Genomic DNA, 131,109 nt, shown 5'->3' on the forward strand with positions numbered 1-131,109 from the left:
CTCTATAAATATAAACAATTTAAAATAAATGACTACATGCTAATCAATATGTAACAATTTAGGGAGTAGAACTTTGTTGTCATAGACTATACCGTTGGCGAACTGATATCATTTACAATTTTATCTACTTTTTGTGAACTAAGATAGTACATTTTACTAATCTTACATATTCTTCATTTAAGAAATAATTTTTATATTTCAATTCATCCATCAATCCTATATGTAACGGTGTTTGTGCCATCTCTGTGAATCTAATTGCGATTTCGATTGCTTTTGATTTCGGAAAACATTTGCAAAACAGTTTATATATTTGAGAGGACTAATTTGTAAACAACGTTGGACATATTAGTATTGTTTTAAGAAGGAATGCTAACCTTTATGAGCCCTTTCAGCTCTCTTACAACATAGCTTGATTGTTCATAAACTCTAGCATCTAATAAGTGAATGTCCCTTTCATTTTTGACACGTTTATCTTTATATAAAAAAAATATAATATATTGTCTGGCAATAAATTGGATAGCGACAGCGTAGCTATATTTGTATGTGAATGCATCACAATTGAGAGCCGGTTAAAAGGTGATCGACTCCAAGCATAGAAAGATGGTTCTATGTTTGGTTAGCGACAGCGTGCATGGTCCTATTTGTATATTAAAGCATCACATTTGACAACTGGTTAAAAGGTGAATTCTCCAAGCTGCATAGAAAGATGGACAGAATTAGATTCAGAATTATTGAAGAAGTAGATTGCTTTTAAAAACATGAATAAAAAAGAAAAAATAATACTCCCTCCGTCCCAGATTTGTAGTAACATTTTGCCATAAAAGTCCATCCCACATTTGGAGTAACATTTAGAATTTACCATATTTGCACATAAAATTTTACCCCATTATTCACTAAAATTACACCCAAATGTCATTATCTATATTAAAATAAATCAAAACAAAAATAAAAAACCAAAAAGTCAAAGAGGGACCCACCTTCAACCAACTCACTTCATTTATTACACACTCCATCATCTCACTTCATTTATTACACACTCCATCATCTCACTCCACCATCTCATTTCATTTATTACACACTCCATCTATCACTTCATTAATTACACACTCCACCAATTCCTTAAAACCTGTGCCATAACTAAATGTTACTCCCTCCGTCCGCCATTAGGAGTCCCATTTGTAGGCGGCACGAGTTTTAAGAAATATTAAGAAAAATGGGTGGAAAAAAGTTAGTGGAATAGGGGTCCCACTTGTATATATTAGTTTTAAATAAAATGTGTGTGGAATGAGTTAGTGGAAGGTGGGACCTTATTACCATTTATGGTAAAAGTGAACCGGGACTCCTATTCGCGGACGGACTAAAATGGAAAAATTGGACTCCTATTCGCGGACGGAGGGAGTACTACGAATGTGGGACGGAGGGAGTATTTGGTTTGGCAAATAATTGGATAGCGACAGTGTGGCCATATTTGTATATTAAAGCATCACAATTGACAGCTGGTTGAAAGGTGAATTCTCCAAGCTGCATAGGAAGATGGACTGAATTAGATTCAGAATTATTGAAGAAGTAGATTGAATAAAAATGAACCCACTAATTTTAAATAAACATAACATTTAGGGTAGAGGAGGACGCTGGTAAATCACAATCCAAGTACTTCAAATGGTAAGCTTATCACAGCTTGTAAATCACGGACTGGACTGTCACGAAGCTTCCATCTCTTTTCCATTATTTCTGCACCTCCTTTAAATATCTTCACCCAATATCCCATACCATCCTCACCTCATCAGGTATCTCTTTCTTTTGCCTCAACCTTTTCTTCATCAACTAATTATACATTCTCTTTTAACTTTTCATTTCTTCTCTGCAGATTTCAAAAATGAGGAGGCTAACAGACCACTTCGATCGCCATACCGTAACAGAACACTTCGAATACTATATCCAGCATGGGGTTCCACATAAGCCCTTTTGCCAGAATGCGATGCCTAGACCAACTGCTATTGAGGTACTGAAATTAGGGCGCGACCATCTTGAGCAGCTTAGGGATGACTCTTTCTTTTCCGTATACAATTGGTTTAACACGAATCTTTGGAAAGAGTTAAATGAGCTTTCACTTGAAGCATATAATATTCTAACAAATGCATCTCTATCTCTAATCCATGCTGGAAAACTTGACGATGCTTTTTGGTGGAGGGATCTGTATGCCAAATCTGAGAAGCTTCTCACGCGAACACGCCGTAAAGTTTATTTGCATAAATTCTGTAGAGTCCTCATATACGTTGCCGCCATGTTTGCTTTTAAATTTCTGAACAAAAAATTCGCTGTTTGGCTCCTATGTGGATGGTTCTTGGGCAAATTTGTTGAAAAATGTTTTGATCCATTTTTGATAGACTCGATGAAAGGTCTCCATGAGATAGAGAAGACTGCTCAATACATATTACGGATGACGAATTTCATAGGGTATCACTTGCAGTTCTCACCGAGCCTCTATAAGCCAAATGCAAACAACCCTCCTGGTGCAACGTTTAGGCTTCCTCAACAGTAGACTTGTTTATTTTTATTAGAAGACTGGTTTATTTTTATTATTACGACTGTTTGTTTTATCAGACTTGGTTATTTTTAACAGAACGGTTTATTTACGCTTATTTAAATTTTAATTTTTCCGTTGACTAAATATTAATGTCTGTGAATTGAGGTTTCGAATTTAATTTTTATGGAGTATGTAATATCTTCCTCAGCTCGTCGCGACATCAAATTTAATTTGTGTTGACCTAATTTTGTGATATTTTTAGTTTAATATTGAGCACTGTTTTAGCCGTATGTCGTAGATTAAATTTTGTTTTGGCAGATTTAAATACACTCAATAGGCCTTTTTTTAAATAAACGAGTTTTCCAACTTATCGCAGTGAGTTCCATGTATATAAGATTCCATATACGTATATATTTTTAATTGAGATACACAATCTATTACAAACGTACACAAACTTAAATATTAGCACTAAATTTAGAAACAGAAATAAAATTTTATAAAAACAAAATGAATACAAAATAAGCCCGAACCCTTAAAAGATGACAATTTGGCTCTACAGATTCAATCGATATACAAAATGTAATGCCCGCTTTTATTATTACCCTTTTTACGTAAACATTTTTGTTTTGAGAACGAGCGAGCGATAGACCTTGAGCAAAATGCCGTCCTTATTAATTGGTTGCGTATGGAAATAGTGAATGCTTGATTTATTGTAGTTAAATTGTGTGGTGTAAGTTGTCGACGAGATTGATGTTGATTCGTCGATGAAAAAATTGGATGTTCGTTTACTTGGAATTACACCAAATACTAAAAATAAAACACCACAATTTAATTAATATTCTAAATCAAACATTTGGATCTATAACTTTTATCTATCTTATTCTAGCCCATTTATCCTATTTCAATTGGGCCTAGCAATTTATTTCTTTCTTTTCTCCCATTTATTTTTATCTGTCAATTCTTGGTCAACAAAGCCTTCTCCCAATTCAATTCCATGCGGTGCAGTGTTTTAAAAATCGGACCGGTTCAGCCGCAAACCAGTAGCCTTTTCGGTCCGATTTGGCATCTTAAACCGTCAGGTAATTGAGCTGTTTTGAACTGGAAAAATCGGGCGGTTCGGCCGGAAACTGCTATTCGGTTCGACCGGTTCCACATCCAAACATTAAAAAAGAAAATATTTTCACAGCTTCGATTCTCTCCTTTCTCCGGTGCTTCCACGACCACAGCTCCTCCTACTCCGGCGCATCCATGGCGCCGCCCCCTCCTACTCCAGCGCCAGCGAATCGAGTAACTTTCAAGAGACATTCGAAGATGTAAGCTCCGTGATATTGAAGAGAAGAGAGAGAGTGATGAGTGTGGGTATTCGAAATTGAGACGAAAAGAAGAGAAAGTAATACTCCATCCGTCCCAGATAATTCGTCTCAGTATTCCATTTCGGTCCGTCCCATATAATTTGTTCCATTTCACTTTTATCATTTTTTGTAATGGATCTCATATTCCACTAACTCATTTTTATTCACTTTTTATTATAAAACTAATACTTTAAAAGTAGGACTCACATCCAATCACTCTTTCAACTCACTTTCCATTATATTTATTAAAACTCATATTCGGTTAAAGTGGATTGAATTATCCGGAACGGAAAGAGTAAGTAGTAGTAGATGGGATGTAATTGGACCGATTATCAAAATTAATTTAAATAAATAAATGGCCTACTACCTTCTCTATGCATAGTTCAGAGAGACACGTGACTCTTCGTCCCACCTAATAATTATGCCTAGTCAATATCTATACAAACGATAAATTAGCTGCTGTTTATTAATATGAGAGTGCATAAGTAATACTCCCTCTGTTCTATTAGAAATGAAACGTTTTCTTTTTTGGTCTGTCTCATTAAAAATGAAATGTTTCTAAAAATGGAAACAATACTCTCTCTATTTTTTCTTCTATCTTACTTTACTCTCTCTTCATTAACTCACGAAACAACACTGCATAAAATCCTGTGCCAAAAAACAAACGTTGCATATTTAATGGGACGGAGGGAGTATATAATTGTTGATTTAAATACTGTATTTTATTCAATTTATTGTATACATGCGCGTTTTTTTGCATGAATATCATATAAATATAATATAAATATTTATATATATGTTTTATACAGTATTCCGGTTTGACTGATAGTTCGACCGGTTGGACCAGTTGAACCGTGAACCGATAGTCTTGTCGGTTCGCTTACCGGTCTAGTTTTTAAAACATATTGCGTTGCCTCCATCCATATCTCTACTACCTAAAATCTCTCCAACAAACAAATAAAATCTCTAGACAATCCTTCGCCACAACTACAACCTAGTGCAATTATCTTCTTCATTCCATCAAGAGGTAATCTCTCCTCATTCCATGAATACGACGGAGATAGGCAGTGGAAGTGTTGACAGCGCTGCTCTCAGATCGAGAGAGAAAGAGATGGGAGTGTATGAGTGCTCAAACGGTTCTCCGGTTCTCGGTTAACCGTAATCGGAATCGGAACCGGCCGGTTAATTGAGAACCAGAATCGGGTACCGGTTCCAAATTTTTAAATAAAACCGGTTCCTAACCGGGAACCAGATTATAATTCAATTTTATTTTTTTATATTTAATATACTAATAAATTTAATTTAATTGAATTAATTTTGAATTAAAGTAAAATAATTTGATACTTTGAATCTACAATTATTTCCCCAATCCATTTTTTATGAACTAATTATAATGAGTAGGTTGTCATAAGTTTGTTTTTAATTTCCAAAAGAACTTATACAAATACAATATCATTTCATATGATGGAAATTTAACTTTATAACAAATATATGTAACAATTCATTTTAACATACTATTTTAACCTGTTTGTGAATAATTTATTAATTATTCCGTTATAAACCAAAAAGTCACAACAAGATCAATTAGTATTGAAAATTCCAATGAATATTTGTTTAGCCAAAAAAAAGAGAAAATGGAATTCAATTTTTCAAAAAAAAAAAAGAAAAAGTAAATGGAATTCAATTTTAAGACTCATTTTTTAAAAAATTGCTAAAGTTTAGAACTCCTATTTTTGTATTAAAAAATTGCTAACATAAACTAGTACGACCAACTACACTTGGCATCATTCTTATCCATAAATGAATATTATTGTATTGTTGGTTTGTTTTTTTTTTGTGTATTTATTTGAATTTTTAGGTATTATTTGTTATATTTCTAGATGTTGAACTATTTAAAATTATAAATAAATTCGGATTAAAATTACGCATCGATTCCGGTTCGGAACCGAAATCGAACGGTTCTTAACTGGCCGGTTCCAAACCGGAACTGACCAGTTCCGGTTCTAGGATTTATCAAAATTTAAAACCGGTTAACTGGTCAACCGGTCTGGTTAGAACCGGAACCGGCCGAATAAGCATGCCTATATGGGAGTGTGTTTCCTGAGTTGAGAAATTATCCACTGATTTGGGGCTGGAATTTAGAGAGTGGAAGAATGCAGTGTTAAATCTAGTGAATTTGAAGAGTTTAGAATGTTGAGAGAGATAAGAGATAGTAGTAGTAGGATCAAAATCCTGCAATTTAGAGAGGGAGCGTGTTTCTGTGAAGTGAGAATTATAGGGAGAGAAGGAACACTGTTGAATTTTTCTCTTTATTTTTAATATGAAAAACAATGAAATTTGGAAAAGTTTGGAATTTTATTTTATATTATTGTAGTAGTAAATGTATTAGAAGAGTGAGAACTGAAAGTCCTACTTTTTTTATGTAAAGAATATCCACATAGAATGCAATAATTTTTATTTCCATAAAATGAGATCTAATTGTCAACTTCTTAATGGTGTATTAGAAAATGTAATATACAATGTATGAGGTGATCCCTACCGGGTTTCGACTCCCCACCATTAAAATCTTGCGTCCGTCACTGATTCCCTCCGCGTCTATCCTGTGTTCTGTTATCACTTACACAAATTGTCTGTTTATAAGTGCGAATCTATTGCACAATGTTGCAAATTACATCCCCAGCAAATGTCTGTCAATTAACTTTAAGTGCATCCGCTATTGATCATCTCATTCACAAAACCCTATTGGGTGCTACGTGTAAAGTCGTCACTCGTCAGCCATATTCCCTCGGTATATTTCGACAAGAGGAGGTAATATAACAGGTTACAGTGTGAAGCTCATGCAGTTTGCAGTTTGCAGAAGAAGGGGAAGGAGAAGGAGAAGGAGGCGGCGGTGGTGACAATAATCACAAAATGTAAACAGTACATGGATGGATTTTCGAGTCCAAAAATCACAAGTTGTTTGAATCTATGAAAATTTGATCCTTTCAACCCTGCAGTATTTCACAAATTGTAAGAAAACAAAATAAAAGAATTAAATTAACTTTGGCGGAAAGGGAATAAATTTGATTTCTCTTTCTAAAATGAGTTAGGAAGTTCAGAAAAAATCTATATTGCTACATAATACTCATCAAATAGTGTATCTAGGTCGATAACTTCGCAGCCAATCTTCACCCTTTTCATCGTAAACGTTTGCTGTGGAAATTGCATAGCACTGGCATAAGCCGAAGCTCCACGCCAAGCATCAAGAATCGGATCTGATGATCTCGCAATCTTTATAGGCGTAGCACTAGGCCGGATCATCCGAATTCCGCCCTCCAACCGCTCTCTCATACCTGGGATGGGAACAGACAGCTTCCACACATCAGTAAAATCGATTCCGTCATTCTATCTTCCACATCTCTGTCTTTTGATGGCAACCTCCTTAGAGAGACTCCCACCATCTCATCCATCCCGGCCTGATCAATGCCGATCAAATTTGGATTGAAGAGAATTTCTGGGCACCGGAATCTTTCTACTCCGAGTATGATCTGGAGGTCTTCTTTGGTTAAAGGGCGAAAGCGAGGAGCCTCTGCAGACGAGGACCCGGGCTCAGGTTTGGAGGGGACTAGGTGGGGGGATGACTCACCTGTAGCCTAGAAGAGAGGCGAGTTAACTCTGCTTCATCTGGATCTGGCTTATCATCGTCATCATCATCATTGTCCCGACTCATCAGCTTGTACAACTGCCAATCTTCATCTTTTGCACCAAAAGTATCCTCTCCCTTGCCTCGGTCAAAGGCTGCTGTGGTCAAGAGGCGCATTCTTTCTCTCTGAGACGAATTTAGCCTCTCCCCGCGGCCAACGCCTCCTGAAACCAAAAGAACATACAGAAATGGTTGAGATAGGGCTGCTAATATGCAATTCAAAATTCTTCACCAAGATAGACGAGAGAGACAGAGAGAGAATTGATGCAACGATAAAAACAGAACACATTTAGTAACAACAGAAACAAAGAACCTGCTCTGGCGTAAGCATCTCATCGGGTATACTAATGAGATTGTATCTATCGACAGAGGAAGAATCCGGTTTCTCCACGCTTTCAACAGGTTCTCCCTTTGCTTTCTGTAAAGATTGTGTAGCCTTCGACAGGGCAGATTCAACTTCTTGTTGTGAAGTATGCACAGTCTTTGCAAGGATTGAAGGAATATCATGCTCTGATGCATTCCTGAGTCTCTGTAGCAGAATATCCAAGTCTCTTATTTCATTTTCAAGATCGTTTATCCTATTAAACCTCTTAGCTTCAGCCATCTCCCTTAATCTTTGACCTTGCTTCTCTTTCAAAGCTGCCTTTCTAGCAACTTCTTCCTCAGACGGAGCCTCTTCTACTGGTGCGGGAGTCCAAGGATGCTGCCAACACCTGGTCTTTTCTTCCGCTTCCTTGTCCCCTTTCTAAAATCAAAGTAAACGATTATTTCCATGTTCTCGCTGAATGTTCATGAATGTGATTGCATGGCATCATTGCTGAAAGTAGTTTACCTGAAACAAGTGAACTTCAGCCACGTAGTCCTTCGCAATATAACAATGTTCCATCTTAAGGTCTTCAGCCTTCTCCCATGTAAGATGAGACCTAGTTTACGATTTCGATGAAAACAAGCCTCATTAGACTTTATATTTTCTCTTTTCATGGCAATAGAGTTAACGCAGATTGCATATGATGAGGATATTTGAGGGAAAGAAGTTGCTTTAGGTAATCGGTGATGTGATATCCGCCAACATTAGTCCGGCAGCATGCTTCATAGACAGGTTCTCCATTCAAAAACTAAAATTGGATAACAATTCAACAAATTAGTAGTCAATTGCTGGCTTTCCAGAGACTTCAAAGGCTGGATCACAACAACATACAGGCTACTCGCTATTGTAACATACCGGGATAACATGACTTGTATTAAATCCAGAGCAGATAGCTAGTCCATCGCCACTACAAATGCCAAGCTGTTGATTGTGCATCGACCCCAAATGCTGCAATCATGTAAAAACTTTTACAGGGTGATCCAGTGATTCAGAAGAACATAAGTTCAGGGGAAAAAAACATTTTTTTAAGAAACTCGAGCAATATACCCAGTTGGAGAAATTCTATTGTTATTTTGACTATTAAAAGTAAAACAACCAATACAGATAGGCATCTTCTCATGAGGAACAACTTTACCTACAGAAGGCACTCCATAAGTCTCAAAAAGAAGTTCTGCCATTTTACTCCGGGATTGTACTGGATTGCACAAGCATTCTATTATCAAGACTGGATGGTTGATCTGTTCATCCAGGATATTGAAAGAAATACCAAAGCAATGAAAAATAAGATGAAAATTGGACTTTTGAAAGAAGTGAAAATCTAATTGGCAGCATAACATGACAAAGTAAGGTGGCCTACAAAAGGTCATTGTCGATGAAAATAACACAAAGCAATATGTTTCTAATCCATTAAAGTGGATATGGTGTATATTAGTGTCCAGAAAAGCGGCACCCAGCATATCAGCTCAGCAGTTACGTTAGCACATTAAGTTTGTTATGTTGTTAAGGTTTCTTTTCAATGATATTATTAGGTGGATATTTACAGCTCTCAATTCAAAAGTCAATTAGATATAGCTAACACCCAAATTTCTTTGGTACATTTGATGTAGTGAAAATTAGATTAAAACACTATCAGAATCTCATCTATACAGCATGTGAAATACAAAATGAAAAAAACATCAAGATTCAAGATGTAGTTCTGGGTTAATTATAACCAACATTAAATGGTGTCATGGCTATGAGCAAAGTGAAAAAACACAGTATAAGTGTATTCCCCAAAAACTTCTAAAACGAAAGATAAGGTTCAACCATTCAATTAGCAGAGTTCATAGCATAGGTCCACCAAAAACAAAAAAACTAAGGAAAGAAAACTGTGAGTGACCAATCTGGTGCAATGGACTTCTATGAGGGTTTTTTTTTTACAAAATATAGTCTCGGGCCTAGGGAGATTTAACAAAACATTATGTGAAAGGCCAAAGATATAAGTGGGTGTATGAACCTGTGATTCATCTGCCCCCAACCGATCAAAGCCGAAGTCGAGAATCTAAATCAACATAAAAAAATATGAGAACTATATGTCATAAAACCATATTAGACTACAAAGGAGACTCGTAAGCAATGTTACTTATAGGAGCGGTGCAATAATAAATATAGGTGAAAATGTGGGAGTGCCACAGAAAATAAATTTTCAGTTAATGATACACAAAAATAAATGCAATATCCTAGCATCACACTGGATGAATGAAACTCAATGATCTGTTTCTAACAAAAAAGTCTGACTTTGTTTCTCCTAATGTTAGCTACATAAGCTAGGAGTGGTTCAAATTGATTACCTCTTGAGGAAAAATTCTTTAACAAAATTACTCATATTATTACCAAGTCATGGAATCAGGTCCTACTAAAATGTTGCATATCTCCAGTTAAATGCTAAGAGTTTTACCTCTAAAAGATTTTAAAAATAATAATTATAAGAAGACGCAATTAGTATGCAGCTTCAACATGACTGGTAGATGATAAACTTTGCAAATCTGTCTGCAATAGATAATGTAAGTGTTTTGCAAGAAGCTTGCCATAACTGAATTTAATTTAAGCTATATATAACGTATATGCTTCAACTGATAAAGGGAATCACATGACATTTTTTTGCATAAGAAGAAGCAATAAATACATATTTTGGTGGGTGCATTTGAGACTCCAATATATTAAAACATGAGTGACTCCAAAATTAAAGCATTTCTTAGGTGTATCTTTTGTGTATCAACTATCATGGAAAATCAACCAACACAAATTCACTAATACACAAGAGGCACCATGCTGAAATGGTGTAGAAAAATAAATGTCCAAATCGTTTCTCTTCTTTTTCCTCGTTATGGGGAGGAGACAACATATAACTACAAATTATTTGCAAAGATACAAGCGCAGCAAGTGACTGGTAAATCAAAAATAAGTGAAACAGCCTTACATATTCCATTATCTCAAATTGATAAACAACGTTGCTGTCAAAAGCCGAGCGAGGTCCTGACCTTGTGCAGTCAAAATATTTCAGTAAAGCGGGATCATGGTCCCCGACAACTGTTATAGTTTCACCTGCACCCAAAGAAAAAAAATAAGAACTCATCTCCCAACCCTCGACTGTTGAGTAACAAGACACAAGTAAACAGTAGCTTTTACTATTCGGATAGGTCTTTCGAGTTTTTCCTGAATCACAAATACATTAGCTTCACATTCTTTTCTTTTTTCGTAATCAATGAGTGCATTCTAATTCTAATCCTATCAACTTATGGGAAACATTATAGAACTAAAAACTCAAACAGATAATGTGGCCATTTCAGGTGTTAATTCCAGAATCAGAAGCTCAGAAAATTATAACGAAAAAGAGGCCATGTTTCTACCAATTTCAAATTGCAGAGCAGAAAATTAATGATCTCAGCCCCAATTAAAATCAAAACAATGGAGCATAAAAGCAGAAGCACTATAAGCAACGCTCTCTGAATTTACCAGTAATCTTATGGCGCGGTCTCTGAATAATGTTTCGGAAAATAACGCGAGGCTCGCTCTCTCCCGCCCATCTGCAACAGGAGCCACAATCGTTAGTCATGAATTTTGCATACACGAGCAAAAAGGCTATTTTTTCACTAGATAAGAGCAGAAATAGGGTTTAATTTGGGGGTTACCCAATGCGGAAATAGGAGCCGCCATTGTCGATGACGATTGGGTGGTTTGGAGGGAAGCTCCTGTAGTCCGACTGCCGCTGAATCTTCGATATGAATGGCATTTTCGTTACCTCCTTCTCTCTAGCCAGAGGAGAGAGAAATCCGTCTAGTCGTCTTCTATTTTCGTCTGCAAATTTCTGGAGCTGCGAGGAGTGAGCGAACCGGCGGTCCGATTTCAGCCGGTCTGGTTTTCATTTTAATTTTGGCATTTTCTAAATCTTTATTGTATTTTCAATATAATTAATATTTTTCTTTATTCTGCATTTTGCGCATAAGGATAACGCGGAAACAAAGATGGACGTCGGGCGGATGTCCGAGCCCATTCGACGGGCAAATGGGACGGGCGTGTCCTACCATTTCATTCGGCGGACGTCCGGTCGGACTTCCGCAACATCCGCCGTTGGAGATGCTCTAAATGATTTATAGGCATACGTCCTTTAATTGATCGTTAAAATATGTAAGTGACTAGTAATTTTTGTTGATGAAGATAATGTTGTTGTTTAGAATAAGAGGACTCTTTAGAATATGTATCGGGTCTTTGAAAATCGAAAGGCAAATATTTGTGAATGAATTTGATTGGTTACACTTTTATGGTGACAGTCACTTATAATCGACGTACGTGTTAGTCATGATTAATGAATACATCAAATGAAATGGAAGAACTAAAAAAATGGAGTAGTACTCAGGAATTTAGTTAGTCAAGATTAAATTTTCCTGATATTACACAAGAGTGAATCGGTTCGAAATTATTCAATATTAATTTTATCATATGATGAAAGTCAAGACTAATAAATCAAAACCAATATGTAACCGGTTCAACTCCACAATTTTAGTGTGTATCTATTTGTGTCAAAAAACGAGCTTTGAGTCTCCCCAATTTTATTTCTCACAATATTTTCGGAATCTATAGTAAATTGTCATCTAAATTTTTAAAGACAAAAAAACATTGTTTATTGAACAAACTACCTCAAACTACATCTACAGACTACAATCAAATTTTGTTTTTTGCCAATCCCAAAACTCACAACTCCCCAAAATTATCAAACAAGTGACCAAAAAGAGCTAACAGTCAAAGATGCAATGGCATTACACAGCAATTACTGATTTACTAATAATCAGATCATATTGAATGCAACTCAAAAGTATTCAAACGCCTTATAAGTTAGAACACAACTACAGGCAAGCGATCAATTAGAGGGTAAGTTCATTCATCACTTTACAAATGGGATCCCAGAAGTCGTCCGTCTAGCATATTCCACGTAACGAGAACCAAAAATCTGTGTCAAGAAATACTCCTCATATCGTATCCTCAGCTGGAAAAAACGCCACACGACTGCTGCAAATCCAAGTGTACATACTGGATTACACAGCATTACCTGGGTACCAACGGACCATATAAGGAAGCCACAATAACTTGGATGCCGGATGTACTTATAGACTCCATGAGTGATCAATACATGATCTTGCTCACGAGATCTCCGTATAAAATGAGTGAAGGACCTTCCAGCAGTTATAATAGCCAACTTGCGCATTAGTTCACCAACAACTACCAAGGCAAGACCTGTGTTGCTTATAAACCGGTGTTCTTTCATCCCGGGGAAGAAATAAACTTCAACTAAGTACTCCACCAGGGAGCCAACCATGGCCACAACATAGTTTTTGCTGATTAAAAGAGACCCTAGAGTTACACTGTTTTTCCCGTGAAAGAAGACTGCTAGGAGATATTCAGAACCATGGAAAAGGAATATGGCAGAGAAAAATTGCAATAACTGTCTGGATGCCGTGAAGCTGAAGATCTCTGTCATTTTTCAGAACACCAAAAAAAAGTCTTTCCTCAGGATAAAAACAAGTTTCGGACACTGAACGGCCCTCAAACAAGGAAACTTTTTAATAAGTTGTGTTGGATTATTCCAGACCTGAAGTGATTGTAGAGAAGCAATATATTAGTGATGAAACGCGGGGCTCCACGTTATTCAATAAAGGCACTATAAATGACATCCCTGAACATAGCACAAGCATAAAGTCACACTGATTGTCAAGTGATTGAAAGCATTAGTCTGTATTGCACATAGAAAATAACTTCTTCAGAAAAGAGCTCCATTAAAGTAAAATTGTTCCGGGATAAACTCTTTTTCTTTACAAAACCACCGGAAAAACTGCAGCTCCAATTAGCAGATCACACCTTATTCTTAATTGAGATCTAGGGAGTATTTTCTTACAGAAGCACCAATCAACGAAGATGACAAAGCTCAATGTGCATAGAATCATAAAGAATACAAAACTAAAGATTATGAATAGAACAACTTCCTCTTATTAAATGCTAGAGTTTATGCACAATCAAGCTATGCAAGATGCAGCAAGAATACAACCTATGTTCTTCAAAATAACAAGGCTTTATGTACTGATTATGAATCAACTAAGCTGTTAACACAGCAAGATCTAAAACACTCTGATTATCTCACACACTCACAGTATGAATAATCTCGCTCACACAGATTTGAAGAAGAATGAGAGAGGGTTTCTTGGAGAAAAGGGATTCTCTTATTGATTAATTTCTGACTCTACAAGATACAAGAAAATGAGCTATTAATAGCTAACACTAAAGTGGTAACTGCCACTAACTAACAGAATCAAGAAACAAGAAACAAGAACCTCAACAGTTACTTTCTAACAAACTAACTAACTCTAACGGCTAGTTTATACTTGCTTCTTTCTCCACTCTTTAGCACTTCTTTCTTTGAGTTTCTAGACTGAATGTGAACTCTAATCTTACAATTCTCCACCTGAGTGCACACTTCAGTCCTTGCAGCAAACTTTGATCAATGCCTTGCAATGATCAAACTTGTCTCTCCCTAGAGACTTTGTAAGCATATCAGTTGGATTGTGTAAAGTGTCAATCTTGACCACCTTTACTCTTCGCTTCTCTGTTTCATCCCTGATAAAATGTAGCCTAACATCTATGTGTTTGCTTCTCTCATGAAAATATTGATGTTTAGCCAAACACATAGCTGAGCTGCTGTCACAATGAACAATCATGGTTTTCTGACCAAAACCAAAATCTGAGATCACCCTGAATCCAGAAGCTCTCCTGCACAGCTGCTGTGAGAGCCATATACTCAGCTTCTGTTATTGACAAAGCAACAGCACTTTGTAGTCCAGACTTCCAGCTGACCACAGTACCAAACATAGTAAAAAGATAACCAGTTTGGGACTTCCTATTGTCTAAATTTGTTGCATAGTCAGCATCACAGTAGCCCACCACTACCTTTTCACTCACCTTATCACAGCAATTGAAAACAATTCCCCAGTCATTAGTGTACTTCATATACCTCAGATTCCACTTAAGAGCATTCCAATGCTCCTTTCCAGGATCAGCCATGTACTTGCTAGTAACTGATATAGCATGAGCCAGGTCTAGCCTAGTGCAAATCATAGTGTACATTATGCTTCAAACCACACTAGCATAAGGAATAGACTCCATCTCATGTACTTCTTGCTTAGATTTAGGAGCCTGCTCCTTTGGTAGCTTGAAACTTTGTGAAAGAGGGGTTGAGGCAGCTTTGGCATTGTCCATCTTGAACCTCTTCAGAACCTTCTCAATGTAATATGTCTGTAGTAGCCATAACTTCTTAGAGCCTCTATCTCTCTGGATATTAATCCCCATGATCTTTCTTGCTTCACCCAGATCCTTCATTTCAAAACTAGACATCAGATCTGCCTTTACTTTATTTATCTCAGTCACAGATGGCCCAGCAAGGAGCATATCATCTACATAAAGTAATAGATAGGCACTGGAGTACTGCCCTTTTTCTTTATGTAAATGCAGTCATCAAACTTTGACCTTATGAAGCCAATTCTCAACATCTGCTCGTCAAACTTCTTATTCCACTTCATAGGACTTTGTTTAAGTTCATAGAGGCTTTTCTTTAGCAAGCAGACCTTACTTTCTTCTCCAACCTTCACATAACCCTCAGGCTGATCCATGAAAATAGTCTCCTCAAGGTCTCCATTGAGAAAAGCAGTCTTTACATCAAGCTGTTGTAATTCTCAACCAAGTTGATTCACCACAGCAAGCAATATCCTAACAGCTGGGGCAAACACCTCATTAAAATCAACACCTTCTTGCTGTGTAAAGCCTCTAGCCACCAACCGAGCTTTAAACTTTACTTTATCTTTTCCAGAGGTTTCAATATTCCTTTTAAACACCCACTTACAGCTTACTAACCTCCTTTCCTTTTCATTTATCCACCAATATCCAGGTTTTGTTCTTGAGTAAGGACTCAATCTCTTCATTCATAGCTTCTATCCATGTTTCGCTGTCTTTACTTCTCATAGCTTCCTCATAAGTGAGAGGATCAGTAAGCTCTATGCTCTCAGCAGCACAAAGAGCATAGTAGACTTCATCAGAGAATTTCTGGGGAGGTTTCACATTTCTTTTCCCTTTATCTTTAGCAATTTGATACTCTCTGACATTAGTAACTGGAGGCTCAGAATTGCCTCCACCTTGACTTAAATCACCATCAGCCACTGGTTCAGACTCACTCTCTAAGTCACTAACTCCACCTTCATCTTGGCTTAGCCTAACTGACTCCACCTTGAAGAAATCACTTTCCGCTTCTTCGGGTTTCTTGCCCTATGTCAAATAAGGCATTTGGTTCTCAAGAAAGACCACATCTCTACTGATGATTAACTTTTGTTTCCTAGGTTCAATGCACCAGAGCCTATATCCTTTTACACCCTTTTGATAGCCTAGTGACATACTTGGATTTTACATGGTTTTAGAGGGTGGTTTTGTATGAATTTGATCACATTTTGTCTATTATTGGGCATGTTTATATCCACTTCTCTATTATGTTGGTATGTTGACCATTTTGTTAAAAGTGTGTAGAAAAAGGTACAAAATATGTGGATGCGCAGCAGCCTTGCTTTGAGACAATATTTACTGGAGAGTTTGAAGTCCAATCAGCCTATAATGCATATCAATCTCTTCGTCTTCGAAAGAGCTTCGCGTGGGTATCTCGTACGCCTCAATCGGAGTTCGGTAGAAGAAGTTATGGCCGTTATAAGAACACTGCGCAGTCCAGAAACCTCCACGCGGCCGGGTGAATTTATACACTGTAAATTCACCCGGACGGCTACGACGATTCTGCGCTAAAAAGGTCAGAAAATGGTCGAAAATCATCACCCGGCCGGGTGAATTTTCCTCTTTATAATTCTACCCGGCCGGGTACGTTATTTTGGCGTATTCTTTTGCCAAAAACGCGATTTTTTATGGGAGATTAAAGGGAAAACGCCTAGGGTTCATATCATTCAACATCTACCGCCTCCAACACTCACATACACCCCCAAGAACACCTTTGAGAGAGAGAATTGAAGATTGAAGACTTCCAATCGGAAGATTGAAGTTGCAATTCCATAGATTCATTCTCACAGGAGTATCTTAATCTTTTCTCCATGTATTTCATTGAATTCTTTGTTTCAAACATGGTTTTTGTGAAGAACATGAGTAGCTAAACACCTTTTGTAGAATTCTTGGTGAAGATGCATTAATTTCATAGTTTTTATCCAATTAATCTTGTTCTTACCTTGCTCTTGTAGTTATTTGATTATTCTTGGGTTTATTCTTTTCAATTGCTTGATCACCATTTGATTGTGTAGGATTAATTAGATTAATCGGGAGATGAAATAAATTAATCTGGAAATAAGAATAATTCACACCTTAATGCAATAAAACTCGGGAGAGTTGAGGTTTTGAGTGAGGTCTTTGACCTAATCGAGCTTTGGGAGTTAGGGGTTTTAGGATTAGAAGGGGACTTCAATCCTAGCACCTAATCTACAGGTTTCTCACCTCGGGAGGGGGTTTAATCTATAATTGTGGTCGACTTAGTAACTCTAGAGACACCAAAAGGTAAGACAATTTGATTGGATAAGAGCTTGGAATTGTGCATCGGATCCTTGAGTTCTACATTTTTCTCCATATTATCTTTTCACTCCGTGTTTACTTGCTTTTATTTATTTACTTGTTCATTTTATGCTTTTCGTAGTGTTAGAACAAACCAAACCTTTCCTGATTATCTAGATAGTAGTCAACATTTGTTCGTGGTAGTTAAGTTGATACAAATTTGTCTCTGTGGGATACGATACTCTTGTTTGCTAATTGCTACACTGTCCCCGTACACTTGCGGGTACTACTTGTGTTAAAATAAGTTGAGTCACCTAGCATGATGCACTTCAAGGCTCTAGCCTCAAGCTTGCTCTGTCTAGCATGAGCATATGCTGTACACCCAAACACCTTATACTTTGAGTAATCACTGTGAGACCCTGATAAAACTAATTTCATGCATTGGTTATTGGTTATAAGGATAAATTCTGTGATTTCCTGGGTCTAACAAACCTTTTTGAGCCAGATGTGTAGAGACAATGCCAGCCCCAGAAAGAAGATAGAGATCACCTGGTGAAGGAAAATGGCAAAGAAAATTAAGCAGAAAGATGAAAAGCCACTAGATTGGAGCATCGATTGGCGGGCAAAATAGGAATCATAAGAACAGTCTAGAAGCTTTATCCACTATAAAAAGGAGCACGCAAATAACATGAGAGATACGATCGTCACCTTTTCCAGCTCCTAGTTAGTTTTCTACTTTTCTACACACTCATTTGGGGGGAAATTTTCTGGGGGGTTCTCGTTTCATAGGAAGTTTGGGTGTAACACCGTCTCTACGGAGGCGAAGAAACAATTATCCTTTATTTTCTGTCTACTTTTGGTACTCGCCGAGTCTTCGCTGTTCGAGGCTCGGCTTTTGTGTTGTTTCTATCGTTGGATTTTTCGTATTTTGCAATGGATATTTCTGTTTATATTTTGTTTATCTTGTTGTGTTGTTTTGGGATCGATTTGCTGATCTTTGTGGGTTGATCTGAGTTTGAAGCTGATTTGTGAGAAATCTGTTGTTGATCGGAGAAATATACATAGATCAGTGAGAATCCGAGGTGGAAATGATGTTTGGTGGTTGTGGGTGGCTTGGATCCAGAGTGGATTAAGCGTCCCGTGACTGGATCTATTTGTTTGAAGTTTCATTTAGTTGTTTAAATTCTGCATTCTCGTTTTACCTTGTCTAGTAGCCGTAGATCTGCCTTAGTTTTAACTGTTCTTTGTTTTTACTGCTTTTAATTCCGTCTGCTTCGTGTCGATTTACGTTTTTGCTCTGTTTCTTAACTGGTTATTTCCTGGTAAATGTTGAAGAAGATGATGTCGCTGTTAGTTGGTCCTTTAATTAGTTATTTTGCACATTTTCAATCGTACTCTACCTTTTCAGAAAATGGTCCCCACATTCAGTTGTTTTCTTAGGTCTGGGTAATTTAGGGAATAATTTTCTTAGATCTAGTAACTGTCTCGCTTGTTCAGGTTTACATGCATGTTTCTTGTTTCTGCCTAGATCTAGTTGTTAGGGTAACATATTTCTATTACCAAGTCTAGGAAGTAAAGCTCAACCCTAAAAATACGTGGCAGCAGCCAACAAAAAATAGTTCCCGAGTCTCAGGTCAGAGGCTTGCTTCCTCTTCCATGCAAAACAATCTTTCTTGAGATGCCCAGACTTCTTGCATCAGTGGCAAGATCTAGTTTCCTTTTGAGCATCAGAGCTGGAGGCTTTAGGATCATCATACTTCTTTTTGAACTTCTGCTTCTTGAACTTCTTTACATTTAATGCCTTTGCAGCTTGCACATCAGTGCCCTTGCTGGTACTTTTTCTGGAGCTCCTTGGCCATGAGGGCTGAATACACCTCTGTATAGGTGATTGGTTTATCTCTGCCATTGATAATGGCATCACTCAGTTGATCATAAGAGCTAGGCAGGGCATTGAGTGTCAGGATGGCCTTGTCTTCATAAGAAATCTTGACATCCACAGAGCCAAGATTATCAACAATCTTGTTAAGCTCACAGATGAAGGCTGAATTTTACTCATATAGAAAAACGATATAGGATTGCCCCTATTTTGAGATTTTACCCGATAAAAGGATTCTTAAAATAAAATAAATTTTGATGGATAAATTGAAATATAAAAATAAGAATATTACTCCCTCCGTTCCATAGTAGTGGAGGCATTTCTTTTCGGCACGAAGATTAAGAAAAGTTGTGTGAGGTGAGTTAAGTAAATAAAGAATAAAGTAGAAAATGAAAAAGGTAGAGAGATGTAGAGAGAATAAAGACAGAGAGAGTGAAGTAAGTGGGAAGAAATGTGTTGACTTTTACCAAAAAAGGAAATGACTCTACTACTATGGAACGTACCAAAATGGCAAAATGATTCTATTACTATGGAACGGAGGGAGTACTTTTTAATAATAATAATAATAATAATAATAATAATAATAATAATAATAATAATAATAATAATAATAATAATAATAATAATCTAATATTCTTACTACGGAAACTTAACAGTGTATAATTATTTTGGTACATATTTGATTTTGTTTGCTTTTGTTTAATTGCTTAACGCATTTGAGTATAGTTTATGGAGTATTCAGTATTCTGTTTTCTTTAAGGATTTACATCGACTTGTCAAATTACTAATTTTAGTTTAGGTTAAATGGGAACTGGAGTACAAATTTATTGAATTGATATGCTCTTAGTTAATCCACTTCACCAATAGTGGATTTAGCTGCTGTGGGGTACTAGGGTTTCAAACTTACAGTTTTAGAGTGAAAAAGGAATCAAATAGTAAACCATCCCAACAAAAAGACAAAAGAGTAAAAACTCTACATAGTAGCTCTTAAACTTAATCCAGTAACTGTAGCAATCCCTCTCATTAAAAAACCTATCAGACTCCTCCAAACACCTTTTGAAAGCATCATCCTTCCTCCTATGCACCATGTCCTCGCACTCGTACTTCTCCGCATCTTTCACCATCTCCTCAATTTCTTTCTCAGACAGCCTGCACATGTAGTTGATGATGCTGATGCTGTTCTTCAATCCCGTCCCTATGTGCTCCGCTGACACATTCAAGATACCGTTCCCATCAATGTCGAAGCACACTTTGAATTTAGTAATACCAGTGGGCGCCGCTGGAAACCCAAGGAGGCTGAATTCACCTAGCAGATTATTATCACTACACTTGCTTCTTTCGCCCTCGTACACCATAAACTTCGCACTCGTCTGATTCAAACCCAACGTCGCATGAATAACCTCCACCCTTGTTGGGATTGGTGTATTCCTTTGAATATATACATCCATCGCATCATCATAACCTCCAAGACCAAGTGACAGCGGAGTAACATCCGAAAGAATGAGATTTTGCACATTCTCATCGCCTTCGCCGCTCAACTTGGCAGCCAGCACTGCAGCACCATACGCCACTGCTTCGTCTGGATTAATGGTCTTGCAAGCCTCCTTCCCATTGAAAATCTCCTTCAACATCTCCTGCACCTTTGGAATCCTGCTCGACCCGCCCACCAGCACCACCTTATGCACACTCCTCCACGTCATCTTTGCATCACTCAAGCATTTCTCCACCAGTTCTATACACTTGTTGAACAAATCCATGTTGAGCTCATTAAATTTAGCACGAGTGATGGTTGAAAACATATCAATCTCCTCAAACAAAGATTCAATCTCAATATTAGTTTGGGAAGTGGAAGAAAGCATCCTCTTTGCTCTTTCACAAGCACTCCTCAATCTCCTAATAGCTCTCGGATTCGTACTAATATCCTTACCATGCTTCCTTTCAAACTCTTTTACAAAGTGACTCACCATCCTACTGTCAAAATCTTGCCCCCCAAGATGAGTGTCACCGGCAATAGCCTTCACATCAATGATACCCGCCTCAATCCTAGCCACAGACACATCGAACGTGCCACCACCAAGGTCAAAAATAAGCACATTCTTAGCAACACTACCCCCTTTATCAAGACCGTATGCGATGGCTGCAGCAGTAGGCTCATCGATGATCCTTATAACGTCGAGGCCGGCAATGGTTCCAGCATCCTTGGTGGCCTGACACTGAGAGTCGTTGAAATAAGCAGGCACGGTGACGACAGCACTCTTGACAGATGATTTAAGATAAGCCTCGGCGATATCCTTCATCTTGAATAGCACCATTGAAGAGATTTCCTCAGCTGAATACTGTTTTTCCTCTCCTTTGTAGGTCACTGCTATCATAGGCTTGTTGTTGTCGGTGGGGTGAGGAATGACTTTGAATGGCCACAATTTCATGTCACTCTCAACCATTGGGTCATTGAATTTGCGGCCAATCAGCCTTTTTACATCTGCAAAGCAAAGTAATAAATAATACTCCAAATACAACATATGGTTAGAATAAAAAATCTGTTAGGCATTGATTTTGGAATAGAAAAATATACATTTTCTAAATGTTAGGGACGATATGTACATCAATCTAAAAGGTTTCCTCGATTTTAATTTTATTTATTATTGGTGTAATTTTCCTTTATTGAATTTACTACTCGTATTGGTCAGTATAATAGTAATCAGAATATCACTAGTATACAACTTGTATTTTCCTATATTAATGTGGACATAATAAGTACATAGAAGAGAAAAAACTGACCAAAGACGGTGTTGGTTGGAGCATTAGAGACTTGATTCTTGGCAGCGTCTCCGATGAGACATTCGCAATCGGTGAAAGCGACACAAGAGGGCGTGGTGCGATTGCCCTGGTCGTTGGCTATGATTTCAACGCGGTTTTGTTGCCATGCTGCCACGCACGAATACGTGGTGCCCAAATCGATCCCGATCGCCCGTCCTTCCCCATTTCCGGCCATTTATGCAAACGAGTTTAGATGCTCTTTCAAACCGTGAGATTTTGAACAAAGGAACTCAAAGTTCACGAAATGAATAACAAAGGTCAAAATAGCTCAGGTTGTTTTTATGATGAGTCCGCTTACTTATTTTTATAACCAGTATGGCAGCATCCATTCCCGTGATTTTTCAAAAAACTAATTTAATATTATTTTACTATTACATGAATTTGAAATATAATAAATGTGCATAATAAGAATTTGTGTAAAAGAAAGAATAAGATTAAATAAATTAAAATAAATAAACACACATAATTTGATTGTAACTCAAGTGAATATCTATATAGTAACAGATACATAATACTAGTAGTAGTAGATCATAAGTTTTGGAAAAAATATCTAATAATTTTTCGTATATTTTAATTTTTGACCAAATGTGTAGCTATACCAATGAAAATTGCATTTTTCAAAATCGACATTTAGCTATACTAATGATAGGATAGGAGAATATTAAATGTAAATTATATTTAAACATATTTGTTATAATTAATTTGATATTATAAATTAGAAAATATTATCTCAATAATATATTACTCCCTGGATTATAAAATTTTGTAAATATTTTATAGACAATGGTAGTTATATATAGAATCAAAAAATATCATCAATGTTGTTACATATACGAGTGAAAATTTTATTATAAAATTATTATAATTATAGATATGCATAACAACAATTTAAGTATATCATAACAAATCTGATCTACAAAATACCACGAAATGATCAAATACACCTTTAGAGTATAATTATATGTATTTATTACAATCTCCATCCTTTAAATTATTACCATTTCAATTCGTCTCTTAAAATTAAAAATATTTATTTTAGATAAAAAAATTTTATCTCTAATGAAATGAGACTCATTCTCCACTAATAATGCTTCAATCACTTTTTAAAGGATAGATATAGTATGATTATTGATTTTTAGCATACCAATTTTTAATAAACGATTACCAAATACTATAATAAAGCATTCCCTTCGTCACATAGTCTTCTCTGCATTATTCTCTCTGTTACTTTACCATTTCTCTACTTTAACTATTTATTACTCCCTCCGTCCAAGTAAAGTTAGAGTGAGAATAAAAGCTTTTGCACAAATCGAAAGGAATACAACTCAATTCTTTTGAAAAGGAGGTGTATTAATATACGAGTATTTCAAAATATTTTTATTTTTAATTCAATATTTATAGAGCATTTTTTATCATTACTATTATTTGATCATGCTTTATTAATATTTTTAATAAATCATAATATAATTCATTTTTATAATAATTATTATTGCTATTAGTTTTAAATTTTAAATATAATAAAACTTTAAAAATAAATTCATATCAACAAATTAATTACTTATTAGAAATTTTTAAAAGTTTGTTTATCAATAGCATAAAAATAAATAACTAAAGAAACACGCATTGTATATATGAATAAATTAGATTATGCTACCTCTGTCTCACATTAAGTGTCACATTTAGTGTGGGCACGAGTTTTAAAAAATGTAAAGAAAAATGGGTTGAATAAATTAGTGGATTATGGGCCCCACTTTTATATATATATATATATAGGGGCGCACTAGGGTGCCACCATAGTTAAAATAACACCATACCACCAATATAGTCCGTTAGATCTCATCTATGGACGCCTAGGATTAAGTTTCGTGAAAAAATACGGGTTTGCAGTCTACTGTATTAGATATTGCAGTCTACTGTATTAGATATTGCAGTTGCGGTAAACTGCAATATTGTTGTGGTACGACTGCAATATTCAATGAACAGCACTGCAATCTGGTGACGTAAAATTAGAAATTTCCTATTTTACCCCTCCGTGTTTTTACACGTGGCAGCATAACAGGCACACGATTTTCAGATCCAATGTGCATTATTAAATGACACGTGACATTAATCTAATCGTCAGATGACAAAATAGTGGGGCTAGGATTAAGAAGGAAAAATGACAAAAGATATGAAAATGATTTGAATACATCCATCCATATATATATATATATATATATATATATATATATATATATATTAGTTTTATAATAATACGTGAGTAGAATTGGTTGGTGGAATGTGTGGTCTACTTATTATTTATGGTAAAAATGAAATATGACCCTTATTGTGGGACATGGATGGAGGTAGTAGAAATATTTTTTTTAAAAAAAGTGAAGTTCTCTACACTTTGCTAGTATTAAATAATGGTGATGTCGAGCAAATTTTATGTTTTACAATAGCCATATTTCCGTTCAAAATGATATTTTTGCAAATAGTACTACCAAAACTCACCCTTATAGTATATATGACATACTAGTATATATGATATTTTTGCAAATATTGCATATATGACATAGTATATATGATATTTTTGCAAATATTGCATATATGACATAGTATTTGTTTTTTGTAATAATGAAATTTTTAAAAATGATTTATCTTGAATAATAGTATAACTAATAAAGATGAGATTTTTTTTTTTTTTTTTTTGCAAAGTGTGTGTAATTTAAATTTAAAAGTTTGTTTATTTGAAAAAAATGGAAAGTGTTACAAAATAAAATATACTTGAATGGGAAACAAACTGTGAGGAATTAAGCCTACGAAGAAATCGAACTCTGACCTTTATGTTGGCGGGGCTGAAGTGCTACTTGCACCAACAGATCTATATTTATTTATTTATTTATTGAAAATATTTATAAAAAGCGATACTTATATATATATAAAAAATATAACATCAGTATCAGTCATAATTTTATCGTACCACGACTGAATTGGCTATTTCCATTTCAACTATCTTGTTATTAAAATTAAAAGATTTCTATTAAAAAAAATATTTCTCTCTAATGAAATAAGACTCATTTTTCACTAATAATACTTCATTAATTTTTACCCCTCTATCTTTATTTAAGTATATGATATTTATTATATGCCAAATTCAAAATTTGTGAGAAAAATAAATTTTTGAAAAGTTTCGTAATATTTGGCACTGATATCCCAACATTATATTGGGCAACTAAAATTTGGGAGGGTCAACATGGAGGGACCATCGTTTAATTACTTTTCTATTTTTAAGAAAAGAAATAAAAAAAATCTGCAATAGTATAATGTTTGAGAACATAAGAAATTTGCAAGAAATAAATAAAATTTTATATAGGAGAAATTAAATTGAGGAATTAGAGGTGGATAATGTCCTCAGAGCATCCACAGGACTTAAAATCCAACAATAAATTCATGTGAGAGAGCTGAGTGAGCAAGGGACCGTGCATAGAAGTGAAAGGTGAGCGAATTGTAATTACAGAATACATTAATTGAGTATAAAAAGAATGTAAAATGTCTTTAAAATTTGTAAAAATTCTTTTAGCAATATTATATCAAAGTTCAGATACGTGTGTGTGACGATAATTTTTAAAGAATGGTGGCTACAAATGGTATTATGGCAAATTTAATGATTAAACATGTTTTTTTTTTAAAATACCTGATTTTATTTTTTTTAACCATACTTCATTCATTAAATTATATTGAAAGATCATTTATTATAGAAATGTGTAATACCATAAATTACAAAATGTATCAAGTTGTAACTGATTTCACCCCATTAAGTTTGCCTAATATACAATCACTAACATTATAAACATTACATTGCTATTAAAAAAATACTAATCATGTTACAATTAACTCTCGGCCATTCTCATTCTTAGTATACATTTCATGTTTTTTATTTCTTGTTTCAAAACATACCTAATCACATAATAAACATCATAAATAATAATCAATTGAAACAATTAACCAGCATTATTTAATAATATGGAATGATATGATATAACAAAGAGTTCTACTAATAAAAATAACCCAAGTCTGATAAAACGAACAGTTCTGAAAATATGTTTCGCCTAATGAGATTAAGGAAGGATGAATGTATCACCACGCTGTCGCCGAGGGTCATCCAAAGTTTCTTCGTAGAGGGCCGGTGAAAACTGCAACTGATATTCTATGAAACTTGTCATCCTTGATATCAATAGAAGAGTCAACTGTATCTCATAGAGATTATTGGTCATCTTTGCCATAAATGGATCTACAAATTTGTCTGCAATTTTGCTTATGAACCATCCGAATACGAGGATAGAAGTGGCGTTTTCGGTCAGACACACAGCAACAAACATGATGAGAAGATATATGATGATTCTTAAGCTGCCATGCCAAATAATCCCAAATTCTGCGCTTCTAAGATATATCTTAGAATAGTCATATAGATCCCTCCACTCCAAAGCATCCTCAAGTTTACGACCATATTTTAGAGCATGAAATGCCTTTGTTAGACTAACATGTGTTTCAAGTAACAGCTCATCTGATCGTCTCCGAAGATCGATGTTAAGACAATCACCAGTGGAATAAAAAGTAGTATTCTTACGCTGGTTCAGACGTTTGAGCCCTAATTCCATTACCTGAACAGCAGTATCTTTATTCATACCCTTACAGCGAAAGTCCTTATGTGAAACCCCGTGCAAGATATAGTAATCGAAGTAGTCTGTTAGCCGCCTCTGCACTCTTGAAATCTGCAGAGAAGAAATGAAAAGTTAAAAAAGTATGTAAAGACAATCTTGATGAGAAAAAAAAAGAAAAAAAAAGAAAAAAGAAAATAAATAAATTTACCTCAGCCGACGATACTATGGGTAGACGATCTTGGCGCCATACCCACATTGTATCGAGAAGGTAGAATGAGATTTTTGAAAGAAGGCGGAGGAATAATTGGAAATAGTGACTGAAGTGGTCTTTTAGGGTAGTCATTTTTGAAAGCTGCAGAGAAGAAATGAAAAGTTAAAAGAGAATGTATAATTAGTTGATGAAGAAAAGGTTGAGGCAAAAGAAAGAGATACCTGATCAGGTGAAGATGGTATGGGATCTTCGGGGGAGAGTGAAGATATTTAAAGGAGGTGTAGAAATTATGGAAAAGAGATGGAAGCTTCGTGACAGTCCAGTCCGTGATTTACAAGCTGTGAGTCAGCTTACCATTTCAAGTACTTGGATTGTGATTTACCAGCGTCCTCCTCTACCCTAAATGTTATTTTTATTTAAAATTAGTGTATTCATTTTATTCAATCTACTTCTTCAATAATTCTGAATCTAATTCAGTCCATCTTTCTATGCAGCTTGGAGAATTCACCTTTCAACCAGCTGTCAGTTGTGATGCTTTAATATACAAATATGGCCACACTGTCGCTATCCAATTACTTGCCAAACCAAATATTATTTTTTTTATATATAAAGATAAAATTAATTTAAAACAAATTTTTTGATAATCAAATTGTTATAGGTTTCGATATATTATTCCAATGGAGGTAGACACAGTGGCGGATCCAGAAATTTTGATTCCGGGGTGCGATGTTTATAGAGGCTTAGAGAAATACTTGGAAATGATATATGTTTAGAAGTTCTATATGATTAGAAATAATAATACAAACGAATACCCAAAATATGGGTGCTTAAACGGTTCTCCGGTTCTCGGTTAACCGGATTCCGAACTGGAACCGGCCGGTTAATTGAGGAACCGGAACCGGATTTTTCGGTTTCGGTTCCTGTTCCGGTACCGGTTCCAACGTTTTAAATAAAACTGGTTCCGGTTCTGAACCGGAATCGACCGGTTCCTAACCGGGAACCGGATTATGATTCAATTTTATTTTATTATAATTTAATATACTAATAAATCTAATTTAATTGAATTAATTTTGAATCTACAATTATTTCCCCAATCCATTTTTTATGAACTAACTATAATGAGTAGGACATCATAAATTTGTTTTTAATTTCCAAAAGATCTTATACAAATACAATATCATTTCATATGATAGAAATTTAACTTTATAACAAATTTATGTAACAATTCATTTAACATACGATTTTAACCTGTTTGTGAATAATTTATTCATTGTTCCGTTATAAACCAAAAAGTCACGACAAGATCAATTAGTATTAGAAATTCCATTGAATATTTGTTTAGCTAAAAAGGGAAAATTGAATTCAATTTTAAAACTTATTTTTTTTTAAAAATTGCTAACGTTTAGAACTCTTATTTTTTCATTAAAAAATTACTAACATAAACTAGTCACACTTGACATCACTCTTATCCATATATGAATATTATTGTATTGTTGGTTTGAATTTTATTATGTATTTATTTGATTTTTAGGTATTATTTATTACTATATTTCTAGATGTTGGATTTTTTTTTTTTTTAGTATTGAACTATTTAAAATTATAAATAAAACTAAAATTACACAACGGTTCCGGTTCGGAACCGGAATCGACCGGTTCTTAACCGGCCGGTTCCAAACTGGAACCGATCGGTTCCGGTTCCGGTTCCGGTTCTAAGATTTATGAAAATATAAAATCGGTTAACTGGTCAACCAGTCCGGTTAGAATCTGAACCGGCCGAATAAGCAGGCCTAACCCAAAATGTTATTATTATTATTATTATTATTTTTTATTTTTATTTAAAATCAATGGATTCATTTTTATTCAATCTTCTTCTTCAATAATTCTGAATCTAATTCAGTCCATCTTTCTATGCTTGGAGTCAATCACTTATTAACCGCCTGTCAGTTGTGATGCATTCATATACAAATATAGCCACGCTGTCGCTATCCAATTAATTGCCAGACTTCATTTATATGTAGTAGCGTTAGGGTATATGTAGACTAGTACTCTCTTCTCATCGTTTATGAAATATTGTTCAAGTTGGACTCGGCACGGGTTTTAAGAAAATTTGAGTTAAAAAAGTTAGTGGAATAAGAATCCCGCATTTATATATTAATTTTATAATAGAATGTAAGTGTAAATAGTTAGTAGAAAGTGTAGATCCATTTACCAAAAATAGTAAAAAAGCAAAATGGACAACTTTTCACGGACGGAGGGAGTATATGTTCCATATGAGCATCCGCAATAACAGACATCAGCACGGACTAGCCATAGGCTGGCGAAAAGGGCGTGGGGGACGTCCTCTATTGCGTTAGGCTAACGCGACGGAAGAGCTCTCATCCGCGGACTAGCACGGTCAGCGGACCAAATATTATTTTTTTTATATATATAAAGATAAATTAATTTAAAACAATTTTTTTGATAATCAAATTGTTATAGGTTTCCATTTCTAATATATTTTTTTCCAATGGAGATAGACACAGTGGCGGATCCAGAAATTTTGATTTCGGGGTGCGATATTTATAGAGGCTTAGAGAAATACTTGGAAATGATAAATGTTTAAAAGTTCTATATGATTAAAAATAATAATACAAACGACTAACCTAAATTATTTGTTAAAGATTTGATTTTTAATAAATAAAACATGAAGAAACAAAAAGTAAAAACAACCACTTACACTGGGAATCAAACTTGGGCCTCCACGTATACTAAACAGGTATTCAGCCGCTGCCCCACTACCATTATAATGACGTATCTGTGTGAAAATATATACTCCCTCCGTCTCATTAGAAATGCAACGTTTTTCATTTTGGATTGTCCCACTAAAAATGAAACGTTTTCTAAAATAGAAACATCACTCTCTCTACTTTCCCCCTCTCTTACTTTACTCTCTCTTCATTAACTCACAAAACAACACTTGTATAAAATCTTGTGCCGGAAACCAAATGTTTCATATTTATTGGGACGGAGGGAATATAAAGGAGTCAATGTTTGGGGTCTCTACATTGGCTCCGCCACTGGGTAGATAGGTAGTGTAATTAAAATCCATGCAGTTTTTTTTATATGTAAACATACACACATGTCATAGGATTCAATTAATTTATATGTAGTATAGTACATGTTTAGCATTAGGGTATATGTAGTATTTCATAATCAGGTGAGCATTTGATTGTTAAAAAAAGTTTGAACAACTTATGTACGGATATATAGCAGTCCTATCTTCTGTAATGGCCGGGACCACTTTAGATTTTGATGTGTGTTTTTCTTTACTCTAATAAACAACCTTCCAAATAATTGAGAAATCCTAATTATTCCTCTCATTTGAGATAAAGTTATTAATTCAGGACTACATCAAATGCACTTTTGCTATTGCACGCGACGACCGTGCACATTGAATTGTGTGTTTTTTTTTTTAAATAATGTAGTACTTCCCTCGTCCGCGAATAAGAGTCTAATATCTTTCCGGCACATGTTTTAATAAATGTATTTTTCTTATTTTATTTTTCTATTTTGCTACTTTATTTAATTATTCTTTACTCTTCCACTCTGTCTTCATGAGTTTCACTTTCAGTCTTTCATTTCTGTAGCATTTGACAAGTTTCAAAGTCTCTACAGTTTTATCTTATGTCTTACTAGAAAATTAGTGCTAAATACAATTAAAGCTTCTAACAGTACAGCGAGTAAATATTATCGATATCTACCTGTTACATAACAATATCAACGGTTGAAACCTTGTGATTAGTCAATTAAGAAGAAATGAGAAATAAGAAAAAATAGAATATAAACCACATAAGAAGAGAATAGGATTTCTTATGCTAATCTTATTCTAATTATACAATAGATTTTGACATTGTCTAACATGTAAAGTACAAATATTCAACTATAATTTGTATTTTTAGTGGTCAAATATTATATTGATAAAATTCACCTACCATCTTAATTTTTATTAAAATTCTAAACTTTCTATAATAGATCAACCAAAGAAAATTAATAGATCAACTTTCACTTATTAGATGCTAGAGTTTATGAACAATCAAGCTATGTTGTATGAGAGCTGAAAGGGCTCATAAAGGTTAGCATTCCTTCTTAAAACAATACTAATATGTCCAACGTTGTTTACAAATTAGTCCTCTCAAAAATATTAACTGTTTTGCAAATGTTTTCCGAAATCAAAAGCAATCGAAATCGCAATTAGATTCACAGAGATGGCACAAACACCGTTACATATAGGATTGATGGATGAATTGAAATATAAAAATTATTTCTTAAATGAAGAATATGTAAGATTAGTAAAATGTACTATCTTAGTTCACAAAAAGTAGATAAAATTGTAAATGATATCAGTTCGCCAACGGTATAGTCTATGACAACAAAGTTCTACTCCCTAAATTGTTACATATTGATTAGCATGTAGTCATATATTTTAAATTGTTTATATTTATAGAGTAATATTTTCCTAAATTGTTACATATTGATTAGCATGTAGTCATTTATTTAAAATTTGTTTATATATATAGGTTAATTTTTAATGTAAAATGACAACAAAGTTCTACTATTATGTAGCACTATATACTTATGAATATAAACACATTTGATTTTTAGCATTAGTGTGTGTTCAATTAAATTAGCTTATTGGCAAATTAGGTCTATTATGTAGTACTCCCTCCGTCCCGGCTAAGATGACACATTCCTTAGCCGGCACGGGGTTTTAGGAGTAATTGGTTAATGTGTTTAATTGAAGAGAGAAAAGGTGAATGGAAGTATTAAAATAGAGAGAGAAAGAAAGGTGAATATTTTAATAGGGGTGAAAAAAAGTGGTTAAGTGTGTTAATTGGAGAGAAAAAGTTTCCAAAAAAGGAAATGTGTCATCTTAGTTGGGACAAACTAAAAAGGAAACCGTGTCATATTAAGCGGGACGGAGGGAGTACTGTATACTTATGAATCGCTTTGGTTTCTTGGTGGACGATGAGGGATTGATGGTGGAGGGCCCGGCGCCGAGGTCAATCGCCGGCGGGAACCATATCGACGTCGGTATCAAGCGAGGCCATCTTCAGCAGGTTAGGGCACCGATTTTGCTTTCAATCTTTGGAATGAACAGCGTGTATGTTGTGTTGAGCTTTGAATTGAGAGCAGCGGTAAACGGTGTTTTTAATGAGGTAAATAGAAAGAAAAATTACTATTATGCGTATTAATTTTTTTAAAAGATAAATGATAAATATATTTTTTCAATTTACTTATTTTTATTCTCAATTTAGTGTCTGCTACACAATTTTTTAAATTCAATCTCATATCAATTATTTCATTTTATTAGAGAAAAAATTTGAAATTGAATTCTTCAATTTTATAAAATTTAATTCTTTAAAAATACTCTGTTATTAATTATTTTATTTTACACTAAAAAGTCATGGCCTTGATGTCCGATAGATGGGCCGCATGGGCGTACAAATTTGAATTCTGTTTATAGTGCTACAAAATGGGCGTACGAATATCTAGTTATATTTGCATTTACAATTCGTATTTCTTAGATCTACACTAATTAAACTATTTTGAAATCTCTATCAATGTATAGTCTATGAAAAACAACGAAGATGTTACTACATTTTCATGGCCTTGATGTCCGATATTGTTGCAACTTCTCCTTCTTTACCATCTTTTATTGTAGTTTCTGTAGGAAAATTTTTCAACGAATTGCAATCCGACGATACTGCAAATACGAAGGTTCCCCATTTGAGTATCATCAAAATCTTGCAAAGGCTCCAAAACTCTTACAACTTCAGCCATGGTTGGTCTAAGCTTAGGGCTATAGGTTAAGCACTGATAATAAAATTAGTTCTGCCACTATTAAATAATTTACTCAATAAAATAAATAAATAGTTTTGGGGTAATTTTCGAATTCAATTTCCATTTTCGTGTGTTTAAAAATTTTCTGCTATTTCAGTGCTCAATTGTTAGGTTTTAGTTGTGGATTGGTGTATTTTTGCCGAATTTCGCATAGGAATTGTGGTCACCGCAACTGAATTTTACAGTATTTTTTCTCTATCTAAATACTCCAGCGCAACTCGCTCGGTCTTCGTTGCAATGATTTTACTAGAAATGATTTCTGGTGTTAAATGTGGGTGTAGGTCCCACACAATTATATTTCAATTTCATTGTCCGAGCGGCGATTATGGTAAACTTTTTTGGGCAAAATTTTAGGAAATGTAAAATATTTTAGTAATTTATAAAGCTTGGAAATCTTTATTAGTCAAAATTGTGTTCGTAGACATAAAAAAACACGTGTTTGGTTTGTCTGCATACGTGTCTTTTGTCTGATCTACCAGCAAATATTCAATCATTTGACTTTTTTCCTTCCATACCCCCAATAAACCCACGTCGTGAACAAAGACTGTTGAAGGGATTAAGCTTTGGGTTGGTGACAAATGTGAAGATCAAAAATTAAAATTTGAAAATTATTCATGGATGGATCTTGTTGTTTGCTCTCAACTTCTCAGCCTTTTTTCCTTTTCTTGAGCTACTTCTCTCCTCTATCTTCATCTTTCACTACCTTCACACACCAGAGTGACCAGATTATGACTCCATGAGACGATTAGATAGTGTTTGTAAACAAAAGAATTTCTAGAAGATCATATGGGTAAGAAATTAAAAAGATTCAAAACCGTATTCTTCAATCAAAATCAAATACGACGCAAAACGGGATTAATCTACAAACCATTTTGGGCAAAGGTGACTAAGTTACCTCCAACAAAGGTGAAGTATCCTCCAGTAGATTTTCGATCTATAGGATTACTTGCCCAATCTGGATCAGTATACCCATCAATCTCTAGGTCATCATTTTTACTTAGCAATACTCCATGGCCAATCGTCCCTTTCAGATGACGGACTATCCTTAATGCAGCATCCATATGATTTGTTTGAGGTCGGTGCATGAACTGGCTTATAACTCCAACTGCATATGCAATATCATGTCTTATGTGTGCAACATAGATCAACTTACCCACAAGACGTTGATACTCCCCTTAATCAGCCAGCTCTGCATTATACTCGAACTTCAATCCATGATTCACCATGATCGGAACATCTGAAGGTTTGCAGTCCAATAGCCCAGTTTCAGTTAGGAGATCAAGAACATACTTCTTCTGCCGGAGGAATATCCCTTCTTTGGAGCGCAGTACTTCAATTCCCAGAAAGTACTTCAATGGTCCAAGGTCCTTCATCTCAAACTCTTGAAATAGATTCATCTTCAGACTCTCGATTTCTTCCTTATCATTTCCCGCTATGATCATGTCATCCACGTATATGATCAGACACGCCACTTGATCACCATTTCTTTTAATGAATAACGTGTGGTCCGAATGGCTCTGAGTATAGCCATATTTTAGCATTTCTTGTGCAAATCTTCTAAACCAAACTCGCGGTGACGGCTTCAAACCATATAATGTTTTCTTCAACTTACACACCTGTCCTTCTCCAAACATTCCAAAATATCCTGGTGGGACCTCCATGTATACTTCCTCATTCTTTTTCAGTTCTCCATGCAAGAAGGCGTTCGTCACATCGAACTGGTGAAGCGGCCATTCTTTGCACGCTGCTATAGAGTGTAGAGTTCTGACTGTGTTCATCTTTGCTACTGGGGAGAATGTTTCCTCGTAGTCAATCCCGTAAGTCTGTGTGTACCCTTTGCCACCAATCGGGCTTTGTATCTCTCAATTGAACCGTCTGCTCGACGCTTAATGGTAAAGATCCAGCGGCATCCAACTGACTTCTTTCCTTCAGGTAGCTTGCAGTTTTCCCAAGTATTGTTTCTTACTAGTGCATCCATCTCTTTCTTCATGGCTTCCCGCTAGTGTTTATGCTTCATGGCCTCCTCAGCTGTTTGAGATATATCTACCTCCTCAGACAAGGCTGTTTTGAAGCTTTGAGCCATCTCAGTAAGCTGTCCCTGCATGAGATTTGCAACAGAGTATCTCGTCTTTGGACCTCGCCAGTCTGGTGAATATCTTCTTGGTGGTACCTCTCTTGTACTTCTCATTGGCAACTCAAACGGCCTTCCACTGCATTCTGGTCTCTCTGAAGGAGTCTCAGTTTCCTGTCTGTTATAGTCAATATCAAGTGTAGAAATACTGTTTTCAGTGTTACTAACCTCAGGAATCACAGGCGAAGACAATGGTTGAGCAGTGTCACCAGACTCATGAGGTTGTACGCGGGACTCTGTGGACGTCTCGGTGGTACTGCAGCTCGCATCTTCTGTTGGGCCAATTTCAGTTACAGGCAATGGCGGATCCAGGATTTAAAAATCGTGGGGTCAAACGAGATAATTAATATAATATTATATATTAATAAAAATACATTAAAAATATATTACATTTTTGTTTTATCACGATAGTTAACTTTTACATGTATTCATAAATTTAACTTTTACGAGTACTCATATTTTGAAGCCGACCAAAATTTTATCATTGGAAATAATTGCAAACATATCTGCTAGTCGTTGTTGATTGTTTCAACATTAGCATCAGAAGAACATATAAAAACACATGAGAACAGATAAAAACTCAAGATATTTTTAAAATAAATTTATCCATTAATTTAAAATGGAAGGTAATTAAAACCAATAATAAAAAACATATGGAGTATAATTATTATATTCATAAAAATTAGGTCAAATAAACAAAATAAAAGTAAAAAAATAATAAAACACCATTAAAAGAATATCAATACGCACCAAATTTTTTCGTGCAAAGCCTATGCCGCCTCAAAAATCTTAATCTTAGTCTCCAACTATAACTTCTATTTAATCAAAATAATACTAGGGTAGAAATCTAGAATTATTATTTATAAAGAAAGTTGTAACTCATGTAATAAAGATAAAATTATTTAAAAGGGCAGTATTGACTCTTTTTTTTTAACTAATAAACTTAAATAAATTAGGAATTTATGTAAATTTGTGGGAAAATTAAGGAGAAAAAAAGTTAATACTACATGGCTTAGAAAATTATTGGCAGGCGAATTAATTCAAATAGCAGTTTTAATTAGATATTTTAATTATAGATTTTCTAATCCAACAATCAATAGGAGTATTAACCACTCCTCAGCCCAAAAATCAATAATTGTTCATCTTCTTCGTTGAGAATACATCAGCTTCTTCTGCAACTTGGCTCGACGCTCCTATAATCATGGGGCGGGGTTACGAACGCCATGGGGTTGGGGACTGTTGTGAGAAGTCCTCCGGCGGTTCTCTGAAGACGGCGGTGGGTCGGCCGACCCTGCGCGACCCCACCTCCATTCGCCGCTGGTCACAGGGTTCGGCAATGGCATGCTTAGATTTGGTTCTAAATTTGGAGTAGGATACCAATTTAGCGGGTCACTGACTGGTTGGGAATGTGTTTCCCAAGAATACTAAGTTGGGTGTAAAAATACTCAGCTTCAACAATATCACAGTTTAAGGTGACAAAAAGGCGTTTGGATTTCGAATCATAGCACCTATAGCCTTTCTGATTTTTACCATATCCCAAGAAAACACATTTTATAAAACATGGGGGAAATTTGGTTCGGTCTTGTTTAGGTACGTGGACGAACACAGAGCATCCGAACACTCTTGGTTCGAGGGTGAGTGGTGGAGGTATTTTGTTCTGAGTGGTGAAGATGTCTAGAGGTGTTTTGAAGTTTAGGATGTGAGTAGGAAGACGATTTAAGAGGTACACAGCAGTGGATAGGGCTTCGGGCCAAAAATTTCTTGGGACATGGGAATCGAGAAGTAGAGCTCTAGTCATTTTCAGTAGTTTCCTATTTTTCCGTTCTGCTACCCCATTTTGTTCAGGAGTGTGTGGACAGGTTGTTTGATGTACTAATCCCTTTTCAGAAAAGAAACTTTGCATCCTAGCATTTACAAACTCTCCTCCATTGTCTGATCTAAGTGTTTGGATTTGCCTATTGTATTGTATTTGCACGAAAGTGTAAAAGAGAGTAAATTTTTCGAAAACTTCAGATTTAGATTTAAAAAAATATATCCAAGTCATGCGTGTGCAATCATCAATAAACAAGAGGAAATATTTAAACCCATGACTACCCAAAACAGGAGCAGGACCCCAAACATCAGAATGTATTAAAGAGAATGCAGTTTGGACACGAGAATTGTTTAACTTATAAGAATGTCTGTGGCTTTTCGCCAAAAAACAAGTGTCACAATGAAAAGAGAAATGATTGTTGGCTAACTTAGGGAAAAGCATTTTTAAATATCCTATGGAGGGATGTCCTAACCGGAGATGCCAAAGTCGACCCTGAGCCTTAGTCGGTCCGTGAGTCAGCATCGCAGTACCGTGTTGAGTCATCCTGTCCACATAGTACAATCCTCGGTGTTCAGTGCCATGCCCAACTATCGTCCCCGTCTTGATATCTTGTAAAACACATAAGTTTGGCTGCATTAGTAGGTTGCACTTCAATTCACGGGTTACATGACTAACAGATAGCAATTTATGAGACAGAGTAGGAACATATAGACAATTAGAAATCTCGAGTGTTGGAGAAATTTTAATTGTTCCAGCTTCCTGGACTGGAATCAGATGTCCGTTTGCAGTTTGAACGAATTTCTTCCGAAAGGTCGTGACATCTAAGAAATTCGATGCTTCAAAGGACATAGTTTCTGTAGCACCACAATCAAAGATCCATTGGGAATCCTTTTTCAACTTCTCGAGTGCAGATGTATTTGCCAAGGCCTAAAATTTATTCTCTCACACAATATTTGGAGAAAATTGTAAATTTGAAGAATTATCTGGGCTTGTGTGACAAAACATGGAACTTGAGGGAAGAAAATCGGATTTTCTGGAGTTTTGGGGCTTATTCGCATTATGTGGCACCGTGTGGGGTATTTTTTGCAAAATTTGGGTTTAACTGGGGTCTAAATGCAAGGGTTGACTGGGGTGGGGTATTTTTTGTAATAATGGGATAGCTTCGGAGGCTGCTGCAGTTAGTATATTTTGGTGGGTTGCAATTTGTATATTTGCAAAATTTGGAGGATTAAAATGAAATGACTCGTTACCTCCTTCACAAACCCAATTGGCCGCCTGTGCAAATGTGATTTCCTCTACACCTGATTTCTCGCCGCCATCGCTAGCCTCCTTGCCGTGAGCTGCGCCACCGACGGAGTTGCCCGCTGTTCGAACAACGTCGGTAGCCTGGTCTGCCACTGTAATGCCGCTCTGCCCGTCTGATTCGCAACCGCGCGTGCCGCCCTTTGTTTCTTCATGTCGTCCCACCACTCCGGGTAGCCGACGAGGAGGAAGCACCCTTCTTTGGTGTGCTTCTTCCCTCCACAGTGTGAGCACACCAACCGGCTCCGGTCATCGTCTGATTTGCGGTTACATGGCCGATTTGGGGCTAGGTTTTGTGTCCCGGGGCGGCTGCGGTTCGTGGCGGCAGTGGCGGATCCAGGTGGGGGCGGTCGCCCCGACCGCCCCCACCATGCGACTAATTTTCCCTTATCCCGGATGTATATTTTCCACATCCGCCCCCTCCGTTGCCTCCAACGTCGCCCCGTTGACCGAAAAAAATAACCATTATCGCCCCAAGCTCAATTGAAATAAAATTTTAAAACTCAACTCAAGCTCAATTATGTCGCCATGATCCGTCTTGCAAATATGTGGTAGTCGACTCAACATATTGAATTGTTTAAACAACTTGAAACTTTTGTTCATGTTGTAAGAAGAGATGCACGATTGAATGGTATTGAAGATTTGGCTAGCCTATCTCAGAAGATTGTTGAAACTAAGAAAGATAAAGTTTTTCCGTTGGTTTATCGTCTGATTGAGTTGATATTGATCTTACCCGTAGCGACTGCATAGTATTTTCAGCAATGAAATTTGTCAAGACTGACTTGCGGAATAGGATGGGAGATGGTAGTATATAATGAAAGATCCATCTTTGCTAGTGTTTCTAATGAAAGAATCTTAAAACGTTTTCAAGATATGGATACTCGTAGAAATTAGTTGTCTCGGTTAACAAATGTTAGAGCTATTTGAATTGTACTCCCTCCGTCCCGACTCAGATGACACATTGCTTAGCCGGCACGGGATTTTAGGAGTTATTGGTTAAAGTGTTTAATTGGAGAGAGAGAAGGTGGGTGTAGGTATTAAAGTAGAGAGATGAAGATAGATGGATATTTTAATAGGAGTGAGAAAAAGTGGTTGAGTGTATTAATTGGAGAGAGAAAGTTACCAAAAAAGGAAATGTGTCATCTTAGTTGGGACAAACTAAAAAGAAAAACGTGTCATCTTAAGCGGGACGGAGGGAGTAATAGACTTTCATTTTGCTAAAAAACATATTGAAGTATTATATTTAATATTTTATTATTTTATTATTTTACTCCACCTCCTCCATTTTTTATTTCTGGATCCGCCACTGCGTGGCGGCCAGGCCGGTGACGATTGTCTGGTGTTGCGCCTCCTTAGCGAGGCTGCCTCCCATAATCTGCTCATTTGTCGCCTCCCGACGGACGATTCCATACGCCACACGCGCTGAGGGTAAAGGATCCCTCCGGATTATATCTTTTTTTACAGCTTCATATCTATCGTCCAGCGCCGTGATGAATTGGTATAATCGTTGCTTTTGAACAATTTTTTTGTACCTTTCTATGGCTGTGACAGCTTCCCCTTCCATTGGGTTAGGGTCGTGGCGATCGATGGATATCCATAGTTTCTGCAATCTATTCCATAGGGCCTCCAACGAGAGTCCTTCTTGTTTGATGACTTTGATTTGTCGGTGCAAGTCATACACCTGGAACGGATCTGCCCCACTCCCATATGTGATAGCAAGACCATCCCATAAGTCTTTTGCCGTCGCATATTGGATACTTCATTCACCAAATAGCCTTCGATATTGTTGATGATCCAATTGAACACACAGTGATCATGTTGCTGCCACTGTTGGTAAGTAGAGTCAGATCGGAGGGGGGGTTCGGACACTCCATCAATGTGAGAAGTTATTCCTTTTCCTCTGATTGCTCGATCCATAAGGTCGGCCCAGAGGGGATAATTTTCCCCATCCAGTTTGGCTTGGACGACAATTTCTCCAAGAGATTCGGGACGATGAGTCTTCGGTGGTGGTGGTGGGTTGTGATTGCTTGGTATTGAGCCAAAACTGAGCCTTAGGAACTCCGCAAATTGAGCGGCGAGTTCTGGCGAAAACATGGGCGAACTTTAGCTTGATGTTTCCGTCTTTTTTTTGGTATTTGGTTCATAGCTTCTGGACTTTAAAAATATATTTAAGTACCTAACCTTGATGTGTATTTGATAATAGCAAATTAATTATAACAAATATATTTAAGTATAATTTAAATTTTATATTCCCCTATCCTATCATTAGTATAGCTACATGTGAATATTGAGAAATGCAATTTTCATTGATATAGCTACATCTGGTCAAAAATTAAAATAATACTGTAAAAATTATTAGATATGTTTTCCAAAACTTATGATCTACTAGTATTATGTCTCTGTTACTATATAGATATTCACTTGAGTTGCAATCAATTTATGTGTATTTATTTATTTTAATCTTATGTTTTCATTTACACGAATTCTTATTATGCACATTTATTATATTTCAAATTCATGTAATAGTAAAATAATGTTAAATTAGTTTTTGAAAGATCACGGAAATGGATGCTGCCACATACTGGTTATAAATAACTCAGCGGACTCATTACAAAAACAACCTGAGCTATGTTGACCTTGGTTATTCATTTCGTGAATTCGAGTTCCTTCGTTCAAAATCTCACGGTTTGAAAGAGCATCTAAACTCGTTTGCATAAATGGCCGGAAAGGGGGAAGGACGGGCGATCGGGATCGATTTGGGCACCACGTATTCGTGTGTGGCAGCATGGCAACACAACCGCGTCGAGATCATAGCAAACGACCAGGGTAATCGCACCACGCCCTCTTGTGTCGCTTTCACCGACGACGAGTATCTCATTGGAGACGCCGTCAAGAATCAAGTCTCTAATGCCGTCTTTGGTCAGTTTTTCTCTTCTATGCACTTATTATGTCAACATTAATATAGGAAAATACAAGTTGTATACTAGTAATATTCTAATTACTATTATACTAACCAAAACGAGTAGTAAATTCAATATAGGAAAATTACACCCAAATAAATAAAATTAAAGTCGATGAAACCTTTTAGATTGATGTATATATCGTCCCTAACCCTAACATTTAGAAAATGTATATTTTTCTATTACAAAATCAATGCGTATAGAGAGGCTCAATGGGGGACGTTGAAATATGTAACTAACATTTGGAGAGATAAAGAGAATGGATTTTTCATTCTAACCATATGTTGTATTTGGAGTATTATTTATTATTACTACTTTGCTTTGCAGATGTAAAAAGGCTAATTGGCCGCAAATTCAATGATCCAATGGTTCAGAGTGACATGAAACAATGGCCATTCAAGGTCATTCCTCACCCCACCAACAACAACAAGCCTATGATAGTAGTGACCTACAAAGGAGAGGAGAAACAATATTCAGCTGAGGAGATCTCTTCAATGGTGCTCTCCAAGATGAAGGGTATCGCCGAGGCTTATCTTGGATCATCTGTCAAGAATGCTGTTGTGACCGTGCCTGCTTATTTCAACGACTCTCAACGTCAGGCCACCAAGGATGCTGGAACCATTGCCGGCCTCAATGTTATAAGGATCATCAATGAGCCTACTGCTGCAGCCATCGCTTACGGTCTGGATAGAGAGGGTAGTGTGGCTAAGAATGTGCTGATTTTCGACCTTGGTGGTGGCACGTTCGATGTGTCTGTGGCTAGGATTGAGGCGGGCATCATTGATGTGAAGGCTATTGCCGGTGACACTCATCTTGGAGGTCAAGACTTTGACAGTAGGATGGTGAATCATTTCGTGAAAGAGTTTGAAAGGAAGCACGGTAAGGATATTAGTACGAATCCGAGAGCTGTTAGGAGATTGAGGAGTGCTTGTGAAAGGGCCAAGAGAGTCCTTTCCTCCACTCCCCAAACTAATATTGAGATTGAATCTTTGTTCGAGGGGATTGATCTGTTTTCGAGTATCACTCGTGCTAGGTTTAATGAGCTCAACATGGATCTGTTCAACAAGTGTATGAAACTGGTTGATAAATGCTTGAGTGATGCAAAGATGAGGCGGAGGAGTGTGGATGAGGTGGTGCTGGTGGGCGGGTCGAGTAGGATTCCAAAGGTGCAGGAGATGTTGAGGGAGTTTTTCAATGGGATGGAGGCGTGCAAGAGCATCAATCCAGACGAAGCAGTGGCGTATGGTGCTGCAGTGCTGGCAGCCAAGTTTAGCGGCGAAGGCGATGAGAATGTGCAAATCCTCATTCTTTCCGATGTTACTCCGCTGTCACTTGGTCTTAGAGGTTATGACGATGCGATGGATGCATACATTCCGAGGAATACACCAATCCCAACAAGGATGAAGGCTGATGCTTTCAAAAAGAGGTGTTTTGATGAGAGGGATGACAACATTTCCAGAGGAACACTGTGGATGAAGTGGATTGAGTATAAGGAGACTTTACTCTTGTCTCTTATTACGGGGTTGATTTTCTTTTTTGTTCTAAAAAGAGCAACTAAATCCACTCTTACTGAAGCGGAATTATATCTTATATTTAATAAATAAATAGAATATCATCAGAATGTATCGTTTACATCATACACTCGTGCATATCCGAGGAGAAACATCTAAAGCTTGCCCACAAGGAGACTGGGCAAACCAAAACCATGGGCAAGTCCATGCACATTGCAAAGAACAACAAAATCAAACAAATAAAAAGAGCATCATCTTTAGACACCCACCGCAATCCAAAGTGGGCGGGCCTCGTTAAAAGCATATCAATTCAACAAATTTGTATTTCCCATTTAACCTAAACTAAATGTACTAGTAATTTGGGAGTACATAAACTATACTCAAATGCACTGAGCAATTAAACAAAAGCAAACAAAAATAAAATATTTACCAAAATAATTATACAACGTTAATTATAGAATACTCCCTCCGTAGTCATTAGATGTCCCATTTCTTGGTGGCACGGATTTTAAGAAATGTTAAAAAAATTGGGTGGAAAAAATTAGTGGAATACGAGTCTCACTTGTATATATTAGTTTTAAATTAAATATGATGGAATGAGTTAGTGGATGGTGAGACCCTATTACCATTTATGATAAAGTGAACCGAGACTCCTATTCACGGACGGACTAAAATGTAAAAACGAGACTCTATTCGCGGACGGAAGGAGTAATAATTTTATACCGCGATGGCATAAGTTTTGGGTAAGTCCTTAGTTAGAATATTAGTTTATCTAATTATTACTCCTCCGTCCCAGATAATTCGTCCCAATTTTTCATTTTGGTCCGTCCCACATAATTTGTCCCACTTCACATTTTACCATTTTTGATAGTGGACCTCATATTCCACTAACTCATTCCTACTCATATTTTATTATAAAACTAATATATAAAAATAGAACTTACATTCCACTAACTTTTTCAACCCACTTTTCATTACAATTCTTAAAACCCGTGCCCTGTCAAAGTGACCCGAATTATCTAGGACGGAGGGAGTAATTTGTCATATTTTTCATTCATAAAAAACATTCTTATTTTAATATTACTATATTTCGATTCATCCATTAAAATTTATTCTATTTAAGAAATCTTTTAATTGGGTAAAATTCCCAAAATAGGGGCAGTCTGGGTGGGCCCGAGTATATCGTCTTTCTATATGAGTAAAATTCAGCCTTCACCTGTGAGCTTTGATGCTTTGATTTGAGATAAATCGGCCGAGTCAAAGTTCGTATCCGCCGCGGCAGCAATCATCTCCGCCTCCGTGCCGCCGCCGCGCCCATGGCTTCACCGAAATCAGGTGATTTTAAGTTTAAATCAAAACGGCAGGATTTTGAGATATGTCGTCGGTATGCAAATCCTATATGCATCGGTGTTTGTGCATCTCTGTGAATCTAATTGGGGTTTCGATTGCTTTTGAATTCGAGAATTATTTGCTAGACGCAGTTATCATTTTCGAGTGGACTAATTTGTAAACAATTAAGACTAAACTTGAGGGGTTTATGCTATGAAATTAATTAATTATCCACATCTTTCTTATGAAACAGGGTTAGACATATTATTGTGTTAAGCAGGAAAGCTAACCTTGATAGACACTCTATGCATATGTTTTGGCTACTAGGTAGAAAGAGTTAGGAGACTTTTTCAGCTCTCAATGCAACAAAATTGTTGTTAAATATAGTCGAAATGCGGAAATGTAAATACTGAAATGAAAAAACAAAGAAGAGCTTGAGGAATTCTACATTGTATTGGCTTAGTTGATTATATAGGAGAACATAGCTTGTATTCTTCCTATTCGAAGAAGGCATCTTGCCTAGATTGATTGTGCATAAACTCTAGCATTTAATAAGGGGAAGTTGATCTATTCATAGTCTTTGTTTTGTATTCATTATGATTCTATGCACATTGAGCTTTGTCATCTTCGTTGATTGGTGCCTCCGTAAAAAAATACCCCCTAGATCTCAATTAGGAATAAGGTGGGATATGCTGATTGGAGCTGCGGTCTTTAGTGTGGTTTTGTTAAGAAAAGAGTTCATCCCGAAACACTTTTACTTTAATGGAGCTCTTTGCTGAAGAAGTTATTTCCTATGTGCAATACAGACTAATGCTTTCAATCACTTGACAATCAGTGTGACTTTATGCTTGTGCTATGTTCAGGGATGTCATTTATAGTGCCTTTATTGAATAACGTGGAGCCCCGCGTTTCATCACTAATATATTGCTTCTCTACAATCACTTCAGGTCTGGAATAATCCAACACAACTTATTAAAAAGTTTCCTTGTTTGAGGGCCGTTCAGTGTCCGAAACTTGTTTTTATCCTGAGGAAAGACTTTTTTTTGGTGTTCTGAAAAATGACAGAGATCTTCAGCTTCACGGCATCCAGACAGTTATTGCAATTTTTCTCTGCCATATTCCTTTTCCATGGTTCTGAATATCTCCTAGCAGTCTTCTTTCACGGGAAAAACAGTGTAACTCTAGGGTCTCTTTTAATCAGCAAAAACTATGTTGTGGCCATGGTTGGCTCCCTGGTGGAGTACTTAGTTGAAGTTTATTTCTTCCCCGGGATGAAAGAACACCGGTTTATAAGCAACACAGGTCTTGCCTTGGTAGTTGTTGGTGAACTAATGCGCAAGTTGGCTATTATAACTGCTGGAAGGTCCTTCACTCATTTTATACGGAGATCTCGTGAGCAAGATCATGTATTGATCACTCATGGAGTCTATAAGTACATCCGGCATCCAAGTTATTGTGGCTTCCTTATATGGTCCGTTGGTACCCAGGTAATGCTGTGTAATCCAGTATGTACACTTGGATTTGCAGCAGTCGTGTGGCGTTTTTTCCAGCTGAGGATACGATATGAGGAGTATTTCTTGACACAGATTTTTGGTTCTCGTTACGTGGAATATGCTAGACGGACGACTTCTGGGATCCCATTTGTAAAGTGATGAATGAACTTACCCTCTAATTGATCGCTTGCCTGTAGTTGTGTTCTAACTTATAAGGCGTTTGAATACTTTTGAGTTGCATTCAATATGATCTGATTATTAGTAAATCAGTAATTGCTGTGTAATGCCATTGCATCTTTGACTGTTAGCTCTTTTTTGGTCACTTGTTTGATAATTTTGGGGAGTTGTGAGTTTTGGGATTGGCAAAAAACAAAATTTGATTGTAGTCTGTAGATGTAGTTTGAGGTAGTTTGTTCAATAAACAATGTTTTTTTGTCTTTAAAAATTTAGATGACAATTTACTATAGATTCCGAAAATATTGTGAGAAATAAAATTGGGGAGACTCAAAGCTCGTTTTTTGACACAAATAGATACACACTAAAATTGTGGAGTTGAACCGGTTACATATTGGTTTTGATTTATTAGTCTTGACTTTCATCATATGATAAAATTAATATTGAATAATTTCGAACCGATTCACTCTTGTGTAATATCAGGAAAATTTAATCTTGACTAACTAAATTCCTGAGTACTACTCCATTTTTTTAGTTCTTCCATTTCATTTGATGTATTCATTAATCATGACTAACACGTACGTCGATTATAAGTGACTGTCACCATAAAAGTGTAACCAATCAAATTCATTCACAAATATTTGCCTTTCGATTTTCAAAGACCCGATACATATTCTAAAGAGTCCTCTTATTCTAAACAACAACATTATCTTCATCAACAAAAATTACTAGTCACTTACATATTTTAACGATCAATTAAAGGACGTATGCCTATAAATCATTTAGAGCATCTCCAACGGCGGATGTTGCGGAAGTCCGACCGGACGTCCGCCGAATGAAATGGTAGGACACGCCCGTCCCATTTGCCCGTCGAATGGGCTCGGACATCCGCCCGACGTCCATCTTTGTTTCCGCGTTATCCTTATGCGCAAAATGCAGAATAAAGAAAAATATTAATTATATTGAAAATACAATAAAGATTTAGAAAATGCCAAAATTAAAATGAAAACCAGACCGGCTGAAATCGGACCGCCGGTTCGCTCACTCCTCGCAGCTCCAGAAATTTGCAGACGAAAATAGAAGACGACTAGACGGATTTCTCTCTCCTCTGGCTAGAGAGAAGGAGGTAACGAAAATGCCATTCATATCGAAGATTCAGCGGCAGTCGGACTACAGGAGCTTCCCTCCAAACCACCCAATCGTCATCGACAATGGCGGCTCCTATTTCCGCATTGGGTAACCCCCAAATTAAACCCTATTTCTGCTCTTATCTAGTGAAAAAATAGCCTTTTTGCTCGTGTATGCAAAATTCATGACTAACGATTGTGGCTCCTGTTGCAGATGGGCGGGAGAGAGCGAGCCTCGCGTTATTTTCCGAAACATTATTCAGAGACCGCGCCATAAGATTACTGGTAAATTCAGAGAGCGTTGCTTATAGTGCTTCTGCTTTTATGCTCCATTGTTTTGATTTTAATTGGGGCTGAGATCATTAATTTTCTGCTCTGCAATTTGAAATTGGTAGAAACATGGCCTCTTTTTCGTTATAATTTTCTGAGCTTCTGATTCTGGAATTAACACCTGAAATGGCCACATTATCTGTTTGAGTTTTTAGTTCTATAATGTTTCCCATAAGTTGATAGGATTAGAATTAGAATGCACTCATTGATTACGAAAAAAGAAAAGAATGTGAAGCTAATGTATTTGTGATTCAGGAAAAACTCGAAAGACCTATCCGAATAGTAAAAGCTACTGTTTACTTGTGTCTTGTTACTCAACAGTCGAGGGTTGGGAGATGAGTTCTTATTTTTTTTCTTTGGGTGCAGGTGAAACTATAACAGTTGTCGGGGACCATGATCCCGCTTTACTGAAATATTTTGACTGCACAAGGTCAGGACCTCGCTCGGCTTTTGACAGCAACGTTGTTTATCAATTTGAGATAATGGAATATGTAAGGCTGTTTCACTTATTTTTGATTTACCAGTCACTTGCTGCGCTTGTATCTTTGCGGATTATTTGTAGTAATATGTTGTCTCCTCCCCATAACGAGGAAAAAAAGGGAAACGATTTGGACATTTATTTTTCTACACCATTTCAGCATGGTGCCTCTTGTGTATTAGTGAATTTGTGTTGGTTGATTTTCCATGATAGTTGATAAGATACACCTAAGAAATGCTTTAATTTTGGAGTTGCTCGTGTTTTAATATATTGGAGTCTCAAATGCACCCACCAAAATATGTATTTACTGCTTCTTCTTTTGTAAAAAAAATGTCATTTGATTCCCTCTATCAGTTGAAGCATATACGTTATATAGCTTAAATTAAGTTCAGTTATGGCAAGCTTTTTACATAATACTTGACATAATCACAGCAGACAGATTTGCAAAGTTTATCATCTACCAGTCAGGCATTCCTATTTTTGTTTAGTTTCATTGCCATGTTGAAGCTGCATACTAAATGCATCTTCTTATAATTTAATTTTTTAAAATCTTTCAGAGGTAAAACTGTTACAGTAGCATTTAACTGGAGATATGCAACATTTTAGTAGGACCTGATTCCATGAATTAGTAATAATATGAGTAATTTTATTAAAGAACTTTTCCTCAAGAGGTAATCAATTTGAACTACTCCTAGCTTATGTAGCTAACATTAGGAGAAACAAAGTCAGATTTTGTTGTTGGAAACAGATCATTGAGTTTCATTCCTTCAGTGTGATGCTAGGATATTTCATTTGTTTTTGTGTATCATTAAATTGAAATTTCTTTACTATGGACTCCCATGTCTTCACCTATATTTATAATAGCACCGCTCCTATAAATAGACATTGCTTATGAGTCTCCTTTGTAGTCCAATATGGTTTTATGAGATATAGTTCTCATATTTTTTTATGCTGATTTAGATTCTCGACTTCGGCTTCGATCGGTTGGGGGCAGATGAATCACAGGTACATATATCCACTTATATCTTTGGCCTTTCACATAATGTTTTGTTAAATCTCCCTAGGCCCGAGACTATTTGTGAAAGCCCCTCATAGATGGCCCATTGCCACCAGATTTCTCACTCACAATTATGCTTAGAACTTTCCGTCTTTCCTTAGTTTTTTTGTTTATGAACTCTGCTAATTGAATGGTGGAACCTTATCTTTCGTTTTAGAAGTTTTTGGGGAATAAATTTATACTGTGTTTTTTCACTTTGCTCATAGCCATGACACCATTTAATGTGTTGATTATAATTAACCCAGGTCTACCTCTTGATTTTTTTTTCATTTCGTATTTCACATGCTGTATAGATTAGATTCTGATACTGTTTTATATCTAATGTTCACTACATCAAATGTACCGAAGAAATTTGGGAGTTAGCTATATCTAATTGACTTTTGAATTGAGAGCTAAATATCCACCTAATAATATCATTGAAAAGAAACCTTAACAACATAACAAACTTAATGTCCTAACTGTAACTGCTGAGCTGACATGCTGGGTGATGCTTTCCTGGGCACTAATATACACCATATCCACTTTAATGGATTAGAAACATATTGCTTTGTGTTATTTTCTTCGACAATGACCTTTTGTATACCACCTTACTTTTTCATTTTATGCTGCCAATTAGATTTTCACATCTTTCAAAAGTCCAATTTTCATCTTATTAATCGTTGCTTTGATATTTCTTTCTATATCCTGGATGAACAGATCAACCATCCAGTCTTGATAACGGAATGCTTGTGCAATCCAGTACAATCCCGGAGTAAAATGGCAGAACTTCTTTTTGAGACTTATGGAGTGCCGTCTGTAGGTAAAGTTGTTCCTCATGAGAAGATGCCTATCTGTATTGGTGGTTTTACTTTTAATAGTCAAAATAACAATAGAAATCCTCCAGCTGGATATATTGCTCGAGTTTCTTAAAAAATTGTTTTTTGCCCTGAGCTTATGTTCTTGTGAATCACACTGGATCACCCTGTAAAAGATTTTACATGATTGCAGCGTTTGGGGTCGATGCAGCATTCAGCTATAAGTACAATCAACAGCTTGGCATTTGTAGTGGCGATGGACTAGCTATCTGCTCTGGATTTAATACAAGTCATGTTATCCCGGTATGTTACAATAGCGAGTAGCCTGTATGTTGTTGTGATCCAGCCTTTGAAGTCTCTGGAAAGCCAGCAATTGACTACTAATTTCTTGAATTGTTATCCAATTTTAGTTTTTGAATGGAGAACCTGTCTATGAAGCATGCTGCCGGACTAATGTTGGCGGATATCACATCACCGATTACCTAAAGCAACTTCTTTCCCTCAAATATCCTCATCATATGTAAGCGGCGTTAACTCTATTAGTCTATTCCCATGAAAAGACAAAATATAAAGTCTAACGATTCTTGTTTTCGTCGAAATCGTAAACTAGGTCTCATCTTACATGGGAGAAGGCTGAAGACCTCAAAATGGAACATTGTTATATTGCAAAGGACTATGCGTCTGAAGTTCACTTGTTTCAGGTAAACTACTTTCAGCAATGATGCCATGCAATCACATTCATGAACATTCAGCGAGAACATGGAAATAATCGTTTACTTTGATTTTAGAAAGGGGACAAGGAAGCGGAAGAAAAGACTAGGTGTTGGCAGCTTCCTTGGACTCCCGCACCAATAGAAGAGGCTCCGTCTGAGGAAGAAGTTGCTAGAAAGGCAGCTTTGAAAGAGAAGCAAGGTCAACGATTAAGGGAGATGGCTGAAGCTAAGAGGTTTAATAGGATAAACGATCTTGAAAATGAAATAAGAGACTTGGATATTCTGCTACAGAGACTCAGGAATGCATCAGAGCATGATATTCCTTCAATACTTGCAAAGACTGTGCATACTTCACAACAAGAAGTTGAATCTGCCCTGTCGAAGGCTACACAATCTTTACGGAAAGCAAAGGGAGAACCTGTTGAAAGCGTGGAGAAATCGGATTCTTCCTCTGTCGATAGATACAATCTCATTAGTATACCTGATGAGATGCTTACGCCAGAGCAGGTTCTTTGTTTCTGTTGTTACTAAATGTGTTCTGTTTTTATCGTTGCATCAATTCTCTTTCCGTCTCTCTCGTCTATTTTGGTGAAGAATTTTGAATTGCATATTAGCAGCCCTATCTCAACCATTTCTGTATGTTCTTTTGGTTTCTCTGTCTCACCTTTGAAATGCCTCTGTTGACAGATCAAGCAAAAGAGAAAACAAGTGTTTATCAAATCTACATCTGATGCAAGGCAACAGAAGAAACAGAAACAGCTCGAGGAGGAAATGGAAAGAGAGAGACAAAAGAAACTAGAGGAAGAAAGACGACTGTATGTTTTTGAGTGCTCCAACATGATTCTGATTTTCTGGTTGATCTTTTCCTGAACTCTTCCTCTGTTTAATATAGAGAAAATCCAGAGCTATATTTGGAAGAGTTGCGAGCAAAGCACCGGGATCTTTCTGAGAAAGTGGAGCAGAGAAAGAGGTTTAAGACAAATGGTGGACAGACCAATGGGAATGAGAATGGGTCAGGAGGCGTTGGCCGCGGGGAGAGGCTAAATTCGTCTCAGAGAGAAAGAATGCGCCTCTTGACCACAGCAGCCTTTGACCGAGGCAAGGGAGAGGATACTTTTGGTGCAAAAGATGAAGATTGGCAGCTCTACAAGCTGATGAGTCGGGACAACGATGATGATGACGATGATAAGCCAGATCCAGATGAAGCAGAGTTAACTCGCCTCTCTTCTAGGCTACAGGTGAGTCGCCTACTCCCCTCCGATCCTAGTATACACATCTTAGATATGACTTCCTGTGCAGGAAATCGACCCGACCTTTTTCAAACCTGAGCCCGGGTCCTCGTCTGCAGAGGCTCCTCGCTTTCGCCCTTTAACCAAAGAAGACTTCCAGATCATACTCGGAGTAGAAAGATTCCGGTGCCCAGAAATCCTCTTCAATCCAAATTTGATCGGCATTGATCAGGCCGGGATGGATGAGATGGTGGGAGTCTCTCTAAGGAGGTTGCCATCAAAAGGCAGAGACGTGGAAGATAGAATGACGGAGTCGATTTTACTGATGGGCGGAAGCTGTCTGTTCCCGGGGATGAGAGAGCGGTTGGAGGGTGGAATTCGGATGATCCGGCCTAGTGGTACGCCTATAAAGATTGCAAGATCATCGGATCCGATTCTTGATGCTTGGCGCGGAGCTTCGGCTTATGCTAGTGCGATGCAATTTCCACAGCAAACGTTTACTAAGATGGATTACGATGAAAAAGGTGAAGATTGGCTGCGAAGTTATCGACCTAGATACACTATTTGATTAGTATTATGTAGCAACAAAGATTTTTTCTGAACTTCCTATCTCATTTTAGAAAGAGAAATCAAATTTATTCCCTCAGAAACGACACTATGTCATGTTATGTGGAAAGATCCTCATGCTAAGAATATCACATATTGGTAGATGGAAACAAAAATAATCATATTAGATAGAGAAGAATAGGATTAGTGATATAAATTCCAAATACTATTACTACAAAATATACAAGAAGATAATTGCAAGATTGATATCCTTCAATCACTAAAAGTCTAAAACTGCTTCAAAAGTGAAATTAAACTTCCTACATACTCAATGATATCTTCATCAGAGACCGAGATACAACCCATCTTGAAACGTCTGATGAACTTCCGAGCACGGTAATCATACAAAATCACTTCACCCTCTCTATGACCTCTTAGAACCACACAATCATCATTCCCCCAAATTGGAATATCATCACTCCTCTCAATATCGAGCCACCAAAAAGAATATAGATTCACATTATTGACATTATTCCAAATAAGCTCACTTCCATCACCGCTCGACTCATAAACCTTCAACTTCCATCTATCTACAACGAGGATAACAAAAGAGTAGTCACCCTTCGCAAGTATCGCAGACTCCTTAAATGAGTTGTCAAGTACTTCATCACCCATTAGTGATATTGGAATTGTTCGAAACACTTCATTCTTCATGTCAAAGCTCAGTATAATCTCCTTATCGCGTTCCCTTGTGAAACCTTTCCAATGCGCAAAGGACCCATTCTTGGACAACGATTTTATGGTTTGGACGATGAACAAATCTCGATCAATATCCAATTCACTCCAAGAATTGGTCCTTGCCGAATACATATTGGCGTGCAAACTACAGTGCTTGGAGCACTGCAACAGCTGCACCACTTTGTAATCTTCGTCGAAACCCAGCCCCACAAAGTAGTCACAACATAACAACCGTCCATGAGTGTTATGGTAGTGACTAAAAAAGTAAGCATAAAGTGGTAAAATCTTAAATTGACCTAGAAAAGGATTGCATATTGCAATGTCTAACGTACCTAGAGGAGAACTTAGGCAGACTAAACCCTTAACCGCCCCGGACACTCTTAGGTCCGTAGGCGGAGGAAGAAAGTCATGCGACTTTAATGACGGCCTCCCGTTGTCTAGCAAATTTATTGATACTTTCTTCCTAACAAGTGTATGACTATCATCGATTTCGAAAGTAAACCGTAGATATACCTTCTCATCTTTGTTGTCGTTACGTCGCAACGTGTGCAGTTTAATAAAGTGTGGAGAATCAATGATGTAACACCATAATTTGCAAACAGCTCTAACTCTGAAGAGGGATTGTACATGAAGACGCAAGAGTATCTCCAACAACACATCGTTGTTCATATCTGTGTTTCTCAATATTGTATAATTCAATGAAATTGTGAGAAAGAGTCTATTATAGTGTATAATTCTGTTATTATATTTCTGTTAAGAGTCGATTTCATTCCTTTTTGGATTAGATGATTGATTTTTATTTTCTAGTGTGAACATCTAACATACATGTAACTGGCGGCGATGAATTAAATAGGGTTAACTTTGGCCTATATTTTAGCCACGCCGATTATTTTTATTTTCACAATAATTTTATTCATTCATGGCCCTTTGAAAAAATGTGTTTTTTAGAATTTGCAATTTTGTTTTGTTGATCAAACAGCTACTTTTGGAGCAGATTATCAAACCCAAAAAACCATGATCAACCTATTCAACAGATTTGCAGTTCTATTTCATTAAGCACAAATTAATCTTTATAAACACTAATTGGATCACTTTTTGGTAGATGGAAACAAAAATTCTCATATTAGAAAGAAAATAGTACAAAATATATAAGGAGAAATCACTAATACTACTTCTAAGGAGAAATCAAGCTTCCTTCATACTCAATGATATCATCACCAGTGGCCAAGCTCCCAAGCATCATGAACTGTCTGATGAATTTCCGAGCACGGTAATCATACAAAAGCACTTCTCTTGATGTACGACCTCTGATAATCACACAATTATCATTCCTCCAAAAAGGAATCTCATCACTCCCCCGAAAATCGCACTTCCAAAAAGAATATAGGTCCACATTATTCACATTATTCCAAATAAGCTCACTTCCTTCACCGCTCGACTCATAAACATTCAACTTATATTTGTCCACAACAAGGATAACAAAAGAGCACTCATCCTTTGCAAGAATAACTAAAACCTTATGTAACCAAAAGTAATTATCAAGCACATGGTCACCCAGTCGTGATATTGTAATTGTTCGAAACACTTCATTCTTCATATCAAAGCTTAATATAATCTTCTCACCGCTTCTGTTTCGCCCTTCCCAGTGTGCAAAGGATCCATTCTTGCACACCGACTTTATGGGTTTCTCGATGATCAAATCTTGATCACAATTCAATTCCCTCCAAGAATTCGTCCTTGCCGAATATAGATTGACATGTAAACAACTGTGCTCCCAGCACGGATGCAACCATACCACTTTATAATCTTCGTGGAAACCCAGTCCCACATGATGATCATAAATATACCGGGAGTGAGTAGTAGCATAAGAAGAAAGTGGTAGAGTCCTTAATTGACCAAGAAAAGGATTGCATATTGTAATGTCTAACGCATAACGAGAACTCATGCAGACTAGACCCTTAACCGCCCTAGATACAGATACATCTTTTGACCCTTCGTCATTATGCTGAAAGTAATACCACATCAATAACTTCCCATTATCTAGGAGATTTAGTGATACTTGTGTACGACCAGTAATGAAATAAGGAGTAAAGCATAGATATACCTCCTCATCTTTGTTGTTGTTACGGCGCAGGGTGTGCAATTTTCTAAACTGTGGAGAATTAATGATGTAATACCACGATTTGTGGACACCTATGAATCTCAAGAGGGATCGAACAGGAAGATGCAAGAGTATCTCAAACACCACATCGATATTCATAGCTGTGTGTTTCTATGAAATTGTTGGAATTATGCAATGTATATATATATTAGAATTATATATCTATTAACGGCGGTGATTAGGGTTAGGGTTATTGCTCTTTTCATATTTCGATTTTTTTTTTTTTTTTATCTCTAATCTTGATTTCCATATACTTTTTTCTCTATATATGCAATCAATTATTGAGAGTCTATTCTTTCCATATTTCGACCGCTCTTTCCAATTATTGATAGGGTCTGTGATATTATAAAAATTGGTAGTATAATTTTAGGGAGTAAAATATTGTAAAGTTGGAAAATTAATTGATACTCATATATTTCAATGACGAAATCTTTATTTAGTCAAGATTGTTGCCGTATATATAATTATACATAGGAAGGGATGTGGTGTTAGAGTAAATTACTATTTTGAGGCCGAAATCCAAAGATTTTTAGGGAGTGTAAAATATTGTAAAGTTGGAAGTGATAGCCCATTTATATTTTCTTCATCCTTCAAAATAGAACATAGATATCCAGCTGCATCAAATATAAGCAACAGCCGACACTACAAAAAAAAGCGCCCATTTGTGAGCACAATAGTGTGGAGAATTAATGATGTAATACCACGATTTGTGGACCTATGAATTTCAAGAGGGATCGAACATGAAGATGCAATAATATCTCAAACAGATTGTTCATAGCGAGTCTTTATATATCATTTCTGTTATTAATATTTATGTTAAAGATTGAGAGTCGATTTGATTTCCTTTTAGAATAGATTTATAGTATTTCCAAGTCCGAGCGGAGATTAGGGTTAACTATTATGGCACATCAATTAAACACAAACTTAACAAATTAACAACACAAAATGGAAACATCCTGATTTTATGGAAATTATTATAGTATTAATTATGCAAATTACCATATGGAATTGGCGTGATATAATATATGTAACTGAAATAATAATATTACACACAAAAAAAAAAACAGTACTATTTCTATATCACTTTGATCATTGGTAAGTACAGTACTATTTTGGGATTTTACGGGTAAGACCCTTTTTAGTTATTTTATATTTAATTATTTTATATATATGAAATTTTATACAAATAAAAATTATGACTATGGTTAGTGATAAACTTACATAATTCTACTACATAATCGAACTTTTTTTAACACTTTACATTGAAAATCGTTTTATAAACATTAATTGATTTAAAATAAATTTTATACTAATCATTTTGCAACACTTCGGAAAAAAATTTAAATTTTTACTAAAATATTTGTATACTTAAGCAAAACAATATTTTCTTACTAAATATTGTAAAATTAATTCAAATCAAGCTCAAAATCATGTTATGATTCAACATAAAATTTATATCTCTCTTATTTCTTATTGCTACATACTATAATACAATAAATAACAAAATTAACTTTTAATTAAATTCACATAAATATAAAAATTTAAAGATATTATGTACATGTACAATCATGTACATTTATATTTTCCCATTGCGAATAGTAAAGTATAATTAAATATTTAAAATTAAAGAATATTCGACAACACTATCACAATGTCAAACACATTCATGTCATTTGATCACACACATCGTTCATGCCACTTTTATTTATTTGAGCAAAAGCACGTTGTACATCTTTATACTTTTATTTTCTAGAGTACTAGACTATTTTAGATTTTCAAAAGTGTTTCTTTTTATATTTAATATCATCATCTTCTTAAATCTTAATCAACAATTAAAATAAAACCCAAAATACGCAGCCATAATATCTATCCAGATTCTAGTTTTTTCATTAGTTTGACATTATTTTATTTAATTATTTATCTTCATATTATTAGAAGTTTAAATATATCAAGAAATTCATCGTCCCAACTCCCAAGTTATTAGAAAAATATCAATATTAAAAAATACTAATCCATATAACTAAATAAATACACTTACGAACTTAGGTGTGATCCGTTGCTAACTTGCTAACCTGTCAATGCAATGTATTAAAAATGTCAACACGATGATACTGAAATGTCAACATAAATTGAAGTTGATATTTTAACAAATTATGTTGACATTGATATTTAAATGTCTAACGCAGTTTATAAAAATGTCAACACAAATATGAATTGACATTTTAATGTGATCGTATTGACATTTTTAATACACTGCATTGACGGGTTAACAAGTTAGCAACTTAAGAAAAGTTAGCATTTTAACGCACAACTTACATTATTTTACCCTCTCTCCATTTTTCTCTCCCACAATCCAAATGCATTAACGGCATCCAACCTATGATTAACTACTTTTAAGTTTTAACCATAACCACAACAAACTTTAATCTCCCCTCATCAAAACCTCTTTCAACAAATTCCAGATCACATATTAATCAAAAAAATTTAAAAACATCTTAATTAAATCCAACTTAAAATGCCCCTAATCGCCGACCTATCCCGTGTTTTCCTCGCCGGTGGCAACATCGCAATAAAATTCGTTGGAGAAAATTATACCAAGGTTTCGATCAAAGGGATTATACCGATCCACCCGTATTTTGGCAGCGAGGCGAGGACAAAGCTGGAGGCGGAAGCAGGCTCAGTGGAGGAGGTTAAGATGAACGACATGTTTTGGGGCGGATCGGGATTTCCACAGTTGCAATTTCGACAAGGCAGAGCTGGAGTGGGGGTTGTTTCCGGCAACAGCAGTGTTCGTTGCCGGAATGGATTTTCTGAAGAAGAAAGGGGTGAAAAACGTGCTTTTACCTGAGGCCGAGGAAGAAAAGCACGTTTTTCACCGTAGAAAAAAATTATGGCGGGGCTGCATTATATACTTCTTCAATCTTCAAATAATTATTTCATACTTTCTCCGTCCCAAAAAAGTTGAGTCGTATTCCTTTTTAGTCCGTCCCAATAAAGTTGAGTCATTTCTTTTTCTAAGAAAAGACAAAACATCTAATTACTCTTTTTTTATTCCATCATTTGCTTTATTCTCTCTTATCTTTCCTACTCTTTTCATCTCTCTTATTTATTTAATATAAATACTTAACTTCCGTGCCCAAAAGTTTTGACTCAACTTTTATGGGACAGAGGGAGTACTTCGTATTTCCTTTTTCGTTCGAATAAAGAAAACTATATTATTCACCTTTAGTATTTTTAATAATTGGACTCCATAATCCATTAATCGACCCTTATTATATTTTATTAATTAATATATAAAAATATGACTTACATTTTATTAAATTTTTTCGCTCACTTTTATCTTCTCCATAATCCATTAACCGCCATTATGCTTTGACAACATTGGCGATGTCCACTGCCAGATACAATAAAAATAAAATGGAATAATTAATAAGGGACGGATCAAAATAAAAAATTAAGAAAATTAATGGAGGACAAAAAGGAATAGCTTTTTCCATCAAGAGTTTTAGTGTTTGTACGCCATCTTCATTAACCCTAATCTCAACTTGCTATGTACCGTTCTTCTTTCGACTATACCACGTTTCCTATTGGTTTCAATTGAATTAACTTGATTAGAAAAGGAAAAATAAGGCGTGGTTATAAATATTTACACTCAATAGCAAGGCAACAACGACACATAAATTTAAAGGAAGGTATAAACGGTTACATAACTGAAAAACTAACAAACGCAATACGTTGAAAATCATGGCGTGCACGAGCTAATGCCTCTTCATCTTGAGCCACCACAGACACTTTTTGAAGAGATCTACTAGCATTATCAATTAGGTACAAAGTTAAAGCCAATTGTGTGACGGAGCACCAGAATATCGTGAGATTTCCAAATACTTTGGCGACAACTCGCATCTTGGTCCAATATATGTTTCCAACGTGCATTCATCATGTGAGGGCGGTAAAATCGGAAGCTGTAGACAAATTATAAACATGAGTCAATTGATGCAATGACTGATTCATCAACATATATCATACACCCAAATTAATGCATACCTTTATCACAAGTTTGTCCAATGAACTACATGCTTCAACCAAACGAACCAAACGAAAGAAATTGCACAAAAAATACGGGCCGAGACTAAACTTCACTGCAACAAAGGTCAACTCTAGATGTTTTACATTTACAAGATCAACCCATGACTTCTGATACATGTGGTACATCTACAAATTAAAATCACAAACACGAATATTTTACGGACACATATATATACACTCACACACACACATAAGAACATAAAATAATTGAAGATAAATTATTACCTCACATTCAGTTCTAACTTTAGCGGTGATGTGCATTATTTGGAGTTGGTCGCGTATACAAGCTGGCATTCCAGTAAAGAGCTCATCAAGCAATTTTAGAGGAAAAAATGCTTCAAGATAGAGTTGGGTAAGCTTGGGAGTATTACTAAGTTGCACAGAGCGTCCATCGATCAAGATACGCAGTGTCAAAGAAACGAGGCTAATAGTATCGCGAATCACAAAGGAGTGAGCTTTCAAGTACGTCAGGTTCAAATGCTTCAGTTTAGTGTGACCAACAATTGAGACATTTTCCAACCCGAAAGCATACTTAAGTTCCAAGGATTCAAGAGCAATGCAATTGGATAACAAAAGCTTCAAGTCTTGATCGGTCATTGTAGGGTCAAGTAGACACAAATCTTTAAGGCATTCAAATCCATTATTCTTATTTCGAAGTCTAAGAAACAGAGCCTCGTAATCAATATACGGGTTACCACGTAAATGAATTATTTCAGCTTTCTTAGATAGGGCAAACTCAAACCATTCATCAATATAATACTTGAAACATCTAGACATGCACGACCTGAACTCTTTTATCCGACCACCTCTGTGTAAACGCAAGACCCGTGTGACAGTAAATGCATAGTACCAATCGTTCGTATAAACCCTAGGTAAATATATTGGTAAACTGAAACGAGTGACATAGCGATGGAGATGCCGCCAACGAGTTGAAAGTATGGAAGTAGTAGTAGCTTCTACGAAGGTGAGTCGAGAGATTATAGATATGAGAAGATCAGTAGGCAAGTGGCTGATTCTATCTTCATTCCCCATCTACAATTCACATATTATAATTACTCATCACTAGACTACATACAAAATTGAAATATCATATACTAATACTTACCATCATAGCTTTAGTTAATCAATAATACGGCGACGAGACACCCGAAGCACCGGCGGAGGAAGCTAGGTTTCAATTGGGGAAGAGCGACGAGAATAAGTGATACGGCGAGAGAGAGAGCTAGGTTTCAATCGGAGAAGAGAGATTGGGAGTGAGGACCGATTCCACCCTATTCTTATTTATAATTTTGGCCAAGTTATAGTGAATTGAATTTGGGCCCAGCTTTAAAAATTATCCTAGTGCTGGGTTTATTTTTAATCAAACTCTCCCACGTTACAAATTTAGTTTTAATTGAGATCCAACTTAATTAATTTCCTATTTAAGTAATCTCAAGTATGTATATTAACCAAATTTGAGTCCCAATGCGACAATGTACCCTAGAACTAGTGTACACAAATGGAAATGGATCAGGGGTCTCCCTAAAGTTTGGCTGGTGAAGGTGGTCATAATCCTGATACGCAAATATTTAGATACTTTATTTTCTAAAAGAAATTAGACTGATCAGTCGGACTTTAAGTCTTAATAATGTAGTTTGAGAAAAAAAAATAACAAACTCAATGTAAAGGATGAAAAAGTATTTTAGAGTAAATAAAGATGACTAATTATGGACTTTAGTCTATAAATTATACTAGTATTTTAAAAGTGGATATTTATTTGTAATTAAAATTTTGATTATGATTGTCTAATCTTAATCAATGGTTTTTAGTTACTATTTTTTATGCATAATAATATGATGTAGTAGAAATCTTAGTTACGGGTGAGGTACTAGTTTTTATTATTCTATAATTTAGTACTTTTCCTAATCTATACAATATATAAAAAGGGAGTTTTGGGGGTGTTTAGGAAATAAGAGGAATTTTGAGGGTATTTAGGGAAATACCTATTTAAAATAGATATTTAAATGAATTAAAAGTATATAAAACTTGTGATTAGTGTTTGTTGGTTATCTAGTTTCCATAGTTAGTGGTAATGTTGCACAACAACATATGGTCGAAATTTTCTAGAGTAAATTTAATTTAATATTCTACTTGTATGTTGTTAACATTTAATAGTCTTCTCTTTTTATTTTTATTGCAGAAGTTGGAAAGCTTCATAATCAACATTCAAAGGACGACATCTAAGAGAGTATCAGATTCGATCGAAGCATGATTGGGCTTCCATTTAAATTTTATCAATTAATATTTTAAAAATATATCAATCTGTGCATAGCATAGGCGTGATACTAGTTTTAATCTAATGATAAAGATATTGTTACCACGTAATTTGTTCATGTGTATTATTCAGGAGGAGATCCTCTGCTGGGCTGAAAATGAGGTGCTGTGGTTAAAACGCAACTTATTGCAAATGAAACGCATCACTGCCACTTATCTTTTCCTTTTATATAATAGACTTATTTATATTGGATACCTTTTCATTTAAATATTTATAATTATTGTAACATTTAGTTAGATTTACAAATAAAAATTGCGGTTTAGATGCATCGCATACAGCATACTGGACTGAAATGCAACAAATTTTTATTTTTTCTTTTACTTGTATAATAATTAAAAAAATTTATGTTGTAGTATTAAATTTTCATCCATACGTATTATTTTTTACTTAAAATACTTACCAATTCTGAATATCACATCATCTTATACTCCTTCCATCTTACTGAAGATGTCTCACTTTATTTTTGGTTTTTTCCAACCGAGATGACTCGTTGCTAAAAATGAAAACATTTTTATTTTTTTTATTTTATTCTCTCTATTTAATACACAAAATAAAGTCATCTTCCTTGGGACAGACGCTTTACGTTTTTGTTTAATATTATTATTAACAAAAACATACTACTAATATATAATAAAAACAAAAAACATAAACGTAAAAGATTTCATTTAAATATTTTAAAATGTAGTTAGATTTTTTACTTAAAATACTTACCAATTTTACTACTCCTATATTCATAATACTCCATATTCTAGGATATACTGTACGCCATTGGTTAATATTATTATCTACAAAAACATACTAATATCTAACTAAACACTTAAAAATAAATCATTTACTATGATAGCTGATAGTATGATACTAATCGGTAAGTATTTGAATTTATTAATCTAACTAAATGATAAGTACTACAGTACAATATTTGTAACATCCCGAATCTTTCCTATCTTTTTAGTTGATCTTAAAAAGACGTTAAATGGATATCCGAATTTTTTTTTTTCCTTGTTTAATCTTCATTCCTTATTAACAATCAAAAGAGTATGTGATGTTTACGATAAATCGATAAGAGTTGTAATGTAGAGATAAGAGTTGTAATGTATGTTTAGTAATTAGCATACCCCTAAAGTATTAATTATCAAAGTATTAAGAGTTTGAATCTAAGAAAAAAAAAAAAAGCATAATGGGCTTAACATAAAGCCATCTTGGGCTCAAATTAAGAAGAACAAAAAAATGCTTCAGCTTGGAGCCCACTCTTGAAAAACCCCATTTCACTAAAAGAGCCCAAAGTATCCAACACCAGACTCTTCAAATCAACAGCTGCGCTCCGCCTCTTTCTCCTTCTCCTTGATTACGCTCCTCCCATTCAAGCCACGTATTTATCCACCATCCACCTCCTGCTTGATTCTGCTCCTCCACCTCCTGCTTAATCACAACAAATATAATTCCAAAGTCTACACCACATTTACAAAAACCTTTTTGTCACAGAAATGAGAATTGGAGGAGAGTCGGGAGAGGGTGCAGTGAGAAATCTCAGGTAAATCCCAAGCCTTTCTTCCTTTCTTTCATATATGAACAAGCATATGCATACATAAATTGGAAGTAGAATCTGCTATAACAAGTTTAACAACCTATTCCATCTTTGAATCTTCCAAATAGCAAGACACATACTCACAATTCACCAAAATCATATAATAGACAAACAAAGTAAGCACAAGTTAAGAATCTTATCTCCCTAACCTGCCGGAATCTGGCAGCGACGCTCGACAAAGACAAGGACAGCCCCCACCCCGATAAGTTACTGATTTCACAACCTTTACAAGTTAAATTGCATAACTTTCAGATCTAAGATTATAAATCCTTAGAAAATGAAATAAAAGGGAAGAATAATAAATCAATCCCTACCTTTTGGAAGTTCGGAGGTTGAGGCGGTGCATGACAGTGACGGCGGTGAAATCCGAGAGGGAGAGGTGGAGGGCCTCGACGCCGAGCCACCGCGACAGCGACGGCGGTGGCAGATCCGAGAGGGGGGAGGGGCGGCGGCGGCGTGAGTGGATGCCGAGAGAGGAAGAGGGAATTGGGGAAGAAAGAGAGGGAGACGGAGGTGAGAAGAGAGAGAGAGAGAGAGATCGCCGGAGGCGGCGGTGGAAGGCGGCGCTGGACCTGGGCGGCGGCGGCGGCAGAAACAAGGTAGAGAGTGGAGAGGGAGATCTTTTCTTTGTTGGTAGAAATGAAGGAGAAGGAGAAGTATTTAGTGTATTAGTAATGGATTCTTTTATTTGGGCTAATGATTTAAATGTTTGGGTCTAGGAAAAGTAAGTTGAATCCAAGCCAAATTTCATAAGTTTGGGGCTGCAATACATAATTATGGAAGGGCCCAATTTCGAACTTAAATTATTTTGGGCCTAAGAATAAATTAGTTAAGTAAGCTAAGATAATTAGTCGCGATCCGAATTATTATAGTTTTGCGTAAAATTTATAGCAATGTATGGAGTATCAATTTGGTCGAAGCCCGAAAATAATAGAACAAGAAACATCTAATAATATATGAGTTTTAGAAACTCCTTAAAGATAAGTGAAATAATGAAAGAGAATTAATTATGAGGCATGCATTCCTATAAAAGTTTAAGAATTTCTTGAAGTTTGATTAGTATTTTCTACTATAGTGTGATGTTTCCAAAAAAAGATTGTCTCTGCAAGTTAAGGTCGGAGCGAAAAATTCAAGTTAAGGGAAGTAAATGAACGAGGTGAACTTTTCTATCCTACATACTAATGTGGATGAAAATATGAAAATGTGAATCTATGTTTGTTGTTTATGTAAATAATGTTGTCTTGCCATAAATGATTTGTTTTATGCCTATCTGTTTGGTTGGAACGTAAGAATCGAATTCGGGTCCAAGTGAGGGTGGTGTCCCTACTCGGATTAGTGTACACAAGTGGCCGTGGAAGGTGGCCACCTTCTACGGGTCACAAATAAAGTTATGGAGGCCGTGGGAGGTGGCCACCTCCCCGGCTGGAGAAAAAGGTAAGTGACCGTGGGAGAGCACCATCTCCACGGCACTTGGTGTTCAGATATGGCAAAAGAAAGAACGAACTTAGACTGATCAGTCGAACTTTAGCTCACAAAGAATTTAGTAAGCTCGGGTCTTTTAAGAGAAAACCCTCGAGTGTTACTGTGATGGCATGGCAATATTTTCATTTTATATATGTATTTTTCGGCAATGTGTTCACTGAGTATTTTTATACTCAGCCCTGCATATATTTCTAAATGTGCAGGTTGAGCAGTGACAGTGGAGAATGCTGAGTGGAGTTATGATTTTCCTTTTATTTTTAGTAGAGGCTCTCGGCGGTGCATGTCTCCATTCATGTGACCGTGTTCATTCCGCTGCGTAATAAGATTTTAGTTAACCTCGATTGTTCTTCTGTACTCTGATAATTATTTATTGAAAAGTAAGATTTTCATTCAAGTTCTGGTGATTAAGAGTTTGTTTGAGTTGTTTTCCCCTTTATTTCTAAGTGAATATTCAGTCATTATTTTCCCCTTTCTGTTCCCCTCTTCTTACTCCCTACCCCTAGTCACGGTTTCCCGGCTTTGCTATCCTTAGCAAAGTGCGGTCGTGACAATATTTATAATATTTAAATGAAAAGGTATCCAATATAAATAAGTCTATTATATAAAAGGAAAAGATAGGTGGCAGTGATGCATTTCATTTACAATATGTTGCGTTTTAGCCACAGCAACAAATGCTGTGATTTTCAGCCCACCAGAGGATCTCCTCCCGTATTATTCCTTGGACAGCGAATAGGAGATGTTACATATATGTTAATGTTAGTAATAATCATATTGAGTTTGTTTTTTCCATTAAAATCAATAAAAAAGATACATATGCATGATATAGTTGTTGACTGTTAATATAGCGTATTTTGTAGCAAGATGAATGATTTAAAGAAAACAAAGTATAAATATGAAGAAAAACAAAATTCAGATATCAAAATCCCAATTTAAGAGAAACGCAAGCCAGCCAAAATTGGTCTTAAAGAAAAAAGAGCACACAAGTTTAATACTAACAAAACATAGCCACCCTTGAGATCATTAACGACATCGTTTGGAATGGGAGTGACAGTCTCTAGTGTAGCACCCTCAACCATGAAACCGGGCTTCGGTCCCTCTGGCTGCCTCTTGGTGCTGATGATTTTGCCCTGAGCCTTCGCCACTTGTCGTTCTTCTTTATCCTCTCTTATGGCACCTCGACGGTTGGACGTGCTCCACGCGAAAATGAATCCTCTTCCGGATGATCCTGTTTCCAACCTTTACCACAAAACAACACACTAAATTTTAACCCGAAATACGGAAACAAGCTTAAACACATGCAAGAAATCAACAATTAGAAATACTAATATAACTATATATTCGTTGAGATTATGTTTAAACCAACTAACAAAGCTTCTAGTCATTCCTAATTAGCCGAATTAATATATACAATGTCCAAAAGAGATTCAGTTTCAAACCTAATCTATTAATGTAAATTAACATAGTAATTGCTGAAATTAGAATTCACCATTTAGGAAAACAACTATAGCACAAATTTATCATTGCTTAAACATACAATTAGAATTCATGGAGTATAATTAGGAATTTGTTTAAACCAATTAACACATTCCTAATTAGGCGAATTCAAAAGAGATTCAGTTTCAAAGCTCGTTCTACTGATCTATTAGAATTAATATAAATCTCAACATAAAATTTAATTCCTTAAATTGTCAATTCATTCTATGACTATCATTAGCAAAACCGATAAATCAAAAAACAAAACTACTGGAGTATTGATACGACCCTGATCAACGAGACAGTAAGCAATGAGGAAGGAGGGCTGCATGAACCCATGCAGCTACAACCACAACTGCCGGAGGGAGAGAAGGCGGCGAAGACGGTTCAGAGGGGCAGGCCGAAGACTAGAGCAGCCAAGAAGGATCGACCGCAGAGGAACGCTCCCCGTCCTGCCAAATATCGAGACTACGTCTGATATTAGAGATAGCATTATTTTGATTTGTTTTTTATTTTGTTTCCTTGTTTCGTAAGAACTATTTTATTTCAAGATAGAGTCAAATCTTTTCGGGTTTTCTTCTTTATTTTTTCCCGAATCGTAAGTCCGAATCAAGTAGGGGGAATTCTATAAATTATAGAATTCTCATAGATCGAGTCATTGAGAATTAAAGTAATAAACACACTTTTTCTCATCTCTTGCTCTCTAAACCCTAGCCTCACGTTAGGGCTGATAATTGCTACTGGAATTCATCTTTTTCGAGTGCTCTACCGATCGATAGGATCCCACAACCTATCAACTGGTGCTTTCTTGACGTTCTCTTCACCCGCCCCTTTGTTAACGATGTCTGCAGGTTCCGACTCCACGGCTGGAAATCCGCCGCCGTCAACCGAGTTCACTCTGAACGAGGTCGGCCGGATGGTGTACAACATGACGATCAGGCTCGCCTCTGACGAGAAGAAAATCAAGGCGAACTGTTTCGCTCATGAATCTTTTGAGCTACATCAGACGTCCCTCAACAAGAACGTCGAGGATCAGATGACCAGATTGCAAATTGCAGTCGAGGATTTGGGGAAGAAGCCGCCGGAGGGATCTGCTACCGTGACAGCGACAAGATCACGTGGATGGTCTCTGCCTCGTTCAACTCTTGTCAAACCGGTCGGATTCGATGCCGAGGCTTGGCCTCAACTGAAGATAAAACCCCCACGTTTCAGTGGTGAGGGGGTCAATATGTGGATTAAGAAGGTCCAGAAATACTACAATCACAATTTTACACCCTTGGCAGACAGACTCTACCTCACGGAATTCTTGCTGGACGATGCTGCAGCAGAGTGGTTCGGTTTTTGGGAGTCTAACAACGAAGGTAGAGGCTGGGAGGACTTCTTGTTGGATATTAAGCGGCTCTTCGACCCCGACCTATACGAGGACTACGTTGGCCGCCTCGCCTCCCTGCGCCAGATTGGGTCATTGGATGATTATTTGACTGAGTTTGAACCACTTCTCCGAAAGGTTTCAAATGTGGGTGACGGCACCTTGACATCCCTGTTTATCGCCGGGCTTGTTCCTTCGTTGAAACATGAGCTGCTAACGCGGCGTCCGTCGTCTCTGAGCGACGCCATAGCTCTGGCCCAGCAACTAGCCGCTTGCCAAGCTGCTGCTACACAGCCAATACAGCCCGCCAACCGGTCCCAGTGGCAGCACCGCGATCACCGGCCGACTGCTGCTACCGCCACCAACGGAGGGCCCGAAGACAGTCATCCCACAGCAGAAGCAACAGCGGGAGGGAGCCCCGCGTGACTACCCCATTATTCGGATTTCGGCCGCGGAGAGAGCAGACAGAACAGCCCGCAACCTGTACTGCCCGGAAAAATACACCGGGGAACATGTCTGTGCGAAGAAGTTCTATGCCCTTCTCGGGGAGGATAGTGATGACGAGGACGCAGATGATCCCATTAAGGCTCGCACATACGAGGATGGAGTGAATATGGCTATCACCGGAGATGTATCTCGTATTTTCGTCATCGGCCCAAAGATCAAGCCCCGCTCTATTCGCCTCACCGGCTACATACGTGATTCACCTCTGTCCATACTGATTGATGGGGGCAGTACTCATAACTTTATCAAACCCTCCGTCGCTGAAATGTTATGTTTACCTCTTCATGTTATTTCTCCTTTTTGCGTGTTTGTTGGCAATGGTGCTTCTATGCGTTGCGATTATGTGAGTTTACGCACGCCAATTGTTATGCAGGGACACTATTTTGATATTGATCTATTTCTTGCCTGCTTCTCCGCTATGGCTCCCCATATTTGTCGGAAAATATCTGACGGTGGAATTGGGTGTAGCAAATTCATGCTTATTTAGTAGAGACGAATCACTCCCTTCGAGTCTAGTTATAGTTTCCACACTCTTGGCATTCCCATCAGTTACACACCCAGCTAGAAGTACTTCTTTATCCTGTTCTTTTGGTTCATCACTAACTACTTTATCCTTATTTGCATTAGCTGCATCTTCCACCTCTTTATCCGCACCCTGTGGAACCTCAACTGATGTAACGGTTTGGACTTGAGGAGCCTCGTTTGAAGATAATCCGGTTTGAAGTTTATCATTGTCACTAAAACCACCACCACTATCCACGTTTTCACCTTCCAATTCTCTTTTCGCAGCATTTTTAACACTTTCTTCATTCTCCCCACTCTCTTTGGACTTTTCCACTGCAATGTAGCCATTGGAATTTCCATCCACATTTTTAACAGGAATTTCACTTTCAACATCATTTGCAACTGGACTTTCCTCTTTCAACCCATCATTAGCAACACTTTCCTCAACCACATCATTCTTCATACCACTTTCAGGCACAGTTTGCACTTCTGAATTAGCCTCAACACTGATTCCCTCTTCATTCTTACTTTCAGTGTCAACTTGCTCACCTGTTGGTTCAACATCCTCGACTGACATTGGCTCAGTAATCTGGCTTTCATGGTTAGTTTGAGCTTCCATTTCACTCATGGCATTGATCTGATCATTTGCTTCATTGCTCAGCTTATTTGAGTCGTCATCACCATTTCCATTTTGACTTGCATTCTCTGCAACAGTAACTGCAGAGGGAGGGTCATCCTATTTAAATTCACTCTTAAAGTCGAACACTTTATAATCGGCTTCTTTGATTTCATTCCCCGAATCAGGCTTTTGGGCGTCATGCATTTCTACATCTTTGTCATCCATTATGCTATCTATTCCACAAATTAGATTGATCAAAAAAGAAGAAACAAAATAGACAGAGGCCAATACAAGTATAAAACCAGAACGCCTGTTAGACCATTCATAAAAGTAAATGCACACAAATCATCGTTCAACACTATCCATCCAGGAATCGGAGCATTTCTAAACCCTAATTCCTCCAAATGTAATAAATAAATTGGAGTACAAAAAAAAAAAAACTTGCGTGCATGAACCGAATCTCATAAACAACAATTCAGTGGGCGGAACAGTCAAAACACCACGAAAACCAATATCAGATCAATTCAAATTCCAGATTCACATGCAGCGACAAATTCAACACACGCTCACGAATTCATGCAGGCAAACCTGCGAAACACTCACCTCAGAAAGCAGCTCGAGGTAACGAAGGGCACAAGTCCGTCGCAATGGAGATGCAATAGAATTCAAGTCTGGAGTCAATACATTGGTGAGTTAGAGAAAAATGAGGATTCTGCATGCACACAAATTCCAGTCCAAAATGTTGTTAACTTGGGGAATAATTAGGAGAAAATTGAAACGTCATTATAATCCAAACAGCGATTACATAGTACGATAGGGCGAATCGTTAGCAAAGAGGTAGATAGAGAGAGCACCTTGAAACGCCGGAGAGAGAGAACGGCATAGAAAGTCCCCTGCTTCTGCGGTTGCCTACTTCAATACAACGATGTAAAACACACCTGGATATAGATTTACCGTTCCGAAATGCCCATTTTGCCCTTCTAATTTTGACCGCAATTTGATTTTTATACTACTATTACTCTATTAGTATTGGATTATTATTGTGTCAATTTTTTTGATGGAGATTACAGACGGTGAGATTTCTGATTTGTTAAAAACTTAAAATTGGTATACGGTAGTAAGTGTATTGGTGTTATAGAATAGTTATAGGTGTTTAATGGTTTTTATTGTCATATTATCTTCATATCTATTGTTTCTAATGTTATTGAATCAACGGATTTAAATAGAAAATAAAAATTATTAGTATCAGCTTAGATGGGCTTTTTTTGCTTATAAGTAGGTGCATATATGTGAATATTATATTACTTACTGCATTAGTTGATTGAACCATGACTTGAATTATCTATATTTTTTTCATAAAATCTCAGACCTGTAAAAAGCCCATTTGGTTATTGGTGGGTGATATGATTTTGATTTTCTACTGTTAGACCGTATAAATCTTGCTTTGTTTTCAAATTAGTAATTTAGCAAATATTGTGAAATTATGAAAATCGTTATATTGTTTTGAAAATTTGGAATTATCTTCAATTCGATGTAAATTTTATTTGCTAAACATTATCATATTCAATTGACATGCACTCTGATTCAAAATAGACTTTAACATGTTAATTTAAAAGTAATACTGTAACAAAATTTGAGTAAGATTGTTTCCGTTATCAAAATTATAAATGGAATCAACATTTGAATGTTTATTACTTTGTAGCGCTACCATTAAACTAAAATGGCTATACGTATATTAAATGAGCTATGAATTGCATAATGAGTTTTATTAAACAAGTGTGAAATGGGTAACGGTTTGTGTAATAGAATTTTCATTTTCATTTATAAAATATTAATGTTATGCAATTAATGAATTTTATCTCTCTAATCCCATTAATCTTACTATCATGATTTTGGGTATAATCATCTAATGAAGAATTCAATTTAGAAAGTTGTAAATAATTTTTTACATTTATGTAATTCTATACATATATTTTAAAAATATAGTAAGATGACACATTCCTTAGCCGGCATAGGGTTTTAGGAATAATGGGTTAATGTGTTTAATTGGAGAGATAAAAGGTGGGTGGAAGTATTAAAATAGAGAGAGAAAGAAAGGTGAATATTTTAATAGGAGTGAGAAAAAGTGGTTGAGTGTATTAATTGGAGAGAGAAAGTTTCCAAATAAGGAAATGTGTCATCTTGGTTGGGACAAACTAAAAAGGAAAACGTGTCATCTTAAGCGGGACGGAGGGAGTAGTATTTATTATATATTCTTGGCCCGAAATGATTATGAAGAAACAAATATGGGTATATGGTGACCTATATACATAGGTGGTGTTCGGTTTGCAAGATAGAATAATTTCAAGATACAATCTAGGATTGAGTTGTGAGATTATTTTAGTTATAGGGGGTTAGCTATGACTAATTATCCCATGATTATATATCTAGGATTGAACTGTGGGGTTGAATCTCATGAACCAAATACACAATAAATTTACAATTATGCAAACCGAACACCCTCGTAGTGAATTCATTAAAAATAATACAAGGCCAACTGAAGTTTTTTTTTTTTTTTGGGGTGATTATTACTGATAATTAAATAGTAAACAAAATAGTAGTATGAATTCCTAATAATTTACGCCTAAAAAAAAAAAAAATTAACTGTGGAGTGTGTGCAATTAGACAAACGTAACTTATGGTATTGGTAAGCCCAACATACAATTTAATTTGAAAATGATGCCCAATTGGACGCACATGTGTGTTAAATTAAAACATTAGGTTAGGTTTTTAAAAACAACTCATTCTTCCCAATATAATGTTTTTATATAATTAATTTTAAAAAATATTGGTTTAACTTAAAAAATAATAAATGCCTTGAGCTTATTATATGTTGAATAAATCTCTGAACTCTTAAATCTCATTAAATTAAATCATAAAATATATTTTGATGACAAAGCCTTGTAGCTTATATGTTTAAGGGTCCAAAAAATAAAATTTTCCATCAAATATGGTCAATTAAATATTAATTATTTTAAACTCACAACATCCCTGAAAATAAAAGGAAAAAATGAAAAAAATCCCATAGAATTTAAGTTTAGAGATGAACATCACCAATGATTAAGCTAGTACTCCCTCCGTTCCCTCATAGTTGGGGCGGAACTTTTCGGCACGGAGTTTAAGAAATGAATGTTGAGTGTGTTAAATAAATAGATAAAAAGGTAAGAAAGAGAAAAAAGGTAGAGAGAATAAAGTAAAAAGTGAATAAAGTAGAGAAAATAAAGTAAGAGAGAGGAAAAAGTTACTAAATATGGAAATGACTCAATTATAAGGGAACTTCCCGAAATGGAAAAATGACTCAACTATGAAGGAACGGAGGGAGTACTACTTACTTGTACACAATTTAAGTGTAAGCATTTACGTCATATCTCAACAGAAATTGACAATAGCAAATTTGTATTATGCCGATATTGCTGTAAGCACAAATAAAAATATTAGCAAGTGGAAAAGGTAGTGCAGAAACTATCCTAGAATAATTAGTACATACACGGAGACGGAGTGTAAAATTTCGTGACATTAGATATTACTTCCTCCGTCCCTTTAATATAATGGAAAGTAAGTTGAAAAAATTGGTAGGATGTGGATCTTATTTTAAAGTACTGTATTAATTTTATAATAAAATATGAATGAATATAGGTTAGTAGAATGTGAGATCCACTACTAAAAATGGTAAAAAAGTGAAATGTGATAAATTTTATGGAACAGACGAAACTGGAAAAATGTGATAAAATTTCAAAGACGGAGGAAGAGTATGTATTTGCCTATTTGGTCTAATTAAGCATATACGGCAGACATATAGAAGTTTAGAATATAAAAGTATGAGTTATTTGGGAACCACAAGCTTCATTTTCGTAATGATAATATTATAAATATCATTAAGTAACAATCATCGGTTATAAAATTTATTAAGTCATGTAATCCTAATTGCAACGCGTTTAAACTTATATAATATCTTTTTTGGGAAATAATGTAGTACATAAATTTATGTGATGTAGACATATAACTATAAAAGTACTCCCCCGCCTCGTTAGAAATGAACACATTTGTTTTTCGGCACGAGATTTTATATAGTGTTATTTTGTAAGTTAATGAGGAAAGAATAAAGTAAAAGAGATATAAAAGTAGAGATGATATTGTTTATATTTTGGCCATGTTTGGTTGGCGGGAAAGTAAAGTTGGCAAGGAAAATGATTCCTGAAAAATGAATCATGGAAATCATATTCATAGTAACTTTACTTTCCTATATTTGAAAAATATCAAGATTTTAAATTTATATTTAATTTAAACACCAAACTAAAAATATACTTAAATAAAAAAATAATATTGTAAATTTTTAATTAAATTATTAATTATAAATATTAATAATAATTATATAATTATATTTATTATTACGATGGATAGTTTAAATATGGATTATCCATAGTAATATATAATAATATAATTATAATTGTAGTTATATGGAGTATTATAATACTCATTTATTATAATAATAAATATAATAATTATTATATTATAATTATAATGTTTATGGATATTATAATTGAATAAATTTTATAATTAAAATTGCACTATGGCTTTATTGATTAATTATTAATTTATAAAATTTACTAATAGTTATTATTTATTATAAGATTTATATTATATAATTATATTTTAATTATTTAATAAAATTATTATTACTATTATGAATTATTATAAAATATAAATATAATTATGATAATTTTAATTATAGTATTTATTATAGTGAAATTAAGTATCATTTTTTAAACATTGTAATTGTTATTATAATTATTATTATTATTATTATTATTATTATTATTATTATTAAACTATACTATATTGCTTAAATATGTAAGAATCCTAAAACAGGGAAAAAGAATACCTAAGAAAAGTTAGGATTCAGAATCCTGGAAAGTTGTACTAACTTCTTTGTTTCCGGATTCTGATTACTTTCCCAGTTTGATTAAAAACTGAAACAAACGCAGGAATTTAAAATTTAAGGAATCAGATTACTTTCCCAGTCAGAATCCTGACAACCAAACATGACATTTAGAAAATGTTTTATTTTTAATAGGACAACCCAAAAAGAAAATCGTTTCATTTTTAATGAAACAAAAGAGGGAGTATATAACAACAGATATTATTTCCCAAAATGCCTCCAACCTAATTAATTAATGTCTTATATTTAAAGTATATAATACTACAACTATAAAATAAAGAAAACAAAGAGATGTGGTAGTATCGAAGTTTGATTCATATGCATAATTATTTAATCCTATCTTCTGCGTAACTTTATCTTTATTACTTTTGTTAACTCTAAAATAATAACAATAGAAAAGGAATTTCAATACTATAAATGCGACGCCGTTTCGGCTGCATGCAGCAGATTTACGTGCGTAATCTTTTCTCGTGTTTCTTGCAATAAAAAAAAGGGTCTTTGCTTTTCAGTCTTATACATTTATTGGGAAATGCTTAAGATTTTTGTAATTCCAATCTAGAAGTTTTCTTTAATGAGGATGAAGAAACGTGATCTACTTTGATATCTAAATTTCTACATGATTCGTTTATGGCGTGATTTTCTTGAACACAAGGTACCTTTAATTTTATGTCTAATTTTATGGACTTTTATGTACTAGTACTATATATGTGTATTGCATGTTGATATTTCTTGCTTCTTTTTGGGAAAGATTAAATCTTTTCATGGTTGCGATTTCATATTCTGGCAGAGTTCATCTCTCTCTCTCTCTCTCTCTAGAATAGTCTTGATTGCGATGGTTTGACTCTGATTGGCGTGGTGCATAATTATACGCAAAACTCGTGACACAAAAAGATAAAAAAAAATGTCAACTGTTGTATGTACAAGCTAGCTTCTGCTAAAGTGATAAATATGGCAGTAAATATGCAAACTAGTAGCCCGAAATTTTGTGGCAGTTCTTGAAATTAATATCTAAATTTGGAATTGCATAATGAAGGAATGCCTAAATCATGTTAGCATTTTGGATATTAAATGAATCCAAGAAAAAGGGTGGCTTAATGCTAAGGTGGAATATATTCACAAAAGTTGAAATTATCTAGTATGAGAAGTTTGCAATTGCAACTATGTCAGGAAACTGATGTTATTGTGATTTAGAGGCTTTGATGGTATAAAGCTGGCCAAAGCTTAAAGGTTGAGGTATTGCTGTTTGGAAATGCAAAAATGGCCCTTTTGGATCTATTCGCGGCGTCTTCTGTTCCTGTGGTGAAAGTGCTTCTGGTGACTGCGTTGAGCTCGTATCTTGCTGTGGATCACGTCAACATTCTAGGAGACGATGCTAGGAAGCATTTGAACAATGTAAGTTGTGCTTCGAGTTTTTAGTCCTTAACAAGCTTTGCGAGTTTATTTCCCGATGTGTATGTATATCCTCATTTTTGACTACTTATTTAGATATTGTAGCATCATAAGTTTCTCTAAACAGAAATTTGTTGTTGGCGATTGGAAATGAAGTTTCTTTTGGCTTGTGCTTGTGCTTCTCTCTGTTTCAGTCTTTCATGTTAGTCGGAAAATACGATAAAGTTTTGCATGTTCAGATTCTATGTCTAGAAAATGAATTAAGACAGTGCATAGTGCTAGATTGTGAAGATCTGGATGGTTAGAAAGTAGTATTTATATGTGCATATTGTTGCCTTTGAACGTCTACTGGTTTCCAAACGATAACACAATCTGTTGTAAATGATCATGTTATCTTGTGTGGACAGATTACGTTCTTTGTTTTTAACCCAGCCCTCGTCTACAGCAACTTAGCCAGCACATTAACATTTGAAAGCAGGTTGAGTTGTAAGTTTTCTTCACATACCAATAATGCATTTTTGTGTTTCCCGGGCCTCTCATGCAATATATCTAACTGCAGGTGGTTCATGCCCTTTAATATCCTCATCACCTTCATATTTGGTTCTGTGCTAGGATGGGTGGTCATTCAATTCACGAGACCTCCTTCCCATCTTCATGGACTCATTATAGGTTGTTGTGCTGCAGGTTGTGTGCCAGTCCCGACCACATTCTTGAATTTTCTTCTAATACATGCTTGGTTTTAAAGGGTGTAACATAGCATCATATTCAAGCAACTTCTTGTAATTTGGCTTGGCTAAAAACCGCAAAGAATCCAATGACCTAACATACTAGTGCATTTGTGTAAATAGGGAACTTGGGAAACCTGCTTCTGATCATAATCCCAGCAGTGTGTAGAGAGAGTGGAAGCCCTTTTGGCGACACTGATGTTTGCGTCAAATACGGAATGGCATACGCCTCACTCTCGATGGCAGTAAGTATTGTATTCTGTGTGAAAATCATATATTAAGCTCAAGAAATTTAAGAGTGTGTTTTTTATGCTTTAGATAGGAGCAATTTGTCTGTGGTCCTATGTATACAATATCGTTAGAGTATCCTCAAGTCGGAGCTCAAGGGAAGTCAGAGATCATTGACTCTCCCACCCATAAGTCATCAAGAGAGGGCTCTCCGTCTTCGTCTGGGAAGAGCCTGACAGATCCTTTACTTTCTGAAACTGAGGACCATGAAAAGGGATTAGGACATGGATTTGAGAGCAAGCCTCATCAGGTAATACCTCTGCATCTTTTACAAAGTAATTTTTTAAATGTAAAAGATTGATTGCAGGTTTCTGTAGCAGACAACATAAAGCAAAGATTGGGGTTAGTTTTCAATAAGATGAACTTGAAGAAGATATTAGCACCATCAACGACAAGAGCGGTATTGTTTCTTTGCTTGCAAATAGAACACATGCAGCATCTGCATCACTACTCTGATAAACATTAGTATCTTTTTGTCCACCGTTAGTCGGGTTTGTAGTTGGACTCGTGCCACAAATCCGAGGACTGCTAATCGGTGATGAAGCTCCATTCCATGTACTACAAGACACTGCACTTCTGATCGGGTAAATCTTCTAGCACCTAATTTTCAGTTGCAACCTTAGTCTTAAGTTGTTGTCAATCATTGCAGGGATGGAGCCATTCCAGCTGTCACGCTTGTCATGGGTGGAAACCTTTTAAGAGGTTGATGCCTGATAAAAAATTAATCATTGTGATGGTTTTTTGGAACTTCCATTGCATAAATATTGTTTGTTCATTTATTGCAGGTTTAAGAGGTTCGGGAATTCAGAAGTCTGTTATATTTGGAGTTCTAGGTGTTCGGTACCTTACCCTGCCGCTGTTAGGCATTGCAGTGGTTAAAGGGGCGAACCGGTTGGGTTTAGTGCATGATAATCCACTGTATGAGTTTGTTCTTTTGCTGCAATTTGCCATTCCCCCTGCAATGAACATTGGTATGTCAGGTCTCTGTTTCAATTTTCAAAGATGTTGGTTTGTGTTAATGAGTGAAATGATAATTTTTCAACTGCAACTTGTGATATGTTAGGAACAATAACTCAATTGTTTGGTGCTGGTGAGATGGAATGCTCTGTGATTATGTTATGGTGTTATTCCTTGGCTTCTGTTGCTCTCACAATATGGTCAACATTTTTTCTGTGGCTCGTCTCTTATTGAACGCGCATTACTAAGGGATGAATGAAATAGCGCTCAACGAGGCAACACAACACAATGCTGGACTTATTTGATGGTTTAACAAACTTTGATTGGAGATCCATAGGATCTGCAGGTTACTTTTTAATGATTTTGGATGTTAGCTTGTGTTGTAGCTTGTAGGTGTGCGAATCAGTGATTAGTTCAACTGTAATAGGTGATAATGTTGTTGTAGACGAAATTCATTTGTTGTATTTAAGTGCTTTCGACTAAATGATGTTGAAGACATGACATGAAACAGTTACAATTCCAGCAAATTTGATTGTTTAATAGTAACATACTAACTACAGCTACTACAGTATTGAAACCAGAGAGCATAGTTCGCCTAAAAGATGCAGGCTCACTCTCATCCAGTTTACTAGCTCCAGGCAGTCTGCATTCATCAAATTTAAATTAGTGAGAACAAGGTAGGAAAATGAGCTGGGATTTCAAGAACTACTACTCCTGAAAATGTGTAGAGGCTGTTGCAGCTTAGAGTCTTGTCACCAATTCAGGTTCAACTGAGACATTCAAAATTCAATCAACCAAAATATCTCAAAATGTGTTGCAGCTTGATTAATATGAATATATAGTTCTTGGGTGTTTGTTTCAGTTAGTTAGAGATTGCATAAACACTGATATACAAGAAGCTAGCAAGCTCGTGGTTCTTGTTCGTGGATGTAGATCAATTAAACAGTGCATCAGTGGATGTGGGTGGGCCTCCTATTGTATGGATGGGAAACATACGTAGGTTAAGGTGTAGTGTATTCTCCAAGGTAGCTCCCTTAAGCGCCAATTTGCATTTGCCTCGACTGAGTCGGGTATGATATGATCACGTCCAGGGTTGAATTCTCTAGCTTATTTTTTGTTTAGAATTATTAACACAGGTAAATTAAGTCCGTATAAGAAATTATTACTCCATATTAGAGTTATCTTAATTAATGGTCCATCACAAATATACTGTAAACTTTTGGGCTGCTATTCGGATAACCAAAAATATACTACTACTACTGTCGCAAAAAATGAAACCAAATCAATTAATCAAGTAAATAAATAATGAGATTATCTGCTTATTTTCCATTATCTTGTTATATTATGATTACTTTAGTTCTAAATTAATGATGTTAACATTTAGTATTATACCATGGCATTATCACTTATTTTAAAAAAAAAATCGATTGAAATGAATAATAAAAATCAGCCATTTTGGTTACTAAAATACCATCACATCATTTCATTAGCTATTAAAATCACACATATATATAACAAACTTTAAAAATTTGGCCAGTAGGCCTGAAGCCCCAAAATATACCCTACCTCTTGCACGTTATCAAAAATTGAAAATTTGGGGGTGCGTACAGGAGCCCATAAATTATTCGATAAGAGTCCATAAATTATTAATTGGTCCATTTATAAAATAAAGAGTAGAACAAGAAAAACGAATTCCTTTATAACTATGTTGAAAATAAGATATTTGTGAAATCGATTATCCTAATTAATAAGTATTATCATTAAATAAAACAATTCCCGATAGAGATATACCTAATCCTACTAGTATTAGACTATTAGGTGATAAATCCTAGTCTTATATTTAGGGAGAAGGAGTAAATTGATTAGAAATGAGCCCATATCTGGCTATAACATGAAAGGGTGAACACGCCCTTAAGATTATATACTTTGATAAAAATGCAAACTTATATATTATACAAATTCAAAATTCCTCAACACAGTTTCAATACAATATCAACACAGCGTAAAATTTCATGATTTTAATGTCAACACAACATCAATCATTGACTACCGTTGAAATTCTGTTGACATTTTCCTTTGATGTTTTTTTGTGATCTGTTGACATTTTTAAATGGTCCAGGTCATAGTTTTGCCGTCCCGTCCCGAAACCTCTGCACTCTAAATTAGCAATATTTTGTTGATTCTCATTCATATATAATTCTCGTGCATGTTACTCTATATAACAACGACCGTGTTTCTTATTGTTTGTGTCTGTATGTTTGATTTTGAAGTCAGCATAAAAATTTGAAGGTGATTGGAATATTGCTTGTATGTTTAATCAATAATTTTAGTGGTTTGGTTGATACAGATCAATATGACTGGTGATTGTGATGTCTCTATGCTTATTAGCAAATTTGAAGGAGAGGATTTGTTGGACCCAAACAAACTGCTAAACTGAAACTGAAGCTGAAGCGTGTGTGGGTGTGGGGGAGTTGAATGACATAACCACTCAAAACGATTCGAGTGAAGAGGAAAGTCTTGAGGTGAATGTGGAGGGAGAGGGAGAGGGAGAGGGAGAGGGAGAGGGAGAGGGGGGGTGCTAATGCTATAACCACTCAAAATGACATTGATTGGAACCATGAGTTCCCTCCCCTTGTTACTCCAAATACTATCAAAGTTCTCCATCCAAGCACTTCAACTTGGCTGGATGCACTCAAAAAACCATGTTGTCCCAAGAAGAAATTCCATATATCCACCAAGGTATATGGACAAAAATCTAATGTCAATGGAGAGCAATATTGTGATTCTGGTTCACAGCTCAAAGCGAAATCTATTGCACCCTCGGTTTTCAGTACTTATGAGCATGAGCTTGCCTCCAGCTTCTTTCATGACAAATTTCTCAAGGAACAAGTCAGTCTTGCAGATTTACGGGTGAGTTTCCTTCATCATTTGAGTTTGGCTGGCATAACTAACAAAATAACTACTTACTAAATAATTTCTACTCTTAGATTGAAGAGAATGGTCATGAACATGGAAGCGAGTTGAAGTACGAAGAAATAGATTCTCATCTGTCTATGATTGTGGACCGCCAACGCCAAGTATTTCTTTCTCTTTGCACTTGTTATGCAATAGTACTACGTAGCAGTAGTATTAATTTTTTTTACATCTGGGCTTATTTATTGTAGGAGGCCATTGAACAAGAGATGTTCCCGGAGGAGTATTTGAAGGTATGATCTCCTCAGCTGTTCTAGGAAATCTATATATAGTATCATATGAGTTTGTTTTGATTTGGCATATGGTGTCTGCAGACTCCAAACAAAACCTTCAAAGTTGAGAGTGCTGCAGTAGTAACACCAAAGCACATTAATGGTGATTTGAAAGAAGATGTTAGTAATGACAAGGTAGAAGAAATGGAGAGAAAAGAGCAGAAAGTTGAAATGGGGGAAGAAGAAAAAAGAGACAAGGTGAGAAACTACACCATTTTGATTTGATTATTCATTCCTAATTACTCCTTGTATTCGAATAATTGCAGAAGAGGCAGAAAAGATTAAGATTGAGGGAAAGAAAGAGGGCTGCTGCAACAGTTGCAAGGGATGGTTTTTCACTCAACACTACTAATCAAGAGTTCAACAAAGATGAAATAAGAAGATAGAAACAGCCGAGAACCAGAGTGAACCTTCTTCTTCAATCAAGCTTGTGGAAGATCAAGATGAAATAGAAACACCTGAGTACCAACGCGAACTATTGAAATTGATATCCAAGAGAGAAGAGGAAGAAGACATTGTAGGAGAATTGTTATCTTTGTAGTATTTCATCGTTTGGAGTAAGCCTCTTAATATAGAGGCTTACCCTAATTTACAAATGGTAATACTATCTCCTATTTTTGGTGGTATCAATTACACATTAATTACAAGATCAATCACTCACTAATTACATGATCTTTGCCTTACTTACATTATTTCTTTTCCATATTCTAACACTCCCCCTCAAGCTAAGTAACGGCATCTCCGATGCTTAGCTTGCCTAATACTTCTTTAAACGCCTTTGAATGGACTGCTTTGGTCAGGATGTCTGCTAGTTGATCTTCTGAGCGGACAAAGGGCAACTCAATAATTCCTTTCTCAATCTTCTCCTTGATAAAGTGCCGATCAATCTCCACATGCTTCGTCCGGTCGTGTTGGACTGGGTTTTCTGCTATGCTGATTGCTGCCTTGTTGTCACAGAATAGTTGACTCTTCTGAGTAGGTGGAAAGCCAATTTCTGTAAGAAGTCTCCGTATCCATAGGATTTCGGTTATTCCACTCTTTGCTCCTCGGAATTCAGCTTCAGCACTAGAAAGTGCAACCACTTTTTGTTTTTTACTCCTCCAAGTGACAAGGTTGTCGCCCATGAACATGAAGTACCCAGCTGTTGACTTTCGATCGATAGGATTGCTTGCCCAGTCGGCATCGGTATATCCGGACACTTCTAAATTCCCTCCACCTTTCAGTAGAATTCCGTAGCCAACTGTCCCCTTAAGATATCTTACTATCCTCATCGTAGCATTCATGTGCTCTTCCTGTGGGCTGTGCATGAACTGACTCACCACTCCGACTGCATATGCGATATCGGGCCTTGTATGGGCTAGGTAGATCAGTTTTCCAACCAAACGTTGGTATCGCTCTCTGTCTGCTGGTTTGGCTCCATCTTCTATCTTCAAACCATGGTTCTGTACCATTGGTGTTTCTGCGGGCTTGCATTCCAGTAGTCCTGTCTCCGTTAGCAAGTCGAGGACGTACTTCTTCTGTCTCAAGAATATCCCACGTTTTGATCGCATGACTTCTATTCCCAGAAAGTACTTCAAATCTCCTAGATCTTTCATCTCAAATTCTTGGGAAAGATTTTCTCGCAGCTTCTTGATTTCAACTGAGTCATTTCCTGTGATTATCATATCATCCACATATATCAGAAGACAGGTTATGCTATCACCTTGTTGTTTGAGGAAGAGAGTATGGTCAGAGTTGCTCTGCCGGTATCCATACTTCTGCATCGCCTGGCTAAACTGTCCAAACCACACCCTGGGTGACTGTTTTAGACCGTAAAGTGTCTTCTTTAGGCGACATACTTCTCCTGGTCCAAATTCACCATTGTACCCCGGAGGAACCTCCATGTATACCTCCTCCTCTTTCTTTAGTTCTCCATGTAGGAAGGCATTAGTGACGTCAAGCTGATGTAAAGGCCAATTCTGATTTGCTGCAACAGATAATAGAATTCTCACTGTGCTCATCTTGGCTACTGGTGAGAAGGTCTCGGCGTAATCCACCCCATAAGTCTAAGTATAGCCTTTTGCTACCAGTCTTGCCTTATATCTCTCAATCGATCCATCTGCCCGCCTTTTTATAGTAAAGATCCATCTGCATCCGACTGGCCGTTTTCCCTCTGGCAGTACACATTTCTCCCATGTCCTGTTTTTGAGGAGAGCATCCATCTCCTTCTTCATGGCTTCCCTCCAGTGTTTGTGCTTCATTGCTTCTTCTACTGAGTTTGGTATTTCATCCTCATACAAGGCAGCTTCAAATGCTCGTGCCATTTCAGTCATCTGTGCAGTCATGGAGTAGGCCATAGGGTAGCGAGCTTTTCTTCCCTTCCAATCTGGGGAGTATTTCTTTGGGGGCACTCCTCTATTGCATCGTGGAGGCAGGATAGGTTGTCCGGAGGTGTCTGGCTCCTCTTGGATGGTTTCCCCTCTATGCTCAAGGTCAGTCTCAATAACAGGGAATTCACTAGGATCAGAATTCCTTACCTCAGGATAATCAGTCAGAGATATTGGGGCCTTGTCACTGAGCGCAGTGGTCTCTGCCGGTGTGTTTGAGGCCTGCTCGGTGGTAAAGCTAACCTTCTCTGTTAGATCCACTTCGGGAACAGGACTTGGTATAGGACTGATGATTAGGTTCTGGAACAAACTTAGCGGGTCAATCGAAGTTTCTTTTTGATTTCCCTCCCCCTGACTGCTAAGTTGGTGATAGAAGTACTCATTTTCAACGAAATCACAGTTCATTGTGATAAACATGCGTTTGGCTTTGGGGTCGTAGCATCGATAACCTTTTTGTTGTTGGGCATATCCTAGGAAAACGCCTTTTACGGCACAAGGGGAAAATTTGGATCTTTCGTGTTTTGGTATATGAATAAAGGTAGAGCATCCAAAAACTCTAGGCTCAAGAGTAAGTGGGAGAGGTATCTGTGTTTGGGTAGATAGGACTTGTATGGGGGATTTGTTTTCGAGGCCTTTAGTGGGTAGGCGATTCAGGGTATAGACAGAAGTGGCTAGGGCTTCAGGCCAAAAAGACTTTGGGACTTTGGATTCTATAAGATGGGCTCTGGTCATTTCAAGGAGTTTCCTATTCTTTCGTTCTGCTACCCCATTTTGTTCTGGTGTGTGAGGGCAAGTGGTTTGGTGTACAAGGCCATTTTTCGCAAAGAATTGTTGCATTTGGGTATTAACATACTCCCCCCCATTATCAGACCTAAGGATTTGTATGTTTTTCTTATACTGGGTTTGAACAAAGGTATAGAAAAGGACAAATTTATCAAATACTTCTGACTTAGATTTCATAAAATATATCCATGTCATGCGTGAAAAATCATCGATAAAAAGCACAAAATATTTAAGACCTTGACCTCCCGTAATAGGTGCTGGTCCCCACACATCAGAATGAATAAGGGAAAAAACTTGGTCCACACGGGTATTATTAGCTTTAAAAGAATGTCGATGACTCTTAGCCAAAAAACAAGTATCACAATCCATACGAGTAATTTTATCAAAACTAGGGAATAAAATTTTAAGATAACCTAGCGATGGGTGTCCTAATCGACGATGCCATAGCCAAGCCTGTCTGTCCGCGGATCCGTGAGTCAGCAACACAATACTCTGTTGAGCTACCTCATCCACATAGTAAAGACCACGTCGCTCAGTGCCACGCCCAACAATCGTCCCCGTCTGAGAATCCTGTAACATGCAAAAAGAAGGTTGCATTAGTAAGGTGCAATTCAGTTCTTTCGTGACATGACTAACAGAAAGTAACTTATGGGACAAGGTTGGGACATATAGGCAATTTGAGATTTTTAGAGCGGATGAAATATTAATGGTTCCGGTTCCCTTGACAGTAAGCAATTCCCCATTGGCAGTCTGGACATATTTTTTATGAGGTTCGGACATCCCAGTAAAATCAGATTCATCAAATGACATAGTGTCAGTAGCCCCACAGTCAAAAATCCAGTCCTTATCCTTATATGAAGATTCAGACATACTACAGGCTGCAGATAAATTTTCTAGAACTTGAAACCTATTTTTGCAATCAATTTGAGGTTCAAATTCCAATTTTCTAGAGTCTGGGGGTCTTTTTCCAACAATATGAGAGTAAATGGGGTCAATATTTAATTTAGGAGTGTTTGAGGACTGCATAAAAAGAGAATGGGGTATATTTTCATATTCTACGGAACTGGAGGGACTGGAATATAATAAAGGTGGATGTGAGGGGTTTAATTTAAAATTAAACCCCCCATTACCTTTCCCAACCCTTGCCGATGCCATTTCTTCTCCAGAAGGCGCCGCTGCAGTCCCAATTCCGATCGCCTCATCTCGACCGGTGACAGTGGTGGCTCCGGTGCTGCCCGCTGCATTCGCAGCGCTGGTAGCCCGGTCTCGCTCCCCTGCTGCCGGTGGTCCCCTGTTTCCCTTGTTCGCCCAATTTCGAGCAGCCCGTCGCTTCTTCATCTCATCCCACCAATCAGGATATCCGACGAGGTGGAAGCACTGCTCCTTGGTGTGTTTCCGGCCTCCACAGTGAGAGCACAAGAGCTTGTTCTTATCTTCCTCGAAACGACGATCCTCTCCACGGTGCGGAGTCTGCCCGCCTCGTCCGCCGCGAATCGCCAAGCCCGCTGCAATTCCGCCACTGTCAGCGCCGGCGGGTGTGGGTTTGAGCACGCTTTCGTTCGTCGCCTCCCTTCGGACGATGGCGTAGGCGTTCTTCACCGACGGGAGTGGATCCCGTTTTAGGATGTCCTTCCTTGTTACTTCGTGGCTTTCATTCAGAGCCATCAAGAATTGGTACAATCTTTCCTCTTGTATTTCTGCATTGCGAATTGCAATATCCTCTGCGTATATCATTTTATTTGGTTTCTTCCTGTCAATCGACATCCATATGTTTTGGAGACGAAACCACAATTGCTCCAAGGTCATATCGCCTTGTTTGATGGTGCTTGCTTTCACGTGTAGGTCGTATACCTGTAGCGAATCTCCTCCGCTGCCATAGGTCACGGCCAGTGCCTCCCATAGCTCCCTCGCCGTCGGATATTGCGAGACCTCATTTACGAGTTCGGGTTCTATGCTGTTAATTATCCACCCGAACACGCAATGATCCAGCGTCTGCCATGTTTCATGATCTGGATCTGTGATTGGTGGAGGCTCTGAATCCCGAGAGATGTGGGAGGATAATCTCTTCCCACCAATAGCTCGTTTTACGAGGGTCGCCCAGAGAGGGTAGTTATCCCCGGACAGTTTTGTGGCAATAACTATCTCGCCTAGGTTGTCTGGATTGGCCGTTGGCTTTGGTTTTGAAGTTGGAGTTGGGGATTTCTGCATGGTTTGACGGATGAATTCTGCGAATTTTTCTGCAAAATCACCGGAAAAATTCATGATTGAGTTTTGGTCCTCCTTGTGATCTTCTGTGTCTGACATCGCTGCTGTTTGTTTTTGGATGTAGGTTTCTACTCTTGGTTGAAAGGTCGGGATTGGTATGGACGGTGATGAAATTATATTCTGAGTCCCTTTTTCTCAACCTGCTCTGGTACCATATTGAAATTGATATCCAAGAGAGAAGAGGAAGAAGACATTGTAGGAGAATTGTTATCTTTGTAGTATTTCATCGTTTGGAGTAAGCCTCTTAATATAGAGGCTTACCCTAATTTACAAATGGTAATACTATCTCCTATTTTTGGTGGTATCAATTACACATTAATTACAAGATCAATCACTCACTAATTACATGATCTTTGCCTTACTTACATTATTTCTTTTCCATATTCTAACACGAACCTCCTTCTTCACTCAACATGCAGCAACAAATTGCCATGCTCAAGCTCAAAGAAGCATCAAAGAGAGAAAAGGTGAGAAACTAAACTACACATTACCATGTATTAGTATTAGTATCAGTATAATATTATTGTCAACATATAGTACTATGATCTTTAAGCTGAAATGATCACTGTGTGTGCAGAGAAGGAACAAGAAGAAGGCAAAGGCAAAGACAGCAACTCCGAGAGACAAGAATATGAAGTGGATTTTCATCACCCTAATAACTTTTATAACTCTTATGTTATGTCGCATAAATATTATTTAATAGATTTGGTACATAACTATTAGAAAAAATTAGTAGTAGTAATTGTTTTTGGATATGATATTAATTTCCTTAAAGTTGGCATTTGTACAAACATAGAATAAAGCGACAAGCACGAGAGGCAGTGGCAGAGCCAGAAATTTACCGGTGGGGGGCCAAATTTCTAATTGAAAACTGTCGAGACCCGATGAAGAATAGCCGCATAAGTAATAGGGGATCGTTGAGAGGATCAGATACATAGAGAAAATAATTAAAACATGGACAATAAAAACTAGTATAAACATATTTAAAGACAAAATCAATGTGATTTAATTTACTAAGTATTTTTTAAATTATGAATATATTAGTATGTGAAATTCATTACATAAAATTACTAGCAGTGAGAAAATCAACCAAACCTATAAATGAAAATTAAAGATGCAAGTATTATATGTATTTATATATTTATGGGATAGTAAAATATTTTTTATTCATAGATTAAAATTACAAACTGAAAGAAAATAATGATACGATATGTTATTTCGCATATTTTTGAGGTTAAGGAATAATTTTTTATCCTTAGATCTATATATTATTTTAAATTTTGAAATGATAGAGAATAAATATAAATATACTAATAAACATAAAAGAGGAATATAAAAAGAAGCCATGTAAAATAAAGAAACAAAAGTCGAACTAAGTATCTTTTGGATGGTAGGCTAGGCTTGAAACCAGCTGAGCTAGAAATACACTTGATATGTATTGTATACATATATTATATATACAAAAGTTCAAATGGTTGAGGGGCCCAAGGGCCCCTGGACTCAGCGTGGCTCCGCCAGTGACGAGAGGTGCTTGAATAATAGCTCACTCAACTGTGTCGCAAATAAAAATGAAAAATTAAAGGAAGAATCTCTCGGCACTTTTATTGAATGGGAAAAATATAAATCATCCCCAGACGCCTAAGGCTATCGTCTTCCCGAAACTGATCTGCCAAAACGATGCCCTATCTCCTTAAACAAATTTTATTAAATAGACTACTGATAGATTAATTTTCTCAATGAAAACAACTCTAATTATTTTAAGAGTAAAGATAAATTAACAAAAATTTTACATACAAAATGCCCTTAAATTTTAAACCGGTTTTGTCTAAACCGGTTTTCTTATTAATGTATATTTCCTTCCTAAATTGCCCTTTTTATATTTGTAGAGATAGCACAAAAAATGTTTTCCATTTATATACTCGTTTAATTATAGATATAAAACTTCAGGAAAATTCAAATTGAATTGTCCTTTCTACATTTCAAAAGAGTATAAAATTTTGTCTAACAAACTATATAGCACATTAAATCTAATAAAGTTCAAAATAATATTTTAAGACTTTTTAACTTATTTATTATGAATAATTCACTTTAAAAACTTTTAAATTTTCAAATTTATTTTTATTATGTATTTAATCCTTTAAACTTCAAGTAATGCTCAAGATTAACTATTAGAACTGATTTAATAGTTACTACCTCCGTCCACGAAAATTTGTTCCATTTTTCCATTTCTGTCCGTCCCTCAAAATTTATCCCATCTCACTTTTACCATTTTTGGTAGTGGACCTCATATTACACTAACTCATTCATACTCACATTTTATTATAAAACTAATACTTTAAAAGTAGGACCCACAATCCACTAACTTTTTCAACTCACTTTCCATTACATTTCTTAAAACCCGTGCTCAGTTAAACCGGGACGAATTTTCGTGGACGGAGGTAGTATCAATTAGTTGGGTAATAGTACCAAAAAAATTGAGTACACATACACACAGTATATGACTATATCATATCTAATTTTATTTCATGATTTTCGCGAAAAAATATAGAGGATACAAGAAAAATGATTTAACAATCATCAATAAGTTATTCAATTGTACAGAAAAATTGAGTATACATACATTTACTCATTTTTACAATTTACAATTTTACGAATTAGTATATATAAAAAACAATAAGAATCGTAGTAGTAATAATAATAACAACAACAACAACCATAAAATAATAATAATAGTAATAATAATAATAATAATAACTACTGAACAAATGACTACTATTATTTTAATTTGTTTTAATACTATTATTATATACTCGCTTTGTCCCATAATAGATGGTACATTCGAGGAATGATATGAGATTTTATGAGTTGTTTTCTGTGTTAGGTGAAGGGAAAAAAATAGTATATTTATATTAATGTGAGAGAGAATTTTTTCTGAAAAAATGAAATGTGACATCTTTTATAGAACAAGCTAAAAAAGAAATTGTAACATCTATTATGAGACAGATGGAGTACTATATTACTAATTTTGTTTGAAGATTTGCGTGAATATATGGAGAAACGAGGAAATCGACTTAATTATCATCAATTAGTTCGATGATAATACTAAAAAAAATATACATGTATTCATTTTTATAAAAAATATAAATAAAAATGTAGAAAAAAAAAATCAACTTAATGATCAGCTATTAATTGGGTGATATCACTAAGAAAATAAATTTTATATACCTATAGCCATTTTTATAATTTACTCTCTTAAAAATTATTAAGTAATTAAACAATTGGACTCAAATGACCGTTATCAATTTAATATATATCATAGCTAATTTCGTTTTACGAAAATTTGTGTGAAGTTGTAGAGTATATAAGGAAATCGATGTAATAATCAACAATTGGTTAGGTGATAACATTGAGAAATTAAGTATATATACAAAAATTCCATGAAGATGTAAAGTATACAATTAAATCAATTTAATAATCATCAATCATAATTTAAGTATATATACATGTAGTCATTTTTATTATTACAATCTTAAGATTTAATTAAAAATAAAATAATTGGTTGTGATCAAATTTAATATATTTTTTTCACCATCATGAAGTATATTATATTACTCATGAATCTTTGCGTGAAAAAGATGTAGAGTATACAATGAAATCGAATTAATGATCATCAATTAGTTAAGAGATACTAGCACTAAGAAATTAAATATAAATGTGGTACTTTTGTTTGAAAATAAAATATACGTTTGGCTATTATCAATTTAATTTATATTTCATATTAATTTTGTTTTGTGATTTTAAACTTCTTGATATATTTAAACTTCTAATAATATGAAGATAAATAATTAAATAAAATAATGTCAAACTAATGAAAAAACTAGAATCTGGATAGATATTATGGCTGCGTATTTTGGGTTTTATTTTAATTGTTGATTAAGATTTAAGAAGATGATGATATTAAATATAAAAAGAAACACTTTTGAAAATCTAAAATAGTCTAGTACTCTAGAAAATAAAAGTATAAAGATGTACAACGTGCTTTTGCTCAAATAAATAAAAGTGGCATGAACGATGTGTGTGATCAAATGACATGAATGTGTTTGACATTGTGATAGTGTTGTCGAATATTCTTTAATTTTAAATATTTAATTATACTTTACTATTCGCAATGGGAAAATATAAATGTACATGATTGTACATGTACATAATATCTTTAAATTTTTATATTTATGTGAATTTAATTAAAAGTTAATTTTGTTATTTATTGTATTATAGTATGTAGCAATAAGAAATAAGAGAGATATAAATTTTATGTTGAATCATAACATGATTTTGAGCTTGATTTGAATTAATTTTACAATATTTAGTAAGAAAATATTGTTTTGCTTAAGTATACAAATATTTTAGTAAAAATTTAAATTTTTTTCCGAAGTGTTGCAAAATGATTAGTATAAAATTTATTTTAAATCAATTAATGTTTATAAAACGATTTTCAATGTAAAGTGTTAAAAAAAGTTCGATTATGTAGTAGAATTATGTAAGTTTATCACTAACCATAGTCATAATTTTTATTTGTATAAAATTTCATATATATAAAATAATTAAATATAAAATAACTAAAAAGGGTCTTACCCGTAAAATCCCAAAATAGTACTGTACTTACCAATGATCAAAGTGATATAGAAATAGTACTGTTTTTTTTTTTGTGTGTAATATTATTATTTCAGTTACATATATTATATCACGCCAATTCCATATGGTAATTTGCATAATTAATACTATAATAATTTCCATAAAATCAGGATGTTTCCATTTTGTGTTGTTAATTTGTTAAGTTTGTGTTTAATTGATGTGCCATAATAGTTAACCCTAATCTCCGCTCGGACTTGGAAATACTATAAATCTATTCTAAAAGGAAATCAAATCGACTCTCAATCTTTAACATAAATATTAATAACAGAAATGATATATAAAGACTCGCTATGAACAATCTGTTTGAGATATTATTGCATCTTCATGTTCGATCCCTCTTGAAATTCATAGGTCCACAAATCGTGGTATTACATCATTAATTCTCCACACTATTGTGCTCACAAATGGGCGCTTTTTTTTGTAGTGTCGGCTGTTGCTTATATTTGATGCAGCTGGATATCTATGTTCTATTTTGAAGGATGAAGAAAATATAAATGGGCTATCACTTCCAACTTTACAATATTTTACACTCCCTAAAAATCTTTGGATTTCGGCCTCAAAATAGTAATTTACTCTAACACCACATCCCTTCCTATGTATAATTATATATACGGCAACAATCTTGACTAAATAAAGATTTCGTCATTGAAATATATGAGTATCAATTAATTTTCCAACTTTACAATATTTTACTCCCTAAAATTATACTACCAATTTTTATAATATCACAGACCCTATCAATAATTGGAAAGAGCGGTCGAAATATGGAAAGAATAGACTCTCAATAATTGATTGCATATATAGAGAAAAAAGTATATGGAAATCAAGATTAGAGATAAAAAAAAAAAAAAAATCGAAATATGAAAAGAGCAATAACCCTAACCCTAATCACCGCCGTTAATAGATATATAATTCTAATATATATATACATTGCATAATTCCAACAATTTCATAGAAACACACAGCTATGAATATCGATGTGGTGTTTGAGATACTCTTGCATCTTCCTGTTCGATCCCTCTTGAGATTCATAGGTGTCCACAAATCGTGGTATTACATCATTAATTCTCCACAGTTTAGAAAATTGCACACCCTGCGCCGTAACAACAACAAAGATGAGGAGGTATATCTATGCTTTACTCCTTATTTCATTACTGGTCGTACACAAGTATCACTAAATCTCCTAGATAATGGGAAGTTATTGATGTGGTATTACTTTCAGCATAATGACGAAGGGTCAAAAGATGTATCTGTATCTAGGGCGGTTAAGGGTCTAGTCTGCATGAGTTCTCGTTATGCGTTAGACATTACAATATGCAATCCTTTTCTTGGTCAATTAAGGACTCTACCACTTTCTTCTTATGCTACTACTCACTCCCGGTATATTTATGATCATCATGTGGGACTGGGTTTCCACGAAGATTATAAAGTGGTATGGTTGCATCCGTGCTGGGAGCACAGTTGTTTACATGTCAATCTATATTCGGCAAGGACGAATTCTTGGAGGGAATTGAATTGTGATCAAGATTTGATCATCGAGAAACCCATAAAGTCGGTGTGCAAGAATGGATCCTTTGCACACTGGGAAGGGCGAAACAGAAGCGGTGAGAAGATTATATTAAGCTTTGATATGAAGAATGAAGTGTTTCGAACAATTACAATATCACGACTGGGTGACCATGTGCTTGATAATTACTTTTGGTTACATAAGGTTTTAGTTATTCTTGCAAAGGATGAGTGCTCTTTTGTTATCCTTGTTGTGGACAAATATAAGTTGAATGTTTATGAGTCGAGCGGTGAAGGAAGTGAGCTTATTTGGAATAATGTGAATAATGTGGACCTATATTCTTTTTGGAAGTGCGATTTTCGGGGGAGTGATGAGATTCCTTTTTGGAGGAATGATAATTGTGTGATTATCAGAGGTCGTACATCAAGAGAAGTGCTTTTGTATGATTACCGTGCTCGGAAATTCATCAGACAGTTCATGATGCTTGGGAGCTTGGCCACTGGTGATGATATCATTGAGTATGAAGGAAGCTTGATTTCTCCTTAGAAGTAGTATTAGTGATTTCTCCTTATATATTTTGTACTATTTTCTTTCTAATATGAGAATTTTTGTTTCCATCTACCAAAAAGTGATCCAATTAGTGTTTATAAAGATTAATTTGTGCTTAATGAAATAGAACTGCAAATCTGTTGAATAGGTTGATCATGGTTTTTTGGGTTTGATAATCTGCTCCAAAAGTAGCTGTTTGATCAACAAAACAAAATTGCAAATTCTAAAAAACACATTTTTTCAAAGGGCCATGAATGAATAAAATTATTGTGAAAATAAAAATAATCGGCGTGGCTAAAATATAGGCCAAAGTTAACCCTATTTAATTCATCGCCGCCAGTTACATGTATGTTAGATGTTCACACTAGAAAATAAAAATCAATCATCTAATCCAAAAAGGAATGAAATCGACTCTTAACAGAAATATAATAACAGAATTATATACTATAAAAAATTCCCCAGTCAAAGAACACCAAAGTGGCAATTCCCTATGTCACACCCATAAACTTTTGACAAATGGAAATATATATAACTCTAATTACAACTAGATATATTGATTATAGAAACACTCTAATTATAAATATATACTTTATTATATGGAAAGTTTTGTGCACATTTTATGCATAATAAATACACTATACTTATAGGTCCATCATTTCATGTATTTAAAATTATTAAATTATTTTTTCACTTAAGTCATTTTACACGTATATTAATTATACTTAGTCATCTTACACTAAGATTTTAGAAGATTATTTTTTTCTTCTTTATAAATACAGCAAATGTAGACAAATAAAAAGTGTAATTAACTTCAAATTTGTTGGCATTAAATACTGCTCCATATAAATTAAATTAATAATACAAATAGGATAGTTATTTAGTGTTGATATTAACTGTATGGATATTATATATTTTGTTAAAATTATAAAAAATATTTAATAAAAAAATAATTAAAAAAATAATTTTAAAAATAAATAACAACAACAACAACAACAATAATAATAATAATAATAATAATAATAATGATAATAATAATAATAATAATAATAATAATAATACTAAGATGATTAACAAACTAATTTTATTACATTAATTATTTTTAATATAGCATGAAAAAACTTCATAAACAAAATAGACAAATGATTGTTGCATGTTAAAGCAATTAAATTAAAAGTTTTATAAACTAGAACTACAATTAAAGAAATGATAGTCATTTCAATTACTATATATTATGTCATTTATGTGGTATATATATTATTTAGTGGGGTCTTATTCTAATGCTTATAGCACCCTAATCCAAAATCAAGACTAAATCTCCACCCTTGAATTTTAAAATAAGTGGATGAGATTAAAGCTCACAAATCTCAAAAAATAGTAGACAAAATATCAACAAAAGGGTAATATCGTCATTATGTTATCATATGATAATTTTCGTGGGTGTTTTTTTATATCAACATTGTGTATTACAAATATCAACAATATGACATTAGAATATCAATACAAGGACAAGAAAATATCAACACATTTTTATTGAGATTGGACGTGCATAATATTGAGATTTTACCTACAATATATTGAGATTTTTTGTTGCATTTGTTGATAAAAGCTGCTTATCAACATGCACGAAAATTGAAATATAATTTATCAAATTTCATCACCCGAACATCGTCGAAACATATGCAATTGAGATCTCGTTGGAATCCTTATTAAATTATCTTTAATTTGATATATTTTTTGTGAAAAAATAATTTAAATTGAGAGAGTTACGTAAATTTAAAGATTTGAGATGATTTTGAGGAGAGAGAAAATAGTTAGTTATAATTACTACATATAGGATTTGACTTTAATACCCTTTTAATTTAATTAATAATTATTTAAATTTAAAATATATTACACATGGCATTATATCAACCACAAGATCTTCTAATCTAATGGTTGAAAATTGGTCTCAATTTGGGATTGATAATTAGTTAGCAATTGATTACATCCCTTATTTAGTGTTTATATACAGTGTGTCTATTAGGGGAGTGTTATATTGCTAACTCAATGCTTAATTGCTAACTACAACTCAATAATAGCCATTAGATATTAAAATTAAAGGTCTAGATCATTAACCACAAAATGTAAATACGATCAACAAAAAACGTCAATAAAGCTATAGAATTAATTCCAATAAAAATCAATAGGGGTATTAATGTCAAGTTAGTTATAATTAACTTTTAAAAGAAATTCCAAAACTTTAAATTCATATAACATATATCAAATTAAATATAATTTTATAAGGATTCCAACGATATACTACATGCATATGTTCCGACGTCAAAATTTGAAAAAAAAATTTAGAATTTTCGTATTTTTCGAAAGCATTGTGTTGATATTTTCGAAACACTATATTGACATTTTCAAAGCATTGTGTTGATATTTTCGAAACACTATATTGACATTTTCATCCAAAACCCTAATTTGGCGTTTTTTTTAATTTTTTTCGATTTAATTAAATAAAAACGCAAATTACACGTGGCAAATTGTAGACCACACATTTTTTAAAATCATGTGGCCTTGAATTAGTTGTAGTTAGCAATTAAATGATGAGTTAGTAATTGATCACTCCCCGTGTCTATTATATATAGAATATGCATAAACTTTCCATATAATAAAATGGTGTACATTTATTATAGAGTTTCCATATTTTATAAATCTAGTTGGAATATATATTTCCATTTGTCAAAAAATTTATGGATGTGACATACCAAATAGGATTGCCACCTTGATATTCCTTGACTAGGTAATTTTTTCTCTATAATATACTCTTTCTCACAATTTCATTAAATTATACAATATTGACAAAACACAAATATGAACAACGATGAGTTGTTGGAGATACTCATGCGTCTTCCTATACAATCCCTCTTCAGAGTTAGAGCTGTTTGCAAATTATGGTGTTACATCATTGATTCTCCACACTTTATTAAACTGCACACGTTGCGACGTAACAACAACAAAGATGAGAAGGTATATCTACGGTTTACTTTCGAAATCGATGATGGTCATACACTTGTTAGGAAGAAAGTATCAATAAATTTGCTAGACAACGGGAGGCCGTCGTTGAAGTCGCATGACTTTCTTCCTCAGCTGCCTAGGCCTAAGAGTGTCCGGGGCGGTTAAGGGTTTAGTATGCCTAAGTTCTCCTCTAGGTACGGTAGACATTGCAATATGCTATCCTTTTCTATGTCAATTTAAGATTTTACCACTTTATCCTTACTTTTTTAGTCACTACCATAACTCTCATGGACGGTTGCTATGTTGTGACTACTTTGTGGGACTGGGTTTCGACGAAGATTACAACAAAGTGGTGCAGCTGTTGCAGTGCTCCAAGCATTGTAGTTTGCATGCGAATATGTATTCGGCAAGGACCAATTCTTGGAGTGAATTGGATATTGATCAAGATTTGTTCATCGTCAAACCCATAAAATCATTGTCCAAGAATGGGTCATTTGCGCATTGGAAAGGTTTCACAAGGAGACGCGATAAGGAGATTATACTGAGCTTTGACATGAAGAATGAAGTGTTTCGAACAATGACAATATCACTAACCGGTGATGAAGTAGTTGATAACTCGCTTAAGATTTTTGCGATTCTTGGAAAGGATGAGTACTCTTTTGTTATCCTTGTTTTAAAGGGTTGGATGTTGAAGGTCTATGAGTCGAGCGGTGAAGGAAGTGAGCTTGTTTGGAATAATGTCAATAATGTGAAACTATATTCTTTTTGGAGGCTCAATATTGAGAGGAGTGATGATATTCCAATTTGGGGGAATGATGATTGTGTGGTTCTAAGAGGTCGTAAAGCGGGTGAAGTGATTTTGTATGATTACCGTGCTCGGAAGTTCATCAGACGTTTCAAGATAGGTTGTATCTCGGTCTCTGACGAAGATATCATTGAGTATGTAGAAAGTTTAGTTTCACCTTTGAAGTAGTATTAGTGATTTAGGGATATCAATCTTGCAATTATCTTCTTGTATATTTTGTAGTAATAGTATTTGGAATTTAGATCACTAATCCTATTCTTCTCTATCTAATATATGTTTATTTTGGTTTCCATCTACCAATATGTGATATTCTTAGCATGAGGATCTTTCCACATAACATGACATAGTGTCGTTTCTGCGGGAGATCTCCGTTGGTCGGGCAGCCCTTACTCTGCTAGGAGGTGGTCCACCTTCCACATCCCATACAATTAAAAGAAAAAATAAAAATTTATTGCATTTCAGTCCAGTATGCTGTATGCGATGCATCTAAACCGCAATTTTTATTTGTAAATCTAACTAAATGTTACAATAATTATAAATATTTAAATGAAAAGGTATCCAATATAAATAAGTCTATTATATAAAAGGAAAAGATAAGTGGCAGTGATGCGTTTCATTTGCAATAAGTTGCGTTTTAACCACAGCACCTCATTTTCAGCCCAGCAGAGGATCTCCTCCTGAATAATACACATGAACAAATTACGTGGTAACAATATCTTTATCATTAGATTAAAACTAGTATCACGCCTATGCTATGCACAGATTGATATATTTTTAAAATATTAATTGATAAAATTTAAATGGAAGCCCAATCATGCTTCGATCGAATCTGATACTCTCTTAGATGTCGTCCTTTGAATGTTGATTATGAAGCTTTCCAACTTCTGCAATAAAAATAAAAAGAGAAGACTATTAAATGTTAACAACATACAAGTAGAATATTAAATTAAATTTACTCTAGAAAATTTCGACCATATGTTGTTGTGCAACATTACCACTAACTATGGAAACTAGATAACCAACAAACACTAATCACAAGTTTTATATACTTTTAATTCATTTAAATATCTATTTTAAATAGGTATTTCCCTAAATACTCTCAAAATTCCTCTTATTTCCTAAACACCCCCAAAACTCCCTTTTTATATATTGTATAGATTAGGAAAAGTACTAAATTATAGAATAATAAAAACTAGTACCTCACCCGTAACTAAGATTTCTACTACATCATATTATTATGCATAAAAAATAGTAACTAAAAACCATTGATTAAGATTAGACAATCATAATCAAAATTTTAATTACAAATAAATATCCACTTTTAAAATACTAGTATAATTTATAGACTAAAGTCCATAATTAGTCATCTTTATTTACTCTAAAATACTTTTTCATCCTTTACATTGAGTTTGTTATTTTTTTTTCTCAAACTACATTATTAAGACTTAAAGTCCGACTGATCAGTCTAATTTCTTTTAGAAAATAAAGTATCTAAATATTTGCGTATCAGGATTATGACCACCTTCACCAGCCAAACTTTAGGGAGACCCCTGATCCATTTCCATTTGTGTACACTAGTTCTAGGGTACATTGTCGCATTGGGACTCAAATTTGGTTAATATACATACTTGAGATTACTTAAATAGGAAATTAATTAAGTTGGATCTCAATTAAAACTAAATTTGTAACGTGGGAGAGTTTGATTAAAAATAAACCCAGCACTAGGATAATTTTTAAAGCTGGGCCCAAATTCAATTCACTATAACTTGGCCAAAATTATAAATAAGAATAGGGTGGAATCGGTCCTCACTCCCAATCTCTCTTCTCCGATTGAAACCTAGCTCTCTCTCTCGCCGTATCACTTATTCTCGTCGCTCTTCCCCAATTGAAACCTAGCTTCCTCCGCCGGTGCTTCGGGTGTCTCGTCGCCGTATTATTGATTAACTAAAGCTATGATGGTAAGTATTAGTATATGATATTTCAATTTTGTATGTAGTCTAGTGATGAGTAATTATAATATGTGAATTGTAGATGGGGAATGAAGATAGAATCAGCCACTTGCCTACTGATCTTCTCATATCTATAATCTCTCGACTCACCTTCGTAGAAGCTACTACTACTTCCATACTTTCAACTCGTTGGCGGCATCTCCATCGCTATGTCACTCGTTTCAGTTTACCAATATATTTACCTAGGGTTTATACGGACGATTGGTACTATGCATTTACTGTCACACGGGTCTTGCGTTTACACAGTGGGATGGAGGGCATGCGTATTTTTCAGAATAAGGGATTTTTGATTCTTTTTTATTATTATTTCCCTTCTACCATTTATTAACCGTTTGAATTACCCTTCACATATTTATTCATAACTTATATAAAATCATCCAACCCTACCCGCATCTTTCTCCAAGCAAACCTGCCCCCACCCTTTCCTATCTCTTCTATGGCGTTTTTGGAGGGACTAAAAATACATATGTACAATATATCTTCTTTCTCTTTTATCTTTTCCATATAAAATAATATAAAATTGATTACTTGATTAACAGAGAATTCATACTGTTTTGTATATCTTTTGTTCAATAGAATATTTACATATTTTCTCACTTTTTGGAGACGGCAGACAACAAAAATATGTATATTTATATTGCATACGCATATATAAAACGAAAAAATTTGTATATATTCCTTATAACTGCCGTGGAGGAGAGAGTGTATATATATTGGGTACCTTGCAGAAGTGGAGAGAGTAACATCTATTTTGAATCCCTTACAAAAATGTTGTGGAGGAGAGCACAAGAGGGTGGAAGCAGGTTCGAATGATTTATATAAATTGTGATTGTGAATAAAAATGTGAAGGTTAATTTTGTCAATTAACAAATGGTGGAAGAGAAATAATAATAAAAATGAAGAAAAAAAGGATAAAAAATAAAAAATTCCTCAACTGAGAAATACGCATGCCTCTCATATGACGAAGTGTCAGCAAAATTAATGTCAAATTACGAAAGGTCAGTGAATATAACCTCTTTTTCCGAAATCTCTTGTTTTGGAAATATTACTATTACAAATCTATTGAATTGCAGACAACCATACCAATTTTCCATTTGTGCGAACGGCCCAAGCATCCATCTCAACAACCAAGGTAAGAGGAAGAGGAAACAACACACTAATAAGCCATCAACCTAAGATGAATTACTCCTTGTTGATTGGAATTGGTAAATTCAGAAGTCGTACCTTGATCTAAATCACGGGGGTTTGCGAAAATCTTCCAGAACCCCATTGTACGTCGTTCTAGTGAAGAAAACGGGCCAATTCTAGACCCTATCGTGGATTTCTATCTTTTTCGATTGTGAGCAATTTTTTCACTTAAAAAGGAGAAAAATGCATTTCAAACTCTTTTTCTCTCTCATTCATCTCTGTAGCTCACAATATCTCGGATAGAATTGTGTGTATTAAAAATATGCAATCATCGTCGACCACCAGTGGGGATCACCAGATTAGCTATTAGACTAGGAGATCTAATGGTTAAAATAATGCCAAGTGGATTACAAACAAGACATATCAACCATCGTCCTTCATTAAAAGTTAAAAAAAAAACTCTCTATTTGAAAATCTAAGGTATACATGTCCTAACCGAATCAAATGATTTACATCAAGAATTGAATTCATGCACACTACAAGCCTCTAATCCTGAACTCTTACTTCCCTCAACACCTTTGCACAGCATCCTCCGGCAGAACAGGGTTGATGTAGCATCCAGTTCCGAGCTCAAATCCTCCCACCACCGTTAGATGAAGAACTTTCTGAGTCGACTCTGTTCGAAGAGGAGCACTGTGTATCACCATATTATTTCAACTGCAAACTCATCTTCCCCAGCATAAGCTTCAACACACCACCAAGATCATTTGTCTGTCATACATCAGCCATCCTCTTAACAAACAAGTAACTAAAACTACTTAACTAGCAACAGCAATGCAGTTAGGGAGTGAGGGTGAGAGAGAATGTATTACCATATCAGGATCAATATCATGGAAATGAGAAGAGTGTTTACGAGGAATGATCCATATCTCAAAAGGCACAATCGATCTGAAATGGTTGGACTCGTGAACCGATAAATCTTCTTGTTTAGCTTGGCAAATGGCGCATTCCACGTTTGCTCGAAATGTTCCTTCATACTTTGAATCCTTGCAGAAGCATTGGGTGGATGACGCACCCGCTGTCGCATTTGAAAACCTAATTGGAGCTTGTATGAACCGGAATGAACCGGCTCCCCTTCCACTGTGCCGCAAGTTTATCACCAAGTTAATGTTGGAGTTTGTATACTTCAAGCATGTTTTTAACATCTTTGTGTTGTAAAATTTTGTTTCATTCTGATCACACGCCATGTGCAAAGATGCTTAAATAAAAGATGTACCAAATGTGAGGATGCAGCTGGCATGAGTTCTCGTTACTATCTGAAGATGAGTGTGCAGATGTATATAAGGTCTGGTGAAAAGAGTGACTATCATGACAACCTTTGTCTAAGGAGAAAGTCTGATTCGGACAATGTGAAGCACAATCAAAATTAACATTCAGTAACAGAGTAAATGAAACTTAAAATTCAATGTGCAAGAAAAGTATACCTCACGTTGCGGGATGTATACAACTATTGGCTGGCAGCACAACATTGACAGCACCTGATGCTAAAGAGATTCATCAACAGATAATTTAAATAGCTTAGAGACAGACGAGTTTCAAGAACAAGGAAAAGAGGGATAAAATTTTCTTACTAACCAAAAGTTCAGGCTCTCCCCCCAGAAATCTGGCCTTCCAATGCGTTGGCAGTAACTGCAGAGAAAATTTACATTATGATTGAATGTCATATTACGCAATTAAATCCAGTGGATACCTAGCCACCAACTAATGAAGGCCTCACCGTTTCAGAGATTCCTCAACAGTTATTGCAACCAAAGCCTCTTCAAACTGAAAGCGCTCTTTTTCATTGTCACATATAACTTCTTTTACAGCCATACGTAAATCATCTGTTGTTGAATCGTGCAAGTGTCACTTTCATCTTGCATAATCCAAAAGGCATAAAAAGCTAAAGTAAACAGTGTTCCTATGGGTTCAGCTGGTATCTTTCTTAATCAGTCAGAAACCTAAAACTTGTTACGCATAATCTTTGCAACTAGAAGAAAGGAACAGATAGATAACTGAAGAAACCCACAAGTCTGATGATACACGGACCTGCACTCTCTCTCTCTCTTCCCTTGGGCCGAGTCTCATACCCTTGTTGATAGGCTGATAGCCATTCCTTTTACCTGATTCCAAGCAAAAATTTCAGACCCAAAATAAAATACAAAAATTTGATCTCATTATCAAAAAATGCTTGCTTAGTCAGTATCTTTCTCTGGATATGTCCAAATCGTGGCATGGGAAAGCTAACTCGGTCATCTTTCCAACGGTACGTTATTCCTTCCTCAATGAAGACTATTTTGGGAGTTACTCCATAAAAGTTCAAATATGATAGTATAACCATAAATAAGGAAGTTCTAATTTTGAGTTTTCTACATTTATCTGTTTCTTGCTTAAATGTAGTAGTACATTGTAAAAAAAAAAACAATGTTTTGCTGGTTGACCTCAAGAAAAAGAATTCGCTAAATTAAACGATTCATCATTTACAAATTTTTCTTTGCAAGTTCTCATCACTCCTAGATGCAATTAAACTTGAAATTTTAAGCAATTAAACAATCTACTCCTAAACCACATATATTTCACTTCTCATAGTCATACCAGTGCATGGAACAGACAGAGGCCATCATCGGTAACTTTCCGAACAGAATACCGCTCAACTTTCTTCATTGCCGGCGAACCCACACTTCTGAAACACAAAACTACGGTAAGATTCTTATGACCTACTTTAATTAATTCCTGTTACTAGCGAAATCAGCACGATAACCACGTGTTTGATAAAAGTCTCCTTACACTGGGTTGCCAAACCTGGGGAAGAATCCTGGAGAGGTAGCGGCGGATGAGGTGAGATGACGCGTGCTTCCGCGGCATTGACCGGAAAGTGAAGCGACGAGAAGCGGCGATCTCGAAACTCGCAATGCAGCTCCTGAGTTGCTGGAGAACAGCTTCTGTTCAATCAACGGCAGAAACAGTTACGGGTGGAATTGGTCAATTGAGCAGTGATAAGGTAGCTTCATCAAGGAAAGAAGTCCAGTCGACATACCTACAAAAGATAAAATATGTTCCCAAATAAAATAACAGCATAATTTTCAGATACACAAGAATTATATGTCAATAGCAAAATATCTTGTGTAGAGTACTAAATCTGTGAAAACACTGCAACAAAATTTCTGTAAAATGGAGAATTGTAGCTGAATAAAGAAGATAACCAATTGAATCAAAACGTCTTGCTTTGCCAAAAACACAACCAAACTTACCAATTACCATGACAGTCAAGGCCGAGCCCTACTCCGCGACGGCAAGGCAGAACCGAGACGGCTATCTACTCTGGGGCAATGAATGGGCAAAGGGGGATGCTTTGGAGGGCAGAGGGTTGAGTGTGGGAAGAAGGATAGGCAACGCAGAGAATGAGTTGGGGTTTTCACAAATACAGAGAATTGCTAAGATGAGATAGACGAATTAATGATAAATTGTTTAGGATTAATTATATTTTAATTATAATATGGGGATAGGTACTATTGTGGAAAGGATTCATTTTTAATTCAATTTAGAAACGAAATACTCCCTCCGTCCCAGTTTAAGAGTCACTTTTTGCCATAAAAGTCCGTCCCAGTTTAAGAGTCACTTTTAGTATTTTCCATATTTGTTCATACAATTTTACCCCATTCTTCATCAAAATTACATAAAAATGCCATTACCTACATTAAAATAAACCAAAATAAAAATCAAACATTTAATTAACCCCAACCCCCCCAACCCACCTAACCCTACCCTCATTTGACTTTCATCTATCTCTCTCTCTCCCGACTGTGTTTCTTCGATCTAGAAGAAACCTAATCGTCGCCTCCGATTCATCTAGAACGGAGCCCTAATCCCCGCCTCCGATTAATCGCCTCTCTAAAACCGCCGTTACTCCATCACCGTTGCCTTTTCATGGCCGATGAATGGGTTGCAACCCCGGATTTTGAATCGTCAGAAACCCTAATCGTCCCTGAAACACCACCGGAGGTCCTTGACCGGTGGGAAATCGAACGAGCGGTGGATTTGTACCACCGATCGGGAAATCGACAACCGTTTGGCGGCGTTGACGGTTCTGAAACGCCTCCACCATCTGACGTCGTCCAAGAATCTGAATTTCTTCCACCGGCTGGGGTCTTCGACGGATCTGAAACCCCACCACCGTCTGAGGGCTTTGAAGGATCTCAACCACCGTTCCAGCCCTATGACGACTCTGCAACGCAGGCACCATCCCTGCCCTTTGACGAGTCTGAAACGCAGGCACCGTCCCTGCCCTTTGACGACTCTGAAACTGAACCACCGTCCCACCCCTTTGCCGACTCTAAAGCTCAACCACCGTCTTCATCAAAGGTGGAGTACACCGAGAATGAGAAAGCAATGTTGTTGATCTTGTTGCCTAGCATGAAAGATTTCCTCTAATCTGTGAGTATTTTTTCTGAGTAAGCCACCCCCTGTATTGGGTTTGGAGGCTGTTTCTATGGAATTGATTGAGGAATATTGATGCCTTGGCTATGTTGGAGGTTCTGATCTTGTGTGATGGTTTGGAGGCTCTGATTTTGTCTGATTGTTTCTCTGTGATGACTTTTTTGTGAGCGTTTGACATGCTATTGTGTGTATAAACTGTCTTGGTTGGATTATTATGATTAGAGCCACCCCTTTGATGGTTTGGAGGCTTTGATCTTGTGTGATTGATCCTCTGTGATGAAAATTTTCTGAGAGATGCATGCTATTATGTGTACACACTGCCTTGGTTGGTTTATTATGCTTAGAGCCACCCCTTTAATGTTTGGAGGCTCTGATCTTGTGTGATTGGCATGCTATTATGTGTCTACACTGCCTTGGTTGGGTTATGATGCTTACTGCCACCCCTTTGATGGTTTGGAGGCTCTGATCTTGTGAGATTGGTGCCTTGTGATGAAATTTTGTTGAGATTAGCAATGCTATTATGTATATACACAGCCTTGGTTGGGTTATGATGCTTAGAGCCACCCCTTTGATGGTTTGGAGGCTCTGATCTTGTGTGATTGGTCCTCTGTGATGAAAATTTTCTGAGAGATGCATGCTATTATGTGTATACACTGCCTTGGTTGGTTTATTGTGCTTAGAGCCACCCCTTTGATGGTGTGGAGGCTCTGATAAGCCACCCCTTTCATGGTTTGGAGTCTTAGGGCATATGATGAACCTTTTGTGATGGTTTTTAAACAAAAACACCCACTTATAGCAGTTACACTTGCAATTCATACATACTGCAGCTTATATATTGCAGCCTATATACCCTAACCCAAAATAAAGGCTGCAAACCAAAAAACAAGTTTACATCCTAAACACCAACCTAATTTGATGTTTATACTGTAAACCCCATGACCCAAGTGCCCTATCTACAACCCTAACACAGTGCTTAGATGCCCTATGTGATATGAGCCACCCACATCATTCTCAGGGAGTAGTAGATACTCCAAGCTGCCCCTTACAAGAGTTTCTTCAACCTCAAGTGAGGTTGGAAGCCCCACTGTCCTACTCAACCTATCTTTGTTCAAGTGGGGTATTTTGTAGTTGTTGCCCCCATGGACTTCTAGGATCTTGCTTAAACAGCTTTGCAATGTTAGGAAAACCTTGTTCAGAGTTTGTGGTGTGAGTTCCTCAAAAGAACTCCAAACATTTGCCAACAATTCATCTATATTGGTGGCTAGTTTGTCATCTTGTAGTGACTGTATAGCCCTAAAAAATCCAAGGTCCAGCACATTAGTATCTGGGGAGTTGGCTGGTTGGCTAATTAGATGGAATTTAAAACCATCTGTACTTGCAGCAGCCTCAAATTGGAAGTCAGAGGATGTGAGGTGGGGTTTGGCATTATCTTGTTGGATGTATATTTCCTTGCTTGCATTGGCTGGCCACTTAGCCTTGATTGCTGGAATAATCTGTGCATGATTTGTGATTGAATGCTTAGATGACTAAGTGATGACATTACTAATGTCTGATAGCATTGTGAAACAAAGAAATGTACAAACCTGATTAAGGAGACATTCTCTCATGGCTTCCTTGTTAACTGATGGGATAGGCTTTGTCTCAAGTGTCCCTCTTGGCCTATTCTTTGACTTTCTTTTGGCTGGAACTTGCTCTGTGAATGGAAATATGCCTATTTTACCATCAAAGATGGTCTGCCCATCACTGCCAAACATTGGCCTACTGACAGCACACATGAACATCACTTTAGTGATGAATCTTTTTGACTTACAAGACCTGTAAGGCTCATCCTCATCCGGCAACAGGTAGTATCTGTCTGAAGTCTTTGTCATGTAGAACCATTTCTCATCAATATGAACAATGTTATGCATTGCATGATAGAGAAGCTTACCTTCAGCTATGGTTGGCTGAATATGAGTCAGACACCATCTCATTCTTGAAATTTTGTTTGCATCAGTGAGTGCAGGCTTGATGGCATTTGTATGTGGTCTTATCTTGTTAGCCTTGGACCATCTGCCAGCTGTGGTCTTGCTAACTTGCATCTTTATAGCAAGTTTTCTTATGGAGGATCTCTCAAGCATAGACAAGTGTCTAAACTTGTCTTCATCAAGGTCTATTTTACCTTTTGTCTTGGTATAACCTGATGCTTTTCCTTTCATGACAACAGGTTCTCCTTGTTCCATTTGATGACTGGCTATCCTCCATAAGCGGCTGACTGTCCTTGGATGCACTTTGAATTTGTTGGCTGCATCTTTCAATGAACCATGTGGAAGTGCTCCAGCACGGCATTGCTGTTGAAGGAACTGCACAATAAGGTTCTTCTCTTGGCTGCTCAAACTCAGAGAGGCCCTCGACCCTTGCCCAAACTCTGCCTCTTGAAGAGGCTCTGCCTCTGGAAACTGTTCTGCCTCTGGAAATTGATCTTCCTCTTCAAATAACTCTTGCTCCATCTCCTCCTCCATCTCTTGCTCCATCTCCATTGCCCAATGATGAGAATTTTCTGAGGGTAAATTAGCTATAAATATGTTTGCTTTCTTTTTTGGTAGGTAGATTAGAAGTGGTTGATAGTAATGGTGGAGTGAATGTATTTATAGGTGTACCTTAGCATTTGATTTTTCCCTCCATGGATTGTACTAATTCCCTCCTAATTTTGGAGTTTGAATTAATGAAAAAATTGTTTCCCTCTTGTTTGTTTTGTTAAATTTTGGCCGATGGCCTCTTCACCTTTTAGGTGACTTAATTGTTGTTTTTATTAATCATATTGAAACATTTAAAATCTTAAGTTTATTTAATTTAATGAATTTGTCTTACAAGTCAACATTAAACATATTTTTACACCTAAAAAGTCAAAAGGGACTCACTTTCAACCAACTCAATTCATTTATTACACATTCTACCTTCTCACTTCATTTATTACACACCCCACCTTCTCACTTCATTTATTACACACATCAATTCTTTCTTAAAACCCGAGCCATAACTATAACTGACTCCTAATATGGGACGGAGGGAGTAACTTAATTTTGTTTTCAAATGGTCAAGAGATAAAGACTTAATTTGATATTTTATTTTTAAAAGTTTATTCTATTCTATCTAAACATTAAAAAAAAATGAATTTTCTAAGAATTAACAGAAAATGCCAACGGTGGTGGCAAAGAGCGAACGGTGGAGAATAGAAGATCAAGAGATGTTCTTCAAATTTTCCTCGAGAAAATAAATTAGGAGGGAGAATTAAATAGACAAGTGAAAGAGAATAAAGTAAAAAAAATCGCTTACGATGAGACGAAGGGAGTACTATGTTATTGTGATCAAATATATTTTTTTTTCTACTTTATTTTCTTATGCCTTAAATGAGTAGTACTCATGCATATGCTAAAATTCAACTCACAAAATAAAAACTTACTCCTATAAAATCTTGAGGCCGAATAGAATATGTTTTCCTTAGAGTGAGAAGGAAGAAGTATATTTTTTTAAATGTACACAATAATAGTAGTATTAGTTTTATTTTTGTTGAATTATTTAAAATTGTATTCATTAAGTGAAAATCACATGTCCCCGTGCATAGCACATGTGTTAATACTTGTATTTCTAAAGTTTGATAAAATGTTGGACGATATTATCAATCTTTTCAACCTTGGTTTCGTAGCACCAAGTCAGAAAGATTGATTATGAAAGTTGGGATATAGGTGTAGCCAAACATATTATAAACTGAACTGAATTTGAGATGGTAAACAAGAACCTACTTTCACTTTCATCATTTCCCATTGGCACAGTCAAAAAATGAACAATGAAAAGACCTCAACTGTTCACGTGTGGGAAAATCTCTTTTTTCTTGGAAAAGCCAAACGACTTTACTCGTTATTGCTATATAAAGAGAAAATGGCCTAATCCCTTTGGTAAAAAACCATTAAAATAGAATAACAATCAGCAATATTCTCTCGGTTTTTGAGCTTCACATTATAATATGATGATGATTGGGTCTCTGTATCATTCGTTATGGATAAAGCTCCTCTAAAAAGTTCAAAACACAGAATTTGGAAGGTTTACCCGATTTGTTAATGGAATTTGTTGGGCACGAAGGGGACCTAAAAGAATCTACTTTCCATTATTATAAAGTAAAATGTCTCTTCTGAGCCCTTTATATGGGTGAGCAGCTACTCATACATAACACAGAGCAAGGCACATAAACGACTACGAGTCAAGCAGATGACAGGAGTAAGCTCGTCGTGTGGAGCGTGTAAGTTCTTAAGAAGGAGGTGCACGGAAGAATGTATATTCGCACCTTATTTCAGTTACAAGCAAGCAGCAAACCACTTCGCAGCAGTCCATAAGGTGTTTGGAGCCAGCAACGTGTCGAAGCTGCTGTCACATCTGCCAGAGCATAGCAGAAGCGACGCTGCCATAACTGTATCGTACGAAGCGCTGGCGCGCATGGAGGACCCTATTTACGGTTGCATTGCTCATATCTTTGCCCTGCAGCAGCAGGTTTTAGATTGTCCCACAAAATGTTACCAATATTATACATTTAATAATGAAAGTATGTAACTTGTTTTTGCATTGCAGGTGGCTATCCTAGAGGAGGAGATAGAAATGTATGGAAAAGCAATAGCTAACCCTGGTGGTTATTTTAGCAGAGAATGGGAGAATGAAGCGACTATGCAGACAATGATGGATCCGGGAACGAGTGATGTGATATCTGAAGGCTGCGTGTTGGAGAGGCTGCTTGAACAAGACTATTATATCTACCAAGACAATAATCTGCAATCACTATGGACCAGGTATGCAGCACAAGTGCACAACCTCAGTCTCAGTGGTAGGGAGAGAGGAATTTATGTCACCGTTCTTTTCTTGTTTTCGTATTTTGTCCCTTAAGTCTGTAAGTTAGGAGTGTTAGCTAAAGCTCCAATACTATCTACTTTTCCAGGTTTTGTATGACTCAAATCGGAAAAGCCAATATCTGTAATATTGCTTTGATTCATTAACTATAGTAAATTATGCATAAGTTAATATTACATAATACAGTGTCAGTACATAAATAGCTAGCAAATATATATGACTCAAATAAGAAATGGCAATATCAGTAAAGTAAGAACAAGAGATCTACTTTGCCAGGCTTTATATGCATAGTATAAAAGACCACAGAACCAAATAAACTTGTTTATGTTTCTGATATAGCTGACATAGTAAAAGATGCACCGTTTTGAGATTGCATTTTGTTACCAGTATGTGTTTTAGGTGTAGTTAACTAAACAAATCTTACCTGGATACTATTATAAAGCGACGAGCACTTGAGAGATGCTAGATTGATATGCAGCTTCATCACTGCATACATAAAATAGGAGATCTCAGCTATCAGTTCCCAGTATCAATACTTGGTAAGAGGTAAGATCAATAAAAAAGACAATTGACTTAATGGTACATGCAATAAATAGGCATAATGTAGCTCAAATTGCACTGTTAACTTGTTAGCGTTACAACCCCCAAAACTCTTGGCAAATTGCTCCTCAGATAACCACGAACAATCTCTTACGTGAATCTCAATTCAAGAAAATGACCATCCATGTTTTGATTATACAAACAAACCAACAGATGATCTCGTGCCTCAAAGGGGGATGCTTCGGATTCCAATTTCGCATTCTCTACATAAAGTTTCTGTCTAGTCATTGTTATCAGTTTTAGCCTCTATCTCTGATATACTCTTTGCAGGTACATCACCACCACAATCTACACCACCTTCTTTACTAAGCTGAATCACCAGCAATATGAATGCCGTTTATTTCTCTGTATGGAACGCTCTTGCCTGACCTCGAGGCTCAATAAGCCTCTCCGGATTATCCTTTTCAGATGACACAGACCCCAAAGCTTTCATATCCATGCTTAATTTCCAACAGTCCCATGAAACCTCCATCATCCAAATTCGGTGAAACTTTCGAAACTATACTCAAATCAGGATTCCGATCTGAACTCTCAAGTCTCAATCCCCCAATTTCACATCAGAACCACGTCTCTTCCAATTCCTTGTTCTGGAACGACAACATCCAGCTTCGGAGAACACGCATCCTTCGATGATAAATTCATGAATTCAGAGGTTTTCAGCAGCGTCACAGCTTGCAAGTAAACGAAATCTCTATACCTCAGCACCGTCATTTCGAAGCAAATAAGCTGCGCGTACAATTAACGGTGTGAAAAGCAGATCGAAACAACAAAATGCAACCAAAAATACTCCAGAATTCTTAACTACGGCGTGAAAGAGACATTATCACAAACACATTACATACACAAACGCAATTAGGTAATCATACACACAAATGAGACATGGATCCAGATCAACTTACGAGATGGAATTTGGAACAATCAAGCTTGCAGGAGAGCCTCAATTGATTCTCTTTGAAACACCGCTTTGAATTTCCCGCCAGGAAAAGTACAACTGAAAATGAAAAATGAAAAATGAAAAAAGAGAGTGACAGTTAAAATCAAGCTTAATTTTCTTTCTTCCGCTATCGAAAATTAAACTTAGATTGAAATAATAGTTAATTGAAAATTGAATTTATCTTTATTATACTATTAAATCATTTGTTAATTCATAAAAATATGAATATTCACTTTTTGATAAGTCGTGGCAATTAGTTACGTACAAAATTGCAACCATTTACACCAAACTCAAACTCATTTGAATATACGTCACACCAAAAAGTAGTTTTACTCCAACCATTTACACCAAATTCAAAATTTACACAATTTTTTGATTTTTGTCTCACAAAACTTTTGCAGTTACACCATATTTGGTGCTGTTTAACAAAAACCACCAAAAATGAGTTTAAGTTTGGTGTATGGTTGGAAAAGATTTCTACACCAAAACTTATTTTTGGAATATGGTTGGAGATGGTCTTATACTCTGTGCTATTGAATTTGATATCCTCTCTAAATTATGAATTGATTTGGATTATATGAAATTCCATTAGTTACATTTAATACACGCATTTAATATGACGATTCATGTTACATACAATACAGGATATTCATATTATACCAAAAAAATATGTTTACTAATTATATTCTACTATATAATGATTACTTAATAGTAGTGTGTTTGGTTGGCAAGATTGTATCCGGGATTAAATTTATAGTGTGTTTGGTTAATAGGATTCAACTCCATGACTCAATCCTAGATGGATAATCATGGGATAATTAGTCATAGCTAACCCCTTATGACTAAAATAATCTCACAACTCAATCCTAGATTGTATCTTAGTATTATTTTATCTTGCAAACCTAACACCACCTAAATGTACCCCCCTCAAAAACTACATACGTAACAAAGCATAGGATATTGCCAAATGCCAATTGTTGAGTTTCGACTTCTTGTAGTTATGCGCTCTCTCTCATACTTATGTTACTATATTTTTTGAATATGTTTTCTCATTGCGTTTAATTATTAGATGAAGTTTATATTAAGTTGATATGCAAGGACTGATTGAATCATAAATATTGCTTTCATTTTTTACAAAGAAATACTCATATTTTGTCACTTTTATTTCTTTACGAATGTCAGATATAGATGTGATGATCCTTCAGTATTCGATAACTTGATAGTACATTAATATACGAAAGATATGAAAAAGAGAAAATAATTTTGAAAGTTGGGAAAATATTATAAAGCATACTGAAACAAATAAAATAGGTGATCAATATTAGCATGATTGTTTAATCATTTCATTTAGAAAGAAAATATGTTTCTACACGTTTTCAAACGACGAGGTTTCTATAATCGTGACATTGTATTAAAGAACTGCACACTCGTTAGAAAATAACCTATATGTCAATGTGACTCAATGCTTAATATACCGCTTAATTAGAGAGAGAGAGTCCTACAAACTAAAGTATATTTCGTGGATTTGGATTAGGACTTATTTAATCAATGAATAAAATATTTCCACGACTGTCGAATTATACTATTTCTACAGTAGTAGTATAATTTTATGAATATGCGGTATTGTATGCCACATGAATCGTCATTTTAATATATTAACCTCTCGAGGATCATAGTAAGCATATTGAGAATATATGGGTTTAAGAATCCATATAGTAAACATATGTGACTAATTTCATCACTCGTGTATATACGTGACAATCCTTTTGTAACAAAGCTTGTAGCTAGGAATATTAACAATAATTAATAAGCATATTTACTGCTCGTAGTATGCACAGAGATATCATCGCATAAAATAAAATAAAAATTATAACAACTCAAATCGATTAATCAGCTGCATGCATCCGCACGAATCTGTTGTTTTTTGGATGACACGAAATCCGCACGAATCCGACACGACTCTGTCGACTCAAATCCAACAGACTTGTGTCGGATTCGTGCGGATTTCGTGTCATCCAAAAAATGACATTTTCGTGCGGATTTCGTGTCATCCAAAAATGGACAGGAATTTCGATTCCTAGAAATGAACACAACGCATAAATTCAAAACCACCAAAACGAAATGTACTACATGACACAGTTGCAATCACCACACAAGAAATATTAGCATTAGTTTGAAGACTTAAGAGTCATACTCATAATCTTATCACTACAATTCAAACTCCCAACTATTACAACTGGAAACGAAATGTACCACATGACACAGTTGCAATCACTACACAAGAAATACTAGCATTAGTTTAAAGACTTAACAGTCATACTCATATTTTTGTCACTACAATTCAAACTCACAACTATTACAATTGGAACTCAATTGTGGAGTGGCTCAACCTTGATAAGATTCTTCATTTTTTTAAAGAACGTGATTAAATAATAAGAAGTTGCTAAAAAGTCAGGGCGTCACAATTCCACACTTCCTTCATGGAGATCAAAAGGAGACCCTTAACAAATTGAATTTGATAAACCTCCTATCGGGTTTGATTGGCGTCCGTAGATCGGCGATCGATATATAATTGTCGCGGGCGAGTGCCCGACTCGCCCGTCAAGCAAGACGGTTTTCTCACTTTGGAGAAGATTATGAACGATAATATTGATATTCTTGATTGATTTTAAATTATTACAATGACTTCTATTTATAATACTATTAACTAACTTAATGAACAAGAAAACAAAGATATGGAAAAAATATGTGAATCCCTAAAATATCTAAACAAAATATGAAATATGCTTGTATCATGCTGCGACACTTTTATATTTGGAGAGAATATGGATATTGATATGTTTCACCAAACAGTGAATATAATATTTTAATTGGATGATTCAAATGGTGGAGATTACAATGGTATTGATTGATATATACACATGACTCTTTACCAAGGGACATAACTCTTTACTAAGATACATGACTATTCAATAAGGTACATGACTCTTCATCAATGTATATGACACTTCAAGAAGGTTCATGTCTCTTCATTGAGATCCATGACTACAAATTACTTTTTCAACACCCCCTCTTAATTTGCAATCTTGAGCATATTTATTAAAATAATAGGAGATTAATTAGTGAATTAAAAATCAGAATTAAGAGTTTAATTTGGTCAAAATTGGGTTGATCATTAGTTTTTAACAGAATTATTGACGGATGACCAAAATGATCAAATTTTCATGTATGCAAGACCAAAAAATTCAAAAAGTAAAATGATTATACGTTGAGGATCAATTTTGGTCTTTACCCTTGCATCATTCAATTATTTGTTTCTTGCATGGCATCTTAATTGTACCTACCAAAATATAATTAGAATTTGAGCTTTTGTTAGGTAAGGTCATCAACTAACCTGTTGCGTTGAATATTTTCTTTTTTCTAAATGACCAATAATAGTTTCTCATTTATTCTTATGTCCCGCTATAAAATTTTGGATTGTACGTTTGTTTATGTTATCACTATAATCTATCAACCATGCAAACAAAATCATCACTTCCAATTGAATGGTAAAATGGAAAACAAAATAGACAATAGTAGTATAACTTTTTGGACATCAAAGATTTGAACAAATTAGGACTTGGTTTATACAAACATGTATATGGGGCATTTGAACCACTCTGCCTACATACACTCGCGGATCCAAAGTAGGACAAGTGGTACCCCTCCCCAAAACATGTGTATTTAACTATATATTGTAATATAATTTAATATGAAGCTAGATAGTCCAGTGGTAGAACATTGCTTACTCTCATCTATTTTTCTCCTTCCATTGTCTTCCAATCTTCTTTTTCACTTGCATTTTATTTATTCTACTTTCTATTTTAGTGTAGTTATTATATTTCTATTTATTTTTGAAAAATAGTATTATATTATTAACACGAGACTTTGAATTAGCATATACTCCCTCCGTCCCGTAGTATTAGACTCACTTCTTTTGGGCACATGATTTAAGGAATTGATATTTAAATAGTTAAAGTGGAGAGAGTAAAGTATGAGAGAGGGAAAAAGTAGGAGAGATAAGAGAGAAAAAAGTAGGTGGAGAATAAAATAAGATAGTTGCTTTTTGCTAAAAAAGGAAATGAGTCTAATATACTGGGACATCCCAAAAAGAAAAGTTGGTCTAATACCCTGGGACGGAGGGAGTAGTAGTTATGATCAAATTCTTTTTGTTTTAAAAATAACTGCATTTTTCTTGAATGTATATTAGTACTTAATATTTAAATAAGTATCAATTGGATTATATTTTTTCCTTTTTTGTTTTTTAGAAATAGCTGAAACTTTATTAGAATAATTTAGCTTCAAAAGATTTAGTATTTTATTTATTATGTAATTATATTATATTCATATCTATAAAAATCATCTATAATTAATAAAATATATACTCCATATAACAAGTAGTAATAAAATGGAAGGAAAATGATCGATCAAATTTTAAAGCTCTAATGTAAATATCGCACCCCCGAATTAAAATTCCTGGATCCGCCACTGCCTACATACTACCACTATTTGATGCTTCCGTTAGGAATGGAGGACGAGCACGATCCAGAAGAAGTCATGAACGGGATACCATCAAACATCGCGACACCCTTTACATCTGTGAAAAGATTCTGCACCCACGAGAACGTTACAGAAAGTTCGGCGAAATTGTTCAATGGGAACAAAGAGAGGCCCTAGTCACTGTATTTCTAGTACTCGTACAACGAAGATAACATAACGGAGCTATCTTATCCAACTGCTTTCCATCAAGTCTGGGTACAAGATCTATTCAAGTTAACATTAACGATCATGTCGAATAAATCAAAGAAATAGCTAGACAGCAAACACTCGGCCCCAGCAGTGATCGACATTACCCAGAAAACGTAACACATTCCCCAACTTTAGCACCATCTGGAGCAATGAGAGGCTCTACAACTGTATGATCTTTACTTGATGCACAAAAGAGCTGCAGGTTTAACAGAATTCCCAATATGCTGATATCAACTTATAACAGAATCATGAATTGCTGGTAAACTACAGAAGAGCAAATGAAGAGTCAAAGGACTGTGCAGAAAGATTCTACAACAAAAACATGTCACTAGAAGCACAAGCAAACCATCAAGAATCAAACAAATTGCTGATGGCTTTGAATTACTCACAGGGGCCTCAAAATCAGCCTTCTCTACAACAATCATACCCAATATTGGCGCAACGTCCTCCTGATTCTGCACTTCAAAAAAATGCTCCTTAGTGAAACCAAAGAAGAGATTTGAATTTATGAGAAAATGCAAAGACCTATGTTTATTTCTCACCTGGATGTAATCAAACCACTTCAACAAATGTGGCAACCTTGCTTTATCTGAACTTGAAAAGCGCTTCTACAGCCACAAACGTCGGAAAATCATCAGAAAACCAGGTAAACGGACAACTACAACAAACATCCAGCAATCGTTATACTAGTAACACTATCTATGCAAAAACATTCTCAATTCTTCTGTATTCTCTAAACTCAATAGTTAACAGATCATCATTGATACAATATCCTTAATACCGGCCTCGCTCGGTCAATGAACAAGCACAATACGGAGAAAGCATACCACAAAGGAGTGTAATTTCGCGTAGAGAAAGACATCGGCAAGGCATGGTTTGAGTCCATCGCCAAGTATAACAGACCGCCCACTCTTCATCCAACTCCTCAAGCGCCTTAAGCTGCACATCATCAGCATGTGGATTCTTGAAGAAAGGAGCAAAATCTAGCCATTTCAGTATCTGCCACCACCAAATTACAACTTTCAATTCACAGAAAACGTTGATTCTTGAAAGAACCTCATTAATACATGAAAAATGAAATACCACATTTGTCATTTGATTCACTTCCCCATCATTTAGGGCGCCAACCAGCTTCTCCGCGTAACTTACCAATGGACTCTGCAAGAATCAGTGGGAACACAACTCACAATTAATGCCTCAAAATCTCTTTTGTCATTAAATGACTCAATTTAAAAGGAAAGAATGGATACACGATTTGGAATCAAAATTGAAAATTGAAGGGTTACTTGTTTAGCTAAGAGCTTGTTGATCACATTGAGCATATCGAGCATTGAATTATCCAAATTATCCGATGCCATGACTCGCAGAAAATGAATCTTTAAGTGTTTCAACTGCAGCTGATAAAAGTAGTTTCTTCTCTTCTATGGTTCTTGAATTCTTGAAATTTGGCGCTTCTTTAAAATGGGGGGAAATCAAATGAAAATGCTTCTTTTATATAGTAGTTTATTGAGAGAGCTTGTTTGTTTGGTTAGGCTGAAAAAATATGAAAACCTATATTCACAAATTTTATTCAGATATTTCGCATGTAATTGGTAAAAGGAAATGAGAGAATAGGACCGCTTCAAACAAGGCCTGCAGAATAGGACCTGGTTTATACAAAGCATTTCAACAAGCTAGCAATGCTGTGTCTAATGATCTGGGGAATATGATAGAGAACTCGTCACTATTTGATGCTTCCGTTGGGAATGGAGGACAAACACGGTCCAGAAGAAGTCATTAATGGGATGCCCTTGAACGTCGCAACACCCTTTTCATCGGTGAAAAGATTCTGCACACACAAGAATGTTATAGAAAGTTTGTCAATCGGTGAAATTATTCAATATGATACTTAGGTAGCAGAATTTGCACATTTGAGTTCTCAAATCTCATCAATTATTGTGTGTATGCTGCACTGTAACAGAATCAACGGGGATAACATACCGGAGTTATCTTGTCCAACTGCTTCCTTTTGGGGTTTAAAACCTCCTCTGGCTTGCCGTCATGTCTGCGCACAAGATCTTTTCTAGTTAATATTTATGACCATGTCAAACAACAATTTTTAGGAAATACATAACAAATAAAAAATGCAACATATAAAGAGGCAATGGAGAATGTTTCAAAGCCTGGGTTAGAATTTAGATGGAACATTTAAGCCAGAAATTGTAAGATAAACAGCCCTAACAGTGATAGACGTAACCCCGAAAATGTAACACATTCCCCAACTTTAGCACCATCGGAAGCAATAAGAGGCCCTACAACTGTATGATCTTTACTTGAGGCACACAAAACCTGCAGGTTAAACGAAATGAGATATAACAAATTCCAGACAACAATGCCCAACATGGTGAAATCAACTTATAAGTTAAAGCATAAGCTTGCACAACATCCACGTATACAGTAGTGTACTACCATTGTGTGTGACAATAGCATAAATGACATCAACCAATGCATGGAGTAAGAAACAGCAATAAAAGAGAGGGGCATAGAAAAATGTGATGAGCAATAGGATGAAGAATACCAGTCCCTCAGACATCACATCTCGTAATTTCCCTGGTTTTACATTTGTTATAAGCACCACCCGGCGGTTCTGGGCAAAGGAATACAGTAGACAGATGAGTGAAAAATCATACAAGTAAAGAGCAGCTCATTTTACATTTCGAAGGACCAAAGCTATTTAATGTTTCTTACCGTTAATTCTTCAGGGGTGCAGAACTTTGCAAGGCCACTTACAACTTGACGACATTTTGCTTCTCCAAGATCCATCTCTTCAACCAACAAACTGCATTACATACAAAAATCACAGGAAACAGTTTTTAGTTGGGACCTCAAAACCCAGAGGAAAATACTAATTGCTTTAAAGCCAGACAATTTTTGGCAGGGAAAAGGGATAGAGGAGCAAGAGACCAAGTATTGGTGAATGAATTATACAAACAACTCCCAGCATAGCTTGAGGCATACTTAATTTGTGAGACAAACAGTCATCTTACTTGTAGGCTGATGGATGTTTCCATGCTTTACGAATGTGGCCAATCCGGATTTTCAGCAAACTAACGCTAAGTTCTTCATCTTTTTTCTCCACCTCTTTTTTGGGAAGTTTCTTCTTTACTTGGCTAGCCTGACTCTCTTCAACTTTTTTTCTTTTGTTTGTAAAAGAAAAAAAGGAGTAATATTCAATGTGCAGTACTAATATTGATGGTACATCATATAAGACCAAATTCCAAAAGTTTTCAAGTTAGAATCTCAATTAAAATGCTTTTCAGAAGCTGAACATAAGTACAAGCTTTTGTTCTTTACTCTACAACAAGATGAGTAGCTCTAGACTTGCACCCATATCATCATGATGGGAGTTGCTTCACTTATATGAATTCATATATTTAAGATGCCATTATGCCAGAGCATGAAAGTACATATGAAGTCTAAATGCTTACAGTATCAGCAGTCTTCTTTCCTTTAGAGACAGTCTCTGACTTTCCAGCCTCTTTGTCTCTTGGACAGTTTTCTTTGGAGTGGAATCTTCGGCCGTTTTTACAGGTTTTGAAACAGGTTTTGAAACCTGCAGGAGGTTGTTTGGAAATAAATGCATCAATCTTTAAGCTGATGCTTGTTTGCCAGTCACTTAATCAACATAAAGCAGGTAATAACTTCAAATAATGGTATGCAGAAGTTCTGCCAGCAAGGAAAACCAACAGTGTAATAGGCTAACAGGAGATGGTAATCACCAAACATGAGAATGGATGCCATCTCTGGCATGCCAAAGCCAAAGTTGTTAAGGGGACTCTATTTTCATATTTTACTGTGACCCATCTCTGAATATTATGATCTCTTACATCAGCAACACACAGTCATCAATTGGAAAATCACATGCCTCATGTTGATATTACAAACAATTCAGTTGCCTACTCTCACTCCATGCTACATTCTTCTGAGTTTATCATATTACTGTACCTAGAGCTTAAACTCAGATAAAGTATTAAGTTCTGAATGTAGTAGTTGATTGATTTTGTCTTGACAGTAAACAGAAATGCGATAATAGCCTAAAAATTTCCACTAATGACGTCAACCCATATCCCCCACCCCATTCTCCCAATTCCAAATTTATCCAGCTGCCTTCATACAGTAGACAAATTTCCTTACAGATACATTCAGCAAAGAATAAGTATCTTTTATGTAACTATGAAACCTATTAATTTGCAATAATCCCAAAAAATGCAAATGGCTTTAATTACTCACAGGGGGCACAAATTCAGCCTTTTCTACACAATCTTATCCAATATTGGAGCAATATCATCCTGATTCTGCACTTCAAAAAAACCGATCATCAGTGAAACTGCATAGTGTGGTGTGATGCAATCTATTTAGTTTGCATGGATCTTATACTTCTACATTTTAAGCACCTACAAAGTGAGTGCACAATGAAAAGCAACTGATGCAGCACATTAAAAAAGACTTAATTTTTTAAACGTATTTTGGTTATGTTATTTTTATTATTATAGAAAGAACACATTATCAATATTTCTTACATATCAGATTTCACAGAGAGATTTGAACTTCAAAGAAAATGCAAAAACCTATGTTTACAAGATAGACTTTTCTTAGCTGGATGTAATCAACCCACCTCAACAAATGTGGCAACCTTGCTTTATCTGAACTTGAAAGGCGATTCTAGAGACACAAGCAATGGAAAAAGCATCAGAGAATTAGGTAAAAGAACAGCTTGAACAATTTTCCCCAGCTAATTCTACAAACCAATGAGCATAATTAGCATCACTCTATTATCTCTCAGCAATCTTAATTCAAAAAGCGCCATCTATGTAAAACATTCTCGATTCTTCTGTATTCTCTCGGCTGGCTAGTTAATACAATACGTTATCGACGATTAAGCAGTTATACCCTATCTCACGCACAATACTACATAGTGGCACCATCATGGAAAAAGCATACCACAGATGAATGCGCCGTGGCATAGAGATACACATCAGCAACAAGTAGTTTGAGTCCATCGCCAAGTATTACAGACTTCGTAATCAACTCTTCATTCAACTCCTCAAGCGCCTTGAGCTGCACATCAGCAGTTGGATTCTTGGAGAAAGGAGCAAATTCTAACCGTTTCGGTATCTGCCACCAACAATTACAGCTTTCAATTTACAGAAAACGTTGATACTTAGAAAGAACAAGCACATAAACATTAATGCTTGAAATACCTCATTTTTCTTGGGATGCACTTCCCCATCATTTGACGAGCCCAACAGCTTCTCCACGTCACTAACCAACGGACTCTGCAATAATCAGTGAGAGCACAACTAACAATTAATGCTAAATCTCTTTTTTTCGTTAAAAAACTCTTGCAACACTGAAATTTGAAAGGAAATAATGAAATACACAATTTGAAATTAAAATTAAAAATTGAAGTGTTACATCTTTAGCTCCGAGCTTATATATCACAGTAAGCATATCTCACATTGCAGCATCCGTTGTTGGCGATGCCATAACTCGGTTTCCTTGCAGAAAAATTGAATCTTCAAGGGTTTCAACTGGCAGGTGATGAAAATTGAGCACTCAAGTTTCTTCTAGGGCTCTTCCTGATGGTGTGTGAATTGGGCCATAGCCCACTTTCTAATTTTATTTGTTTTTAAAATTTATTTCACTTTAATTTTCTAAAAATGATGACGTCACTATCCGATTTCATTTTGATGCCATTTCATTTTAATTTTGTTGAGTAATTTCGTTATCATATTACTATTATCCGCTCCATGTAAACATAACATATCTTCAATGGGAAAAGGTATATAGAATAGGTATATTATGTATTTTTTTTTTGAAAAAAATGATATATCCTTTTAAAAAGTACAGTAACACATTCCAAAAGAAAAAATATATAGAAAGGAAAAATATTTTTTAAAAATAAAATAATAGTACAAAATGCATTAGAAAAATATAAAATGTAATAGCTTCTCAAATACCTTTCTCTTGGAGAAGGGTTTTTCATGTAAAAAAGGTCATATGGTAGTTATAAGATTTTACCTCTCCATTGATGGGGAGGTAAAGATACATCTTCAGAATGGGAAATAATACCTTCTCAAATACTTCTCCCCTTGAAGAATGATTTTTCATGAAAAAAGAGGTAAATATGATAGTTATATCAGTCACAGCACAAACATACAAATAATATACCTGGAGCTGGGGTGCATTATAATGACAACACCAATTCGTGTAATAACCCTATAACTAAATCTGCACCACACAATTTAAAAATATATGATCTAGATTTGATCTAAGCAAAATTATCATTTTATCAAATTAGACTATCATTTTATATATGGGCAAAATTATTACTCCATTTCATAATTAAAATTGGCGGGCAAGGTGAAAAGACGTGAATCAAACACTCAACGCTCAAAACACATTTCTCTCAAACTCAACACACAAATTGGCGATTTAAAAAACCTAGCTCCTTCAATTTCGAAGCAAATTATAAAATGTTAGTTTCAGTGTATAAAATGATAGTTTCAGAAGATAAAATGATATATAGTTTCAGACGATAAAATGATATAGTTTGGATGATCTGTTTAAATGAAGAAATGGTCTTTTGCCTGATAAAATGATACTTTGGTTGCATGAAATGATAATTTCAGTTGATAAAATTATACCTTTTCCTGATAGTCAGATGATAAAATGATAGTTTTGCTTGATAAAATGATACTTTTGCTTGAGAGCATCCACAGTGGGGCGCCCTAAAGTCCGCCCGATGCATCGGGCGTGCCTTAGGGCACCACTGCAGCTCCACGCCCTATGCCATTTCTTTCCTCCGCGCCCTATGCATAGTCCGCGGACGATGAACCATTTCACTCCACTCTCTTCCCCATCTCAATTCCTCTCTAAATTCAATAATGAATTTCGACGATTTTCCATATTTGCAAGCATAAAAAATAAAAAATAAATACTGACAATAGGATTTGCCTTTAATTTGTGGTGTTTTTATATTTATTCTTGCTAATTGATATATATGCAAACATAAAAAATAAAAAACAACTACAAAATAAGAGTTAAAATTATAAAGCGGACTATAGAGCGTCCCACTGCAGGTGAATGGGTCAGAGGATAAAATGTTGATGTGGCGGGAGGATAGGGCGCCCTATAGGGCAGGCTATAGAGCACCCCTATTGTGGATGCTCTGATAAAATGATAGTTTCGGATTATAAAATGATACTTTGAATAGATAAATGACAGTTTTACTCTTTGCTAATTTTTTATGAAGAAAAGTTAAGTTTAAATCTGGAATACACGAATAGGAAATATACATAGTCCAGATTTAGTTATAGGATTATTATGTAATTTATAGGTTATCATATGATTACATCTCCAATATATACCTATAATGTACTAAATAGGAGTAATAGTTGTACCCCCTACAATTAAATTATCTATGGTCTTGAATGCTCCCCACGAATTTATCTTAATTATGGAGTACATATATATTTATATTATTGTTTGAATTCATTGCTATTCTTGATTAGATTTATAGATAAATCATCATATAAGAAAATGGCATTTGGATGATTATGTTCCACTTATAAAATGAAAAAGGAAGTGTCGTTTCATTAATTAAGTAGAATTTGCATCAATATGACCACACCACACGCTACTAGTTTTATGTATAAAATTCTTAAGGTGTTTGAACATCTTTAACAAAATCCAGGGCGAATTCGTGTATATAACTTTGTCGGATATTTTAACCTAAAGTAAAACATTATTCGTAATTACTTTTAAAGAAAAATATTTTTATGAAAATGCTAAAATAATATAATAGGATGGATAGAGGAGGAGAAAGCGAAAAAACTTACTCCTATTTAACTTACAACTATTTTGGAAAAATCACTATATATCACTAATAAAAAATGATTAATATCGTGTTATTGAAAATTGGAAGGATTTGCATTTACTTTACTCTTTTGCAGATATTTTCAAGAAAGAATTCAGAAGAGGAAATAAGCGCATAAAATGAAAATTTTCTGCTGCCTATTAATTGAAATTAGAATTCACTCTATGCATGCACCAGCTGTCGATCTCATATCAGATATGGTCATATGGTTGTGGCCTTGTGGGAAATCATAGGAATCCACTACAGGTTATTGTCAATTTTTCTAGAAAATTAAAATCTGATCTTTTTTCGTGAATTGTGCTAAATTTGGCTGCAAATATATGTACTATTAAATTTGATCTTGCAAAATTTTGTTTTAAACTTCATCCTAATATATTTACCACTAGTAGTATCTAAGAAAACAATTTATTGTAAAGTATGTTTAACTAATTGGAAAGCTTGATTTATCCAATAAATGTATAATTGGAAAATCAAAATATACTCCATCAATTTCAAGTTTGATCTATTATTCATCTTACGACTAATTACATTTTATAATTGGAAAATCAAAATATACTCCATCAATTTCAAGTTTGATCTCTCATTCATCTCACCACTAATTACATTTTATGTAAATCGTATTGTATATGAGTAACTGATATTTTGTATGCGAATAACTGATATTTTGCTCAACAATAACATTTGATCAAAAGATGTCACTATGGATTATGTTGAAAATTTAACAAATAGCTAGTCATATTACAATTTACATCCAACACTATGGAGTATGGACTATGGTTGCATAGAACATCTGTATTTTTTTTTTCACACGGTTCCTAGCTAGCCTTAGTTGCTTGCCTATTTTGTTCGGTGAGTTGGTTTGTTGAACTGCCTTATAGCATTGCCTCTCTTCGAGACTAGCCAACTTCCCGTTCCCGAGCCTTTGGTTTTAAGTTTTATCAACTTTGGGGGATATATGCATAGTCAACATAAATGTAAAGAGATGAGTGAGCTTCAATATGAATGAAATGATGTATGTTGTTGGCTTGTTGCATGTTCAGACAATATCAGTTGTACATATTTGTCAACATCTCATAACAAACCCAAAATTATCACGAATGAAACTACCAATCGACACATGATACAAAATTATCACACATGCTCGTTGAAAAGAAGATTTGATTTCCGTGAATATGGAGTTTCCATAACAAGTCTATTTGTATTTGAAAATAATATCCTTGCAGAATAAAATTAAAAGGAAATTTAATGAAATCCAGTGACACGTACTTAATAGATGGATTTTGATCTCGGGAGTAGTATTTAATAAATATGAATGGCTAGCGTTAAATATTGATATCTAATGCGCGTTCTTAATTCCCATTTTAATTAGAATTCACTGGGGCTGACAATTTTTGACACGATACGATAACACGACACGAACCGGCATGAAATTAATGGGTTTGGATCAGAGTTTATCGTGTTCGTGTCCTTATCGGGTCAACCCATTAAGAACACGAAAATTTCGTGTCGTGTTCGTGTCTGAGGGTAGCGGGTCGTGTTCGTGTTCGTGTTTGACGTTTTCTTAACAGGTCGTGTTCGTGTTTGTTGTTATCGTGTTCGTGTCGTTATCGTGTCGACACGATAACGAGACACGCACGATTTGCCACCCATAGAATTCACACTTAATTAATCACAACTATCTAGAAAGTGTATATATATAGTCAATCATTCAATGGATCGGAGACCACATACCAAACAAAAGAAAATAATCGAAACTAGGAAGAGAGGACCACACTGCAAAAAGCCAAAACTATATCATACCATTACATTTATACATCCTCCGCAATTTGTTTATTTATTTATGGAGTATCGAGATAATTCCATTAGCTAGCCAAAGCAAAATTTATAATGTACGTACAAAACATCCTATAAAAAAAATATGGGAGAATTCATGATACTTCCCTTTGAAAAATAGACTATGCTTGATTTTAATAAAAATTACTAAATCTTATCTTTAACTACTTATATGTATACGTACCAATATCAATTTAAATTCCTATATGTATATTCTTCGTAAATATTATTCAATTACTGTATTTAATTTTTATAAACTCTTACACGTACAATATTACATATTGGAAAACATTATAATTACATAAATGGAGGACGGCCATGATGTTTTACGTCTCGACAAAAAAAAAAAACCAATTAAGCTTCTTGATTTGAGCGTCATTTTCTGTTCTTGTTTATTTTCTTCTCATTTTTCCCTTCGTCCCTTCTTTTTTGACGAATTTTTCAATTGGTCACATTTCATATATAAAAGGGAAGTACGTTTTATTTACTTTGGAAAATGAGAGAAAACACGTCACTTTTCTAAATGAGATGACAATGAAAAACATGACACACGTGAGACGATTAAGTACATGCATAGTTAAGTATTCTCTCATGAGTACTTTTATATGCATTTTCAAAGCAATTACGTGATTAAATTGGGATTTGTCATTATTTGTTTAATAAATTCTAAAGAAAAAAAATTATGAGTTTAATAATTATTTAATACTCCATGCTGAGTCTTAAAATTAATTAGTTGAATGACAAATACTTTTAATTAGTAAATCTTTGAGGATAATATAAGTACTTTATTTGGAATAAACTTCACGTGCTTGTTTCTATTTGTTAATGCAAGTTTTCACCAAAATGAGAATCTTGGCGCAAGGAGTCGCACTTGCACGGACTTGGGACCCTTGATTGATATACTAAATCTCACTGCTTATAATAGTAGTTTAATAATAGAGGACCCATTCGGCTCACGATTAGAAATAATGTTTATTTGATTCTCCTGTTTGGTTGTTTTTTTAACAAAAAGTTTTGGCCTGCGACAATGTATCTCGTAGCATCTCCACGGTGCAAAAATTACATTGTTTCTAACGATTATAATTAATTCTCATCTTACCCTACCTCTGTGACTAATTTAATCTTAGATAAAGTATATCTTTTAACTTATTTAAGTAGTATATTGGTATTATGTTGTTTAACAAACTGAACGTCATAATAGTTTACTATGTTTAAGTATGTGCCGCAGAAGTAATTGGTGACGCAGATTTCACATTCGCGTCGCATTCAATGAAGTGACGCATTTATACAAACCACGTTTCTCCCATTTCTGGAAGTAACAAAAAAAAAAATCGAGGGAAGCTAATTAATTTGTGCATGTAAGCCTTTCTTATTTTTATCTATCTTATTACTACTACAATGTGTTGAAGCAAAGAAAAGTTGTGAAGAGAATGAAACGTGTAAGCCGAGTGCAAACAAGCACCGGGCAGCTCCTTCCCTCGCACCGTTCAGCCCATGCATTGTGGACCTTGATCAGCTGATCCACCCACAAAAAAGAGGGATTAGTTGATCTGGAAAAAGACATATTAGTGGCATGGCAGCAAGGCCGTTGTGAAGGTGGCCAAAATTAGTAATGAGCATATAGACATAGTGAAGCAAATTTTAGCCTCAAGTGTATAAATAGTTATTTGATTGGAACCTTAGCCAACTTTTTAGTAACCAAAGAAATTACAACACCGTTTTCACAATCCCCATCTTTTTAAACCGCAAAATGCAGTAGGGACCAACTATTGATACCTTTACTTCCTCTCTTAGTCATCCGACACACTAAATAGTCATTAAATTTTGTCAAACTGCACAGTACCTTTTATGAATTCTTTCAGCAATGTTTTTGTGTATGTTATGGAGTATTAATTATGTAATGGATTTAATTAGGGAAAACAAGCTTCAAGATACTGAGTTGATAAGATGGCATCGTCCTCGGCGAAAATAAACTGTCGCAAATTCACTCTGAATGAGATCAGGGATGCCATCAAGGGTGATAAAATACTAGGAAAAGGAGGTTTTGGTAAAGTTTGTAGGCAATATCCAACAAGACAAAAGAAAAGTATCTGTGGCTGTGAAGTGGCTTAAACCAACTTCCAATGAAAGGGGGTCAGGATTTGATGAGGAGATCGCTGCACTAATAGAGATCAAACACTGCAACATCGTCTCTCTTATTGGCTACTGTGATGATAAGGTAAAGGAGATTCTTGTGTATGAATATGTAGCCTATTCTACACTAGACTATCACCTCCACGAAAGGCCATACACTGGCGACAAAACACATCTCAAGTGCAATGAACGACTTGGTATATTAATTGGATCTGCTCGGGGTTTGTATCATCTTCACCACGGCATCTGCACCAACTCATTTATTCATCGCGACATCAAGAGTGCGAATATCCTTCTACAAGATAATTTGGTGGCTCAAATTGGAGATTTTGGCTTGGCCAAATCTGTAGCCTTGGATGATCATGATCCACTTGACAATGTTGCTAAGCCTATAGGCATGTTAGGGTATACGGATCCATACTACTTGTACAATGAGGTAGTTACAAGAGCTAGTGACACATATTCCTTTGGCATCATGATATTTGAAGTATTGAGTGGAAGACGGGTAGTTGACGAAATGACGATAGTCGTCCACAGGAAGAACGCGACTTCGCCGATTGGGCTAAACGGAGGGTTCCCAATACCTATCCCCTCAGAAATTGAGAAAAATGCCTTGTTTTTTAACATCTCTCTGTAAGGACCTCAGCACTGTGCGACACCTTCCAGGACCAGCATTAATATAGCACATCGAATGGTTTCATGTATTATACAAAAAAGTACATTTGCATGAATTTTATGTATAACCCTAACTGACAATAATCTAACAAATGAAAATGTAGACTGCTATAAGAAAAACCACACTACATAAAGGCCCTATATTTATTGACATTCTAATGCATACCACAATATAAATGAACTCTAGATCCAGAATTTGAATAATAGTAGTAGTATGAAAGTTCAAGGCTTCAAGCCACTTCCAGAAATGTATTTGTAGCCAATGGCTGATGCACTTGGTAACATGCATACGAACAAGTACAAGTTATAAGGTAGGAAGTAGTATTTGAGGGACGAAATGAAAACTAACAACATCTCACAACAGATAAGTAGGAGAAACTAAAAAGACAAAATATAGATGCATACTGTCTCCAAAAGTAGAAAATGAAATCTATACAAGGCATGTCATATCTTACAGCTTGTTCAGAGCACCAATATACTTGTTAAGCAATTCGGGCCCTTTCACTGAACATACTGCAGCAGCAACACCAACAATATGTGTTTTCCCACAACCAGGAGGACCATATAAGAGAACATTGGAACGCAATCTTAATGGTGCTTGTGCAAATATGTTGGGAAATTTCGAAGGTAGCTCAATCATCTGATACAAAATAGAAAATACAATACACCATTAGTCAATCCAAAGCCAATATGTACAATGTGAAGTTACAGCCTCGAATAACTAACATCCATATGTTTTTAACAGAACACCACAAAAGCCAGATCAAGCACGGAAATTACAGAACCACGAGAAAGAATAATTTTTTTTAAAAAAAGAGCAAGCAGATGTAGAAAAGTTATTTGCAGGATTGAAGAACTTAAGACATAAAGGCAGTGAAGAGGTAGGTTTCTACAGCAGAACAAATAATAACAGGATGCCACTGAAAAATTCACAACATGCACAAAATTCTGCTTTAGTCCAGACAAATAACTCTTTTGCGCTTCTTCTTTTTCCCTTTAAAGTACAGTAGTAGATTCAAGATGTGTTTTGATATTTTGAAGATCTACAAAAACCAAGATCCAGGTCAATATCAGCCACGAAAAATGACATTAAATTCACTGATAAAAACTTGAAAACATCAAGTATTATATTACTCCCTCCGTCCCCTAAAAATATAAACTCCTTCCTTTTTGGCTCACTTTCTATTTAAGGAAATTGTTTTCTCTCTAATGAGGTGAGACTCACTTTCCACTAACACACTTTCATGCAATTCGAGAAGGGCAAAGTCAGATGAGAAGCTAGCTGAAAGAAATAGTCAACACTACTATGCTACACAATCGGAAGGTTGTTTTTTACTGCTATACCGGAGTTCATAATTATTCATTCGCTTTCTGAATTATAAAGGAATATGCAGTATCATTTAAAACAAAAGGCCACACAAAACTGGTTTAATACCTCTTTATTAGCATTTCGAATGTCATTAAGACCAACCAGAGCGACCACCTTCTGTAGCTGGTTTAATGATGTCTCGCATGGCTACCAGTAGAAAATTTTCCATTGCATGCTCAAAGTCATCCCGAATCAAAGTAGGCTTTCTATTTTCCATAGAGCCCAAATCAGATAATGAGCGACCAATGGCAGCATGCACGGTAGGTCTACCAGTATTTTCTTGACGAATAGTTGAAGGCTTCTCCAGAGTGAGCCTAGAACAAGACACAAACTCTCTGCAAAAGGGAACCCTCTATCCAGTCAGATTCATGCAGCAATTAGATGTATGTATGAACCAAATTCTTGATGTAAAGTATGGCCAAATCAGATTTCAACAGTTGCCCTGATATGGAATTACAGGGCAGCCAATAACTGAGAACAGGGAAATCTTACACATATGCCAAAATATCTTTACAGCCTTCAATATATTTTGCAGTGGCTTTGGCCAATAATGTTTTTCCAGAACCCTACAAAACAAAATTTCCCAGCACATGATAATAATCTGGTTTATAAAGGTAAGATAACAGAAACAAAAATTATATTTAAATTTTTCCCAAGTAGATAAGTTGACATTGTTTGATCATGTGCAGAGTGCACAAAGCACGACCCGAGTTCCATAAATCCTAGATTTCAGGTAATGGAGCAGTTGGATGTAGGTGTTCAAGGTTTCTAAACCTTGGATTAACTGATACTCCTGAAAATTTTCCCAACATTAAACATGCATATTTATATAGTCTATTCAACTTTTGTTTAAGAAAGATGCAGGTAAAAGATGCCAAAAAAATGTCCTTCTAGAAAAATATTTGCTTTAAAAGACCTCAAAACAGCTAGTTTTGGTGAGACTTACTGCAGGTCCTAATATTAGAATATGCCCAGGTAACGGCAGATTATGGATACTGAACAACATTCCAGAAGTAGAAGATAGCAAAGAGATCAATCCTGAAGGTTATCAACCAAGTTAAATGAAGAACTTCACATAACTGGCATAACTATAGATATGGTGCTGAGAGTTTAATGATCTAAGGTGATGAAATGCAAAACCTCCCTTAAAAATATACACCTTAGCCTATGCAAAATTTTCAAGACTTACAGTCAAGAGATAGCTGAACCACATACATTACCTGTAGCTTATTTGGTCTTTAAATAGAGTTATACGGTTACAGTTTAGTGGTTGATGCCGAGTGTTTTTCATCTTATGGTCTCCTATAGACCTCCTAAGCAGCAACTTTTGAATCCCACAAAATATACCCATTCCATTACAAAAGATTGAACACATGATAATTTATAAAGTTTTTCTTCTAAGACAGTGCTAAAGCAAGAAATGATTATAAGCAAACCAGTGGCAAAGAATCAATCCCCTTCTCAGGGACCTAGTAGGTAGTCATCAGTAGTCACACTCATGTACAGACATGATAATCCTAGACGGATATTTCAGTAGCATACAGAATTATACTACTATGATGGAAATGAAAAGGTAACTAGGTAAAAAAATACATACTCTGAATTACATAAGATAGAGCTGTACCCATCCAGTCCAATGAAGAACTTGAAGTAGAAAGGACATTTCCAGGATATACTGAAGGGGCGAGAGAATAACATATCACCCAGCTGCAGCTTCTCGAGAAACATCTCTAAACTTCTTGAACAAAAGTTGCTCCCACAGCCTTTGTCAAACGCAAGTTCATAGGTATTATAGTCGCCTTCATGCAACGATTCATCAAGTGAAAGCATATAAAGGATATCGACCCATGCATCTGCAGCCTGGATTCTGTTTCTAGGTAAACTTTTACCATATGTTTGTATCTTCCTATATAGGCCATACACCACGCACGTAAAAGATCTGTTAAACCATCTCTATGACCAAATTTTCCTGTGTCTTTCCCTGGTCTTATTTAGCTGTGACTTCAACCTCTTCAAGGCAACAAGCCAACAAC

General features: G+C 35.6%; 14 protein-coding genes, 4 long non-coding RNA genes and 7 pseudogenes across 26 annotated transcripts; 9 read left to right on the forward strand and 16 right to left on the reverse strand.

Annotated features, from left to right (window-relative positions):
- Positions 1–1,685: 1,685 nt before the first annotated feature.
- On the forward strand, positions 1,686–2,772 carry LOC148931409 (uncharacterized). Its single transcript, XR_016134900.1, has 2 exons — positions 1,686–1,787; positions 1,868–2,772. It is a non-coding gene; the product is annotated as an uncharacterized LOC148931409 (long non-coding RNA).
- Positions 2,773–6,915: 4,143 nt separating this feature from the next.
- LOC125204061 (actin-related protein 5-like) lies at positions 6,916–11,802 on the reverse strand (annotated as a pseudogene). The gene is made up of 10 exons (XR_016135536.1): positions 11,600–11,802; positions 11,424–11,494; positions 10,888–11,012; positions 9,925–9,969; positions 9,064–9,166; positions 8,784–8,876; positions 8,567–8,676; positions 8,394–8,484; positions 7,868–8,306; positions 6,916–7,764 (listed from the first exon to the last, which is right to left on the reverse strand). The product of XR_016135536.1 is annotated as an actin-related protein 5-like (transcript).
- A 922-nt stretch (positions 11,803–12,724) lies between these two features.
- LOC125223102 (protein-S-isoprenylcysteine O-methyltransferase B-like) lies at positions 12,725–13,693 on the reverse strand. The gene is made up of 2 exons (XM_048126086.2): positions 13,555–13,693; positions 12,725–13,436 (listed from the first exon to the last, which is right to left on the reverse strand). The coding sequence occupies exons 1-2, from the start codon at positions 13,655–13,657 to the stop codon at positions 12,850–12,852; spliced, it is 690 nt and encodes a 229-aa protein (XP_047982043.1). The 5' UTR covers positions 13,658–13,693; the 3' UTR covers positions 12,725–12,849.
- A 741-nt stretch (positions 13,694–14,434) lies between these two features.
- On the reverse strand, positions 14,435–15,071 carry LOC148931410 (secreted RxLR effector protein 161 pseudogene; annotated as a pseudogene).
- A 15-nt stretch (positions 15,072–15,086) lies between these two features.
- LOC148931411 (uncharacterized) lies at positions 15,087–19,295 on the reverse strand. Its single transcript, XM_089064775.1, has 6 exons — positions 19,229–19,295; positions 18,033–18,089; positions 17,883–17,959; positions 15,888–16,271; positions 15,431–15,673; positions 15,087–15,326 (listed from the first exon to the last, which is right to left on the reverse strand). The coding sequence occupies exons 1-6, from the start codon at positions 19,293–19,295 to the stop codon at positions 15,087–15,089; spliced, it is 1,068 nt and encodes a 355-aa protein (XP_088920901.1).
- Positions 19,296–19,357: 62 nt separating this feature from the next.
- On the reverse strand, positions 19,358–22,408 carry LOC148931412 (heat shock 70 kDa protein 18 pseudogene; annotated as a pseudogene).
- Positions 22,409–26,207: 3,799 nt separating this feature from the next.
- LOC148931413 (uncharacterized) lies at positions 26,208–27,317 on the reverse strand. The gene is made up of 2 exons (XR_016134965.1): positions 27,085–27,317; positions 26,208–26,987 (listed from the first exon to the last, which is right to left on the reverse strand). It is a non-coding gene; the product is annotated as an uncharacterized LOC148931413 (long non-coding RNA).
- Positions 27,318–37,249: 9,932 nt separating this feature from the next.
- Positions 37,250–40,145, reverse strand: LOC148931414 (uncharacterized; annotated as a pseudogene).
- Positions 40,146–40,930: 785 nt separating this feature from the next.
- On the forward strand, positions 40,931–42,777 carry LOC125224170 (heat shock cognate 70 kDa protein pseudogene; annotated as a pseudogene).
- Positions 42,778–43,873: 1,096 nt separating this feature from the next.
- LOC125213406 (protein-S-isoprenylcysteine O-methyltransferase B-like) lies at positions 43,874–45,790 on the forward strand. Of its 3 annotated transcripts, XM_048113935.2 has the most exons (3): positions 43,874–44,019; positions 44,877–44,960; positions 45,079–45,790. In XM_048113935.2, the coding sequence occupies exons 1-3, from the start codon at positions 44,001–44,003 to the stop codon at positions 45,663–45,665; spliced, it is 690 nt and encodes a 229-aa protein (XP_047969892.1). In that variant the 5' UTR covers positions 43,874–44,000; the 3' UTR covers positions 45,666–45,790. The 3 variants fall into 3 exon arrangements, with proteins under 3 accessions (XP_047969892.1, XP_047969910.1, XP_047969901.1); XM_048113953.2 differs by lacking the exon at positions 44,877–44,960 and having other exon boundaries at positions 43,876–44,019; positions 44,961–45,790; XM_048113944.2 differs by lacking the exon at positions 44,877–44,960 and having other exon boundaries at positions 43,899–44,019.
- Positions 45,791–46,725: 935 nt separating this feature from the next.
- Positions 46,726–52,058, forward strand: ARP5 (actin-related protein 5). The gene is made up of 12 exons (XM_048106001.2): positions 46,726–46,916; positions 47,022–47,092; positions 47,504–47,628; positions 48,576–48,620; positions 49,369–49,471; positions 49,660–49,769; positions 49,877–49,986; positions 50,077–50,167; positions 50,255–50,686; positions 50,867–50,994; positions 51,072–51,417; positions 51,479–52,058. The coding sequence occupies exons 1-12, from the start codon at positions 46,816–46,818 to the stop codon at positions 51,974–51,976; spliced, it is 2,160 nt and encodes a 719-aa protein (XP_047961958.1). The 5' UTR covers positions 46,726–46,815; the 3' UTR covers positions 51,977–52,058.
- Positions 52,059–52,242: 184 nt separating this feature from the next.
- Positions 52,243–53,361, reverse strand: LOC125224180 (F-box/kelch-repeat protein At3g06240-like). The gene has a single exon (XM_048127543.1). It carries the CDS (start codon positions 53,359–53,361, stop codon positions 52,243–52,245), a length of 1,119 nt encoding a protein of 372 aa, XP_047983500.1.
- Positions 53,362–53,866: 505 nt separating this feature from the next.
- Positions 53,867–54,952, reverse strand: LOC125224208 (putative F-box/kelch-repeat protein At1g12870). Its single transcript, XM_048127571.1, has one exon. It carries the CDS (start codon positions 54,950–54,952, stop codon positions 53,867–53,869), a length of 1,086 nt encoding a protein of 361 aa, XP_047983528.1.
- A 3,615-nt stretch (positions 54,953–58,567) lies between these two features.
- On the reverse strand, positions 58,568–59,944 carry LOC125199668 (uncharacterized). 4 transcript variants are annotated; one of them, XR_007172636.2, is made up of 4 exons: positions 59,311–59,913; positions 59,165–59,226; positions 58,898–58,992; positions 58,568–58,815 (listed from the first exon to the last, which is right to left on the reverse strand). XR_007172636.2 is itself a non-coding variant. In XM_089063483.1 (4 exons), the coding sequence occupies exons 1-4, from the start codon at positions 59,714–59,716 to the stop codon at positions 58,687–58,689; spliced, it is 765 nt and encodes a 254-aa protein (XP_088919609.1). In that variant the 5' UTR covers positions 59,717–59,943; the 3' UTR covers positions 58,568–58,686. The 4 variants fall into 4 exon arrangements, 2 of the variants coding, with proteins under 2 accessions (XP_088919609.1, XP_088919608.1); XM_089063483.1 differs by having other exon boundaries at positions 58,898–59,065; positions 59,311–59,943; XR_007172633.2 differs by having other exon boundaries at positions 59,165–59,646.
- A 2,395-nt stretch (positions 59,945–62,339) lies between these two features.
- LOC125224200 (uncharacterized) lies at positions 62,340–63,503 on the reverse strand. Its single transcript, XR_016135318.1, has 3 exons — positions 63,153–63,503; positions 62,988–63,061; positions 62,340–62,669 (listed from the first exon to the last, which is right to left on the reverse strand). It is a non-coding gene; the product is annotated as an uncharacterized LOC125224200 (long non-coding RNA).
- Positions 62,669–64,714, forward strand: LOC148931415 (uncharacterized). Its single transcript, XR_016135319.1, has 3 exons — positions 62,669–62,784; positions 63,914–63,994; positions 64,524–64,714. It is a non-coding gene; the product is annotated as an uncharacterized LOC148931415 (long non-coding RNA).
- A 3,735-nt stretch (positions 64,715–68,449) lies between these two features.
- Positions 68,450–69,014, reverse strand: LOC148931416 (uncharacterized; annotated as a pseudogene).
- Positions 69,015–74,825: 5,811 nt separating this feature from the next.
- On the forward strand, positions 74,826–77,666 carry LOC125224190 (protein PIN-LIKES 1-like). Its single transcript, XM_089064776.1, has 11 exons — positions 74,826–75,159; positions 75,564–75,646; positions 75,716–75,840; positions 76,005–76,126; positions 76,200–76,271; positions 76,384–76,444; positions 76,528–76,569; positions 76,657–76,753; positions 76,819–76,871; positions 76,955–77,140; positions 77,233–77,666. Exons 1-11 carry the CDS (start codon positions 75,025–75,027, stop codon positions 77,358–77,360), a joined length of 1,104 nt encoding a protein of 367 aa, XP_088920902.1. The 5' UTR covers positions 74,826–75,024; the 3' UTR covers positions 77,361–77,666.
- Positions 77,667–91,444: 13,778 nt separating this feature from the next.
- On the forward strand, positions 91,445–92,530 carry LOC125199947 (putative F-box/kelch-repeat protein At1g12870). The gene has a single exon (XM_048097784.1). The coding sequence runs from the start codon at positions 91,445–91,447 to the stop codon at positions 92,528–92,530; it is 1,086 nt and encodes a 361-aa protein (XP_047953741.1).
- A 3,400-nt stretch (positions 92,531–95,930) lies between these two features.
- On the forward strand, positions 95,931–96,506 carry LOC125224215 (uncharacterized). The gene has a single exon (XM_048127582.1). The coding sequence runs from the start codon at positions 95,931–95,933 to the stop codon at positions 96,504–96,506; it is 576 nt and encodes a 191-aa protein (XP_047983539.1).
- A 3,335-nt stretch (positions 96,507–99,841) lies between these two features.
- Positions 99,842–101,357, reverse strand: LOC125214671 (uncharacterized). 2 transcript variants are annotated; one of them, XM_089064361.1, is made up of 6 exons: positions 101,253–101,357; positions 101,111–101,164; positions 100,960–101,013; positions 100,752–100,870; positions 100,348–100,615; positions 99,842–100,246 (listed from the first exon to the last, which is right to left on the reverse strand). In XM_089064361.1, exons 3-6 carry the CDS (start codon positions 101,002–101,004, stop codon positions 100,184–100,186), a joined length of 495 nt encoding a protein of 164 aa, XP_088920487.1. In that variant the 5' UTR covers positions 101,005–101,013; positions 101,111–101,164; positions 101,253–101,357; the 3' UTR covers positions 99,842–100,183. The 2 variants fall into 2 exon arrangements, with proteins under 2 accessions (XP_088920487.1, XP_088920486.1); XM_089064360.1 differs by having other exon boundaries at positions 100,960–101,019.
- Positions 101,358–104,904: 3,547 nt separating this feature from the next.
- On the reverse strand, positions 104,905–106,457 carry LOC148931417 (uncharacterized). The gene is made up of 2 exons (XM_089063736.1): positions 105,535–106,457; positions 104,905–105,444 (listed from the first exon to the last, which is right to left on the reverse strand). The coding sequence occupies exons 1-2, from the start codon at positions 106,450–106,452 to the stop codon at positions 104,905–104,907; spliced, it is 1,458 nt and encodes a 485-aa protein (XP_088919862.1). The 5' UTR covers positions 106,453–106,457.
- An 8,447-nt stretch (positions 106,458–114,904) lies between these two features.
- LOC125224224 (putative methionine--tRNA ligase) lies at positions 114,905–116,506 on the reverse strand. The gene is made up of 8 exons (XM_048127592.1): positions 116,435–116,506; positions 116,232–116,306; positions 116,052–116,147; positions 115,691–115,756; positions 115,538–115,603; positions 115,253–115,344; positions 115,081–115,150; positions 114,905–115,009 (listed from the first exon to the last, which is right to left on the reverse strand). Exons 1-8 carry the CDS (start codon positions 116,504–116,506, stop codon positions 114,905–114,907), a joined length of 642 nt encoding a protein of 213 aa, XP_047983549.1.
- On the reverse strand, positions 115,109–120,755 carry LOC125224236 (uncharacterized; annotated as a pseudogene). The gene is made up of 16 exons (XR_016135537.1): positions 120,603–120,755; positions 120,389–120,463; positions 120,129–120,302; positions 119,766–119,849; positions 118,616–118,740; positions 118,465–118,502; positions 118,175–118,324; positions 117,876–117,966; positions 117,706–117,774; positions 117,385–117,476; positions 117,129–117,192; positions 116,795–116,976; positions 116,232–116,306; positions 115,976–116,147; positions 115,691–115,756; positions 115,109–115,603 (listed from the first exon to the last, which is right to left on the reverse strand). The product of XR_016135537.1 is annotated as an uncharacterized LOC125224236 (transcript).
- A 6,091-nt stretch (positions 120,756–126,846) lies between these two features.
- Positions 126,847–127,669, forward strand: LOC125224245 (putative receptor-like protein kinase At2g39360). The gene is made up of 2 exons (XM_048127614.1): positions 126,847–126,916; positions 126,960–127,669. Exons 1-2 carry the CDS (start codon positions 126,847–126,849, stop codon positions 127,667–127,669), a joined length of 780 nt encoding a protein of 259 aa, XP_047983571.1.
- The last annotated feature ends 3,440 nt before the right edge of the window (positions 127,670–131,109 follow it).

This window comes from Salvia hispanica, chromosome 2 (genome assembly GCF_029641045.1).
Source record: "Salvia hispanica isolate PSC_SH4W2 chromosome 2, Shi_PSC_v1, whole genome shotgun sequence".
NCBI classification, from domain to species: Eukaryota; Viridiplantae; Streptophyta; class Magnoliopsida; order Lamiales; family Lamiaceae; genus Salvia; species Salvia hispanica.

Coding starts and splice junctions, on each gene's coding strand:
- LOC125224208 (XM_048127571.1), bottom strand. CDS start 54,952: ATGAATATCGATGTGGTGTTTGAGATACTCTTGCATCTTCCTGTTCGA.
- LOC125199947 (XM_048097784.1), top strand. CDS start 91,445: ATGAATATCGATGTGGTGTTTGAGATACTCTTGCATCTTCCTGTTCGA.
- LOC125224180 (XM_048127543.1), bottom strand. CDS start 53,361: ATGAACAACGATGTGTTGTTGGAGATACTCTTGCGTCTTCATGTACAA.
- LOC125199668 (XM_089063482.1), bottom strand. CDS start 59,716: ATGTCTAGATGTTTCAAGTATTATATTGATGAATGGTTTGAGTTTGCC. Junction 59,066..59,164: donor AAGTTAGAACTGAATGTGAG/GTAATAATTTAT, acceptor TTTAATTTGTAG/ATGTACCACATGTATCAGAA. Junction 58,816..58,897: donor TGGACAAACTTGTGATAAAG/GTATGCATTAAT, acceptor ATTTGTCTACAG/CTTCCGATTTTACCGCCCTC.
- LOC125224215 (XM_048127582.1), top strand. CDS start 95,931: ATGTATTCGGCAAGGACCAATTCTTGGAGTGAATTGGATATTGATCAA.
- LOC125224190 (XM_089064776.1), top strand. CDS start 75,025: ATGGCCCTTTTGGATCTATTCGCGGCGTCTTCTGTTCCTGTGGTGAAA. Junction 76,127..76,199: donor ACGCCTCACTCTCGATGGCA/GTAAGTATTGTA, acceptor TTTATGCTTTAG/ATAGGAGCAATTTGTCTGTG. Junction 76,570..76,656: donor CACCATCAACGACAAGAGCG/GTATTGTTTCTT, acceptor GTCCACCGTTAG/TCGGGTTTGTAGTTGGACTC.
- ARP5 (XM_048106001.2), top strand. CDS start 46,816: ATGCCATTCATATCGAAGATTCAGCGGCAGTCGGACTACAGGAGCTTC. Junction 47,629..48,575: donor AATTTGAGATAATGGAATAT/GTAAGGCTGTTT, acceptor ATGCTGATTTAG/ATTCTCGACTTCGGCTTCGA. Junction 51,418..51,478: donor GCCTCTCTTCTAGGCTACAG/GTGAGTCGCCTA, acceptor CTTCCTGTGCAG/GAAATCGACCCGACCTTTTT.
- LOC125214671 (XM_089064361.1), bottom strand. CDS start 101,004: ATGTTGTGCTGCCAGCCAATAGTTGTATACATCCCGCAACGTGAG. Junction 100,871..100,959: donor TATACATCCCGCAACGTGAG/GTATACTTTTCT, acceptor TGTCCGAATCAG/ACTTTCTCCTTAGACAAAGG. Junction 100,616..100,751: donor CAGCTGCATCCTCACATTTG/GTACATCTTTTA, acceptor CTTGCGGCACAG/TGGAAGGGGAGCCGGTTCAT.
- LOC148931417 (XM_089063736.1), bottom strand. CDS start 106,452: ATGGAGGAGGAGATGGAGCAAGAGTTATTTGAAGAGGAAGATCAATTT. Junction 105,445..105,534: donor GAGAATGTCTCCTTAATCAG/GTTTGTACATTT, acceptor AATCATGCACAG/ATTATTCCAGCAATCAAGGC.
- LOC125224245 (XM_048127614.1), top strand. CDS start 126,847: ATGGCATCGTCCTCGGCGAAAATAAACTGTCGCAAATTCACTCTGAAT. Junction 126,917..126,959: donor GATCAGGGATGCCATCAAGG/GTGATAAAATAC, acceptor TAAAGTTTGTAG/GCAATATCCAACAAGACAAA.
- LOC125213406 (XM_048113935.2), top strand. Junction 44,961..45,078: donor CTTCTCTACAATCACTTCAG/GTCTGGAATAAT, acceptor GAAAAATGACAG/AGATCTTCAGCTTCACGGCA.
- LOC148931411 (XM_089064775.1), bottom strand. CDS start 19,295: ATGATGATCCTAAAGCCTCCAGCTCTGATGCTCAAAAGGAAACTAGAT. Junction 17,960..18,032: donor TACACATCTGGCTCAAAAAG/GTTTGTTAGACC, acceptor TAGTTTTATCAG/GGTCTCACAGTGATTACTCA. Junction 16,272..17,882: donor CTAGACAGAGCAAGCTTGAG/GCTAGAGCCTTG, acceptor TATTTGACATAG/GGCAAGAAACCCGAAGAAGC.
- LOC125224224 (XM_048127592.1), bottom strand. CDS start 116,506: ATGGCATCGGATAATTTGGATAATTCAATGCTCGATATGCTCAATGTG. Junction 116,307..116,434: donor ACAAGCTCTTAGCTAAACAA/GTAACCCTTCAA, acceptor TGATTCTTGCAG/AGTCCATTGGTAAGTTACGC. Junction 115,010..115,080: donor GTACGAGTACTAGAAATACA/GTGACTAGGGCC, acceptor TCGTGGGTGCAG/AATCTTTTCACAGATGTAAA.
- LOC125223102 (XM_048126086.2), bottom strand. CDS start 13,657: ATGCTTGTGCTATGTTCAGGGATGTCATTTATAGTGCCTTTATTGAAT. Junction 13,437..13,554: donor CTTCTCTACAATCACTTCAG/GTCTGGAATAAT, acceptor GAAAAATGACAG/AGATCTTCAGCTTCACGGCA.